Here is a 143016-nt window from a genome sequence, read left to right on the forward strand (position 1 = left end):
CCATCAATCACAAGGCTGTCACACATCAAGACTAAATCCCATACCTCTGGCCCCCTTGTCAGCAATGCCCAAGGCCCTCAAAATACCCACTCAATGGTCATACCCTGGATAATAGTATTTCCTCTTCCCACACTCCCCCCTCTCTTGGATAAACACTCTCCCTAGTCTCAAACATCTACCCAGATCACATGTTGCCCCCGTCTTCTAGTGTTTCCTTAGAACCATGTTCTCAAAGATGTATAAGCACCCTTGAAACCCTCAACCCTCCAAACCCAACATGATACAAATTATACTAGACATAGCCACAAACCCCACCTAGATTATTTATCCCTGAAACACTTCCTGAAACACCTAACTCCTCCTATCTAATTAGATCATAGAATATTCTACACCTGTTTGCCTCACATATCCCCTCCTCCAACTATGAATATTGCACCATAGCCCCCAGAAGATGGCATCACCCCCACCCACTATTACACCATCATGTGACTCCTTGGCCCACTGCTCTGACCACATTTCTGTTTCATCCTATAGAAGTAGAATGTTCTATGCTTACCCTTCAGGTTATCCTTATTTACTCATGGATCCTCTTTCTTGTGTATATAAACTGGGTTGTTTTCCTCTTCATTTGTCTGTAAGGACTCGGAATGAGTCCTTCACTGGATCAAGGGAGAAGGCACGGAAGGGCGCTGATGCCTCTCGAGGCAACTCTAGTTCACGGGGTTGGATTGAAAAAAAGGATGACAACTAGCCGGGAGAGATGTTGGAGCAGGGATCTCTCAGTACAACTGGAACAAGGGAAGAAGGGAAAGAAAGGAGACACAGAGAGGAAATGAAAGGGATCCTCTTACCTAGCTGGGAGAGATGTGGGAGCAGGGATCTCTGCCGGCTAGGACGTGGAAAGGAGCTTGGGTTGAAGTAGCCTATGACTTGTGACATCTCATTGTGAAACCTTGCGGTGCGCGGGGGCTTCACAGTCTCCCCCCTATAAGAAACAAGGGGGGCATGGGTTGACAACTGTTGATGACGGGTGGAAAATATTGGAGACGGTCAAGTACTGGTGAATTGGGGAAAGAAGTAGGCGGAAGGAAAAAAAAACGGGGAAGGGATGTGTAGGGGGATGGGGATTGGGGACGGCAGGGTTGGCGGCGAAATACAACATGGGATGGACGGGTTCAAAGGGCGTCTGGAGGTCGATTTAAGAGCCCGGAGTGCTGTCAAGGGCGGACTGCGTAAGCTGCGTCCAGCATGGAATCAATGCAGGGTGCGGGGAGGGACAGGAACATACTCATCCTCGGTTGGGCCACTGGAGAAGAGATCCTCGAGAAGGGACCCGCAGCGGAATGTGATCTGGTCTTCCGGGACAAGTTTGTCGTTGCCAAGTCGGTTTGAACCCTCCGTGGTGGTCACTGCGTCGGGGTCGCCAGCTAATGCCGCCAATTCATGTTTGGTATTGATTTTGTCAAGGGGGTTGTCATACCCCAGGAGGGAGGCCTCCGCCTGGCCGTTGATTTGCGCCACGCATGAGGCCAAAAGTTTGTCCAAGTCAGGGGCTTCTTCAGATAATGCTGCCACTCCAGCCGGGCAACCGGTTGGTTTGCCCGCGCCACTTCTATTGGCCGCTTGGCCTCTTGTCCATGTGTTGGGCCCGATGTAGTTGGCCGGTTTGGGAGGGGTGACAAAAGAGGAGGGCACTTCCACTTGGGTTCCATCGATTGGTCCAGGGCACACGCCGACCGGGCTGCCGCAGTGCTTTTTGCAGAAGTGGCACTTGCCGATGCTGTCAAGATAGGATTTGATGCGCCATAGGTGGTCTTTGTTGATCCCTCGGCCAACCAGCCGGCTATGGGGGTTTGGAGCGGTTTGTAACCGGAGTGCCAACTCTTTGATGAGACTGATGTAGAAACCACTCATGCGGCTCTCAAATTCTCCATACTTGAAATTGGCAGACTGATCAGTGAAGGGCTTGGTGGTTGCTGACTTTCACCTGGAGAAAGTCAGGCAGACCAAAGGTGACAGCCTCCGCAAGGGCAAAGTCGTTGAGCGTCTCTTTCTCAAAATTGAGAAGGACCTGGATCGTCCTTGCTTGGGTGCTGAACTCCAACAAGGTTTTGGTATCCGCCATCTTGAGTTGGTTGATACTACGTTTGAGGTTGGTGCGCCATTTGGTTGGCAAGGAAAATTCAAAGAGGCGGGATTTGAATTCATCCCAAGGTTTGTTGGCGAATTTCGGGGATTTGTTTGCGTAAAAAGAGAGTAAATTGGTCTTGGCAATGAGCCCGCCGAGAATGAGACGTTTTTTGTCTGAGTGCGTGACGTCCTTCATCGCATAGAAGACCTGTACGCCTTGGATCCACTTAAGAAAAGGCTCCACCTCTTGGAAGGGCCCTCTGAACAAAGGTCCGTCTGAGACACGGAATATTTCAAGATCAATGCTGCCTGAGGCTAGTCGGGGGGTTGAGCCGGTTTCCGATTTGATGGGCTTGAGTGCAGCAAAACGGGCGACGGTAGCTCCTCTGTCTGACCTAGCTTGGTCTTGCGCTACTCTAACGTCCGCTCGGGCTTGTTTCTGGACCGCAAGCATGTTCGCAGCAGCCTGGGCTTGGGCTTCTTGAGCGGCTCTTTGGGCATCCTGGAATTGTTTTTGGGTTGCCAAGAGTTGCTTCGCCGTATTCTGCTGGATGACCATGATGGCCTTGATCAGATTGGAGTGTGACATGTCGGCCGGGTCTTCAGCGTTTCCAGAAGAACCTTGTCTGCTTTGCATCTCTGAAGGAAAAAAGGGTGGTTCGTCGAGGGAAGGGAGGGCTGGGGGTAGTGGTCCGATGTCGTCGACTAAAGGGGATGGAGTAGGGACTGGAATTGTTTGGGCAACCACTAGTGTGGCTGCTAGACGGGCTCTACGACGGATATCACGGGCGAGCTTTTTGGGGTCGGTGATCGGGATGAGGGGGTCGGTGTTGGATTTACAAGTGCTCATATGACCGTGTTACCGCAAGTGAGGTATTGAAAAGGAGAGCCAATGGTAAAGGGAAAAGGCTTGGGAAGGAAGAGGGAACTTTCAAGGGAGTCGTCCGGGAGGCGAAGGAGCCAAGAGCTTTCCAGGGAGTAGTGCAGTATGTAAGAAACACTAAAACAAATTCTGGACTTGGTTGAATCGTGTTTGTATTGATTCGGGGTGAACTAGAAAAAAAAAGTGTAAGGACTCGGAATGAGTCCTTCACTGGATCAAGGGAGAAGGCACGGAAGGGTGCTGATGCCTCTCAAGGCAACTCTAGTTCACGGGGTTGGATTGCAAAAAAGGATGACAACTAGCCGGGAGAGATGTGGGAGCAGGGATCTCTCAGTACAACTGGAACAAGGGAAGAAGGGAAAGAAAGGAAAAGCGGAGAGGAAATGAAAGGGATCCTCTTACCTAGCCGGGAGAGATGTGGGAGCAGGGATCTCTGCCGGCTAGGACGTGGAAAGGAGCTTGGGTTGAAGTAGCCTATGACTTGTGACATCTCATTGTGAAACCTTGCGGTGCGCGGGGGCTTCACATTGTCCCTCATCAGATCCTGTCAAAGTAATTCAGATCACTTGTCACTCATCATTAGCCTTGCTTATGCCAATAAATCAGATTGGACAAGCTTGATATATCTGTGTATAAAATATTAGATTAGCAGAAAGGTAACCCTCAAGAAATACCTCAAGAATCCTCTATAGCCAAAAATTTCCATAAGAGTCCACACTCTCACATATTTTCTTTTTCCCAGAGAGGCAGCCCATTAAAGCACCATTCCCTCTCCAGCTCTATTTATCCCAAAGAGTAGTTCCACACCGTCTCTAAACAAATCCACCCCCAACCCTGCTGTCATTTTTCTGATCCTGTTCCGCTTGATATTTTAAGGACCACCACAAAGTCAGCTTCATAGCACTTTCCCCTGAACGTGTTGCCTACGGTCTGACACTGTAGGAGCTCCATACCGGTTTCAATGAGAGACCTGAGGTAAGGCCCCAAGGTGATTTGTTTGGAATTGACCCAGTCCTTGGGAGATCGGTATTGACTTGAGATCTGGAAATATTTGGATAGGAAGAGATGAATCAAAGGGAGGGTTAGGAAACAGGAAGAATAAATTATACACCCTCCAGTTGTCACCTAAGGGTATACAAAAATCAACTGCAGTTAATATATCAAATTTCTGTTCCAAGCTGTTTGGTAAAAGAGATTTTGGATGAAGATTATACTAAACACACAAGCCTAGAAATTTGATGAAAATATCTTGAGAGGCGCAGGAGTTGTGATGAGTACGCCTCAGAGGGTACTAAACACACAAGCCTAGAAATTTGATGAAAATATCTTGAGAGGCGCAGGAGTTGTGATGAGTACGCCTCAGAGGGACGTTGTGGTAGACAGAAAAGTGAAAAATCAAACGTTTTTTCTTGTCTACAGATTTACTCATACTAGGCCTCAAGATAACACCAAACGGACATCAGGAATAGATTCTAAGGTCAATTTTACCCCTATTCCTCACTGGAAGCATCACTGGAGCCCCACTGGACTGGAAGTTACACCCTCATGGACATCTATCACACGGCCAGCCCCAGTTATCAACCTGTCACACCCTTCAAGACCCCTATTCCCAAGTGTAAATTTACCCAGCCCCATCCAAACACATACCCTCTTCTATCCCACTTATCTCCACTGCATATGCAGGGTTTGCACCCCATTTCCCCTGTATTTGACATAAACCCACTTTGTATATGTACCAAAACTGGGTCGATAAGATACCAGTAATGGTAAGGTATTGATATCATATTGATTTTTGGTGTGTTATTGTTACCGTTACAAGTAACGGCAGCGCATTACCAATATTCAGTTTGAATATTGGATTTTTTTTCAAGCTGTTACGATATTGCCGCTGATGTGAAGTCAATATCGCCGCGGTATCAAGATTTTTTTGGCTCTTTTAGCCTTTTTTTTGCTCTAATACTTCTGTTGCCACGTTATCTGCGTTACCATGATGGTAACGGTATGGTAACGCAGATAACGTTTTGATACACGCAGCGCACAAAAAAACTTGTTACTGCTAACGGTAACGGTCCAATTAAGTAACGGGGATTGATTTGATACAAAATTTGGCCCAATATTGTATTGAATCGTTTCAACCCAGTGTTGTATGTACCCCTTGCAGCTGCATACAGTCTTCCGGCCCCATTTCTGCACTCTTTACATTATTCTGACACCACTCATGCACCCCTTGCATGGAAGACCCCTGTATTCGACAACTCCCCACCTTGTTTATGCACTCCTTGCATTAGTATGACATCATTGTTCATTTTCTCACCCCACCTTTTGCCTGTATTTAGTATCTTCTGACACCACTTGTACACAGAATACCAGCTAAAATCCCTCATACAGGGTCCCCCTTGTAGCCAAAATCCCTCACATTTGTCTATATAAGGAGCTCTCTCCCCCAGTTGTTTTTCCCCCAGCTCAGTACTCCCCAGTTGTTTACATAACACCTTCACACTCACCATCACATCCATACATCACCACAACCCTCATATTTGCAAATAACCACGGAAATCACTCTCAACTCTCACATACCTGTCATCAAAAAACTTCATCTGGAACTAGACCAGACCTACCACTTGATTAAAACTTGCCAAGCTTACCTTGGTGGGTCTTGTTATCTGATAGCAGAAAGGCAGAGTTTTGCACCTCAATCATCCCCTTAACCATTCAGCAAAAGGGTTTCACAACTTATTTTGAGTCTTACAATGTGGCAAAGTGGACTGGTAGCTGGGACTATACCAGTGATGTGCAGCTGACCGGTAGAAAGTGCAGTGGCAGAGAATATTTCTGCTCACTAATGGGTTGGAAAAGGGTGTGAAGAATTGCAAAGTGGCTAGTTGGTGTGCATTTCAAAGGGCCAGAAGAAAGTAGATGTATGTATCTACTGGCGGCGACTTGACAAAACGGGGTGTGGCAAGCGCAATAGTGAAGGCAAAGGGTGTGGCAGGCATAAATAAGGGGAGAAGTTGGATTCATCTCCCCCCAGGGGATCTGGTTCCTTCCTACCCTCTCCCTGAAGGCACTCCAAATTGCTACATTAAGCCCCTTCCTGATTTGAATCCTGACCAGTTGCTGCAGCACAGGCTTGAGGGACATACCAAGGTCCTTCTGATGAAATGTTTGGGGAATATTTTCAACATTTACTTATTTTATTGAGGGGCTTGGGTTGTACTATTTTGTAATGAGAGATGTTGGTGAACATTTTGCTAAAGAAAACACACCAAAACTTAGATCTGGGAGGGGGGGGGGCACAATTGTGTGAATTCAATACACTTGGATAAATTCATATGTAGCATGAAATTTAAGGCATAAATAGTTTCTAAACAGGGGTTTTTGAGTTCTGAATACACACTTCAGATGCCCAGATTCATACAGATTCAAAAACTTTTCCAATTTTTCAGTTTTTCTGGTTGAGACATATCTGATTCAAGCCATTAAATATCAGACTTGCTTCCACATTGGTTGGTAGTACACTTATGTAAATATCTCCAAAGCTACATCTTTTCCACCCTTTGTGATTCTCATATCACTCCCCAGTCCCAAAAAACCAAAAAAATGATACAAGCAAGGATTTATCACTTGGTGGTGGCTCTGTTATTGGACTTTGCCTGCAATGGAATGGAAGACTTGCCCAATGATTATCAGATTTTCTTTGGTTTGGATGTCCCTGCACCAAGGCACATGGATGATTTCATGTTGTCAATTTTTTCTGAAACTGGCAATTTTTGTCCCAAATTATATCCAGCTTCCAGCACATCTGAAACCCTTTTCTCCTCTGGAGATCAGGCAGAAATTCCATATCTCAATCCTGAATTGTTGGTAGTCCCCCAAATCATTCATGGCTATTTTCCACCATTCCAGAACAGTGAGACTCAACCAAGCCTTAATCCAGCCAATCAAGTTCAATCCATAAAAATTTGTCCTTTTAACTCCTTAGAAATGGACCCACAGATCCCACCAGAAAATATGAATACTGATTTTGAATCAGGATCAATTCCAAAAAGAAACAATCCAAAGCTTCACAATGATTGCAAGCAGAAACCCCCAAATTTGACAGCCAGGGGGAAATCATTCAAGAATACTGATTCTTTGAGATTCAAAAATGCTGCATCTGATCTGAAAGATAGGTTTCATCATCCAGCTGGAGAATCAGGATATTTTGAGCTTTCTGGGAGACTATCTAAACTCTCACCTTCAATAGGCATGGAAAAAAAACAAGAAAAAGCAATCTGGATTGGTGAGGTCAAAAATGAGCCGGGTAACTCAAAGGGAACACTGTTTTCTTGGTCCAGCTCCGGTGGTAATCAGTATTGCATGATACAATTTCCCTACAATCTTGTTAACACTGATTATATTCTTATTGGTCAATCTCAAACGGAGAAGAATAAAAAATGGGAAAGAATATGTTTTAATAGGACAGCCTTCACCAATCATAAAATGGCTGATCCTAACTTACACCCCAACATTCTAAACTTAATAGAAAGGCTTTCAAAACAAGGGCCTGCATCTGGGGAACTCATGATGACAAAAGAACAGTTCAGTATTTACCACACTGATGTCAACTTTTTTGACTGGAAGAGATTTCCAATGCTTGATCAGAAATTGAGTAATAATATCAAGAAAGCTGTATCAAAAAATGTATGCATTTCAAGAAGTCCTCCCAATAATGAAGGCAGGAAAAGGTTAATGTTTGCACAAAAGTATCTGATGAAAAAATCAGATCTTTGGATTTCACATTGGAGCCAGAAGCTGAGCAGGAATACCCAAGATCTCATTGACAATTTTGAATTGCTTGAACCTTAACAGACAAAAAAGCCAGTGATCACCTTCCTATTTTACATTGAGATGATTGAAGCTATTTTGCCCAGATCATCAGAAGAAAGGAGTGGAATGGAACTGGAAGAAGCTTTGAAAGTCTTAGAAGACCTCTTCAATCCACACAAAGATTTCAAAAATTTACAGGAGAAGAGGGAATATATATTTGAAAAGATTTCCCTCAAAAAAAGTTCACAAGTGTTACTCCCAGTTTTTGGACTATGATTGAGATTTGGGTGTTGAATTTTAGGTCAGACTTGGTTGATTTCATCTTTCTCAAAAACCACATCATCTCTCATACAGTGAAGTCTTTCTTCAATACAGTTTTCTTCTGTTCCATTGAAGTGCTTAGCAGAAGACTCAAAGAAATAGATATAGTGTCTCAACAGATTAGATAATCTTTCATTTCCATCCAAAATTTCCCCCTTTTGTAGGAGAATACTCTGGATCAATAAATCCAAGGTTATCAAAGATAGAGAACCAAAGAAAAAAAGGTCAAGGGCTCCCCCTATATTTTATACAAAAGGCAAAAAAAGGTCCTCCCTGAAACTCAAATTAATAAATGCATTGTAGAAAATATATATAAAACATAGATTGCACCCAAGCCCATTTCCATCCATGCCTAGCAGGATCAAAAAAAAGTTTGTGGATCAATTCACCCCCATTGCATGCAGGAAAGACAAAGGGCGGCCAAAAAATTAAACCCCCCAGACTGCCCAAGGGCATCAGCAGAGGGGCTTGAGTCCAAATTGACGGCTGGGATTGCAGCACAAACTTTTTACTGAGAGACAATCAGCACCTCAGAGTCACCCTAGCCTGTCTAAGCCACTCAAGTGGAGGGGGGGGGGGGGGGGGGGGGGGGGTTGATGTAAGGGCCAAAGATTATCACTGGGTAAGAGGCGCTGGCACAGAGAGACTGAAGGTCTCAGAGAGTTCTGATACCAAAGTGAAGGGGTTGTATTTCAAAGCTAGCTCAGGAGAGAATATAAGTTGGCTGTTTCTCTGTATTTACACTATCTGATCATGAGGAAAAGGAAAGTGAGAAAGAAAGGAAAATATTGGCTTGCCTACCTCAGGAGCAACACTGGTTCAGCTACACTATCATTAGCAATAGTGAAGTGCAGCGTAGCTTAATTCCACTAAACCTAACGGGGTTCCCCATTAGCTGTTAGCGGAGTTAAGCTAGCGCTAAACGCCGGGAAACAAAAACTAATCCTGCTACGCTGCGTTATGCCTCTTTTTAGCGGGGTTTTCCGCTAAAATCGGCATAACGTAGCGTAGTGTTAGCGTAGCGCCGATGAAATTCCCCTAACGCTATTGCTGCAGTGGCCAAAGCTGAAAGGCGCTACACTCTCAAATGTGGGCCTTTTAGTGTAGTTTAGCGTAGCGGCCCACCATTTTCAGGAGAGAATATAAGGCAGTTGGGTCTCTGCTGAGCTAGGGAAGGCGGCTATCAGGGCTATATTGACCAAGTTGAGTCTTGTGAAAGGGTTTGTGAAACCCATGGCACCTGCAGTGCGGGGGTTTTACAGGGGTCTGTAGAAGGCATATCCAGCAGGGAATGTAAAATAGGGGTGTGCCCCAAAAGTGGAGTCCAGAGCATTACCCCGGGTTTATACCTCAGATTCCGGAATTGGGATGCCTTGGGAGTACCCCAAACCCTGGTATATATGATGTTTTCTTTTGAAGGGAGGGTTTCCTAAGTGTTGATGTTTTATTTTGGGATTTTATGTTTTTTATTGTCATTTCAATGGAAATTACCTACATACATGATGATTGTAGTATTAGATTGAGAGATAATCAATATATCATTCCAGAGTTCCCTTCTGGGATTCAGTGTGTATCTTTTACAGGAGACAATTTGTTGGCCTTTATAGAATACACTTTCAAAATCAGTGCTAGTTGCTAGGAACAAGATCAATCAACATGCAGATAGATTTTCTGTTGGCTGATAAAAAAGAAAAGGAGTTTGTGTGAACCCCCAGGTTCTGAGGTTTCACAAAAAAGTCATGGCTTGGATTAAATCAGCAACCTGGGAAAAACACTTAGGTCATTGGCATCAGTACAGGTGTAACTTGAGGAGTAGTAGATTGGCTTACTCCTGGATCAGTGCTAATGTGGGAATTCAATTACATTGGTAACACCTAGCAGGTCAAAACACCGCCGTGTGGGTCAGGGGTACCGGAGGGGCGTGGCGGTGGCGTATTTGTCAGGGCTTGATTAGTTTGGCAGTCGAGTTGGTGGATCTTGAGAGCCGTAGTGCTGGATTGTCTATAAAAGAAGCTTCAGCTTGCTTTTTTGTGTCCCCCAGGGCGTCCTCTTCTGCTGTACTTCCAGCGTGTGGTACGTCCTCAACCCCCTTCGCTGTTGCACTTGCACGGTTTGGTGGCCCCCCTTTGCATAATGCCTTCAATGCGGCGCGCTGGGGGCCATCCAACCACTATTTTAAACCCTGCTAGACAGGGATGGATAGTGGGTCTAGTTTGTGGTGTTTGGATTTTGTGTTAGGGAGGCTTGTTTTTGTGATTTGTTTTTTTTGAAAGGGGGAACCCTTGCATTTTTGTTTGTGTAATTTGGTTGATTTGTAGGGGGAACCCCTTGATCTTTGTTTCTGTGTTTCTCTGTCTTTAATAAACTTGGATTACACACTTCACATTTCCCAGGTACCCTCAAATTGAGTGGTCTGTATGCTTTTATACATATGTACATATGCTTATACTACATTATGTCAGCCTGTATGTAACTAACCGTGTCTGAGAGGGTTGTTACTATCAAGATTATGGTGTAAGATGCCAAGGATGGGCCAATGGGTTCGTGGTAAGACCTGTAAAAGGTTTCACTCTATCAGTAATCTTGACTGAGAGGCTTGCTCAATTAAGGCGCATCCAGATCAACACAGGGTGTTAATAGGCATCCAAGGAATAACTCAACTTGGGTTCGTGGTTTTACCTACAGAAAGGTAAGGGTAATCAAGAGTTGATGTTATTCCTGAATTGAAAGATGGGTGAGAATGAAGGCACTGTTTAACTATGTATGTGTTAAACCTTGCTATAATAATATTCTGTGGGATAAACAGTCCTGGGGGGCGTGTTTATATAGAGGGGAATGAGCAGGAGGGAACATGAGGCGCTTGGAGGCGCTTCAGGACCAGGGGGGAACTAGAAGCGCTCAAGGGAAGCAGATCCTCATGAGGATCAACATTGGAAATGATCAGGGCAGTGTAATGATCAGTACTGATCCTGGATCAGTAGCTGTGTACACTAGCTGATCATAACCAATCATTGATTCCATTCAGTGCTCTTTGAATTGGATTCCATCATGTATTGTTTATGTATTTATATCATAACCAATATGTTATGTAAATAGGTACTGAGGCGTAACAGGGGATAAATGAGTGATACCTGTCTTGGTGTATTTCACGTGTACAGTAATATTACAATGTATTGTAATCTTACTGTTGCACGTAACTTAACTCTCATAACAACAGTACATTATGGTAACTGTATTTAACTATGGTTATCTGTAATGTAATGTATAACAGGAGTACATTCTTAAGCTTGTATCTAATGATATACATATGTAATAAAGGCGTAAAAAGGAATGTACTATATGTAATGTGAACAATTGCAGGTACTTGGTACGTGTAAGGTACTGTGACATGTACTCTGTGGCTGACACATTATCAGTCACAAAACTGAAGTGTTGTTGTAGTTTGGAAGTTGCCCCAACTTGGTTAAACATAACCCAAGCCTGATTGCTGCGCGCTATGGTCACCTGTAACATAATCAATGTGTTACATGTCCCTCAAAGGCCGCGTGATGCGTGCTACGGCTGCCTGTGAAACACATGAGAACAAGCCTCCCAGTGCAGCTGCACTGCAGGCTTGTGCAGGACCCAACAGAGCCACAAGTACACCCTTTTGGGAGGAAATGGCATAATACAACACGTCAAATGAACCATTACATATTGCACATACACCCTAGATACTCTGTATCAGGGGGATCTACAATGTATTGGTTTTTTGATACAATACATGGTAGCATATTGGTTTTTTGATACAATACATGGTAACATATTGGTTTTTTGATACAATACATGGTAACATATTGGTTTTTTGATACAATACATGGTAACATATTGCTTTTTCAATACAATACACAGCATTGAATTCTTTTATATTGAAAAATTGATATGATACCCCGGTGTTGGACAATACTGGGATTGTGTCAGCCATTGCCTCAATTTTTACAGTTTATGAGAAATGCTAAGCCAGTGTTCTGAAAGTGATTTGGTTATTTATTGTGAACTGGAAATCTTCAGGCAGTGATTTGGATATGTATATCCAGATGAGGAGGAAAGGTGGTGTTGATGTTGTCCTTCCTGGGATTTCTGGGGAACATAGAAATGAACAAGTTACAATAATATAGAGATGAGGAATGGACTAACTCTTTAAATGCATATCATGACCATAATAAAGAGAAGGTAGATTAAATGAGGAGATAACTATTGTAGACTGTGTAGAAAATATTACATCAACTTATTGAAGGTATGTTGTATTTACTTGCAGGCTGACAGATTGTATTGGATTGTTTCACCATTTCTGTTACCCGCAAGTACCTGTGAAGGAAACTGCTCCAACTGTCACAGGCGGTGCAGGGGTGCAATTTTCGGTGAAAAAGCTGGCAGGTACCTGCACACAAACATTTAACTGGTTTCACAAGGACCATCTCTTTGTAATACTATTTCTTACAGATTTACTTTGCGCACTGAAAAAAGCTTTCTGTGCACTCCAGAGGTTTTAAAATCAATGTCCAGGCCACATTGACCATTGGGAGGGATCCGAAGTGAGATAGAGTCACTAAGTACTGCCAGAACCCGCCAAACGGTGCCAAATTACCATTTTTTGGGAAAAGGAAGTGCAGTAACCATGTACCTCTCTCACGGGGTTCTTCCAAGAAATTCCCTAGTAAACCACCAGGAACAAGCCTTCACAGCCACCTAAGTCCCAACAAATGCTCATTATTAGAGGTGAACCACTAGAGGCCAAGGCGGCTGCGCCGCTGTATGTGATGCCCCAGGAAAATCTTGGTCAAGCCAAGCTTCAATTGTGCATGCATCAATATACTCAACCTGATTTGGCAAGATTTCAACCTGGACATGCCTAAAATTCAGATTCAACTTACTATGATAAATAATGACATTTTTTATGTTTTTCCAACCTTCAAATTGAGCATTCAAATAATTTTTGTTGCTTCACTGCTGTAATTCTTGTTTGAGAGCAGCAAAATTAGCACAAGTCCCTCCTGGGAGACTTATTTAAGCTTGTCTCAAGGGTGGCAATTCCACATTTCAAACCTACTGTGCAAAAACTACCAACAATTTACAGGGGTTTTATTGGAGCTGCACTGCCACTCTTGGAGTATGTAGACGTTTTGGCGGGGAGTTTGTTTTTATAAGAAGCCTCAAACAGCCATTTCAGACTGAGTTTTCTTGTAGTTGATTGGTCTGGGATCTCGGACCCAAGTCATCTCCATCTATGGACCATTTTCTGCTTTTGCTCCATCCACCTTATACTCCATCAACTCTGAAATATGGTGGCACCAGCTTCAAATGGCCATCAATACCTCTTGAAAAATGTATGTATGTAGAACAAATCAATTTTTATTAGAAAGTTGGCAAAGAGGAGTGAGGAGGACAGGATGCAGATCAGTGGACGCTAGAAACAAAAAAACAAAAACAAAAACTTGGCGTGTGGAAGTCAACGGCGGCTTGGAAGCAAGCGGGGGAAGGTAGTTAGCAGGGGAGGGATTGGGCAAGAGGTCGGGGGCCAAAGAAGCAGAGGGGGGGAGGCGGGGTGGAGAGGATTGGCGGGAGGAAGACGATTGGCAAGAGGAAGAGGATGTTGCTGGAGGGGAAGTGGGGGCGAGAGGTCGGAGGTGGGCGGCGAGGGCGGGATGTTGGCGGGGTCAGCAGCAGCAACAGCAGCGGGGGCAGCCGACAACGAAGACGAAGACCAGAGCTTATTCCTACTAGCTTGACTCTTTGAGCGACTCGACAGACGCATCTTGGTTGTCTTTTGACGTCGGGCACAACAGATGGAGGGTTATTTGGGCGGCATGGGGGAGACCCATATGGATGTTGGGGAGCCGGACAGAGATGTCAGGTTGTGGTTCTGCTACTCTTAGCTTTATCATACCTGCTGGTGTCACTCATTCATGACCTGTCATTTACAGGTCTTACCCTCAATTAGGGATCTTCATGTGACACCAGTGGATGTTCTTCCACCCACCTGCAGCCATTCATATCCAAGCGTCCTTAGTACAGTGGTTAGTACACTTGACATGGATATAAGAGACATGGGTTCAACTCCCATAGGACACATAATATTTTATGGAGTTTCACAAGAGAGGCGACCGGCGCTGAGCCAGCCTCCGGCAGCCTTCCGTCATTGGCCTCCTCCAACACCGCTGGTCTCCCCTCATGTGGCATGGTTTCCTGGCTGGGTTGTGGTGCGCAGGAACAAGGTGATTTCCTCAAACAGGGCTCCTTCAAAGTTAGCTTTGAGCCTGGCTAAGCTGCCCATCCGCGAGTCGTCGACAGGCTCAGTAGCGGACGGGTGTTCTTCTGCTGCTGGCTGGGGGACAAGCTTGGACTCTTCTGCGGACAGGAGGGGAAGCCGAGCAGCTCCGTGCCTATGGCCGTGTTAAGCAAACGGTAGTCGTGCAAGTTAGTGTCAAAGATTGTGTGGCTCTGTTTAGATCCCCGCGGGGCGCTAGGGAATCCGACGACGTTGTGAGGGCATGGGTTGCGTGTGCGGCTGGACGGTGGTAGTGGTGATCCAGTAAGTCTTGCGCTGGACAGGCAACACAGATTCACCCGCGGGAGCAGAGAACCTGGCGGGCTGAATGAATGGGGCCGCTGGCTGTGACATGGCTGCTTGGTGGAGACTGGCAAGGGGAAGTGTGGCGTACTTGCGGGTGGGGACTGACGAGGGTTGTCCAGGCGAGGTCTGGAGGGTTTTTGCTTTCCCAGCTTGTCCCATCTTTGCTCAAATCTAGCAACGGGCTCAGGTTGGTGTCTGTGTCCAAACTGGGCAGCACCGGTTTGTCAAACTGGCTGCGGTGATCTGGGCTAAGTGGGTGTCTGGACGATGGTTGACCTGGCCAAGTTGAATTTGGCAGGTTGGCAAGCACAAGGAAGGGTCTGCGGAGTCTGTGTATAAAGGTTGTCTATAAAATGGGGGCACTCATCAAGCTTTAATCCCCAGGCTGTCCCCCATGCTGTAATTCCAGTCGGGGGCCAGTCTCAACCCCCTCCGCTGTTGCGCTTGCGCAGTCTGAGGGGCAATATTTGTTGGCCCCCCTTTGCATAATGCCTTTACTGCGCGCGCTGGGGGTCATCCACCCATCTTTTTTTAACCCTGCTAGACAGGGATGGAAGGTGGGCCCGGGTGCATCAGCTTGCTGATGCTAGCGGGCTGATTGTAGTTTTTTCTTTTTTCTGAGTGTCTTATAATTTTTCTAGATTTTAGATTGTGTAAAGGGGAAACCCTTGACCTTTTTTTTTGTGATTTTCTATATTTCTAGGGGGAACCCTTGATCCTTCATTCTATGTTTCACTGACTTTAATACACTTGGATTTGGGGTTGAAAATGCAACATGCAGCGAGCCCACAGGCACCAAACTGATCCCTGCCAACTTTTTAATATCTTTCACATGGTTTTTAGCTTGAAAAAAGTGTTTAGTACTTCAAATGGATACTGTGAACTTCTCACCATTTAATGGTGACTCAGAACTGTGCAGTAACACAAATAAAAAAATTAGTTACAGGTAACATAGCTTTGCAGCACTGATGGCACCAATTTTCTGCCTGAAGGTCATAGCCAATCCTGACACAAACAGGAAATTTTTCTCCTGCATAGCTCAAAATAGGAGGTAGAGTCATACTGACAATGGTGCAACAATTACAATACATGTAATTGTATCTGACTATATAAAAATTGGAAAATAAATGTATTTGTATCATACTTTTTGCCAAAAAAAGCTCATATGTATCATAGGAATTGTTTGGTGAGACCAATACAAGATAAATGTATTATAAATGTATGTATCTCAATGAGAATTCAATACAATTTGTGGCCTTCATGATACATGTATTGTAATTTTTGCACTGCTGATATAACTGAGATAGCAAATGTTAATGGTGTATCAAGCCTGCAAAAAAATTAGCTAGGCAAACGCCAGAGATACAAAAGGTCACTTCAGCTTACTAGCACATAATTTAAAGCTAATTCTAGGTCCTGGACATCAAATTTGGTACCTGTGTGCCAAAAAGGGGAAATTGAAGCTTTCAAATTCCATGAGCCAAGTCAGAGCGGAGTTATTCTTGCAATAAAGTTGGTTGTAGCACAATCTGTAATGCATATAATGCATACATTAATTAAGCTTCCAGCTGTCTCTTGTGTATTTCTGGGTACACTTTGAGAAACCCAGATTGATTTGTCAGATTGGAAAAATTGTTCAAAAGGAAAAAAATCAACAGCTCAAACATTTTTCAGTTTTTTTGTTCAAGGTGGTCAAGGCAAATACACTTCAAGCTTTTCAATTTAATCATTTCTCCCACTTTTGGTTCAATTAATTAAACAGTGCTGCAGTCAAATAGTTTCAAGCATTGTTGATTCCATAATTTTCAGATCACTCCTCATTCCCAAACAACTAAAATTTCCTGAAAATGGGCAGTTGTCACTTGGTGGTGTTTTTGTTATTGACTATCAATTGCAATGGAATGGAAGACTTACCCCACAATAATCAGTCCTTCTTTGAATTTGAATTCCCTCCCCCAGATTACATGGATAATTTCATGTCATCTCTTTTCCCAGAAATTTGTCATTCTCACCCCAACTCAAATATTCATATTCCTAGCACAGGTGAAACCCAATTTTCCCCTGAATATCTTGAACAACTCCCATATCTCAATCCTGAAATCCCACCAGTCCCCCAAAGCATTTCTGGCCTTGGTTCACCTATCCAGCATGGAGAGATTCAACAAAGAAGTAACCTAGCAAACAACAATCAATTTGTATCATGTGGTGATTTAAACTCCTTGGTAATGGTATCAACAAGTCCCTTTGAAAATCTAAATTTAGTACATGTTCCATTAGAATCAAGTATACCAAATAATGATGCAAACCATTTTTGTGGTGATCAAAAGCCAAAAAGTTTGGCTTTGAATGCTAGGAAGAAATCATTCAAGCAGACTCATGCATCTTCAAGATCCAAAACCACCACTTCCAAGCTTCAAGATAGATCTCAACATGAAGCTAGAGCACCCACAGGAGATTCAATGCTCACTGAAGTTCCATCTAAGCTCCTACCTTCAATTGGTGTGGATCCAAACAATGAAAAGGTACTATGGTTTGGTGAGATCAGAGATTTGCCATGTAACCCAAATGTTTCAGTGGTTTCTTGGTCTGCATTCTTGAATAATGTGTATCACACTATACAATTTCCATCCAGAATTTTGAACACTGAGAATTGTATTATTGGTGAATACCCAATTGAGAAGGACTGGAAACAGGAAAGATTGTGTTTTGATGGGGCAGCTTTCACTAATCACCCAACAGCTCCACCTCACTTGCACTCCAACATTCTCAAAATAATTGAAACCCTTCAAGAACAAGGGCCTGCATGTGGAGAATTGATAATGACAAAAGAGCAGTTCATTAAATACCATTCTGATGTTAATTATGTTGATTTTTTCCAGATGAATCTTCTGAAGAATTATAATCAAAATTATAAAATCAGTGATGATGAATCAAACCATCTCTACCTTTCAAGAATTACTTCAAGTAATGATGCAAGGAAAAGATTGATGTCAGCACAAAATCTTCTAGTTCTGGAATCAGAGCTTTGGGTTTCCCATTGGAGCCGGAGATTGAAATGGAATCCCCAAGAACTGACTGATGAATTTGAGCTTATCAAGCCTAACAAAATGAAGAAGACAGTGATGACCTTCCTTTTTTACATTGAGATGATTGAGGCCGCTTTGCCCCGACCTGGAACACAACAAGAAAATTCCAAGTTCAGGACAGAACTAGAAGAAGCTGTGGCAGTCTTAGAAGCCCTCTTCAATCCATACAAGGCTGAAAAATATTTACATCAGAAGAGGGAAAATATCTTTGATAAGATCAGCATTAAAAAAAGCACAAAAGTTGCTGTTCCATCTTTGTGGGATATGATCCATGTTTGGGTGTGTTTTTTCCGGAAAGACTTGTTTTGTGTTCTATTCAACCAAAACCAAGAGATTTCTCATTCAGCAAAGTCCTTTTTCAATTCAGTTTTCTTCTGTTCTATCAAAGTGCTTAGCAGCAGACTTCAAAAATAAAGCTGTAGTGTCTTCTAAGATCAGAAAAGATTTTCTTTCATGTTCATTCTTAATTCACAGGATTTCTAGGTGCAATATCTAATTCTACACAAATTCTTTTTTGAGAAAAGAATATATAAGCTTTTTACAGTATCAGTGTCAGCCTTAGAGTCATCACAGCTGACCTAAAAGCTGCCTGTTCTACCTTTGTTACATATAAATTACTTTATATCTTTTTCATCTTAAGAGATAACCTTGTTTTGACTTCAGATTCTGTTTCCTCATGCAATTTTGACCCTAGTTACAACTTATCAATTCATTGTAACTATACTCCTTCCCTGAGTTAATGAGTTGTGGCGCGCTTGCGCAGTTGTGATGTGTCAGCACTACCTGGCGCGCCAAACCACATGTACATATGTAAATTACATAAGCAAACTGTGAAAATTTTCGTAGTCAGAATCCCCCTTGCCTGAGGCGGATCCACAGACTTCAGCACACCAGAACCACCACCCAGATAACCCCAGGATCACCACCAAAGAGCCTACTCTACTCCCAGTATACCTACCGTCACAGGCGCCTAGGATATTGACAGTAAGTAACCTCTTTCACTGAACCTTGATTATCTCAGAGGTACAACTCTGTGTCTTGTTTGATCTGCCTTTTCTTCTTGCTTTGCCTCCTCCTTGATCACAGGGCTGTCCCTTCTATTCTACAGGCCTTTGCCTCTATCTTGATCACAGGGCTGTCCCTTATAATCACTTGGCCTTTGCCTCAAAATCTAGGTTGCAGGGCTGTCCCTCAGGTTTCCCATTAAGAACCTTGACTGTCCAGAGAGAAGTCTAAAAAACTGTGGCTGGATTAAACTTATCTAATCCAGATACCCTCCTGAGAGGAAGCTGTAGCACTTCTAGCACAGATTAGCAGCACTCTTCTGAAGAGTAGCATTGCCAGTGGACGTGCATTCCCACTAGAATAACCTAGTACTTCTCTTCTATCTTATCCTGCTTGGTTTCTTTCTCTCTCTTTCTCTTTTTCTCTTACAGTTGTATTTTCTTTATCCCAAGAAATCAAACTGTTGTCCCCCATTTCTTGTGTCCTGCTGTCACTATAGAGACTCAGGCTCACAATTGGGGGCCTCATCAGGAAAATTACTCACCTTTTCATAATTCTAGACTGCTATAAAGCCAAAGGACTGATCCTCCTGACTAAATCAAACAAAAAACTCTTAAAAATTCGAAAAATCACTTAAAAAAATTTTCTACATATCCTACTAACGCTGAAAATCTTCTAAAATTATCCCAAATTGCTCTTATATTGATAAAATTCCTAACTGAACCCTTGAAAAAAAAATTTTACGTCCTGTGTACTCGTGAAAGTGCAGAATTGCGACTCCTCCGCGCCGCTATTCATCCCTTCGTCGGACTTATCCTCCCCAGAACCCTCCATATCTTCGAATCAAGAGGAGATAGTGAAAAACGGAGTACGCTCAAAAGATTCTCCTGCTTCTTATCTACAATTACCGCAGTTGACCGTAAAAAAATTCTTAACGGCGCAGACTAGCGCAGAAGACGAAAACTACGACGATAGAATAGTGACAAACCCGCGCAACAGCAATCTTATCAGTAGTTCGTCGTGGACCCCTATTGCTACTGCAAGAGCACAAAAAACTCGTCGAAAGAAGACTGTTGCTCCCGTCAATATAGCCGAGTGGAACTCTAATTCCTCAGCGAAGTCAAGCGCAAAGGAAAATAAGAAAAAAACCTCTTCTACTACGCGGAAAAGCAAGAGAATTTCTGCTAAAGCTAAATCCTCAGGTACTTAACCTTTAAAAAATCCTTATTCTTCTTTTCCTACTCGACTACCAACTTTCCTACACGTGCTCACCATGCCTCCTCACCTTAGAAATGGCAGAGACCTCTCAGCAGAACAGCGCCTCCGCTACCGCCTCAGTCCAGCCGCCGAGGAAAGGCTTCGAAGAGCTAGAGTCAGCATTGCCGCCGCTCCAAGAGGATTTCCTCAAGTTCCCGGAGGAGGAGCCGCTTCCCCCAGACACAGGGATCCCTCCGGCGCTATACCAGGCGAGAGAGACATCAATAGCTCTAGCCTCGAACAGGTCCACGCCGGTACCGCGCCCAGTAGACAGGGAACAAATGATCCCTACGGCGAATTATCCTCAGAAGGATCAACCGCCCTCCCAGCCTACCAACCCCGAGGGTATGAGGCCGAATGCCTCCCCCAGTTTAGCCCTCCTTCCGCCCATTCAGAACCCACGACGGGAAGAGTCTTCCGGCCCGATGGATCTGATCCCAGAAGAAATGGAGCTGACAGGCCTCATCAACCTCTTCAACGATCAATTCGACATGTTTGTCCGAGCGAGAGAGGCACAGAACACGGCCTCGATGAAGAGACTCCTCTCCCAAGCTTCGATGACGCAAGAAATGATTATAGAGCTGGTTGGGAGAGCAGACGCTATCCGTCTATGCCAAGAATGGATCCCCAACAAGGAGCTCCATCAATTAAATCAATCTCTAGCGCAACAGAACCCGGCAGATCAAACAATCCGCCACCATTCGCAGCTAGCCGTAGCGCCACACGCCAACTATCAACCAATGATAGCCACGCCGACTCCGGAGCCTACGGGCTTACAGTACCGAGTACCAACGCAGGAGTTCCAGGGTCCTACCCCTTCCAACCGTCAGGAACTTCCACAACCGCGTCCAGAAGGTCAGATTTACCACGGCCCTCAAATGCCGCAGCAACCACCGCCGCCGCCGCCGCCGCAAGCGCTCCAAGTGAGGCCAATACCAGCTTCTATACCGCGAGAGGTGGTTCAATTGTTCCGCCCCAGCCCTCATTATCAACCTGGCGGGGTCAATCCACCCCATTATCCTCACACGCAGCAAGGATACGCAGACCACAACCCCCCTCATCCTCAAGACAATTGGAGAGGATCAGGGAGGAACTGGAGACGCCCCCAGGACGACACTCAGAGAGTACTAGAGATAGGAGAATACCTGATGAGAGCCACACGAGGAGTGAGGAGAATCTATGGACGCGGGAGAGCCAGAGGGAGAGGCCCTTACTAGATGAATCTTTACCCAAAAGTTCCTTAAGTAGTGATTCACCACTAGGCCTCAGTTTAGATATTGATAATCTCTCTGATCCTTCAAATAGAGAATTTTTTCTCAATAACCTTAACTCTGAAATGTCTAGAAATGGTCCCTTGTTCCTAGAAGAAAAATTACAAGTCTTGTTCTCTAAATTTCTCTCTGAATTATCTGGTACTGTTGAAACCATTCCTGGTACTCTTCTTGAATCTTGTGTCAGCAATTTTAAAGATGTCCTGAATCATTCAATTCTTGATCTGTTTAAAGATGAATTCATTCCCTTTTTGCTTGATCAAATCCTGAATAACATAGGTGAAAGTGCCAGAGAGAAGTCCACAGTGAATAACAATGTGTTAGAACAACTGAAGAAACACATAGATGATAAGTTTGAGACAGTTCAAGATTTGATTCTGGTAAATGAATCACAATGTCATTCTAACATGGATACAATTGGCCAAAATCTGAAAGATTTTGAAGAGAAAGTGAGCAACAATCTTACTTCCATTGGTAATCAGATCAATGACCTTCATGCCAATGAGCACAACAGATTTGAACAATCTAAGAGAAGATTCAGTGACATATCTTCTGTAGTAAACACTGTGAGCTCAAAGCTGGATTCCGTGTTAATACCAGATGACAGAGACCAACCCCCTCATCTCTTATACAATAATCCCTTCCAGAATGTCCACCATGAGCAACAACAGGAACACAGACCTCCTCCTCCTGTTCCTACTCCTGAACCCCAGAGACCACCAAGAGATAACTTTCCTAAGCCTGCTAGCAATACTCCTGAGGCTAAGACCCAAGAGGAATTCCCCTACATTGATCATGGAGCAATAGACTTTGAAATGAGGAAGGAACTGTGGAAAGGTATCCCCAAAAATGGAGACTGGGAGAAATTCTCTGGAGAATTACCTTACAATCATGAGCTTTGGATTAAAAACACTGATATCCTGGTCAGAGACTACTTGATGCTGGATAACATGATAATCAGTAGATTAACAATCTTGTTAACTGACACTGCAAGGAATTGGTACCTAGGCATCAGAGACCAGTATGGAAACAAATCTTGGGCTTGGTGGAAGAATGCCATCAGAAACAAGTTTGGCACTGAGAACTGGAAATGGAAAATGCAACAAGAGTTTGAGAATGATCACTTTGCCTATGATGGGAGGAAAATCCATAAATGGTTTGGTAATCAGAGAGAAAGACTGAAAGCTTATCAACCTGAACTCAGTCAGTACCTTATTTGTGAGAAAATCTTAAAGCAATGCCCTCCAAACCTTGAGCATGCTATTAAAAGCAGATACAAAAGAGATGCCACTGAAATGAGTTTTGAGGATATGGTTATAATTGCTGAAGAGGTCATAGACAGAGTCATGAAAAGGAACAAGCCTGTGACAAACAATTATAACACTCCAAACAGATCCCACTGGAGAAGCAATCCTGCCCCTGAGAAAACTGATAAGCCAACTGACTCCTCTGCCAAAAAGAATCCTGTCTCTGCCCCTGAGAAAGAAAAACTTATATGCCATTTCTGTAAACAAACTGGTCACTTCTCCAGGGAATGCCCTAAGAAGAAGAACAGGATCAATAATGTAGGAATGGATGATGATGATGATCCCAAGAGTGACAATGGAGAAGATCAAGGTGAACCACACAAGTCTGAATCAGAACTAGATGAAGAAGAAGAGAATCATAGAACCAATCATATGATTCTTGCCATGGACAATGGGAATGGTGCCAATTATGACCCCTTGGTTGATTTTGATTTTGGAACACATGCTGTAGAGTGTGAGATAAACCAAGACTTCTCCATTGCTGAAATTCAAGCTGAAACTCATCAACCCCAGACATGGGACAAATCCTGCCAGTCTTCCCACATAGAGGATGCTAGACTGATGAAATGTAAACCTGATAGAGGAAAAGCTCATCTTACTGGAAAAGCAAATCTTACCACTGTCCTTATTGAATCCAGAGAACAATCATGTCTTCTTGATAGTGGAGCTTCTTGCTCAATCATCAGCAACAAATTGCTAGACTCTATATTACCAGAATGGGAAAACAAGCTCATGCCAATTAACCATGCAAAATTTCACAGCTGTAGTGACCAATTACAACCAATGGGCATAATAGAAACAGCTTTGATTTTTCCTCACACTAAAGGCTCTATCAGAATTCTAGCAGAATTTGTAGTCATGAAAAATGCAAGAATTGACTATCTTATCCTTGGAAATGATTACATGTCTCTTTATGGCTTTGACATCACAAACAGCAAAGAGAGATTCTTTACCATTGGAAATGAGAACAAGAGGAAGAAATTCAGTTTTAAGTCTCATCATCTGGAGAAAATGAGCCCTTCCAATGAAATTTCTGCTGTAAAGAAGTCCAATCCTCAACTGCAGAAATTTATTACAGAAGAACTCTGTGAAGCCAAGTTCAGTGATAAGTTGACTATTGAGCAAAAGGAGAAGCTGTTTGAAGTCCTCCACAATAACAACCTTGCCTTCTCCAATACCAACCAGCCCCTTGGTGCCATTAAAGGTCATGAAGTTCATATCAAATTGACAACTGAGAGACCCTATCCTCCTCTCCTCAGAAGACCTCCTTATCCTGCCAGCCCCAAAAGCAGAGAAGCTCTTGAACAACACATTGAGGAACTAGTAAACCTGAATGTTCTAAGGAAAGTTGGTCATAATGAAGTAGTTGAGATCACTACTCCTGTAATCATTGCCTGGCACAATGGAAAGTCCAGAATGGTAGGAGACTTCAGAGCTTTGAATTCATACACTGCTTCAGACAGGTATCCCATTCCCAAGATCAGTGAGACTCTGAACAACCTGGCCAAAGCTAAGTATCTGACTAGCATGGATGTACTCAAAGGTTTTCACCAGAATGTCATTGCAGAAGATTCCAGACATCTACTCAGGATTATTATGCACAAAGGAATCTATGAGTACCTTAGAATGCCCTTTGGGATCAAGAATGCCCCCTCTCATTTCCAGAGAATGATGGACATTGAGTTCAGAAAAGAAATTGATGAGAAGTGGGTCATTATCTACATTGATGATATCATCATTATGTCCAACACTTGGGAAGAACACCTCAATAGGATAGACAGAATCCTGAAAGTTGTCATTAACATGAAAATGAAAATCTCCTTGAAGAAGTGTAACTTTGGATTTGATCAGATCAAAGCTCTAGGCCATCTTGTGTCTGGTATTGCCATAGGAATAGACCAGAATAAAGTAGCTGCTGTCCTCCAAAAACCTGTGCCTAGTAGTAGGAAAGAAATGCAATCATTTCTTGGTTTTGCTGGGTACTACAGACAACACATTGAGAAGTTTGCAGAGATAGCCAAACCTCTGACTGAGCTGACAAGGATTGATGTCATATATGAGATGACTCATCATAGAATAGTAGCCTACAACTTGTTAAAAGAGAAACTGACCACAGCTCCATTGCTATTGTTTCCTGACTGGGCCCATCCTTTCACACTATATGTAGATGCTAGTATGACTGGTCTAGGTGCTGCTTTACATCAAGTCCAAGTCATTGATGGAGTGAGAAAAGAAGGACCCATTGTTTTCATATCCAGACAACTGAAGGACAGTGAAACAAGATATGGTGCTAGTCAACTTGAATGCTTATGTCTGGTTTGGGCCCTGGAAAAACTCCATTACTACTTGGATGGCAGTGTATTTCATGTTGTAACAGACTGCACAGCTTTGAGATCACTATTGAACATGAAGACTCCCAACAGACATATGCTCAGGTGGCAGATTGCTATTCAAGAATACAGAGGCAATATGACCATAATCCACAGAGATGGGAATATTCACAAGAATGCTGATGGACTGAGCAGATGGGCTTTGCCAAATGATCCCAGTAACCCTGCTTATGACCCAGAAGACAAGGATGATGATAGATTCCCCATCATGGGCATACATGTCTCTACTTTCAAGAATGAGTTCTTTGACTCAGTGAGAGAAGGCTACAAGCAAGACAAGAACACTACCATATTGTCTGAACTTTTGTTGAAAGATGCTAAAGATGCCCAGTTAAAAAATTCCTTACAAGATCCTTGGAGAAAGCTATATGATGAAGGAAGATTCTCCATATTTGATGGCCTCATCTACTTCAGAGAGAAACACAACTCTGTCCTAGTCCTAGCTGACAAAGAAAGTATCAACACCATCTTGCATGAATGCCATGACAGTGTCTACTCTGGTCATCTTTCTGAAGATAGGACTTTAGAAAAAGTAGCTGATACTGCTTGGTGGGCTAACTGGAAACAAGACACTGGTGAATACTGCTCCTCCTGTGATAGATGCCAGAAAGCAAATAAAGCCACAGGCAAAAGATTTGGACTGCTTATGAAAATTGAGGAACCTTCAAAACCATGGGATGTTATTAACATGGATTGGGTGACTTCCTTGTCCCCTGGAGGAGCTGCTAGTTTCAATGCTTGTCTGGTAATAGTGGACAGATACTCTAAGACCCCTATATTTGTACCCTGCTTCAAAGATGACTCTGCCATGGACACTGCCATACTGTTTTGGAACAGAGTAATGCCTAGGACTGGAATCCCCAGAATCATCATCTCTGATAGAGACCCTAAGTTCACATCTGAATTCTGGACTGGTTTGCATAGTATGCTAGGAACAAAACTCTCCTTCTCCACTGCTTACCACCCCCAGACTGATGGATTAGCTGAAAGGATGATTCAAACACTTGAAGATATGATCAGAAGATTTTGTGCATATGGTCTAGAATTCAAAGACAATGATGGTTACACTCATGATTGGGTTTCACTTCTACCAATCCTTGAGCTAGCATATTGCACCAGCATACATTCAACCACTGGAAAACCCCCTGCCATCCTAGAAAAAGGCTGGATCCCAAACCTTCCCAGGAATTTCTTGAAGCAAGACTCTGTAGACATTCATCCTACTGCTCTTGCCTATGGAAAGATCTTTGAGAAAGCCAGAAAACATGCTGAGCACTGCATAACAGAAGCTACATCTTACAACAAAGAGAGATGGGACAAGAGTCACAAAGAACCATCTTTTAAAGTTGGTGATAAAGTCCTAATATCCACAGCAAACTTCAACAACCTGTCTGGCCCTAAGAAGATGAGAGACTCCTTCACAGGACCATTCCTTGTGAAAGCTTTACATGGGAAAAATGCTGTAGAAGTGATACTGACTGAAGAGTTTAGCAGGAAACATCCCACATTTCCTGTCAGCTTGGTGAAACCATACAAAGACCCCAATCCAGACAAGTTCCCCTTGAGACAGAAAGTCAAAGTTGTCATTCCCCCCATGGATAAGACCCCTCAGAGTAAAGTCATACAAAAGATTCTCAGAGACAAGAGATTGAGAGTGGAAAACAGAGATGTTATGATGTACTTAGCTAGATACAAAGGTATGAGTGCTGATCATGATGAATGGCTCCTTGAGAAAGACATCCCAGACTCTGCTATCCTTCTCAGGAAATTCAGAAGTGAGAAGAGGTCTAACCCTGTGGTTTAATTTCTTACAGAAATCCAACCCTTTTGGTGGTAGGGAATGTCAGCCTTAGAGTCATCACAGCTGACCTAAAAGCTGCCTGTTCTACCTTTGTTACATATAAATTACTTTACATCTTTTTCATCTTAAGAGATAACCTTGTTTTGACTTCAGATTCTGTTTCCTCATGCAATTTTGACCCTAGTTACAACTTATCAATTCATTGTAACTATACTCCTTCCCTGAGTTAATGAGTTGTGGCGCGCTTGCGCAGTTGTGATGTGTCAGCACTACCTGGCGCGCCAAACCACATGTACATATGTAAATTACATAAGCAAACTGTGAAAATTTTCGTAGTCAGAATCCCCCTTGCCTGAGGCGGATCCACAGACTTCAGCACACCAGAACCACCACCCAGATAACCCCAGGATCACCACCAAAGAGCCTACTCTACTCCCAGTATACCTACCGTCACAGGCGCCTAGGATATTGACAGTAAGTAACCTCTTTCACTGAACCTTGATTATCTCAGAGGTACAACTCTGTGTCTTGTTTGATCTGCCTTTTCTTCTTGCTTTGCCTCCTCCTTGATCACAGGGCTGTCCCTTCTATTCTACAGGCCTTTGCCTCTATCTTGATCACAGGGCTGTCCCTTATAATCACTTGGCCTTTGCCTCAAAATCTAGGTTGCAGGGCTGTCCCTCAGGTTTCCCATTAAGAACCTTGACTGTCCAGAGAGAAGTCTAAAAAACTGTGGCTGGATTAAACTTATCTAATCCAGATACCCTCCTGAGAGGAAGCTGTAGCACTTCTAGCACAGATTAGCAGCACTCTTCTGAAGAGTAGCATTGCCAGTGGACGTGCATTCCCACTAGAATAACCTAGTACTTCTCTTCTATCTTATCCTGCTTGGTTTCTTTCTCTCTCTTTCTCTTTTTCTCTTACAGTTGTATTTTCTTTATCCCAAGAAATCAAACTGTTGTCCCCCATTTCTTGTGTCCTGCTGTCACTATAGAGACTCAGGCTCACAATCAGTGTGCGGTGGAAAAATATATGCATGATAACCAATAAGTGCTTTACATTCTGGCCCTGTCTATATGGAAAATTGAGACATAGAATGGATTGTAATACATACCTCATGTCAAATCTCTGGCTAATTTTTAATTGTGAATGCACACTATGGATGGCACTTTGTACCCGGGTACACAGTGCCATCCCTAGGGGGTCGGGGTACCCACTGCGGGTGTGGGTACTACCCTAAAATTTCACTCAAATTGGATACCCGCACCCATTTCACTCAAATTGGATACCCGCACCCACACTGAGGTTAACAAAGCCTCTCAAAGGAGGTGCAAAGCATCTCTGAAGCAGAGCATTACCTCTAATGTCACATCATTGACCCTACAGACTCAAGTTTTTCTTGCAAAAAACACTATATTTGTTTTGAAAATAATTTAAAAAGTTTAGTTTGTGGTTTAAAAAAACTGAGTAGACAGACTTGTAGCCTGCTATCTCAGCTTTCATCCCTTGTTTTTCCTTGAAGTTAATATTGAAAGAATTATAACCGGAGGCGAGCAGAGTCGGCGAAGGGAAAAAGATTGGCTTAGCCAATAACAGACAAGAAGTCTGAAATAGAGACCATTTACTCACTCTTAGGGGCTAAATGCCTAAGCAGAGAGTCTTGAAATGGGGCTAAAGTGCCACTCAAGGATTCAGTTGAGTCGGGACTGATGACTTTGATTTCCTAGGATAGTCTTGGGTTTAAGTAGACTATCTACATGTGTTCAAGATGTGGGCACAAGAAAAAAGAACACAATGAATAAGGAAGAAAGATTACATGCATAAGGGAATAGAGATGGCATATGGCACCCGGGTACCCCCCTTTTTTTCACAAATTCCTCACACCCGCACCCGCACCCAGAACCCGCCCTGGGAGATACCCGGGTGCAGAGGGGGAGGTACCCGGGTGCCAGGCACAGGTACCCGGGTATCACCTTTGATGGCCGGCTGACCGGTCATCGAGAGGTTTTATCCTCTTCGATGGCCGGCTGACCAGTCATCGAGAGCCTTTATCCTCTTTGATTACCGGTCAGCCAGTCATCGAGAGGTTGTATCCCTTTTGATGAGTCATGACCGGTCAGCCGGTCATTGAGAGTGTAGCCTCTTCGATGACCGGCTGACCGGTGATTGAGAATGTAGCCTCTTCAATGACCGGCTGATCGGTCATCAAGAGGTTTTATCCTCTTTATGGCTGGTCAGTGGTTCATCAAGAGGTTGTATCCCTTTCAATTCAAGCCGTCTCCGCTGTGTTTCACTCTAGCACACTTTTCCGGCCAAGACTTTGCTGCACAGGCAACAAGAGTCCGGCTGTAGATCCCGGTGGTCCCTACTAGCATGTAGGTTTTCACTGGGTTTGGTGTTTGGGTCTTGGTGGAGAGCTCCTTTGGAAAACCTCTGCAGGTTTTGTAGATCATCAGGTGTGATCACAACCAAGGGTCAGCCTCTTGGGTCGTGGGATCGTGATCTGAAGAGAGACTTGCCTCCTGGGGCAGCAAGGAAACAAGGGACTGCTGTCGCAACAGCGGAGAGATAAGGGGGGGTAGTGCTACACCTATCACACCCCCCAGGGGGTACCTCCAACGGTGGGCCGCTACGCTACACTACGCTACAGGGCCACTTAGCGTTAGCGTAGCGGCAAAAAGCGCCCGCCCATTTTGAGTAGCGTTAGCGCGCTGTTAGCGCCGCTACGCTGCGCTACGTTTCAGCGGCGCTAACAGCGCGCCAATTGTTTGTTAGTGTTAGCGCGCCGCTACAGTCACTTCGCTACGCTACGCTGCGCTACAGCGCTTTTAGCGGAAAAAAAGGCCTTTTTTTCAGCTAAAAGCACTGTGGCGCACCGTAGCGCGCGCTCTTTTGCGCCCTGCGTGTGTAGCGTTAGCGCAATTGAGCCCATCTGCGCTAACGCTACGCTAACAGCTAAATTAGCTGTGCACCCCTTGCGCGTAGCGTTAGCGCAGAAAGGCGCAATTCCGCTAACGCTACGCTAAAATGTAGCGGAATTCCGCTACGCTACGCCACGCTAACGCTACGGTTAGCGTAGCTGGCCCACCGTTGGTACCTCTGCTAATCAACACTGTAGCAAAAAGGGAGGGCAGGTGGTCGCAAAAAATGAGCTGCTACAAGCAGCGGTAACGATGATAGTGAAAAAACAGGACTGTTGAGCTGAGTTGTGGATGGTGGGATCTGGCCCAAACTTAGCTAAGTCCCTCGATTGGAGGCGCGGGAGCGCTTTCGCGAAGTGACCCTCCGAAGGAGGGACTTATGCCCTACCTTGCAAAACAATAGGCAGCAGACGTCTGTTTTCAGCATTTTTCGCTTGTCCCTCCGTTGTAGCTACGCAAGGACAGCTGGGGCCAAGTCAGCTGCTTCAAGAGATAGCCAAGAAGCATGGCTCTCTGCTGGTATCTTTCTTTTATCTGTAACAGTTGAACTGGATTTTTAAAAAAAAAAATAAGAGCTGCTAAGTTTTAACAGGCGTCAAAAGTATGGCTTTGACTGAGGCCTGTTTGAACAATGCCCTCCCAAAACCCATGAACTCCTTTTTGTTTCATTTGGGATTCAAGAGTTTTTTTGGAGGGATCCAACCTCATGAAGGTGGCAGGTGCAAGTGCTGATGTAGGCAGACAAAACTGTCTACTCAGAATTTTGATAGTCTATAGCTGAGTCAAGATATAAAGAGTTGATAATTTTGAAAGTTTTCCCCAGCCAAACGGGATTTCTGCTGCCTACTCTTTTGCAAGGTAGGGCGTAAGTCCCTCCTTTGGAGGGTTGCTTTGCGATAGCGCTCCCGCGCCTCTAATTGAGGGACTTATAAGCTAAGTTCAGATCTGGCCGTGGTATGAGAGGTTTAAGGGTGAAACTTAAACCAAGTCAGGGGAGGTACGCGTGTATGGTTTGCAGGCCGCGTCACTGACGTCATCCCCAGACCCTTGGTTTTGGCCTGGCTCCACAAGCTCGCGTGCTTGGACCTAGGTGACCTAACCTTAGCGGTCCGGTCACCGTCAATGACCGGTCAGTTGGTCATCGAGAGGTACATATCCTCTTCGATGACCGGCTGACTGGCGGGTACCCGTCCAGGTACCCGCCGTCCTCCCCACCAGAATTCTGGACACCCGGACCCGCACCCGGCACCCGCCGGCGGGTACCTGTAGGGCCAAACGGGTACCGGGTACCCAGCAACAAGTACCCATTTGCCATCTCTAAAAGGGAAGGTAACATGTTTGTGAAAGGAAGAAAACAGGAAAGGAAAGCGAGATCAAGTGAAATTCCAACAAATCTCCCAATCCACCTACTGTGGACTGTTTCTGAAGGGGTCTTCCAGGAATTTTTGAACTCAAAATTTGAAATTCCCTGAGCTCACACAAGCTCAAAGGGGTGGATTGGTTACCAAAATCCACCATGTAAAAACATTTACAGAATGTTTCTTGCCAGGGGGGATGGTTCTCAAGGAGTTCAAAATGGGTGAAAAAAATCTAAGCACCCGCACCTGCTAAAGCAGGTCAAAGCAGGTACCCGGGTACAAGATGGCAGGTAGCGGGTACCCGTGGGTGTCTACACAAAATTTGATCCCTGGAACTGGCTCCACAGATTCCCGGTCTGTGCTGGACATCGAGGGGAACACCACCTCCTTGATGGCTGGCACACATTGATCATCAAGAGGGTCTCTTGATGACTGGCGCAATACACCAGTCATTGGAAATCTCCTCTCAATGACCACCACAACAGACTGGTGCTGGGCCGTTGGCAGTTACTTGGAAGGGAGATGTGAGCTGTGTGCTGCCTTTGCGGTGGTCCAGAAAAGTGAGATTTGGGTAATTGAGTTGATAGCTTGGGGGGGGGGGGATTTGAGTTGAGACAACGTGGGACAGATTCCCGTTGGCAGTAGTTTGTTATTTGAGGATCTGGAAAAGAAAAGAGTCCGGCAAGAAAGGGCTGGAAGATGTGTTCTTAAAGGGATTCAGGGATGACTTGAGGCAGCTGAGAGACTTAGAAAGCTCAGAAGCTGCGGGGTAGGATCAATAAAGTTGGAATCTGAAATCTTGATGAGTGATCTGAGATGGTTCAGACAAAGTCCTATGCCGCCCCATCTTCTGAGTTTGAGCTGAACTCAGACTTTGGGATCTGTGACATGTATGGACAGGTCATCATACACCTGCGCACCTCTGCGCGCGCAACAACAAGAAGAAAAAGAGAAAAGAGCACAACCCAAGAAACCACACAACAACACAACAAACCACCACATACATATCCATCCAAAAGCGCGCATGTAAGAAAATAGAAAAGACAAACAAAAAAAAAAAAACAAGAAAGAGAAGGAAAAGAAAAAACAGACAAAAAGAAGAAAAAGGGGGAAAGGAGATCCTGAAACCCCTTGAGCCTTGTGCACGCGCTACACTGATTGATCTTGAGGGTTCTTGAGGGAGTCTTGATGAGGTCTTGATCCTGGAGCTGCCGTGACTGAAACTGAGAAATGACTGAAAAAGACTGATGCCATGGCTGCCATGAGTTTGGCCACCACACCGGTCATCAAGATGACATCTCCTCTTGATGGCAGGCACAACAGACCAGTCAACAAGATGACATCTCCTCTCAATTACCGGCACAGATCAAAAATTGAGGGGAATACAACCTCCCCTCAATGATGGGTGTTGTCTGGTACACACAGGTCATTCAGGGGGGGTGGTATTCCCCCCAATGACCTATCTATTCCAGTCATCAAGAGGTGGCTGTTAATTGAGGTGAGTTGGTATCCCCTCCAATGACCAGTCTGCGGTCATCAAGGGGAGGTGGTATTCCCCCCAATGACCAGTCTGTGCCAGTCATCAAGAGGTTTCCTCTCCTCTCAATGACCGGTGTATGTATGCTGGTCATCCAGGGGGGTGGTGCTCTCCTTGATGACTGGTGGGTTATCAAGAGGCAATTCCCTTTGCCTGTCATTGAGGGAATTGAAGGAGGGGAGGAGTCAAGGAGTCATCCCATGCTGAGGGGGGGGAATGGCGGGTACCCACCCTTTTTTTTCTGCAAAATCAGACACCCACCAACGGGTACTAGGACACAGCCACAGGTACCCAGAGAGTCCTCCAGCATTTTGTGGGGGCTTGGGAACAGCATGGCCTCTGTTGCAGTGATAAACCTGTAACAGCAGAGTGCAGTGATGATAGTTGTGGAAGGATCATCATTGCATCAGAGAGGAAAGAACAGAATAAGAAAAAGAAGAAAAGAAGAGAAAGATAAACAAAAAGACACTCACCTGGAACAGCAGAGTTCAATGATGATGGTTGTGGAGGGATGAGGAAAGAGCCTGCCATGTCTGCTTCTCCAGGTGACTACAAATTCAATATGGATATGTCACGGACTGTGATATCAACAAAGGGTAGCTACGCTACGTGTAACGCGTAGATAACGGTAACCCCTGCAAGAAAAACTCTAGAAACTGCTTGCAGTTGAGATGCAAGAGCTCAAGGCAAGCTGTGCCTCATGCAAGAATCAAGCACTGGGTGATTCCATGCACATTGTCTAATTTATGCAAGAGTGAGTCTAAGGTACAAAAAACTAAGTACATCAGTTGATACCTGTGCAAATTCCCCTTTCATGTGCATATATCCCTTTTGTATGCATTCACCCCATTCATAATGTGTACATAGCCCTTTATTGCACATACACCTTTCATGTGTGTATATCCCTTTCATGTGCATGTATCCCTTTCACAATGTGTACATACCCCATTCATCATTTGTTCATGACCCTTTCATGTTTACATGTCCCCTTTGAGTTTTTTAGGTCCCTTTTAGTACCCCTTTTACCATTCAGGTTTACATATCCCATTCATGTGCAAATACCCCTTACTGCACATCCCCCTTTCATGCATAAATACCCCTTTCATGCATACATACCCCTTTCATCATGTGCACATATCCCTTTTATGTGTTAATACACCTCACATTCCCCTTTCATGTGTACATATTTCTTTATCTGTACATATCCCTTTCATGTGTACATACCCTTTTTATTTTATTCTGGCTGGATTCAATGGTGCATGGATTGTTTAATAAAATAAAATGAAAGGGTGCTCAGGGGGATGCTCATTTGCCTCAGCCTACTGCATGAGCATTGAGCACTCCAGTATGTTCAACATTGAGATGCTGAACAAGGTCACTCAAGGTGCACCAGCACGGAATTTGGGTGCTTGACTCCAGCTTGAGCTGAAGCTTGATTGAAGCTTGCTGCATCTCAACTGCAAGCAGTTTCTAAAATTTTTCTTGCAGTGAACATAACAGAATTTTGGCCGTTTTCTACGTGTTACGCGTAATGTTGGTGCAATTACGTTATCACACCACAGGAAGGCCCTTATTTTTATGTTATTTACGTGATTGGGGCACACATGGCCCCTGATAACAAGCAAATATCAAGGCAAAAACAGCCTCCAATGGTCTGTTTTTGTGTTGGCCACTGATATCAAGCAAATATTAAGGCAAAAACAGCCTTAATTGGTCTGTTTTTGCGTTATCCAGCGGATAACGCGATTACGGGCCGCTTTTTTGAGGCCCGTTATGTTACGTGCAGGGCTTAAAATGACCCTGTTATTAGTAAAGTAACGGGGAGCCCCGGGTAAAAAGGGTAGTTATGTTACACATTACCTCACAAAAGCAGCACTTTAGTTGAGAACCTGCTTGCAGGTGCCCAGCTCATACATACTGCAGCCAAGAATCAGTTGACCTACAGGCTCATCAACAGGCTTGTATTGCTTGATGTTCCCAAAATAACCCTAACCCTGTATCCACTATAAACTTGGCCATGGCATGCCACATGGGCTGTAAGATTACATATTTGCATCATGTCAGATCCCCGCCTCTTGTGTAGTGCTGAAAACAAACTTCAGTTACCCAGATTTATGTATCATATCTATAACTATACAGATTGGAAAACTTGGTTCCAAAAGACCGCCAAAATCTCAAACAAGGTTTTGTCTTTCTGGTCAAGTTGTATGAATCAAATCTCCCCCAAGCCTGTCACAATCACAGTTGCTTTCAATTTTGGTGCAGTACACTTACATATATAGCCCCACAGTCATTGTGATTCTCAGAATACTCCCCAATTCCAAGCAGCCCAAACACGATGCAAATTAAGATTTACCACTCGGGGGTGCTGTTGTTGTTAACTATCAAGTGCAATGGAATGGAAGACTTGCCCCACGATTACCAGTCATTCTTTGGATTGGAAGTCCCGCCACCAGATTACATGGATCATTTCATGTCATCACTTTCTTCAGAAAGTGGCCATGCTTATCCCAACCCGACTTCTCCCACTCGCAGAGCATTTGAAAACCAATTTTCCCCTGAAGATCTTGCAGAACTTCCATATCTCCATTCCGACTTCCCAGTGGTCTCTCAGGGCCAAAGGACTGCTGGCCTTGCGCCATCTATCCAGCATGGAGAGAACCAACTAAGCAGTTACCTAGCCAATGAAAGCCAATTTGTACCATGTGGCCAGTTCAACTCCTTGGCAAGGGCATCCACAAGCCCCCCGGAAACTATTAATACGCAGATTCCATCCGAATCGGGGATATCAAAGAACGGACCAGATTTTTGTGGTGATGGCCAGCGGAAAAGCCCAACTTTGGCTGCCAGGTGCAAATCGTTTAAGAAGACTGCTTCCCCAAGACCCATGACTGCCTATTCTGAGCTTCAAGATAGGTTTCGCCATCCAGCCGAAACGCCTTCCGGAGAGTTGATGCTCACTGCAAGGCCATCTAACCTTTCACCTTCAGCTAGTGTGTATCCAAAACATGAAAAGACAATATGGCTTGGTGAGATCAGAGACGCGCCAGGTAATTCAAAAGTTTCAATAGTTTCTTGGTCCACATCCTCATACGACGATCGTTGCGCTATACAATTACCATACAAAATGGTAAACACTGATAATTGTCTTGTTGGTGAATGGCCAATCGAGAAGAACTGGAAATGGGAAAGATTGTGTTTTGATAGTACGGCCTTCACAAATCATCGATCAGCTGATCCTGGCTTATACCCGAAAATTCTAAAGCTGATTGGAAAACTTTCAAAACAAGGGCCTGCATGTGATGAACTGGTGATGACAAAATATCAGTTCATCCAATACCACACGGATCTTAATTTTCTCGCCCTTAGGGAAAGTCGACGCCGGCATGATCGGGACGATCGAATCAAGGAAGATGGATCAAAGCAGCTCGTAGACAATCCGAGAAGTCCTGCAATGAATAAAACATGGCAAAGAGTAACGTTAGCGCAGAATTTTCTGATGCTGGAATCCCAGCGTTGGATCTCCCATTGGAGCCGGAGATTGCACTGGAATGGCGAGGACCTGATTGAGAAATTTGAGCTGGTCAAACCGCACAAACTGAAGAAGGCAGTCTCGACTTTCCTCTTTTACGTCGAGATGGTCGAGACTATCCTGCCCAGACCAGCAACAGAAAGAAGACAGTCCAAGGCCCGGAACGAATTGGCAGAAGCGGTGGCAGTCTTAGAAGCCCTCTTCAATCCATGCAAAGCGCACGAAAATTTGGAGAAGCGGGGGTATATCTGCGATAAGATTGCCCTTAAACAAAGTTCAAATGATGCTGTTTCAGTTATGTGGGCTATGATACATGTTTGGGTGTGCATGTTTAGGACGGACTTGGTTGATGTTCTCTTCAACGAAAGGCAGGAAATTTCTCATTCGGCCAAGTCATTCTTCAACACGCTTTTCTTCTGCTCCATCAAAGTGCTTACCAGTAGACTCAAAAGAGATCAAAGCTGAGCTTAATGTTTACTAGGGAAATCCTCAAAAGAGATCAAAGCTGAGCTTAATGTTTATCAGATCAGATGTAGTATCTTCCACCTTCTTTCGAAATAATTTATAACACTTGCTTATAGACTATAGTGTGCAGTGGACAAATCAGAGTACCTACGACCACCAATCTGTCCTGTACACTCTAGCTCTTCCTCATTACACTTGCAAAACAAATCAAAATGTCCAATGTGCATCCAGGTCTCAAGACTTTTTCAGCGCCAAGTGTCCTTGCCCACGAAGCGGAGCCCTGCTCCAGAGAGGAGGCCCTGTTGAGGCCGCTTCTCCAATCCAAACTGTCCTAATTCCTTGTCGCCAAGCTGCACCAATATACAGTCTCAGTGATCCCAGCGATGTGCGTTCAGCGAACTTAACACAAGTCCCTCCCGTGCTACGCTCTGGATGTGAATGAGCCAGGAATCCAGTCTGGATCTTCGACCTTCCAGACCAAAACCCCCCGCGCCGGGGGCGCCGCGGAGCCTTTCACAAGAACTGGCTGCGACATTCCCCCCTATTCCCTTTCTTTCTATTCTCCTTGGTCTAGATAAGATAAAGACCCCCACCGTTGGCACCAGAAAACTCGCGAGACCTTGTCTCCTCCGTGCCAACCCGTCTATCTCAGTGAACAGACCCCCAGCTCTTGGACCGCCATGACCAGCGGCGACCCCATGGCGACCCAACACCGCAAACGAAGATCTATTCCTGTCTTGCGGTTTCTCGGTGTGCACAAACCAAGCCTGTATTACGATGATTGTAGAGTTGTTTAAAGTATGTATGTGTAGAGCAACAAGAGATGAAAGCAGAGAGAAAACCAATGGATCCGGTGAGGTGAGCAAGTCGTACAATACATACATCTATTAATATCTTCATGTGCGTGTGTGTGTGTATGTATCGCCAAAAAAAGAGAGCGAGATTAGAGAGCTTAGAAGAACAACCAAGTTTTTATGCTTATCTGCCAAGTGAATAGAACAATTAAAAGGTCCAAGCCACGATTCTTGAGGGGGGGTGGGGGGTTAAGGGGAGCGGAAGAGGAGTTTCAGGATCGACCAAGTGTATAGCGGCAGGACGAGGTTATCGTTCTGGGCGGTGACCGCCTCGAGCAGCGCGGCCAACACGATGCCCAGGAGGTACCTGAAGAACTGTCCACCCAGTCCCGAACCCGTCAGTTACATGTATATGTGATGAGGAGAGTGGGTAGGGGCTTAACTGGGAACGGATAGACCAGGCCGACAAGCCTCAAGAGCAGTGACACGGCGACGACGGAGGCTACGAACGCGAGCGATCCCTCGACGGTCTAGCGCGCCAACCGAGGATAAGTATCGGCTGGGAGAAAAGTAAATGGAGGGGGATGCAAACCTTGCTGGAGCCGGCGGACCACTTGACCCTGCCGACGCGCTTGCCGACGATCGATGCACATGAGTCGCCCACGCCGAGCACGATGACCCCGATCAGGTCCTCGATCGAGCATCCCACGCCTGCGGCTCGGATCGCCTCGGCCGGGCTGAGCAGCCGGGCGAGCGGGACAGGCAGCAGCCCGGCCATCCGCCCCCCTCCTTCGACACTCCCCCCCATATTCGCTTCGGGCCCACGGGACAAGGGGCCGAGGCCGTCTAGCCATATGCCCGTCGAACAGGCCGTTAAGAGGTAGAAATGACTCAGGATCACCGGCCCGGAATCTTTCTCATCTATGAATTCGTTCTATATCCCCCCATACACACACACACATTCAGCAGCAGCGTGAATTATGCGGGGGATGGAGAAGGGGGAAGGCTTACGAAGAACAGGTGGATCGCCGCGCCGATCGGGTAGAATGCGAAGTAACGCGCGAATTCACAGAACGTGAAGATGACGAAGGCGACGGAGAAGGAGATCGAGGAGAACTCGATCTGTCATCCCAATGTCCCGAAATCAACGCCAACTTTCGTGGGCAAAAATAAGAGCAGGGGGGAGACGTACGTCGATAGGGATGGTGGGCAGGAACATGAAGCACACGAGCAGATGGAAGAACTTGCGCTTGAAGTTAAGGTGTTGGCTTTTGGTGGATCCTAGGAGTGAGCCGGGGCCAGATAATGTCTGGGGATGAAGCGGCGGCGGAGAGGGGGAGGCGGCGGAGAGGGAGGGTGTGGTGGGCAGAGTGGGTTTGGGCGAGGCGATGGCGGAGGGCGAGGTGGGTCTAGTGGAGAGTAGGTCTGTGGGAGGCGAAGATCTCTGGCGGACGGTGTCGGGTTGGGGCTCGCTGAAGGTTCTGCGTACGAGCAGGGAGACCTTGCCGACCAAGTGGCTGGGCCTGCATTTGGTGGCCGGAGCACTAGGAGGGTCGACGGGCTCTGAAGCTCTTGGGGGCTGGCGGGGGCTGCAGAGCGCGTCGGCGATGTATCTAAGCGAGCTAGCCAGGGTGATGTTGCTCGATGGAGCTGAGGAGGTGACGACGGGTGGGGCAGCGGCGGCAGTAGGGGAGCCTGAGCGGGCCCGGGAACGGGAGCGGGAGCGGGTAAGCGAGCCTAGACGACTCTTCTTCCACGACGAGCGCCAGCCGGCAAGGGTTCCGATCTCCGAGGGGATCCTGTGGCTGTTCCTCAGGGAGCGACGTTTACGGACGAGGTAAGAGGTCCAGCCGCCGATGGCTGCTACGAGACAGATCCACCAGTAGACCAGCATGGCGATCCTCGTCCAGCGGATCCCGGTCGTCGTCGTCGTCGTCGTCGTCACTGGGTTTTTTTCTCCGGGCAGGAGGCCGATGCCGAGCACGCTGAGTTCGGCTGGATGGCGGGAGTGGGGGTATCGGAGGAAGGAGTAGCAGAAGAAGGCCAGCCATCCCGGGCCGAGGATGCGGCGCCACCAGGCCTGCTGCACCCTGCGGTCGCGGCCGATTTCGAAGAGCCAGCCGAGCCAGTGGCTCATGACGACCAGGCCGATCCACAGGATCGAGGCGTAGATCGAGAGCGCGATCACCTTGCGCAGGTTCTCCTTGAGTGCGCTCTCGTGCTGGCGCGAATGGTGCTGGGCATCCGGGTTGGAGAAGCGCTGGTAGTAGTCCGGCTGGGCGGGCTCGCTGGTCCAGATGGGCTTCTGGATCGTCTGCGGCGGGGGGGCGGGGCGGGTGGGCGAGGAGCGGTGGCGATGGCTGGCGGGGTGTCTGGAGAGCGAGCGGGTGGAGGGACGGGTGCGTTTGGTGGGCCGCTGGCCGAGCCTGCGGGACAGGACGAGCAGGGGGGCGAGGGTGAAGGCCATGAGGAAGATGCCGGAGACGAGGACGTGCTGGATGGCGATGGCGGGGGTGGGGAAGCGGAAGAGGCCGGGCAGGAAGCTGAGCCTGTCGGCGTCCGAGAGCGGGGCGGGGGGGCCGGGCGAGGCGCGCTGTGTGCGGAGGAAGGCGGAGTAGCGGAGGCGGGCGGAGGTGAGTCTGATGACCTCGATCATGAGGGCGACGCTGATGGAGGAGAAGACGGAAGACTCGGCGAGGGTGAAGGCTCTGCGGGCGAGGCGGGTGGTGAGGTAGAGACAGGACTGGAAGGTGAAGACGCTGAAGAGACACTCGAAGACGGACATGCTCTGGGCGACGGCGGGGCCCCACCAGCCGAGGGCGAGGGCGGCGGAGAAGAGGATGGCGACGAGCAGGGACTTGGCGGTGGCGGCGACGAGGCGGAGGGCGTTGTTGGAGACGGGCAGCCAGCGGTCGGCCAGCCGGGCGAGCAGGATGTCGAGCAGGAGCGCGCAGAGGTTGAGGGTCGTGAAGGCGAGCAGGTCGAGTCTGGCGCGGGCGAGGACGCGGAGGTAGTCGGCCTGGGAGTAGCGCAGGGTCGGCCCGGCGTGTGCGAGCTGGGGGGAGGCGTTCCAGATGTCCATGAGGTGGTGGTGGGCGGCCGGGGCCGAGCCGGAGCCGGAGCCGGAGCCGGAGCCGGAGTGGATGGCGAGGGCGGCGGCGAGGAGCAGAGGCAGGCCGACGGCGAGGGCGAGCTGCTGGGCGGGCTGGCCGGCCGGGCGGCGGTATCCGCGCTCGTCGGTGAACGGCACCCGGGCGGGCCAGCCGGTCAGCGTGTGCGGCAGGGGGAGCGCCAGGAGGAGGGCGGCTACGAGGAGGGCGGCGATGAGCTGGGTGGGCGGCTGGTGGCCGGCCGGCTCGGCGGGCGGGGTCGGCAGCCTCGGCGGGCGGAGTGTGCCGAGCAGCGGGAGCAGGATGAGCAGCGAGTCGGCCATCGCATCGTCGCTGGGCGGAGGGCTGTGGGCGGAGTCGGCTGAGGCCTGCCTTGGCCCTTGGCTCTCCTCGCCCCTGTCTTACATAAGCACACTCAGGGGCAACTATTTACGACTGACACATTTCAGATTCTTCTGGAAACAAGTTAGAAAGAAAGTTTACTGCTTGCAAAATTTGACAAAAACGGCCCTAAAGGTGTAGTACTCCTGCTGACTGCACGAGACATGATTGATTCTGTGTATGTATGTATCCGGCCTAGCTCGCCATGAAACCCCTCATACATCCATTCCAGCCAACTCCCATCGTCCCGCGAAACCGGTTGCCTGATGGCCATAGTTCATTGTTCTGGATGGTTGTGTGCACATAAATACAATCTGCCTCTTTCCCTAGCTTGCCTCTACTGAAATACTTATAATAGCCCATAAAACCTGCCTGCTCCCCGCGGGCACATTAATTAGCAATTATTTATTACTCGACAAATAATTTCCCCAAGTCTCACTCGCCCCACCTCAAAAGATAAGTAACCCTAATTGCTCCCTACTAGACCAAAAAACATTGCCCAGCAGAGCTCTTGTGTTGTTTCACTCTCTCCAGATCCATGCACACTAGCTCTCTTTGGCCTGATCTCCCATAACTTCTCCCCCATCTAGCTGCTTAGATAGAAATCAAATCATCTGTTCTTCGGGACCTGATATTGATCCTTGAGGCTGAGGACACCCATACATCAACTTGTTGTCGGTGCACTTTTCCCCCTCATACCCAGCTAGCTGCCTCTAGCTGCTGACTATTCATGGCACAAGCTTTGCTGTTCTTTCTCCTCAACTGCTTGATCCGCTCATCTTTGTCCACTTGGCCTCAATCTTCTATGTATAGACATTCGTACGGTTGGCGTGAAGACACAGTAGGGGGGTTCACATTGCGGACTTGAATTGATGACATTGTATTCTAGTGTATCTCATTTTGCAACTTTTCCAATCTGTTGATCAGATTCTTCTGGAAACACCGAAATCTGGATTTTGAAAGTTTTATGAAAGCTTGCTGCTTTGATAAAAACCGCCCCAAGGTTGTCAACCCAGACGGCGAGCTTGCACGAGACATGATTGATTCTATGTATGTATCCAGCCTAGCTCGCTATGAAACCCATCATAATCCATTCCAGCCAACTCCCATCGTCCCGCGAAACCGGTATTCATCCTGCCCGATGGCCATAAAACACCCAGACGCCCCGCTCGCCTGCCCCTACGCGCCATCCGCAGCCATCCACAGCCATCTCACAAATTCAAAAGTGAGCACTCTGATCCACATTCGACAAACCCCGCTTGTTCTGACACGCGCTGCTTCCCTATCAGATGAAGTCCTGCAACGCCTTCATCCGCCTGCTCTCACTCTCCGTGCTGCTTGGCGGCGTGTGCTCAATGGACGACCCTTCACGTGCTATGTTGGCCAGGCACGTCTGGACGAGATCCCCTGTAACTTTGGACGTTGGGGATACACGGAAGGGAGACGATAGGGTAGCCACTCGAGCTTTCGGGCAACGTTCTGATCGCGATCCAATTGATTACAACATTTATGTCAACAATCCGTTCGAAAAAGATATGAAAGTGGAGGTCAAACTCAACGGCATGCGTATAAACGTCAAAGATCCCGAGCGTGCCGAAATTAAAACTATCCGAGCAAATCGCCTCGACCCAATCATCGTCGCTACCACGGACCACATACCGAAATGTGTAACGGTGAAATATGTGCTCCCCAAAGCCGAGGCCGATATATTCCGACCTCATCTGGCCCCGCGCAGACCTCTAGCAACCAGGTAAATAGATTTTCTTGAATCATTGTTCTGAGCGGTTGTTTGCACATACAATCTGACTCTTTCACCTTGCATCTACTTACTTTTGACAGCCCATAAAACCTGCCTGCTCCCCGCGGGCACATTAATTAGCAATTATTACCTGCCAAATAATTTCACCAAGTCACACAAGTGCCTGTATGTTGTGTGTTTGGCACCTAAACACGCGAAGTTCATGCTTGTGAGCATGATGGATATTCAATTTGGGTTTAGTCCCAGAATGAGTGGGGTCTATGTTTAGACCCCAAATGGAGCTCCGGGTCAAGTTGATCCCCGGTTAATCCAACCGGATGTGGTTGTGGGGTCAGAGTAAGAGCATCATTACTGGTTGAGCTAAGTTTGCGCAAGGTTTGACTCGCGGCTATCGCTAATCAAAGTAGCAAGAAGTGATTTGACCGTATTGGTGGTTCAGCTGTGTGATATGCGCCCTTATGCGCTGGTAAAGCTAGCTTGGGAGCTAACTGTTGCTAGATGTAGCAAGCTTTAGCTAAAATTGTAACTTCTTGCAGATTTAGCTGAGGCTGGGCTCAGTGTTGTGCAGTTGAGTTTGATGGCTAAACTATAGCCAGGAAGTACTTTGATGTGCAAATCCCTTGGAATCCTTGAGGATTCCACGTGAGGCCCCTGTGCAAGGTTGGACCAGCAGCTTTTGGTCCAGGCACTTCAATGATAATTAAGTTTCCCAAAAGAAACACTCAAACTTTGATGTTGGGAAAATCATGGAAAAAAAATCACTCCATACAGAAAAAGAATGCTAATTACCTGAGCATGCCCAGCCAAAAAATAAAAATGGTTCAAACTGAGTAAAAATCAATGGGGCACATTTTTTGGGGGATTTTTTATGCGCCTGCATGAGGCCCGCATGGGCCCATTGAAAAATTCCCAACCTTGGCTCAATGATTCCAGTTGAACATTCTGTAAGAAAAAATGAAAACCATTCATAGAATGTTCTTGAGGCAGTTGTCCCATTTGCCATTGTTCAGGGATCCTTGTCCAAGGGTATGTCCTCTGAACAATTGGCCTGGACATTGCAAAACAAATTGTGTTGAGGGGGGTTTCTATCAACAATCTGAGGAACCTTGCACCCCTGCTACATCCCAAGGGTTCTGGGGACAACAGACTTCATCTGTTGTTCTCAGAACAATGAGATATCTCTTGACTGTTCCTGTGGTGGTGTGAGTGCCTAAACTATACACTTGTGCTATCACCAGATCATGTAATCCTGTGATAGATTTTGTGAAACCCCACAAGAGGTGGGGGCTTCACATCAAAAAGAAAAACATTGAAGCAATGATCTTTTTTTAGGGTCTTGGAAAAACGACTCCCAACTTTTGGGAAAACGACTCCCATACGTCGGCGCGACCATTTCTTGACCAGCGCTCGACGTCGACCTAGACCCTTTTTTTGGGTACGGGTTTTTTGGGAGTCGTTGACCCAAAATAATTTTTTTTTGGGAGTTGTTGTGCTAATTTTTCGTATTATTTTTTATTGTTTTTAATATGTATAACTTTTTTGTTCCACGTACTTGAGACATAAAAATTTGAGAATACAGAAATTTATGCATAAATTGTACTCCCTGAATTTCTTAGCAATAGTGTGTCATCAGAACATGAGATACAAGGGGTGCGCGTTGGGCTTAGTAGGAAAATGACCGCCAGCCATATAGGTTTTTTGTTACACACCCAAACAGTCCCAAACTTTCAGGAATCTTTCCATGATGCATATATTTTGTGCTATAAAATTATTAGCAATAGTGTGCCATTGTAGAATGACATATAAGGGGTGCGCGTAGGGCTTAGTAGGAAAATGACCGCCAACCATATAACTTTTATGTTACACGCCAAAACAGTCCAAAAATTTCAGGAAACTTTCCAAGATGCATATATTTTGTGCTATCAAATTAGTAGCAATAGTGTGCCATTGTAGAATGACGAATAAGGGGTGCGCGGAGGGCTTAGTAGGAAAATGACCTCCAACCTTATATCTTTTTTGTTACATACCCAAACAGTCTAAAAATTTCAGGAAAATTTCAATGTAGCATATTAGGCTTGCTATGAAATTCTTAGCCATGAGGTGTAATCAAAATAGGATATATAAGGTGTGCACGGATAAAGCCCGCTGTGCACACCTCATATCTCCTATTTTTATCACACCAAGTTGCTAAGAATCTCATATCACAAATGATATGCTAAATGAAAGATTTCCTGAAATTTTTGGACTTTTTGGGTGTGTAACAAAAAAGTTATATGGTTGGCGGTCATTTTCCTAGTAAGCCCTCCGCGCACCCCTTATATGTCATTCTACAATGGCACACTATTGCTAATAATTTTATAGCACAAAATATATGCATCATGGAAAGATTCCTGAAAGTTTGGGACTGTTTGGGTGTGTAACAAAAAACCTATATGGCTGGCGGTCATTTTCCTACTAAGCCCAACGCGCACCCCTTGTATCTCATGTTCTGATGACACACTATTGCTAAGAAATTCAGGGAGTACAATTTATGCATAAATTTCTGTACTCTCAAATTTTTATGTCTCTAGTACGTGGAACAAAACAGTTATACATATTAAAAATCGGACTTACTTCGCGCACTGCGAAAAGCTCTTCGCGCACTGTGCAGTGCGCGAAGTTTGCAAACACTTCGCGCACTGCGCGTGAAGGGCGCAAATTTTTCAAATCATTTTTTCACTAATCAATAGAAAATCTTATTATTGTCCTCTGTGAATTTATTTGGAGTTTTTTGAAGCTTCTCTGTATGCTTAAAAATTTCACCAATAAAATGAACAAGTACAGTCACTTGGGGACCTGGAATCCATATTCCCACCAGTCAAAAAATCCAAATAGCTTAGTGAATCATGATACATATGAATTCAAACTTTTTAAAATTTTTTGGCCACTTTGGGCAAGAATAAGGCTTTCAAAAATTAGGAAAGTTCACCACTTACTGGCGCATTTTGGCATATCTTGAGAAAAAGTTACTGGTTTTTGAAAGCCTTGTCCTCGTACAAAGTGGCCAAAAAGTTCTAAAACTTTTAAATACATATTTAATATGATTCACTAAATTATTTGGATTTTTTGGCCTGTGGGAATATGAATTCCAGGTCCCCAAATGGCTGTACTTGTTTTTTTTATTGGTGGGATTTTTAAGCATACAAGGAAGCTTCAAAAAGCTCCAAATAAATTCACAGAGGACAATAATAAGCTTGTCTATTGATTGGTCAAAAAATAATTTGAAAAAGTTGCGCCCTTCATGCGCAGTGCGCGAAGTGTTTGCAAACTTCGCGCACTGCACAGTGCGCGAAGAGCTTTTTGCAGTGCGCAAAGTAAGTCCGTTAAAAATAATAAAAAATAATACAAAAAATTAGCACAACGACTCCCAAAAAAAAATTATTTTGGGTCAACAACTCCCAAAAAACCCGTACCCAAAAAAAGGGTCTAGGTCGACGTCGAGCGCTGGTCAAGAAATGGTCGAGCCGACGTATGGGAGTCGTTTTCCCAAAAGTTGGGAGTCGTTTCTCCAAGACCCTTTTTTTATTCCATTTGTTCTTCCCAATTCCCTCTGCACCCCCCCCCCCTCTGATTTCTTGCATTTAAACAAAAAAAATCAGGAAAATGAACACAGTTGCTGAAACTTTTACTAATTTATGTTTTTTTATCTATTGTATGTATAATGAAAATTGGTCCTTGGTCAAAAAGTTTAGCACACCCAGTGTACATGCAAATCATGGTAATAAGAATTCCGGTCAAGAGAAATGGGCCTTGTGAATAGATGGAGTGAGTTGTGTGCAATGTAACAAACAGGGGGCTAAAATATATATCCCAATGTTTCATGGGGGAATTCCTGGGTGAAGTTTGAGTCATTTTGTCCTGGCTCGCTTGGCAGTTGCCCGGCTCAGCCTCCTCTCAGCCTCGAGCTCAGCCCGACGCAGATGGGCCGGACACTCGGCCGACTGCTGCGCGCAGCAGCGTTTGCATAGCCCCCAGCTACACCGGCCGGCGGCTGAGTTTGCACACCCGGTGCCGGCACAGTCCGCGAGCTCGGTCCGGGCTGTCTCCGCCCGGGGCTCGGCGTGCTGTTGTTCAGCTACCAGCGCCCGCACATACGGCTGGCAGCGCGAATAAGGAACACGCAGCCGGGCGAGAAAGGCCGGAGTAGACTCCCCCTCGGTCCTCGTGAGACCCATATCGATCTGGTGCTCGTCCAAGAGACCAACCCGACGATCATCCTTGAAAAAACGAATACGCACACCCACTGAGCCACGTTTTATAGAAAAAAGAAGGGATTGAGAACTCGTACCTCTAGTCGAAGCTTGACCAGTCTCACCACTTCATCGAATCGATCAAGAAGCCCTTCGTATGCAGCACGGTCCCGCCTCTTGTGTGATGCAGAGCTGTCCGTCGACGGTTCGGCAGAGCCCCATGAGACCTCGGCGAGGCAATTGCGGAGATCGTCGTATCTGCCAGTCTCGAAGACGGGCCGGAAAATCTTGTGGAGGTGTCCCTTGATGGCCGAGGAGGCCGTCCGGGTGGTCAGGGTGCGGCAGATGGCGAGGTACTGGGAGGCGATCTTGGAGGATGTGGGAAATTCAAGCAGGGACTCCGGGCTACCGAGCTTGCCCGATGGGTCATCGTACTCCTCTTCGACTCGACCAAGCGCAAGCTTGAAGCGCTCCGGCAGACCGGCGCGGAAGCGAGCCATGACAGCCCCGTTGAGCGGCGCAAAGATTGCTGGGTTGTACAGGTTACCCTCTGCCACCATCGCCCCATCTGCGCCGGTCTGTCGCAACAGCTCCGTCACATCTCTCGCTACCAGCACGTTCCCATTCCCCAGGATCGGTCGGCCTCGTTCATGGCTGCGGACGACCGCACCTCGCATCATATCCCAGTCTGCCAGTCCGGTAAACTGGCCTTTCTGCTCCCGTGTTCGTCCGTGTAAACTGATCATCTGTGCGCCTGCCTCGATCAAGCGGTCCGTATAGCTCTCCGTCTTTTCCGCTGTCTCAAATCGCCTGTACTTGGCCGTCACCGGTACGGGTATATGTTGATTAAGATGAGAGACTGGAGCAGCCATCCCAGACAGCAACAGTTAGAGACCGAGATAACTTGAAAGATCACAGGAGGGATTATCATTTACTTAGTTGGGTGATCAGATCTGGATGGTCCATCAAGAATGCACCATACTTCCCTTTCTTTGCGATACCCTGAGGACAACCAAGATTGAGATCGACAGCATCGACTGCAATATCCTCAGGAAGTGGAGACGAAGGATTGACGACGAGGTTGGCGGCATTGAGAAGGGTATCGGGATGGTTAGCGCAAAACTGGACGATCAGTGGACGGTCTAATGATGGGTGGCCTTCCTCGGCAGAACCCAAGTCGAGTTGTTCGGCCCGATATTTCGTCTGTCGCCCATCTGAATAGAGACCGGCATGGATCATCGGCGTGTAGCATAACTCGGCCCCATAGTATCGTGAGAGGATTCGCCAGGCTAGCTCGGATCCATCTACCATTGGCGCTACCACGTACCGCGGTGAGCCTAGAACCTCTCGATAGAAATCATACCCTGTCGGCTTCTTCTTCGCGCTTTCTTGCGCTTCTTTGAGTTCTGTGTGTTGTGTTTCCATGGGTCCTGTTCCTTTCGCCGTTGCGGTTCCTGTTCCGTTTGCAGTTCCTGCTTCGTTCTGTTCTGGTTGCACCTCTTTCTGTTTTCCTTCTGATAATGTCGCCATCGGATCAATTTTTTTCTCCATCTTGCTAGTCGCGAGTGCTGTTTTTGCGGTTGCTGAGGGAAAATAAGAAGAGAGTGGTGGTCTTGACGTGAAATGGGAAGGTGGTGCCGTTCTTCGAAGTAGACTGCCGCCAGAGAGTGCCAGTGTCCGTAGCATCTATTATTACAATTTTTTCAGTTTATCCCCCATAAAACTGAAACAGACCGACTGAGGCTTCCACGGGGAACGGGCTATCCGAGCGGTGTGTACATATGTACTCGGTTGGTCCCCGCCGGACAATCTGTCCGATTCTCTTGCCTTGGACTTCCGAAGAACTCTTATCACTACCTTTTGGGTTGAGCATCTGAGTGTCTTGGGTGGGCAATTCGTGCTACATATTCCATTTCCTGAGCCCATGATCAACAACACGCCTGATGCACCATTTGGCATCAGGCTTGTCTCATCTATTCCCGACTACCAAACGCTCAGGGAGATTTGGGCGGAGCTTTCCGGGAATGAAGCTATCGAGTGCGCCCGACACTGGCACGTAGATGGCCGGCCATCGGGCCAAGGTGAAGGAAGGGTCTCCGTGGCAGCGACCATCGTAGGAGAGGTTAGCTACGACTCGGCTCAGCCACGACAGGTTGCTTACTCCGACTGGGCTGGTTCAAAACCAAGCCCAGGCTAGGCAAAGAGCTCAACCGAGCCCAAGGCATGTCCACCAATGTCATGAGGTTGTAAGCCTATCCGATTTGCTATAAGAGTGGCATTCTGCATCTCCCTCCATCGTTCTTCACCTCACCTCCATCCCCATTCTACTTCATTAGCTTCAGAGCCTGGTGCTCAAACATTAGTATTTATTAGTATCCCCTTGAAGTCTTAGTCTATTCACCTTTCTATTGTCACTTATTTAATTTTCATATTATTATTATCATCCCGCCTCGAAGTTTAGTCTCCTTAATAACACCTAATCACTCATCCTCCCACCCACCACTTTCCACCGACTTTCCCATCATGAAGGCTTCTGTCCAAATTTTCACCTTGAGCGCCATGTCCTGTCTGTCCACATTGCAAGTCAATGCACACTTAACCATGGTCAGCATGATTGGCGAAACCAACGGATACAGGGGTACATCATTTGGCGAGATGGAAGGAGTCCCTCGAAACGGCACAGCGTGAGTAGGATCTCTGAGCTTCTTTCTTTCTCCGTGCTTGCGTATTGATATCGTTTCCCCTCCGTTAGTCGTTTCCCATTCCAAGCCGATAGCGGTGTCATTCGTCAGGGTGATATCGACAAGGGAATGGCAAGTGTATGTGGGCGTACTTTGATGGGCCCAATCGACATGAAGGCCTCCTTCCAAAAGGGTATATCTCCCCCCTCCTTCCAATCCAATATCATAAGCTTTGTCAACTAAACCTGGTCCAATCTTCTTTACAGCCGAGCTTGAAGGTTTACCCGACCTGGCTCCCGGAGGTCGGATCATCATCACAACTCACCAGATCAATGCTGATGGTAAGCCTTCGGCCGCAAATTCTTCGAGTATCTGTGTCTAATTCTATATTTTTTCCTATCAGGCGGTGGACCCTACACATGTGCCGTTGACTTGGGAGCAACCGGAGAGAGATTCATTCAAATTCCTATTGAAGTCAATATTCCTGGTGCCAATGGACGGTCTGATGCCCGAGCTATAGATCTCCCCCTTGTGGCGAAGATGCCCAAAAATCTGATCTGCACCGGTGGTACCGATAAACAAACCTGTTTGATTAGATGCATGAACGTGAGTGGCTTTTTGAATTTGAGAAAGCTACAAGCAACCATTGTCTCGCTTTGCTGACTCGTGAATTCATGACTGTGTGCTTCAGGGAGCCAAAGCCGGTCCTTTCGGAGGCTGTCTAGCTTTTACCCAAAAGCCAGGAGCCGCTGAGAACGCGAATCCCCTTCCGGCCGATGCCGATTTCTTCAGCCCAGCACTCGAAGCTCTAAAACGTACGTTGCCACTAGTCTTTGATTTTGTAGTTTGGAAAACCAAGCTGATTGAGCATTTTCGACTATGACAGAGAAAGCACAAAACGAACAAATAACGATCATGCCGAGTAAGTTTGCATTTGTTCCCCGGTTGTGCATTTGCATCCATACTGAGTTTGTTTCTTTTTCTTTTTCATAGTTGCCAAGAAGGTCATACCTTTGAACCTGACGCCGAACAGGAGATCACTCAGCCAGCGTCAAACCCAGACCCCTCAACTGATGGTGTACCCTCCAGGTAGATTTCAGAATCCAATTTGCTTGATCCACCAGCCTGTTCTAATATGCCTGTCTTGATCACAGCAGGTCCTCGGATAACCCCCACGACAACTGGAACCATAGCCGCACCAAGCACGTTTGGAACCGACCTCGAGGGAGCCGGTGTGAACAACAACAACGGCGGGAATGGATACACAAACAATACCAAGCCACCAGCTAGTAAGTCTTCTTTGTTGTAAAAATCCTTCCAATTCAGTCTTGTGATGATACTGATCATATGTTTACCACTCCCAGCCCCAGCGCCTGCAACTCCCCCCGTAGCTAAGGGCAAAGCAAACAAGCGATTCAGTAAGTATTTCAATATATAGATTGTTGGCAAAGCTGAATCCTAGCTTATCACCTCTTCACCCGTCCTCCTTTTTTGCAGTTAAAAGAGACTCCTATGTGGCCGCCAAGTCAGCTACTGTAGAAGGAACCTTGCAAGAAATTGTCACCGGTCCTCTTGGTCAAGCTGATTCACCCAAGTTAATTCAGAAGTCAAAAGACCTCAAGTTCCCCGGTCCTCAATATGTCTTGCAAATGTCTGAATAAGAATTCTATCTCTTTTTTGGAAAACATGTTACCGCTCTTCCATTGCTATTGTCTGCTTGTATTACTTAATTTCATTGGAATCTTTCTTGAATTTTAATATCTATAACATGAAATATTCTTTCACTTCTAGAGATGCCCCAGAAAGACATCGGCGAAGCCTCTGAGAATACTAGCCCAGGTGAACAGCCTCGACCTCACAAAGTGAGGTCGAGGCTGGGAACCAGCAGCGGAACAAGGTAAGCTTTGCAAACCCTTGTCCGCAGCCCCAGCTGCGCTTCGCACGTTATCGTTCTAGAACAGCCAAATTGAACCCTAGCCATAAGCCTAGCGTACGGTAGCTGAAGACAAAGACTGACTCAACTCTACAAATGTAGACCGAAACAGATCCCTGCTGTCTCGTATCGCCGAGGCCTGATCAGCCGGACCAGAAAAGCATAACTGCTGGATCCGAGTAAGGACTACTTTTGTCTCCCCAGACCAGGCACAGCAGCTCAAGCTGACCTCACTGCATTCGAAACAGAACCAGAAGAATCGCCAACAGACCCAGAATCTTTACTTCCTTTATTTCTCTCAAAACAATAGAGAGCGGCCTTACGCCTGCTCTTAGGTAAATTCCATTTACTTCTTTGCTCATCTCCACTTGTAAATAGACAACTCAAGAGAGGATAACAAGATCTAACTTAGAAGTACATTCTTAGTTCTCCTAAATCTTTCAAAGCCTAGATGTAAGTGAGCGTGACAGGTTTGGGAGTTGTCCTGGCTCCACTTCTATTTGATGTGCGATACTTTTGTCGCTCTCTCCTACGCTTGCGTTTCTCAGTTTTGCTGGCCTTCCTTGGTGGTAGATTTGCTTTGGTGGGTATCGGCTGAGTTCGACGCTTGGGATATTTGATTCCGTCGGTGATCGAGCTGGAAGCCATCTGGGGTGGAGAGTTCTTCAAGTCATCTACTATTGCCAGAGTCCCTTTGTCCTGGAGTGCCGAGCTTCTCGTCCGATACGATAGCAGTTTTCGCTCACATGTGTTCTGGAACCAGTTGAGGCGTAATTTGCTATTAATTCGAGCCGACTTGTGATATTCTTCTTAATTCTTCACTTACTGTGATTTGCTTAGCCAGTTCACGGATTCCTTCTAGGTCGACCGCAACACTCACGATTTGCTTCCTCCTCAGCTTCCTTTTGTGTTTGGGCTCGTCCGCAACGTCCCTGAAAGAATTTCCAGTCAGGTTTTTCTTGAAATGCGCGCATCAAAAATCAAGAGGGATTAAGCAATATTGAAAGACAGCTTACATGATCCGTTCAACCGGAATGTAAGGTATGGGGGGTGGATTCTCGACTTCTTTGTCCACATTTTTGGCAGAAATGTCTATGATTTGCAAGTTGCTTTGCCCAGAGAAAAGCTTGAAAGCTACAACAACCACCAAAAATCAAGAATTCGTTTAGTTACCCGATCCAATGAAACAAGAAATGATCAAGAGCCGAGTCCAATTTCCTACCGACTTTGCCTTGGTTTTCTTCTGGGGATCGCTCAGGTCTACTGGATGGTTCAGGGTTTGTTTTTAGTTGCTCATCTTCGAGGCTAGGTCCGGATGGGCTGAGGTCGAACTGGGAAGATATCAGCTGGTGGAGATAGTCCAGCCCGGGTGGCTTGTCTTGTTTTTCGCTGATCAGCTGGTTCGAGCTCATGGTGCTTGCTTGTTGGTCTTCGCAGGTTTATCGGCCCTCCGCTCTCGGGGGACTTGAGTCCGCAGTTTGGCAAGCCCCGGTCGGCGGCGGGTGTGCTCCGGGGGTGTGGGTAATATGAAGTTGCTGCTGAGCGATTGTGAATTTCTTTATAAAAAAACAAACGAGACCAGACAGCCCCAGATGGAGGAAGACACAAACGATGGAACGCTGGTACTTCCGATATTCAAGAAGAAGAAGGCATCCGGATCGTCGAAGAACAAGGACAAAGTGAGTCTGCGGACCAGCTCAGCAGAGGCGATCGTCGAGGGGGAAGGCCACCCTCAACCAGCGGATGGCAGTCCACCCGAAGACGGCAACACGGTCATCTCGCGGAAATCCAAGAAATCAATCCTCAAATCAACACCGACCAAACCCAAACAATCCCGACTCTCTCTTGGCTCAGTCACGGTCAGTCCCTAGTCCCCCTCAATCTGACCCAATCAACGATGAAGCTCAGTGGTCAATCGTATCAACCATAAAAACACGGTCAGGATATTGAGATCACCCGAACTGTTCATCATCAATCAACACGCAGGACGAATCATTCGATACTCTTAACTCGCCCAAGTCTTCATCGCGTAGGAAACTGGCCCGGCCCGGCTCCCACACCAGTCTGAATAACATCAGCCCAGAGTAAGCCGTTTCTTGCCAGCATCCTGTAATCCTGCGATTACTTACAATCTTCCATCAAACCCTTCCTAACTCGGTCACAGTGAACGATCAATAGAAAGCTCGCCACTCTCTCGGCCAATATCCGAGTCATCCAGACCCACGTACTCAACGGCACACTTGAATGAACTCAAGTCCCTCACCTTGTCGAGTCTACCTACCCGATCGAATGAATATGCAGGAGATGATGACCTGATACGCTCCAAATTCGCAGACCACCATGCCTTGGATGACGAGGATATCAGTTTCGTTTCCAGTAACGAATCCATTCATATTCCCACTTCCAATTTTATCAACTCAGCCAAGGAACGTCGATCACAAGCCCGCAAGATCGGACTCACTCATCAGTCATCATCCAACCTACTGATCTCCGAACCAAGCTCATCAGAAGATTTCATCTCACTCTCTGCGAGCCCAAGCTCAGTCCTACCTTTTACAGCCACCAAGAACGGAGAATCACGTCTCGTACGCGAGGAAGACCAATTCGGGGAAGGTGATGACGAGCACGCAGAGTTCACCGGCGCCAAAGAAAGGGTCCCATTGGGCGAGAAAGCTGGGATGGCAGCCGAAGCGAGCAAGAAGGCCGGCCTGGAAGCGATGATTATGGATGCTGAGGTGGATCTGTACGAAGGAAATGAGGAAGAGATGGAATGGGAGGCCGCTCAGATCCGTCGGGGTGGCATCGGCAGCACGGCCGAAAAGACGACGAGTGAACGGAAGGCGGAGGTCTATCAAGCCGCGCCGATCCCCGAACATGCCCCTATCACGTCGCTCGCGTCGGTCGAAACTGGGCTGATCAACCTCCTCAATCTTCTCGAGGAGTCCGTTACCGAACAAACTACAGCCGCTCTCCAGTTCACTGCAGAGGAAAAAAACCTGGCCGATCAAGAATCTGAACTCCGTCAAGAAGTCGCACGAGAAGTGCAACGGGCCGACTTTTTTGAAGAGCTGAATAACTTCGTCAAAGAGATCGATCTTTTCTTCATCAAGAAATGGCCTCAACTAGAGAAAGTCGAACAGGATCTCATCAGCATTCTGCAAGAAAGGGCAGAGTTAGTATCCAAGAGAAGGTATGAAGATCTGTCGGATGATGTGGTATTGTTTAGGGACGGTGAGATTGGCGTGGTTCGGCCATCGTCTACAAAGCCATCTTCAAGGGCCGATGAGTCCCAATCAAGCAAGCCAGAGCAAGAGAGCGAAGTTGATGAATTAGGTCGTAGTCGGCCTGAGCTCGATATCTCACCACACGCCCCGTCGCGTACATCCAGACGACACGACCGAGCTCAAAGACGTAAGCGGCGAATCACAGCAGCATCGGCTGAGCGCGCGGTTGAGGAAGAAGACGACGAAGGATTCTCGACCGACGATTCCCTTTCACCCGCCGATTCATCTGATCTCGTTTCCGCCTCGAGATCTCTTCACGATTCCAGTCGAGCCATCCTGGTCGACATTACCAATCCAGTCTTCCTCAGCCCGACCCATCAAGGCTCGATCGCCGATCGGTTCTTGAATTGGAGATCGAAATACCCGGAGGAATATGGGAATGCCTTTGGCAACCTTGCTCTCGTCCAAGCCTGGGAGTTTTGGGTCCGGGTCGAGATCGTGACTGGACTCAACATCTGGGGACTGCGGGAGTGGGTGGAAAGCGAAGATAAGAGGGGGATCGAGAAGTGGGAATGGATGAGGGGGCTAGAAAAGTACGAACATGCGGTCCAATCGGGCTCCCAAGCCGATTCCCAGACTGATAATCAAGAATCGGTGATCGCAGCCATGATCTCGACTGTTGTCATCCCACTCTTACTGCCGATCATCAAGTCTTCGTACGACCCATTCTCGACCCGAGCGACCACGAAAAGTCTCCAGCTCGCCGAGCAAGTCAGTTATGTCTTGGAAACCGAAGGCAACCCGACCTACGACAAGTTCATCAAATGCTTCTTAGATCGGTTCCGGAGCTCGATCCACGATCTCAAACGTCTCGTCGGCAGCCCTAGAGAGTTGAGTGACAAGTTACGCAGTCAAGTCGGCGTCGAAGGCATCCAGGCTCGCAAACGATTCCTCAATAAGTCCTTCAAACTCTTCAAACAAGGTATTCGTTGGAGGGGATTCTTTAATAAAAACTACTGGATCGACGCCGATCAAGAGGACGAACTCGGTGATCTTGGGCAACTGGATCGTATTCGACATAACAATCTCCCTCTGGATTTCAAGTACATTTTGGTTCACCATCTTTTAGAACAGGTCATTTCTCCGATCTTGTTCATCAGCTGGGAGACCGGCGGTCAAGAAATATCCCATAAGGTTAATATTTTGTTCTCTTCAATTTTCCTCTGAGGACTCTTGTGATATCCAACATCATGATTAGAAGCTGATCACCCTCTGCTTTCTTGTTGGGACTGGAATGACTAGATCATCGCTGCTTGTCCAGATAACTTCTTGCCTGATGACCTCCTCACCATGCTCAAAAATGGCCACTATCCATCAACTTGAGCGGTCGGCTAACGAAAACAGCACGTAAAACCAAGTTCTCAGATGTGCATTTTTTGTTTGATGTTCAATTCAGGTGTTCCATCTCTGTCATTCTTCCAGTGCAAATGGAAAAACCCGGTTTCTTAGAAAACGTTTCACTCCACCTTCCGGTTCTTATTTTTTCATGATTTACCGGCAGCGGCCTTCTCAGAGGAAGGCCGCTGACAGGGACCACCCTCGGCCGGAGAAAGCTGAGCCTCACGGCGCCTGGGCTGCCTCTATCTGACAGGAGGAGCAGGTCACCCAGTTTGAGCAACGAAATCCGGCCGCAGTTGATCAATGATGGGTACCGATCAATATCACTTGCATAAGGTTCTATCACGGTATAACGACATTTGTGAAATTGTCTGAAATTGTGCATCAATGTTATCTGCATATTTCCCTGCCAAGAGGTATATACCAATACCAACATGTGTTTGCTGATGCGCATCAACAGTGTGAATCGCACCTAGATTTCAAATCAGTCTTGACTCACGCGTCATGAAGTTCAAATCGAGAGGCGGGCTGGGGCTCTATGGAGGCCGGTAAAGGCTATAAAAGCGCAGCGAAATCGGTCTGGAGAAACCCATCCGCCCACACCACACACCTCCCAGAGCCACACACCCAATCAACCACCACCAGCATTCTCAAAACCAAAAAAACAGACAAGATGTCTATTCCCGCCGCCTTCCTCCTCGCGTTCGTGATGGTCTTGCAAGCCGCGACGATCTCCGCTGCGCCCACCGAGATGAAACCCAAGATTTGTCGCCGCGACGGCAGCATGGCCACCAAGGGCTGCTAGGCAACCTGAAAAGACGCGGAAAGGGCAGAAGAAAGTAAGTTCCATTCTGTCATACGTGCTTGTGAAACCGGTTGATTTCTGCTTCTTGTACTGTGACCCTAACTCAAAGAGTTCATCTTCATCTGCAACAGAAAGGAGCACCTCGATCCGATGGTCCACCTCGGCGCCTCTCTGGGTTCACTCTCGACTTTCCCCTCTCAAGCTATCTCGACAGTCCTCAAAATCCCCCAATCTCACATAAACACACGTTTCTCTTATGCTTAGAAAGTTGCGCTCTTCTTTGTCGGTTTTGCGTGTGCGCTTGTATTTCCCCTTCAATCACGGCCTCACTACCGGATAGGTTATGATCCCAGGAAATACACATTTTATGTGATACTTGTCATACGCGTTCATTGCTTTTCTGGCAATGAGAGTTGAGTGAGACACCACACTTCTTGCGTTGGACGAAGGGCCTACGAGCTCACTTTTACATACAAAATGTTTCTTATGACTGCGAAGAAACAGAGGGACATGATCGATCAAGATAAGCTAGAAACCAGCTGTCCTGACAGTTTATCTTTCGAAATTCTCACAGCGATCTCACTTCAGTTCAAGGTTTGTTTGACAGATGGTACAATTCATATGTATTGTGGAGATTTTTTGGTCATCTTGATTGACGGGACGCATTTGTACATAGGTAAGTATATAAATAAGTCTAGAGTTGAGCCAAGAAACCTGGAGGCTGGGACCTCTCAAGTTTTAGGCACGATTCTGAGCAAGAAAAGGAGCCTGCAGGAATTCGAGGAAAAAAAAAACATGGATTTCATGAAAGAGGAGAGGGCGGGGTAGAGGAAAACCAAAGGAATTTTAAAACCACCGCGCGACAAGTCGTCAATAACAGGGAGAACAAACACAGATACTTTGAGAGAGCACTGCACATAGAGAACACACGAGGAGACGGGGAGAGAGCCCGACACAAGAGAAACAATGGAGATAGAGAGAGGTGACGGAGACAATGGGTCATGTTAAGACAATGGCTCGACCGAAGACGACGAACGGGACATACGTAAAAACAGACTTCTTGTTGGGAGGAGGTCGAGTGAGATACCATCGGTAAAGGATGTCAGGACATGGGAAGAGGAAGAAGGAAAGGCTATATGAAGCAAAAAATAACTATATTGGTACAAAATTGGCAACTTCAAACACAAGGGCACAACACAACAAAAAATAAGACTGTCACTGTCCGCAGAAAAGTTAAATAATGGCTGGAAGATGAGAGCACCTAGCGCCCCAAGCCTTAAATAGTCAACCGATCAGAAATTCAAAGGAAAACAAATCAAGGAAGTCGTGCGGGTCGTGAGTGCAGGGGCATCAAGTGAGTGGAGCAAACCTCTCAGCACAGATATCTGTGGTTGAGATCGGCGATTTCTCGGGAGAGGAAGCTCCAGCTGAGCATCCTGCGTTTGCGGGTCTCGAGAGTGTTGATCTGGCAGTCAGACTCATTGGCGTCTTGCGTGGGTTTAGTGGACGCGACCATATCGCTCTCGAGCCGTTTGAGGCCCCACATGAAGAGCAGGTTGGGCTGGATGAGGATGTTGAGCCGTCTGGAGCGGACCATGAGATAGGCCGAGGCAAGGTCCATTTCGAGGTGCTTCATCACGTATCCAATCACGATCGTCGCACTCCGACTGACGCCTACCCGACAATGCACCAGCACTTTTCCGCCCGAGAGGCGACACTTTTCGATAAACTCCATGGCCCGCTCGATGTGTGGTCGAATGGAGTCGATCCCATCATCGGCCACGCCTTTCATGTCCAACACGTCGATCTGACCGCTCGCACATTCGTGCCAGAGCGAGTTCACAACATTCGACTGGGAGCCATTGCTGAATGGAGAGATGAAGCGGGAGTTTTGCTGCGGGGGCACTAATGCTGACTCACCCATCGAGACCACATGGGTGATCCCCAAAGCTTTGAGCATCAACGCGTTCGACGCATGGTTAAGGTTTCCGAGGTAGACAAACGGCAGGATGCGGGAGGGAAAATGACCATCAAATCGGGAGTCGTAGAACCAGGGGTGCTGCGAGCGGGCCGACCGGGGAGTGGATGGGGCAGCACAGGAAGTGAGTGGTGGGGTAGGTGTGGACTTGGAGTTCTGGGCCGACGATGTGCTGAAGGATACGCATCCCCTCAAAAATGAGTTTCGGCTGGGCTCGTCGATAGTCATCCGATGCATCTGCGCTTTGCGCTGCTCATTCATCTCTTGCTCTATTCGTGTCTCCACTCGACGCAACAGCTGGACATCGGCAGGGTAGACGAAAAAAGAGCGATTCTGGTCATTCTGCAGGTGCAAGTACGCCTCCGGCAACGTGCATCCAAGATCGTACATGATGTACGACAGGGCAAAGAGTGAAGTCTCCGTACTAAAGTAGGACACATGTAATCAGCTTTGGACACATGATGGACGGACAGATTATCAACTTACTATCCATCATGACAATGAATCAAGACTTTTCTACCAGCTCTGCCTTCGGTAGGTTTGGCAATCTTCTTCACCCATGTGCACAAGTCGACCAAGTAGCGGACTAGCTTGTCCCGGGACATGGCACCAGAGCAGCTTTGCCCGGTGCTGGGAACTTCCATGTGGATGATCTCAGCGAGGTCAGAGACGGTGCTATTCTTCGCGCGTTGCTTGATGCGATCGAGATAGTTTTGGTTGAGATGGAGTTGGAGCGACGAGGTGATTGCGGCTTGATCATGCGCCTCAACACACACATCGAAAGGTGCATTGCCATACTCGTCTGCCTTGGCGAAATGTGAAGTCACAGTTGGTGGGCGCTCATCAAACGCAGCGCGCTGGTGTGACGACGAAAGATCTTCTTTGGGAAGCGGGACATCTGCAGAATTGCCGAGCTATTAAGATAAATGTTAGAGAGCCAAGTTGTAGAACGTTTGATTATCTCTCTGCAAGGAACAATCGACATACCCAGACGTTCTGCGCAATCTCAGAAGCCCTCGTTAAAGCCGCCATTTCTTCTCTCTCGCGCTCAAAGAAGTCGATTTTGTTGCGCCGATAACCCCAGCCATCAACAGCCACGACATGACTGAATTCACGTTCAAAGACCTCAAACTGTTCAGAGACAACATAGACATTGTACTCGATCGCTCCAGCTGCGTGACCTCCGCGGCTGCGAAAGCATTGACCTTGAGCAATCCGGATTAACTGGGCTAAGGCAATTGCGTCGTCGGACATACCAGCCTCGGAGTAAACTACGATATCACTGATGGTGGCATAGCGGGAAGGCTGTTGACGAAACAACCTGAGGTTGACGGTTGGAGGTAGGCGCGGGGAGGCAAAGAAGCCCATATACTGCCCAGAATGAGGGCATCTCTCGAGAATATCTTGGGGCAGGAGGGAAGATCGAAGGAGGGAAGCACGAGGTTCAGGGCCGTCAAAGGAAACCACGCTGGTGGAGGGTGAGGTGGGAGTGGTGGCCACCGAGTCGATGCCAGTATAGCCACTGCTGGTTGAGGTAGTAGCCGAGCTTTTAATGCTTGTGGAGCTCTTGGTTGAGGACGCGCCAAGTGATCGGGTGCGGGCGCGGTGGTCACGTGTTTGAGACTGGGAGGTGTCAGTGGTAGTGACAGAGGCAGCGGGGCTGGTTCGAGCGGTAGAACGCGGTGCAGGCTCCGAGTCGGCAGAGACGATTGTCAGACCTCTATAGCGGGGCGCATTGCGAGCATGGGCACTCTCGCAGAAATAGGCAGCCTGAGGAGTGCCTGGTATACCACAGCAATGGAGCCAAGGGAAGACCACAGACTCGTCGACGCGGGAAACCGAGGCCAGATACGCGTCGTGAATCTCAACAAATTCGGCGCAATTGATAATCCGGATAGACTGCGTGGGGTCGCCTCCATTGGAGGGACGGGCAGCCTGAGGGGTCTGGATTGATGAGAGAAGGGGGAAGCGTTTAGGGTTGAGTTGGAGACCAGCAATGGCGTCCGGGGATGAACTGGTTTGATCGTCGGCGGGGTTCTCGATCGTGAGCCCAGCAACATCATGTACCAGGAAACCGGGTTTGGAAGACTGCCCAGAAGCTGCGGAGGATGAAGCGTTGCGAGTGCTTTCGGGCTTGACATCTGATGGCTCAGCAGGGGTGGACAGGCCAGATACAGCTGCGGAAGCCGATACAACATGAGACAGGATTATTATATTTGGATGACATGTGAACATAACCCCGCCAGAGCGCTGATACGTACACCAAACAGATGCAAAAAAGAGGGGTCAACGTACACGAGGTGGCCGGGCTGGAAGCATGGGAGGCCCGCAGTTGGGCTTCGACGAGCTTGGAAGCAGCAGCAATCCTGGGGGATGAGGCCGAGGTGGTTGAGCGTAGGGCAACGGGATGGAGATGGGAGGGGATGGCAGCATTGGCCTCGATGAGGGGGGAGGCCGAGAGGCATTGCAGGGAATCCATCGTGGATATCGCGAGGCTGTGGGGGAAGATTCAGGGGTAGTAGTCTCTGGGGGATACTCTCGAGATGCGCGGCTGGGGATGGGGGGAGAAGGGACGGGGGACAGGCGAGAGCTAGAGTAAGTATTTATTAGGTGGAGCGGGCTGAAAGCTAAAATGTAAATGTTGGGGGATGCGGATGAGCATTAGCAATCCTGTTCTATCTGGAATAGATAATGATACATGAGCCAGGGGCGGTGGCCGTAAGACACGCAATGCTGAAAATAGAAGTCTAACGGGAGCAGCGGACGATGAGCGAGACAGGCTCAGAGTCCAGAGCGTGTTGAGATGAAAGCGGTCGCTAGGCCGGGTCCAAGCGGCTGTCAGTTCGAATGATCGAATGAAGAGCAGGACACCCGGGAAACAGGAACGGGATATGAAGGCCCTTTATTATATATTATAAAGGGGGGATCTTACATAAAGAGGTAAATGCGAAGTTGCGGATAGAGAAGGGCGAGAAGAGGAGGACGAAGGGAATTGGTGCTTACACGAATGCGAAGAGAAAAGTGGACTGAACTACATACAACCTTATAGTAGGAAGATGCAAGGCGGTTTAATTTTGAATTGGAGGTGGATTTGTATTGAGATCTGTGATGGTGCCAGGTGAAGCCAGGCGCCAAATGTGTTGAAGGCCAGTCAACAATACGAGGAGCTGCACATACAGCGGTGAGATCAGACACAGTTCATTCACAGGAAAACAACAAGCGCTCAATCAGACAAGGGGACGCCGAGTTGAGAAGTTCGATCGCGTGCTGAGAAAGACAGGCGAAGGGGGAAGGGCCGGCAAGAGCCTGGAGCCTTTGCTATAATGAAAGGAGCCAAGCTGGGGCCGCCCGAGCGCAAGTTCACGAGAAGACGGGCCGCGTGGATGGCTGGACGGGCTCGTGGATGAAGGGTTTGGTGATTATAGGATGGGAAACCGCTGGACAGAACAAGAAAGGCTCGAAGGAGGGGCTCAGAGGTGAAGGGGGGTGGAGGAGAGGGGGAAAGCAGCCAGCATACATACAGTAGGGCCGAGCAGCTGGGGTGGGTGCATGCACGGTCAAAGGGGGGAAATGAAATGGATGATGATAAGGGATTGGTGATCGCTGGCTTTCAATATGGAAAGACAAGATCAAAGCAATCAATCAAAAATTTAGGAAAGGAAGAGAGCGGGAGCGAGGAAAAAAAAACTGTACATAAGGTAGCCGATGGCGGATGAAAGTGGTCGAGGAATGTGGCCGTAAACCTAGCAGAAAAAACCGAGCAAAACGGTTTGGATCATATGCATGCTGCACTAGAGCATGTCAATTTAAATAATTCCTTTCATGCCCATCCATCAGATTCGTACGTATGGGCTGGCAGACCCAAGCTGACGATCACCCGTCCATGCAAGAACAACACGCTCCAAGCTTGGGTTGGTCCACGGCATATTTTAACGAGCGAGTCTAACATACCCAGGAAACTTGGGTGTTGCCCAGGAAAACTTGGGTATATTGAAGGGGGTATGAATATCAAATTACCCTGATCAGCCTGCGGCAGAAGAACAGTTTGCAAAACAACGTCTAGTAAAATTCCACCTCTCTGTGCCAGGCGACCACAAGAACCTTTTTTCTTGGATGAGGAGGCCTGCAGTGATCAGCGGAGATCAGGCTGGCAAATTCATAGCAGACTAACAAGTACATAGGGATTGGAAGCTATGTACGCACCAAAAGTCCAAGAGTCTTGTACTTGACCCGCTGCCGTGGATTTTTTTCAACCGTGGTGTCGCTGACTTGTTGCCCCACGGGTTTGATGCAATATATGAGTCTATTCATAGAGCCGGCGCCATGCACAAACTCGCCGACTGATGAATACGCCTATCAGGATTCACATCAAATCAAGAAGAAACTATTTTCTCTTGCCTCCTTCAGTCCGGCTGAGCTTGACGCGTCGGGCCATGCATTTTGTATCACAAAAATGGGTAGCCATAATGCTGTTTATCCGGCTTGTATGTACAAGGGAGCATCGTCGTCTAGCATCATGAAAGAAAGCAACAAAAAGTTCCAGCTGTCTGCTGGTCTCCATACCACAGAAGCTCTATCGTGGCCCCATACGTAGCGTACATAGCTGAGTGCCAGAGGAAGCCAGGATATTGGAGGCAACGGACTGCAACAAAACTGTTGATTTATTACTTGCATTTTTAACACCATGCATCCATCCACATAGCTCGGCTCGGGCCTCGCAGACTCGTGCCCGGCTATCTTATGCAAGACTGTTGAAATCTTCACCAATGCCCGCCATCTGGCCGGGATCCCCGCAGCCGATGATGAATTGGCAAAGCGAGCCAAACTCTCAACATCGGGATTTGATCTTATCCGATCTGGATCGAGGGATATGCACAACTTTATAAACTCGATGACAGCTTATGTTTCTTCCTTTCCTTTCATCCCCGATTTTTTCCCCGCCCCGACTGTGCCCGGGCCGCAGGCTGGCACTTGATGTGGAAGATTCCATCATGACAAACCCGCACACGCTCAGAACAGCACTGGTAGCGCCTTCCTACAAGGCTCCAGCCATTGAGACTGCACGGTCTTGATGGTTTTAAAGGAATCCTCTGGGCCTTAGAGACTATAAAAAGTCTTCAGGGTCAACAGGCTCCGGCCATTGTGACTGTGCAGTCCCAATAGACAATTTTTGCAGTCTTGATGGCCGGAAGGTTTAAGGGCCAGAACCTTTCGGCTGTCAACTCCCAGGGAACACTCCGGCCAAATAAAAAACCAAAACGCAAACCGGACTCCAAGTTTCTTTTAACCCCTACTGATGCTGTTTTAGCAGCGACATGAAATAGGTGGCGACATGAAGTAGGTGTAATTGTATTGCCCAATCAATTCAACAAAAAAAAGCCATCCAAAATCAGATATCCAATTCATGCAAAGTGAAAATTTGTCATTAGATCCAGTTGATTAGGCCATCTTTTGCACCATGATAGCAGTATTGAAAAAAACTAGAGTAGAGAGAAGAACAGAGGTTGGAAAAAGAAGAGAGAGGGACAAGGTGAGGAAATACCTGGGACAGCAAAGCAAAGATTGACTTGGTGGATGGATCAGGAAAGGAGTCCTTCCTTCAATGCTGCCCCAGGTTCATTACAAAGCTCATACATGTGGGTGGCATGAGCGACGACAGGTTTGTAGCAGACTGAAACAGAGAAAAGAAATGGAAACCTCAACAATCTTAAAGTTTTGTTGTGGAATGGGGTAAAATGAGCCTGAATTATGTTGATGTGTGGTTGAATCTAGCTTGTGCTTCAAGTGACCAATACTGGTGCTGAAGGCGGCACCTCTTTTCTTGTGATTGGATCCCAAAAGTTTTTCTCTCCATACAAAAAATTGCGAATTTCCGCCGTTGACTCGGCCTCGAGATGCGCAAGACTTCTTTGATCTACGCGTTTGAAAATGGCGTCAATCTCTGGCTCTTTGGAGGATTCTAAAAGATCGAAAAGGAGAGAGCTTGGGGTCAAAAATAGCAACAACCAGAGCAAACAATGACGATTGTACCTTCTGTCAAAGGTGTCTCTGTGTTCCGCTGCGAAGGAACTTTTTCAATCCTATCCGGATCGGAATTGAGGGGAATAGGTGTACCAAATGTCTTGTTGGGATGTTCATCTGATATACAGATGTAGAAGTGGTTGATCGGTTTATGCAAATGAGCTCAGAGTAGATCAATATGTGAGTTAATTATGGAAATGCTTACCCTCGGAATCCCAGTTAACCAATGTCGCTTCGGTGTCCTTTGCACCCGGAACGCGTGTGCTTGACTGAAATGGTTGTGGAGATCCTCCTAAATCCACAGTTTCTGTGATAGTTACATGTATATGTCAGTCAGGTGCTCCGCGTTGAAGGGTTTATTATCAGCCAGTTTGCTATGGTTTGCTCACCGGAAATTTCACTTATTCGGTTACTTCCTCCAACGTACGGCAGCTCTGGGAGCGCTGTTGGTCTTGTAAGTGACTTCGTCCTTGGTAGACCATCGCCTTTGCGGATGCAAATTAGCCAGATCAATTATTAAGATCCCTCTTAACGTTCCGCGTTAACTGGAGAATTCACTGTACACTTACAGCCAAAACATTTCCTAATGAAGCTGGGGGCGCCTCTCGATGGAGAAATTAAACAGGATAGGTGAACAATGAGAACGATCAGCCGTTGGATGGAGGTAGTGAGCATATTTGATTCAGCTCCACTTGAATTTTATGAGCTTTGATGCAGGTCGGCTTGGAGAAAAAAATGATTGCGGGCTCTGGTGGACATTTCTGAACGGCCGGAACCCAGCGCTATTTAAGCCGACGAAAGTGCTTGGCCGGATTCTTGTCGGGCGGGTAGCATAATGATATTTCCCTAGACAGCAGCTTACAGCTAGATAGTTTTCAGCGACGCGTGGGTAGGGGACCGCTTGAGGCAGTGCAGCCGTCCCTGAAGGTTTAAGAGCAATGTGTATTTACTACTCCGATACAGGTCAGGTCAGTAAACATATTCTGCGTTTGTTGCGGTATGGACGGGGTGATCCATGCCTCATCGGCCCTTGGGCCTCCTTGCAAGTTGCTTCAAACACCATGCTTCGACAGGGGGTAGCGGGAGGAGGACCCCGGCAAGCTTGTACTAGACAGCCTTACGTAAATTGTTTCAAAAGGTTTTTTTTTGCAAAAATGATACTTACAAAAACCTGTAAAATTGGTTTCAAAACACAGCTATTTTTTTTTTTCCTGGGACATATTCGACGTGGCCTGTTTCAATCTTCTTCGGCCCCGTTTGGAGCCAATATAAATATAGGTACGGTGGACCTGGACCGACACCATTTGTGTCAACGAAAACAAAAACCAAAAACCAAACTTTTCGGCCTGTTTCAAAGGCAGTACATGTGTACACACCTTTTCGGTCGGGCTGAAACGAGTACCAAAACCCAATAACCTTCCCGGGCCTTCAAAATCAGGCCCAACCTTTTTCATCAGGCCCGAGTCATTGGTGAGTATGTACATATATAATTTTTGACTTATGGGGTTGCAAGCTCACTCCTGTCGGACTCCCCACGCGACGCGCTGATAACCTCGCACACGTCCCCCGACATCACCATGAACGCCCCTAGCCACAACCTCCACAAACCTCCGACTCTCCCTGATAATGAATTCGCGCCCCCTAGGCGGGGGGCCGACGGGTATGGGAAGGGGAATGGGACGAGGGGGGATGGGCCATCAGGGCGGGAAAGTAGGCTCGGAGGCGTACTTGTCTCTCCTCAGCTCTCCATATTAATGCGTTTTGATAGCCTCTGTTGTAACAACCGAGGCATCCCGATTTCGGAGCTCTAATCCATGAACACCTAAGCTTGGTCCGACTCATCCCCTTTGCCTGAAGCTCGGGAATAAAGCCGCGATAAGAACCAACAATAAAGTCCCGATAAGAGTGTTTGAGATGATAGATGGACTCTGCTGTAATAACCGAGACATCCCGATCTCGGAGCTCAACTCAATGAACACCTCAGCTTGATCCGACTCATCCCCCTCGCCTGAAGCTAGGGAATAAAGCCGCGATAGGAGCAGTGCGGACCAAACTTGTTTGAGATGATAGATAGGCTCTGCGATACAGACCTAGCCCTCCTCACCTCCGTTTTGTCCTGGCGCTAATGCCAAATCAACTATCCATGTATCTCCAGCCTTAAGAGACAGTAACTTGCCATAGTTAGTACTGTACATAAATTGTTGATCCGGGACATTTGATTTCTCATGTGGTTTGGCATGGATTCTTGGCACCACAATGATGATCTGTTTCACCAAGTGGCGTGTAGTGCTGCCAGAGCCAGAATGTCCTTCCTTATCTCGCTGGCATCTGTCCCAGGTGGAACGGTGTCCGTTTCTTTCCTGGCTCCTTGTCCTGATAGCGCAACTATCTGCCGAGGCGGGCTGGCCGACCACCAGAGTGGGGAGCCAGTCCGAGAGCACGCGTCAACACCTCAGAACAGAAGCAGTATGGGTGGGAGGTTTGGAAAGATTCTGCAGCAGCTTGCACGAGTAACAAAATTGCCTTGCTGATCCTATCTATCTCTGAATCAATTATGCATGTACCTGAAACAAGCCTTAGGATGTTGCAGTGGTTTTAGAGTGTGATACATAAAATGTTGATCCAGGATGTCCGGACTGCAATTTGCTGTGTTGTTTGAGCTGCATTCTTGGCACTATGTACAATCATACCAAATGGCTCCTTGTATCTCAGTTTGTTCCCTCATCTCTTTGCACTCCACACCACGTACCCTCAACCCATTTTACAGCACTGCATTCCATTCAAATCAATAGAGTGGATCCTTATTGCCAAATTCCACTCCTCTTCCACCAAACCACCACACAAGAAATGACTCCAGATTCATTGGCCAAATTAGAAATCCCTGAACTTTCACAACACCTACAAAATGAAAACTTTTCAGGGATAGCAGAACCATATGTGTTGCGAATGAGTCAAAAACAAAAAAAAGAGACATTTTCAATTTCAATTGAGACATTTTCTAAATCTAAGTATTTGATTGTGACCGATGATTCTGGAAAAAATATCCTCTTTCTTGCACAATTCCACCCATTAGCAAAAGATTCCAACAACAATGATGAAACTACAGAAAAGTTGATTCGAATGATCAAGGATCTCTTCAAAATGAGTTTACATCGGCCCCATCAACCCAACCAATTTACACTGAATGGAAAGATGGCTTGTATTGGCTTCCGAGGTGGCAGAGAAGAGGGAAAAACTGCTGGTATGTCTTGCATAATTAATCATGTTCCTTTTTAATTCCTGACCATGGAATTATTTCCTTTGACAGGAGTTTATGCCTGGGCTGATGGCCTTACAGCAGAGGAAATTGGAACAGAACAAGAAATTGAATTGTCCCTTCCTGATCATAATGAATTCCTATGTGAAAGAGTTTGACACTTCTCTGAATCAGCATATGAGAACAATCAGAAGATACTTCAAGAATTTGGGGTTCCTAGCTGGGCTGCAAAGGATTGGACTGATTTCAGCACTGAGCCTCTCTACAGCAGTGTTGCTATTACAACTGAAGATTTCTACAACTCCCCACACAAAGACCCAGATGCAAACCCTCTGACATATGGATTGTTTAGCTACATAGACTGCAAAAATGGTGGAATGCCAATCTGTCCACCAGTCAATGTCAAAGGACATGCCTTCCGATTTCCTCAATTTGATTGCAATCTGGACTTTGGAACAACCCCTGGTATAATTGAGGTAATGTGGCCAAGCAACAGCCTTGAACATCACACAACTGCACCACCAAAAGCTTTGAGGAGCACTGAAGATAAAACACACTTTGCTTGCTCATTCCAAATCAGTGAACGCCTCATGAAAAGAGCTGAAATCTTGAACAAACTGAATCCACAAGAAGTGAAAACCAGAACAGTCTCACGGAGTGACCGACTTGCCAATTGGCACTCTAAAAATAGCCACAATATCTGAGATTGTACTCAACAGAATTGTTTTGTTTTGTTGGTGTTTGAGCCACTGTGCCAGAAAATCCAGTAGTCAGATCAGATTTAGTGACTCAGTTTCACCGGCACCATCCTCAAGATTCAAGGTTCATTAAACAGCCTCAAGACTCATTCATCAATATCTTCAAAACTCAAGATTTCCCCCTGAAAACTCAAGACATCAAGATCTAGTACATCCCTTAAGCCATCCCATGTGTTTATGATTTTATCACTTACTTCCCTTCTTTCTTTCCACTTCTCTTCTTTTCCTTCCATTTCCCAAATTCCTTGTTTTCTTTCTTGGTCCTAACACAGCATGTTCTGTGGGTTTATTCCTTGTTGTGGTGTTCCCTTTTCCTTTTTGTTTCTTTTCTTCAGTCTTGTTCTCCTTCATTTGTTATCTTTACATCTCTCAGGCTTGTTTTCCTCTCTGTTATGTTCCCTCTCTTTCTGTTTTCTCCTTCTGCTTTTGTTTCCTCTCTTTCTACTGTTGGCTGTGTTGTGCGTGCGTGGAGCACACAATGAGGAGATCAAATGCATGTGACAGACTGTCCCCTGGTTTCCAAGTTGGCCAAAATTGGAGGAGAAAGTGACACATTTTTCTGCAACTCTATGCAACACTATGCTCCATAGTAGTTATCAAACTGTGGCCACTTACATTAACATTATTTGGAATCCCTTGGGAAAACCTATTTGATTGTTCCAAAATCTGCAGCAGCACACCACTGTCTTTGCAGTGGCATAGTGGCAATCTTTGACATAGTGGTAATGCAGATAAAATTCACTGATTTGGTGGCACCACCCAAATTCTCTGATTTGGTGGCACCACCCAAATTCTCTGATTTGGTGGCACCACCCAAATTCACTGATTTGGTGGCGCCACCCAAATTCACTGATTTGGTGGCAGCACCTAAATTCACTGATTTGGTGGTAACACCTAGATTCACTGATTTGGTGGTAGTGCCACACAAATCCACTAATTTCTAAGTAGTGAAGGAGCAAGTAGAATTCTAAACTAATTACATGGATGATACCAAGGCAAAATTCTGCACATAAAATTACAAAAACCAAAAAGGCCAGCAAATAAAAATTATCATATGCACTCATCTTATGTAGTAGGCAGAAAAAAGTGGTTCATATGGCTTTGAGAAGTGGTAACATATTTCAGGATTCAATGTGCTGCTAGAGGTTTTGCACCAGAGCGGAATTTTCAAATTTATGACTTTCTATTTCTGTGCTAAGACTGATACCCCTCCAAAAAAGCAGTATTTTTGAAAAAATTCACACTTGTCAGCCAATTCCAATTTTAATGAGGACATAGTTCTGTAAATCCAGCAATGGATTAAAAGTCCAATTTTTTTTAGAGCAAACCAACCAGCATAAAATTGGGAGCAGTAACCAAAAAACAATAAAACCTGTGTCCAAGGGTGAAACTGCTGCGCTGCACTAAAAGTGCGGCCAATTTCCCCAGCAGCGCAGCACAGCAGTCCACCACTGATCCTCAAGCCCAATGAGCATTAGCACAGCGCTCCAAACTCTGTGTTAACACTGAATTCAGTGATCTACCACTGACTCTTTCTGGTGATCAGTGTTAGTGCAGTGCCAAAAAAAGTGCTAAAGCTGACAATTAGCACAGCACAGCAGAAAGACTGCTGACCGCTTTTCCAGCTTCAACACACTGATTTTTCTGCGCAGCACTAAGAACGGACCATTGGTGCAGCAGCAGCGTCAATGGGAGCAGGGTGCGGCACATTGACACCCATTTTTTTGATTGGATGACATGTGTATTTGTATCCCCACTCACTCAATCAACCTCCCTACCAACCCTTCACCCCCCATCAGACCTCACCTGGACCTTATAACCAAGATGGGGTGCAGAAAAATAATTGTGATGACCCTGAGAAGGTGGTAAGGGGCAACGTTGTAACAGCTGCGCTGCGCTACTTTTAGCGCAGCAAAGCGGTTAGTGCAGCAGGTTTTTGTGCCACTGTGCTAAACTCTGGGAGAACCGGCCAGACCTCTGCGCTAAACACTTTCTGTTTTCCCTGGGGAACAAAATTATTTTAGCGGGCTAAAAAAAGGGGTCACGTAGTGCTGAACCGCTGCACTTCAGCGGTTTGAAAAAGATGAAAGAAAATGGTTTAAATCATATTAAAAGAGGTTTAACATGAAATTAAATTCCGCTATCCGCTAAATTAGCGGATAGCGCAGCGGATTTCCGCTTCCTCTGCGCTATTGCTAATTGCCCTGGGTGGGTAGCGGTCAATCACTGCGTGTAGCGAGTAGCGCATTAGTTTTTTTAACAGCTTTACATGCCTCTGGGAAGTAGCGGTGTGACCGCTGCGCTGCGCTAAATGACCACTTTTTTTTAGCATAGCGCAGCGGTTACAACGTTGTCAGTGGTCATTCAATAGTTTTTCTGCTGTGCTTCCAAGTTAGCGCAGCGGTTTCCCACCTATTGACTGCTGATCATGTAGCCCGCTAAAACTTGAAGGTTTTTTTTTCCACTGATTTTAATCGCTGCAACCAGCAGGAAATTTCCCCTCAATCCGGCCAGGTGGTGCCAGTTACAGTGATGGGTTTTGGGTTTAGGCAAAATAATTGGTCTGGTACATGGTCACACAGTTGTATTCCTTACCAAGGGAGTTAAGGGTCCTTGATTTGCTGCTTGAATTCCCTGCCAAGGGCAGCATGGCAACTGGTTTTATTTGCCATGCAGATCCAGGGGCTCTTTGATGGTTTGCCACGGCTGCCAAGGGAGATAAGGGTTGTTGCACGTTGGGGGCTTCTATGAGTTTTAGATATAATGAGAGCATATGAGACGATACATTAGTCAAAAGCACTTAGTTCTTTCTCCCGTATCAATTAAATTTCAAAGCAACAAATTTCTACACACATATTTTCAATTTCTCAGCACTATCGTAAGTATGTTATCAATAAACAATTCAATAAGCACCAAGCCGGCCAAGTTCACAAATCAAGACTCGGCAATAAAAAATGTCGTTAATTTTGTCTACAGGGACCTTTTGGTTGCAATCAACGAAGATGAGGCGGACTTTCGGGACTACGTTGGGGAAAGGACGATTTTTTCTGTCAACAAACGCATTGAGGCTCAAGTCAACAAAGCAATCATGGATTCTCTTCCTGGCGAAGGATTCGAGTCAAACGCAACAGATAATCCCGCACCAATTTCGGCTCGTGACTCCCGTCTTAGGGAACATGCCATGGCCTATGAAGAAGATTTTCCACCATTGAAGATTACCATAAAAGCCGGGATGGTCGCAATGCTTACAGAACCGGTATTCAGCAACATTAGTGTGCCGTTAGGAGCAAAAATTGTGGTGAAAGAAATGAATCCATCGTTTGTGACGGGAACAGTTATTGGAAATGGTCAGGATGGACGAAAGATACTGGTCCCAAAGGTGGTTCGGTACTACTCAAATCCGGAATACATGCAAGTTCCATTCTCCCGGTCTCAATTTCCGTTACGTGCGGCCTTTGCGGTTTCTGTTGGAAGCGAGGTGTCCAATATGCTATCTCGGGCAGGATTGTTGGTACCAGCTGCCAACACCGAGGGCAGATCAGATGGTGACTGGGGACTCGAGGCAGCTCTGGCACGTGGATGTATGATCAAGGAGTCAGAACTATTGATTGCTGAATACAAGGAATAAGGCTTGTGAGTTTTTCAGCTTATGAAAGAGTGAGGAAATGAGATACAAGACTGATTTTTCTTTGCATTTTTTTTCTTAAACTTGAAAACATTTTAGAGAGTTTTCAGTAGTGGCAGGCTTGTGTTCAAGGCCTCTTGATCTGGTGTGAATAGTGTGTGAATATTGATAGTGTGATGCGAATAGTTTTGTATATGGAAGTAGTTTTAGGGTGTTGCAGCAAATAAACAGCTTGGTGACTTGCTATTCAAAGGCCTAAATGAATAAACCATCTTATCCTTACATTGAACAAATTTGGAGCAAAGTTAGTTCATGATGCCAACACGTGATAATTGAAAACAACTGCAACCAGGATTGGCAGATGTCACTGGACTCTCCATCACTTTGTGGGTTCAATGAATGAATCTCTTTTGATAGATCATGGTGTGAGTCACCCCCATAATGATAAATGGATGACTTGTTTTATCACTGCATCAATTCATGTCAGATTGTAAATAATTAGTTCTTTGCCACTGCTACACCTCCCAGCAAAAAAAGTCTTGTGAAGATAATTAAAAAGGATCAAATTTGAATGGTAGTAGGTTCTGGGACAAGGAGAACCTGGTAGGAACTTTTACTTTTATTGTTGTGCTAATTAGTGGAAGAGCAGGTCCTTATGTTTTGTCAAAGGTTTGAAGTCAATGAAATGATAATCTGATGATGACTCAGAGTAGGAAATGATAAAATGTATTTAATAAATGTTAAGGGTTTGCAGGAGGGACTGGATTGTGACCAGGAGGCAAATTAGCAATAATATATGGAAGCATTTCATCAAAGACAGACCAGACACCTCCAAGTGAGATCTCCAAAAAATCATAACCCAGCTCTTGCATTACAGCACTAGCTAACTGATGGAACCAGTCAGGTGTGTGAGTAAACATTTCCTGTCTTTCTGGGTAATCATTTTCCAAAATAGATTCGATGTGTTGTTTCTGAACTTGAATAATTTGATTTGTGGCTCCAAAGTGTTCAGGAGTTGAGTATGAAAAGTTTGGAGAGCATGACGTGGGAAGCTCTGTGAATTTGTCCTTCCTTTTTCTTGATGCATTGTAGATTGATACCCATTGGTTAATGCTCATTTGAAGCACTGGAATCCAAAGGAACAGGAACAAGAGTCTATTGGCAAGGAAGTCAGCCCAAAAAGTTCCAAAATTATTTGATTTGAAATCATAAACTGGCCTTTCAATTTCATCATCCTGATTATATTTCCCCGCTTCCATTTGTCTCAAAATCATATCAATTACTGGTCTGTTGTGCTCCTTCATCATCCTTGACCATAATGACTCAATTTTCTGGTTGTGTGTGGACTTGGTGTAATGCATGTGTGTGTTTGCTTCTTCAAATGTGATTCCCAAATATGCTTGAGTGAGTTGACCCAAATATCCAGCCATTTCACCAGTTTCAGTTCCACGGTCTGTGGTGACCATCAGTGGAATTCCACCAGATTTTGCCGCCACTTCAAGGAAGTATACCCCAACATGCTTGGGATCATTGTTGGTGACATGAGCGTACATTCCTAGAATTTTTCGGGACCAAGCATCAATAAAGCCGTAGATTGCAATTCCATATGGTTTCAACTTGTCGTGGCCGTCTGCCGTCCAGATGTGATTTGGACCATTTGTCCTGAAGACTCTACGTTTGCAAGCATGGCGCAGCCTTTCAGACATTCCTTCGGGGTCTAGCTCAGATAAGAGTTCATATACAAGGAGTCTAGTTGGAATTAATAGAAACCTGGATTAGTATTTATTTGATAAGGACAGTCAAAGTCAAACATACCTAGGTACGTGGGTTTGATATTCTTGAATCAAAATCTGCCTCATCCTTCTGTATCCAGCCGAGTGTGCCAGTAATTGGGTTCTTGCATGGTGCATGAGTGATTTGACCTCTTCTCTGGTCACTTTTCCTTCAGCTATGTCATTGCGTCTTTGTTTTAAATTGAGGCGTACCAAGTATCTCTCTACAGTACGCTTAGCTACATCATGACCAGTATCTTTCATTAGTTTTGATTTCATTTCAGAGACAGTGAAATTCTGTTGGTGTGAATCAACAATTGATGCTTGTAAGTCTGGTCGAAGTTCGGAGGTGGTTGATGTTTTTGGGAGGTCACAATTGCGAAGTCCCCACTGAGATCGTCGGCGATTGAGGGTACTTAAAGACATCTTTATCCCACATTCCTCTACTAAGAACCAGTGGATTTCTTGACCTGTTTTTTTCTGAGATACAAGAGAAGCAATGACCTCCTTAATGTCATTCTCCGAAAGAACCTCTGGGAAATCTGAACGGTCTGGATAGCTGAAATTTGAAGTGGCCGATGAATAGTCTGGTTCAGTTCCATCTGAGGTATCAGGAGGATCCATAGTTTAAATTGAAAGGAATTAAGACTCTTGAACTAGTTTGAAGCAGATTACGCTACTGGGGTTTTTTCTTTGAGGAATTGATGATGAATATGAATCGGAGAAGCAAGGTGTTGAAAGCTTTCATTTACTGGTTCAGAATGCGAAGTGTAGAGCTTGGTAGGTGCAACCCTGGTCAACAATGCAAGCCACCAGTTTCCATGCCCAGCACTCAAAAGGGAAGCTCTTTTTCTGGTTCAGGCTCCTTGAAACCATACTTCGTTGGAAGTCATTCATCTATTTATCCTGAAACCCATCCGCAACTTCCTTGATTGGCATTTACCCATGACCTTTTGGGTCGCCATTTGCATTGCTGTAGCTAGCTTTGATATCTCTATCACTCTTCCCCTGCCAAAAAAAGTGTGTCTGCAATGCGAATTGAACACTGGACGGGAGTGATTAGTACATATACGCTATTATTCGTCTATTATCATCAATTCTCCTTGGTGGAAGGGTTGGCCAGCATGGAAAGCCCTTTTCATCTCCTGTTCACAATCTTGTCTAGAGTCCGCATCCTGCGTGGGAATCTGGAGATGCGAAGCAGTCTGCCCCTGGTCGATACCTGGGCCTTCGATGTTTTTGCAGTCCCTGTGAACCATAACAGATTCAGCCTGACTTTGAGTGATGTGCATCAATGATGCGAAAAATTTGATTCAATCGCCGCTCCTGCTAGTAACAGTTGTTCCGATCAGCCGTTGGGTAAAACCGAGCAGAATCGGCAGGCATCTTTGATGTTGTTATTCCGAACAGTGATCTGTCTTTTGTCTATCGCTTTCCTTTTTTTGTGTTGATACATAAAACGTGTTTTGGCATATGCTTACTATCTGTTTTTATCTGCCAATGATACGTTGGTATAAATGGAAGGATCCCAAGACACGATTGCACCGCTTCCCCTGGAATCTGAACAAGATCCCAATGGTCCCGAAATTCCTTCCTTCTTCCGACTATACCGACCTGAATCACGCGATCCAAAATGAAGAATACATTAAAGATACTAAAAACTTACTGGCTGGAACAAAAATTTAGCTGATAAGGTTAGCTAATATTGCAATCGGTGTAAACATATGTCTTGCTGTACAGCTCTTTTTGGCGGAGTAATGCAAGATTTCTCAATGTTAAGTTTGAGCCAATGCAGTTTTTTGTATAGCTCTTTTTGGCGGAGTAATGCAAGACTTCTCAATGTTAAGTTTGAGCCAATGCAGTTTTTTGGTCAAGTTTTGTAATGCAACTTTGTATGAATAGCATTTCAATAATTACAAGAAAAAGATTTTTTAAAACATGGTCAGAAAGGATGAAAAGATGAAATATGGCTGAAATCAATAACAATGAAATTTTGTAAGATGAAAAGCTAATAGCGTATAAGTATTTACAAGAAAGGTTATTTTTCTAGTATAGTGAGGAAAGATGTAAACATGTAATATGTGAGGAGCAAAGTCAAGAAAGAAAAAGCTAATATAAGAATATAAATGGAAAGCTTAAAGTATTTACAAGAAAGGAAATTTTTTACTTTACAAATCAAAGAGTAAAACAGGAAGTAAATGTAATAAAAAGTCTAGAAGAAACCATTCCAATAATGCAATAAAATGAAGATAGAGAAGTTGAGGAAAGTGTTTACAAAGAAAAAATACTGGATAAATTTTCTAAAAGTTCATTCATTTATTGAAGTTTTGGGAGCCTGCCGTAGAATTGAAGTAATTTGATTGTGAAGCACTTTGATATCTTGAGGCCAGAAGGTGAGCTAATGAGTGAGGAGGTTTCGTCCATTTCAAGTCAACTGCTTTTCCAAGATTCAGAGCCTCGCACACCTCATTTCCTGGATGACATTTATGCGTGTTTAAGAAGGATTTGATTCCTTCAACACTGGTATTACCATCAGACCAGCAACTAAAAGAATCATCAGATTAGTATTACTCATAGGTAGATTGGATAATAGGTTAAATAACTTACTCTGGATCCATATCAACAATTTGTGGGTCAGTAAGCATTGCACCAACACCCTGCAGGTCACTAACCAAATACTTTCCATGTGATTGGTTATATGACCAATGGGTAAAAGCATCCATCAGTTTGAATAATTCGACATCCATGCCTTCTTGATTCTGTGGTATTGAGAAGTTGATGTTGCTTGAATATTTGACGTAAGGTCCATTGATTGCTGATTCTAGGAAGTATACGTTGGTTGGTGATTTTATATCACCAGTAGCCACTACTGCATGAAGAACAAGCTAAAGGATAGAGGGAAAAATAGTTTCAGTACCTTAATTTGCTAGAATATAATTTGAGATGGAGTTTGACTGACCTGAATATTGGAAGCCTTGATTGCAAGACTTTCATCCAACTGAGTACAATTCAACAGACTCTCCTTATATTCTTGAAGGAGATACGCAAATCCCTCATACATAAGGGCATCAGTTGCATGTTTGTGGATGGATGGCTCAACATCGGTCCTCCGTACTTTTGCTACCCAGTGATTGATATGCTGATGTCCTCCTCCCAGGTCAGTTTTCACCTGAGCAGCATAAGCTGTTCGCATGCTTCCTTCACCTATTTTTTGATTCAGGTTGACTCAATAGGTGATTGGGTAGGTAGCGACATGAATGCCATTTGAGAGTTGAAATGTAGAGGATGGTGGTGTTGAGGTAGTTGGAGGGGGGCCAGTGAAGAAACATAAGCGATTTCCAATTATCCACTCAGGATCTGGACCGCTAGTAGTTTGATCAGTTGTATGAAGTACACGCTTGCTGAGGCGACCCAGATGTGCTGCCAACTCTTCCGGATTTTTGACTCGCTTGGAGGCAGCTGAGATGCCAAGAGCCCACGACTTGTGAATTGCTTTTGAGCTGTTTGTGACTTTTGCTGGTGAGGTATTCCTACGCTTTCTTGATTGTGTTTCAGTAACTGTGTAGGAATTTTTGGTCTGATTTATCGTTGAGGACATGTCTTGAGAGGATGATGGACTGGAGTCGTTGGTTCCGGGATGAAAATACATGAGGTCAAGGACAAGCTTCTTGCGAGAGGAAGTCTCACTGATTAAACTGCTCAGTACTTCTTGGTTGGGTATCTTAGCAGTACCTTGGCCCAGGAAGAGATACCTCATAGGCGAAATGGCAAGGGACTTGATTTCGGTATGCGCAACAATATCGGGAGCAAAAACCTTCCAAAGTTGGACGCGCAAATTATCGTAGAGACTTGGGTCGTTGAGATTGACAAGCTGTTTGGTGCAAAAAAGCCCTTTCTTGTCCAGAAGGACTCCATCTTCGTATAGCATGAGTGAGCAGTTGATTGTCCTAGTGTTTGGTTTGTTAGCCTTTGTGGGTTCTTTTGACTTTGTCATCCGTGATTCTCGGGCAAGATGACGCGCATATGCATTCTCACCAGCATGATTCGCACTGAGAGAGTTTGATTGGGCTGGGATGTAGGATCTGGAAGCGGCTGGCAGGGTGTTTGATTTTGCATTAAATGGATTGGAGAATGGAACTGGTTGAGTGCGATGTGATTGGGATGACTGAGACGGACGATTTGGAAGGGATGGAGGTTTTTTTAGCAGGAAGGCTTCAAGGCAAGTACAGCATGAATCACTCCATAGCTCATCTTGGGTCCATTTTTTGCACTTCTTGCAAAGGGGCATGATGTTAAGATGGTTAAAAGTAGGTAAGATGCTTAAAAGTGAGCTATGGTAATAGTTTGCGATGACTGGTTGATGTAGTTTTGTATGGATGACTGGTGGGGTACGGTTTTTAAGGTTGATTTGATTTATTTTTAAGGACGGGGCTTGGCTGGCCCAGGCATTGGATGATCTCACTGATTTGCTGATCTTGGTAGGCCTGGCCGTGTCAAAGTTGAAGTGCAGTCAGCCAGACTGGAAGCACCTTGCTGTTTCCAACGCAATCAATGCAACCTGAACCAGGCAGGCAACATTGCTTCATTTGCCATGTGTAATGATTACAATAATTCGTTCGTAAATTTTAAGCTCATCCTAGGCCATATCAATACGATAATCTGACCAGGCTTGTGAGATGCAAGTACCAAGGCAAAGAAAAAATATGCTCATGCCGTTAGTTCCAGGCATCGGCTTCAGCCAGGTTATAGTTACAAGCTATTGGCCTGGCGAAGCCCCCTGACAGTACACCTCTGCTCTAGATCGGACAGGTTTAATATGTACTGTACATCACGGAAGCTCTTTGGGCACTCTCTGACCGACAACCCAACGACAGAAGTGGCTGGGGGTGTTCATGGTGATGTCGAGGGACGTGTGCGAGGTCATCAGCGCGTCGCGTGGGGGGTCCGACAGTGAGCTTGCAACCCCATAAGTCAAAAATTATATATGTACATACTCACCAATGACTCGGGCCTGATGAAAAAGGTTGGGCCTGATTTTGAAGGCCCGGGAAGGTTATTGGGTTTTGGTACTCGTTTCAGCCCGACCGAAAAGGTGTGTACACATGTACTGCCTTTGAAACAGGCCGAAAAGTTTGGTTTTTGTTTTTCGTTTTCGTTGACACAAATGGTGTCGGTCCAGGTCCACCGTATATAGGTGATATAATCATTTGTAAATTCAATAAAAAATACAAAACTCAACATAAAGAATCCAATTTTTTTTGTAGGAAACCTACAGTACTGGTCTCATCAACTACAAAGTCAGATTTAACTGATTCAGCCATCTTCAGCACCATAATACCATTATATTGCTTTGTTTTGGTCAAAATCAATATAATGGTACTACAGTACTGAATATGGCTGAATCAGTTGAATCTGACTTCGTAATTGAAGAGACCAGTATTGTAGGTTGCCTAGAAAAAATATTTGGAGGCTTTATGTTGAATTTTGTAGTTTTCATTGAATTAACCAATGATTATATCACCTATGTTTATATTGGCTCCAAACGAAGCCTTCATTTTTTAGAATAAAAAAATGTCATACTTGTGTAGCTTGTTTCAATATTTTATGTACATAGTTCCTAGGATGGAAATAGTGGTACTTGTAGTAAAGCAACCTCCAATCACCAACCAGGACCAGTTTTTCTTGGCTTCTCTTGTTCTAATTTCCTTTTCACCAAGTAATAAACCAGAGTTATGGCCAAAAAAATTGTTCATGAAACAAAAACAAACCCAACTTCCAAAAATGTCTGCAAAGTTGCTTACATAACTTGTTTCAAATCTATATTCTGATTATTTGAAAAAAGAAACATGCTGATGTAGGTGGTTTCAAAACACTGGTTCTGCTCAAAAAAACAGAACTACAGCTGTTTCAAAATGCCCATTTTCCAAGAGATTACGTAAGTGTGTCTGCTTGCCGGGGTCCTGCAGGAGGTTGTGGGGTCCACGGAAGAGCTCCAAGTCCAACCAGGTTAGGTCGGCAAGTGTTGTCTGTTCCCAGAGTGCACCTTGTCATCGTATGCCGACTTGCCAATTAGCCCAATAGTCAACATGTTTCCTATTGGTGTTTCTCTTTTCTTGATCCAAATTTTTGGTTTCATCTTTCTGAGTCTCACTCACTGGTATCATCTCATCACCAGGAAAAAAGGAGTCACTTGATGGCAAGTGACATGATGCAGCTTTGGTCTCAGCTTGAACACTGCTCCAACAACTCTAACTGACAGAACTTGGCCATTTTTCCCCCATGAAATTCTACTCTGACCCAGGAGGGAATAACATCATTTTTTCTGATGTGCTGGCAGTATCCCCAGCATCCTTTCTGATCCCTGTTCAAGTGGCCTGTATCCTTTACAGTATCATCATCACCAGGTCTAAATGAACCCCAGTCTCCTTTCCATTGAATCCTTCTCTTCCCCGGCACAACAGTTGAGTTCAGACCTTGTTTACCCCGCTTCCAATGCTTCAAATCTCCAACACTATTTTTTGGCCATCATTTCTTGGATTATCATTCATCCACCTTCACCAAGGGGATCCATCCCCCTTGTCTTCTCAAAAAAATCCCCAACTACCCAGCTATATAGTTTTCTCCTCTTTTCTTCTGTTTAATATAAGGGCAGCTCTTTCACACCATCCAATCACTGAACTGCCTACGGTCTGACACCATAGGAGCTTCATAAATTAACAGCTCTTTTCATATTGGCCAAGGACTCAAAAGTTTTTTTTTTTTTTTTTTTGCACAGTCACTGTGCATTGAAGCTTGGTGAACAGCAACCTTTGACAAAGGCTTGTGCAGCACCAGTCACTGTGCATTGAAGCTTGGTGAATAGCAACCTTTGACAAAGGCTTGTGCAGCACCACAAACTTCTTTGGAGCGCTTGCATGTCAACTGGCATCTGTTGTGAAAGTTTTCTTGCAGTTAATGCTGCTAAAGTTCTGCTCCACCAGAACATCTAGGTACAGAAGCCCTTTGTGACCAGCACCAATTGCACAAGTGATTTCTGACTTTTTGTTTCAGTTCTAGAAATAAAAGATGTAAGTTATACTTCCCAGCCTGGCATCTGTACAGATTTATCTTAACACAAAACCCAAATCTTCACAGCTTTGGGGTGTTGCCTTCAACTTTATGGGCCTTGATGGCGCACCCACCATGTCACTTACCCAAATCAAGGTCATTCAATCATCCTGAGGCCTGTGGAAACTTTTTTCATTGATCACCTTCAAGAAGTGCTGTTGCACTTGAGCATTCCAGCTTTCACTTATCACCTGGTACTTGCTACAAGGTGCTGGGACACAGTATCGCTTAGCAAGTACTGGAAGGAAGGCAGAAGGGGGGCTGCCCCTTCTGACCTCAACCAGGGAAAAGAAATGAAGTAGTTCTGGTGTTTATTCCAACAAACAGAAGGATGTAAGTTTTCAGGTGCAAGCCTGAACCTGAATCCTTTTGGGTGGGTACAAGGTGTTTGAAAAAATGAGAGCAAACCTGAAGTGAATATAGCTCTGGTGATCAAGGAGGAGTTCTACAGCCAGGAGCGCAAGACTTGTCCTCTGAGGGGGCATTCCTATATGAATATCCCAAAGCTGGGTGGTGGGCCCGCACGCATGACACAATTTTTAAACCCAGACCCAGCTCATATCACACAGGTGTCTATCTCACTAAACCGCCTCCATGGACAGGGGGTGACTTGTCAGTTTATTACTTGATCCCCTGCAAAGAAATCAGGAACACTCCTGCACATTTTCCCAACACCTGGGCAGATTCTCTATGTCCATTCTGACCTGGAAACCTGTTATGGCCTGCCCCTAGGGCCAAGGGGGCTGCTCCACAGCTGGCAGTGGGCACCATTTTCAGGTGTCACTTTGTCTTTGCCAGGGATATTTTCTCACTGCTCAGATGCTAGGGCCAGGAAAATGGCACCTAGAGGAGTCCCAAAAGCCAGGAAGTGGCTTCCCAAGAATCCTATGTGTGGTCAGGGAAACTATTCAACCCCAAAATGCTTTTCTGCCTCCCTATGTGATTCAACACAGTGAGAAATTCCCGGTGTGGTGGTCATACCGGTAGAGGCCCACAAGAGCATCAAAATCATCAAGTCAGCAAGATCGGAAATCTCACCAGCAAGACCCTGCAGCCTCAAGAGTATGATCCCTTCCCTCACTTTCTCACTTCCTCAAGATTCTCAATCCCTCCCAGATTCTTTATTTTCCTTTCTTGGTTTTGTTCTGTTTTTTTGTTTTGTTTTCTGTTTAGATTCTTTATCATTTGATTGTGTGTTCTCTTTCTTCTTATTCTTATTGGTGTTGCTTTATCTTTGATTGCTGTGGTGTTTTCTTCTCTTACTTCTTTTTTACTCTTTTCTTGTTTGATGTTTGTAGTTAGGGATGTGATGACATGTCCTGTGACATGTCACTCCCCAGAGTCCAAGTTTGAGTTTGAACTTGGAGGATGGGACGGCATGGGACTTGCTCTGATCCAAGAGAAATTCCATCACCGTTTTCTGATCCACTGGCAGTATCCCCAGCACTATTCCTGATCCTGATCCCTTATTATCATCTGATCCTCAACAAACCAACCACCACCAACGGTATTCCATCCCCGTCTTCACTCAAAAATCCCCCCCCAATCCTATTGCTTTCTGATCCTCATGTCATTTGCCGGACCACCACAAGGGCAGCCTCAACAGCACCCATCCCCTGAACGCTTTGCCTACTGCCTGGCACGGTAGGAGTTTGACACCAGGAAGGAGGTGCTAACTGTTGAAATACTGCGTCTTCCAATTATGAATACACAGCAAGCTTTTCCAATTCTCACGCTCATAGTGAATATACCGAACTTTGCACGCTCATAGTGAATATCCCGAACTTTAACCTAACCCAAGCTGAAAATTTCCCCGACATCAAAACCGACTCCACCAAGCCTGCTAGTCTTTTCCTCACGCGCAACAAAACATTCAATCGTGAGGAAGAGACTAGTAAGCAAAATTTTCCCCTTCCAGATTCCTCAAGTCATCAACATCAAAATCAACAACAACTAAAAACTCTTCCCATTATTTTCTTTCCCCCATCTTTACCCATTAAATAGATCACCGTTTCTCTTGCGCGCGTCCCTTGTAAAACCCAATCAATCAAATCAAATCAAAAATCACACTGCGTTCATTGCATGTATGCCCAACTTTTGTTTACATTCTCTTTATCATTCTCGTCTAAATCTGATTGTTTTTCATCACCTCTATCTTTTCATTTCTTCTTATTTGTTTTCTTTTAGGTGTGTTATTGCTCAAACTCGTCGTGTTGTTGCTCAGCTTGTTCATCAGATTCTCAATCACTTTTATAAGGTGCCCTCAATAATTTCTCCGAGATCTCCGATTGAATTCTATCAAAATTTACACTAACTGGGCTATGCTCCCAGGGGAGTGACAATAGCGGATTACCAGAGCCGGGACTTTGGGAGCAGACCCACATCCAAGGGTGTGGTGTCAAAGGCGCTTGACCCCACAAGGCACCCTTGGGGCCAGCTACATGATGGTGATGGTGGTTAAATTCATCCCATGCTGGCCTTGGGGATTGGCATTAAATGGGCTTAGCCCATGGCCAGAATAAAGATGCACAGTGTTGAATTTCAGTCCTGTTTCCACTCATCCCTAAAATCCCTACACTTTCTCCTCCCACCATTTCACCTTATTTATCCTCCACCATGGGCTTGTTTTCAGATCAAAGATATTCTACACTTATGAGTCCACATATTATGGTCTGATTGTATTTGGTGGTCATGTTTGCTCACCGTACTAGCCTTGTTAACTTTGCTCCTTGCCTAGATTAGTTTGTCAAACTTTCCCAAATCCTTCTTATCTTCTTGTGTGCGCATTCTCTGCTGGGGATATTGATGTACCTTTTGACATGTTACAATGAGTCAAGAAGTTTCTTATTCATTATCATTTTTTATCCATTTTATTCTCACCCACAAGTTGATGCCATGTACATAGTCTATATAACCATAGCCTAGTCCAGAGTAATCAAATCATTTCTTCTCTCCTTCCTTTTCTGCTCCGCATCTGAGCCGCATCCAGTGTTCCATCCATCATCACCACCCCTTTTCTCAAGCACCCTCAAGAGCTCTTCTCTTTTTCCTCGCCAGCAAAGAGTTGAAATCCAAACACACAGCTTGGCCCGGTATAGGACTTTATCATTCAGGTGAGGGAAATGGGTGCTTTTTAGGCTGCCCTCACTGTCAGTCCATAGAATTCAATAAAAGGATCAGAGAATAGTGCATAAAAGACAAACAGAGTATTGAGAATGGTCAGCAGTGTTTGGGAAGAGGATCTTCTACGAAAAGCTTTCATCAACAAACAAGTCGACATGGGCGATGCTTAAATCCGAGAAGCCAAAGCTTTTCCCGATCGAATTCCTTGCTTCGTCAACCCTCAAGGATTTCCAAGAGTTTGTTGCAAGCAAGTGCAATGATCAGTTTGACGGCGCCGGCGATCTCATTTGAAACGCCATTATCAAAGGATCGCCACGGATTGAGTGGAAAGTCTCGATGAATATTGATGATGGCGACGAGTTCAAGAAGTCCGCTGACTACCAAATCACGGATGAGTCTTCATTTGATTACTGGACTGCTGCCGTCATTTTGACTGGCCGGGACCGCACGAAGGCGTCATTGGAACTTCTCATGATCAACCCCGAGACCGCCAAGAAGCAAGCTAAGGCCGCCATTGACATCAAGAAGCATGTCTTGACCCAAAAGGCTGCGATATCAGTCTCATCATCGAAGGCCACCAATCCATCCAATCCTTCAGCAATCACCGTGGCGGGTGATTTCAATGTGATCAATCTTTATACTAATCAGATATTCGCTGCGAACCCGCCCAACGTGAAGTACGAACCAAGAATGCCTGTGCATATCAAACCGACCGATCCCACTCAATATATACCTCTGACTACTGCTATGGTCCAACAAATTGACAATGGGCCCATGCCATTGTCCGTATTTTCCCTTTTTTCCCATCAATTTTCATAACACTGACAGGTGGTTGCTTTTGCAGGTTGAAGGGAAGGCGGGAGTAGACGTTCGCACCCCCCCTGCTGATTTTAAATTCAAGAAGTTGTCCACGTCAAAAAAACGCAAACTCCAGAATGTGTCTACCCACTGGAGCCCCGGCCCCGAGTCCGATTCTGACAGCGCGTCCGTAATCAATCTCGAATTGAACCTCCTTGACGAGTATCTTCCATTTGTCAAGATACCGGCGTCTGATAGAGAAGGTATCATCGCCATTCTTACCCAGAACAAGGCGACAAATCCCAAGGTTTTCCAATCAAAAGATATAACTCAAGATATAATGAGACAATGGGGCTTACCCGATGTCTTTGTTGCCCAGTTGCGCAACAATGTCCACAAGTTTGAAAACTTTAAATCTTCTGAGTAGATTTCTATCACTTTTTTCCTTATTCACAGAATCATCCAGCATTTACCCTAAAAAAATAGCCCATTGTAGCCTTAAATTTCCAAAAATAAAAACCCATTGTAGCCTTAAAGTTCCAAAAGATAACCCATTGTAGCCTTACAGTTACCCAGTCTTCTCCAATCACTTCTATCATGAATTAAAGCCTTGAAGTAAACTTTATCTTGATTTTATCATATTTGTCTCATAAAAATTACCATCTTTGATTACCTCCGCTGCAACTGGCCACTTTATATCACATGAAATCAAGACCAAGTGTTCACAGTTTAGTCAAAAAAACCGGAATTGGATGAAAAGAGACTCTTTATTTTGAGACCTCACAAAGCGTGGGCACTGCAATATGGTGGAAGAACTGCCTAGCAAGCAAAATAACTGTCCAAACTTGGCATGGGCCATGGTTATTGAAAAGAAACCACACAACTGGGTTGTGATGACACTATAGGCTCCCATATGCCATAAATTGCTAGAAGTCTGCTTTCTACTGTTGCTGCTCTTGGAAAAGGTGAGGAAGGACAGTTGGGCACTGGTGAATATGACAAAGCAACTCACCGAGCTTGGAAGATGGAAGGATCTCATTTTCTCCCATTTTCTAATACCCACATCCAAGAGATCAGTTCTTTTGCGATATAAGTTGACTTGGATGAAATTCATTTCATTAAACAAGCTATTGTTTGAGCAAAGTCAATGCACATCAGAGGTAAGAATATTGGAAAGAGGAAATGATCAGATCGGACACATAAGACAGTTAATATATTACTCTACATAGATTTTTTGAACCAATCGGAGATACACTAGTAAGCAGCACGGGATCAGATTGAGGAAGGTGAGAGCATAGATTCTTCACCTCGGACTGGGGGGAACACAGTAGCCAGCGTGTCAAAAGACTTTGTAGCTGAACTCAGTAGTCAGGAATTCACCGGTTACCTTTCGTATTTCCCATTCGGGGTCAATGGCATCATTAAGGACCTGAGATGCTTGTAAATTGTCCTTTATCGCTGCAAATACGAGCTCTATTGGATTTAACTCCGGGCAATACAGCGGAAGGAACAAAAGCCGTACCCCAGCTGCCTCACAAAGGTCCCGAACTCGTTCGCCTCAGTGGATAGTCACATTGTCGCATACCAGAACAGAATTGTAATTTGGGTAGCGATTCATGCAAGGGAGCTGAAGTGCGGAGTCAGCTAGACAGACTAAGAAAAGTAAGAACATGTTGTACAACTTACCAAGTCGTACTCAAGGAAATGTTCAAATTTATGCCCATTGAATGTTTTGGGGGTTGTTGTGAGTGCCGTAAGTCCGTCCATCGAGATTGCGGCAAGTAGACTGAGACGGAGGGGATTTTGATTGATGACAAACCTAGTGGCGGGCGTCCCTCGTGTCGAACTGGCATATGATTGGAGCAGGTCATTATCGCAGAATGAGCTTTCATCTGCCCAGAAAAATGAAATTCAATCAGTTATTTTCAGAGAAATAGGAGAGATAAAAAGGATTACTTGCCTGTGAAGACCAAGAAGTCCGCAGGGAAGAATTCCATCTTCTCCATAAAGGTGTACTTTTGAAGAAGTGATTTGCGGATGTTTCTTTTCTCGGGTTTCTTCAGGGTGATCGACAGTCGCTGGACAAGGTTTTGGTGGACCGTCTCAACGCATAGAAGGGTTCCGCTGGAGTCATAGAGTCATTCTTGGATTTCGGCCAAGAACAAGCCGGGCTCTGATCGAACGAGTTCAACAATGAACTCACACTTGTTGTTGGTGAGTGTGCTCGGTTGGCCCCGGGCCTCGTACTCGTCCGGATCCTTTACGACGCACCGAGTTTCTTCGAATAGGTGTAGCCAGCGAGACAAAGACTGCCAAGAGACCGAAAGACTGAGAAACCTACAAATCTCCACCAAACTGATCCCCTGGCGTGCCATCCGGACCATGGCGATCTTGGTTGACGGGTTGTATGGTTGGAAAACCATTGGATTGGTCGTGGAGGCGGCGTTGTTGAGTCGAAATCGTGACACGGAAGCCGGAACGGTAGGGGGGAGGGCAATTTAGGCTGTTGACCAACCTGGATGTCGCCATCCCCACAGCTGGGTATTGATGACGTCACCATTCCTATGCTGTGGGCGGCACAGGCAGAATCCTTCAGCTTAAACTTGTGCTGTGCCCAATAACCACATAACTTTACCGCTTGAACTTCTTCGCGAAGTCCAAGCAATAAGCAAAAGACAATCCTTTTCCTTGTTTTGTCTATTGTTCTTCAGTTAGCCTGTTCTTATCCCACCTACATCTTCATCTCATTGTGGTATGCTCTCAACTTCTTCTTTCATTAAAAAAACCTATCACTTGATATCTTTTCCAACTTTTATTTGTCTTATTTCTGGCTCTAGTCTCAGTAATAAATCCTTTGTTTCATCAGCTGTGTATCAGCTGGACAGAAATGATGATAATTTGGGCTAGGGCTGGACCCCGGGGACGGGGTCAACGGGTATTCCCGGCTATCCAACACAACGGGTCGGGGGCCAGCAGGGTTTTTTTTCTAAAAACACCCGCCAGGCATTCTTGGGTATAAAAGTCGGGGTACTCCGCCAATCTCACGGGGACCAACGGGTAATTGAACTGGTGATGGTTGTGGTTTGCTGGTACCACACTTAGAAGGACTGTGATCAAAGCAACAAGCCTTGTATTTGAAATTAGCCAGAATAGTGCCTTGATCAAGTCTGATTCTGAGTTTGTCAGACAAGAATGAGAGGTTGTTTTCTATGTAGCCCATCTTGATACGATGATTGAGTATCATTACACATGAAATGGGCTGGAGAGACCGGGTACCAGCAGATATACCCTGTATCCGCCGGGAATATCCGCGGGTACCCTCTGGGTAAAAATACCCGCGTATACCCGTGTACCCAACACTGATATTCCGCTTGGGTATTCCCAACGGGTATCACCACGGCTGGGCTGGAGGCTCTTGGGTATCACCCGGGGTCCAGCCCTAATTTGGGCCCAGCTAAAACTGAGGACCTCCTGCATAAATTCCAGAATCTGAGGAGATGGTTGGGAGATTGGGGTAGCTATTGGGTAGATATTGGACAGATGGTGGGTAGCTAGAGCTGGCATGCTATCACCTGTAATCAAGGTCTGATCTTCACTTGGTTTTATCCCAACACCCTTGCTTGAGCAGGTGGACATACACCAGCCCCCCATGCACACCTGCTCACCAAGAGGAATTCCTCTTGTTGGGCTGGTTTGCTTACATAAGGGAACCTGATTTCAGGTTCTCTTATTAGAATTTAGGACGGTTCACGTAGGGATTTTTTAACCCTGCTGATGTTATAAATCAGCAAGCCTTCCCAGCCAAATTGGCTGGGACCGTGGGATAAACTTTATTTTGGTCTTGCTGATTTCGGCCCTACGTGAACCGTCCTATTTAAGTGGCCATGGGCGTGGGGGCAGGTCACTGCAAAAAAAACTGTCTCAACTGTGAGCAGTTGACATGTGATAACTCTGAGGAAGCTTGTGGTGTTACACCAGCCTTACTCAAGGTTTGAAATTGACTCAACCCAAGCTTCAATGCACAGTGACTGTGCCAACAAAGGCACTTGTGCATTCAGGTGGAGCTACAATGGCAGCTTGGCTTGACTCTGAGTATCCTGCCAGCAAGTTTTTTTTGCAGTGCGCGTGGTGTAGTGAAGTTCGGGGGTCTGTAGATCTCGACGGCAACTGTATCCTGCAAAAATATAAGATTCGGGTCCTTCGTGCGCGACAGGGCCCGCACCGCCGCACGGGCGGCTGCCAAATTCGAAACTCGCCCCGCTCAGTGCATGCAATATCATCATCAGAGCTTTTCTCTCTTCCGTTCAATACAATCGTCCGATTGAACTGGAATGGTCAGTCCCAAGCTTATTCTCCTCCTGAACCTGAACATAAGCTGACATCCACCTTCGATGTATCTCCGACATACAGTCCCTACCACGCATCGTTTCCCAAGTTGTCATACTCGGTTCGCAGATTCTGGGAAAAGCATTTGTTGAAGCATACAGACAGGCAGCACGAAGTCAGTGATATGCTTTCAACCTCTTGAAAAAAAAAAAAAACAGATTGCTTACGCTGAGGCTATGGTTGGCGGTCGAATACTTAGATGCTCGTTCTGGAACTTCACATGCCGCAAGTGGTGGCGAACGGGGAGGGGCGAATTTGGGCACCATGGCTGGAGATGGCTCGGTGATTACTCGGAAACATAAGATGACCGTTGACGAAGCATGCCAGATTTTGAACATCAAGAATGTACCGTTCTCCGAGGGCCCCAGCCAACCCGTAGTTTCCGAAGAACTGGCCAACATGCTCAAAGCATATGAACGAATGTACCAAACAAACGAGAAGACAAGCAAATATCTGTTGAGCAAGGTCGTTAGGGCAAAGGACCGGATCTCCGCTGAAGTCGAATTGTCTCAAACTCCAAAACCTCAACCTTGACAGGCCTAACCAGCAATGGATAACTTTAATACCATATGATATCTGGCCATCTTCGGTGTCGCATACATTTTCGTTACTATCTTCCGGCGCGGTATCGTTACTTCCTTTCTTTTCTAGTCACATGTACCGTAACTACATAGATCTTTTTTTTCTCCAAACATCAGATCAAGTAACGTGCTCCACCCTTGATGTCTATGTTTGGCTTAACGGGAGAAAAAAGTTGTCATCCATCCCAACTTATCAGTGAAATTGTCCCCTGCCCAACCCATTTGAGCTAATTGTACTCTACCGGCCCACTGGAATCCACCCAGGGTCCCCAAATCAACGGCTACACAACTCTTCAGTCTCCGAACCCGCGCTCTCGAGTCTAGATCTGTGTCCTCAGTAGCTTTGCTAACTACTCGCAAACATGGTCACGTGGTCGTCTGTTTTCCGTGTTGAGATGAGACCCGACAAACTGGGGCTCAAGAAAGCCCAGTGGTATGTTTGAGCAATCCAACCACGCGGACCAGTGCAAGCGGAAGCGGCAAGCCCCAGAGGGCGTACCAATTACTCTCAGCACTTCAAAAGACCATTATGGCAATACCACTAGATCACCATATCTCAAGGTTTTGCTTGTTGGTTTATGTTGATCCAGTTTTTCTCTCGTGGAGAGTTCACTTGACGTCACTCGCGGGTCATTGAACTAGATATAAGAAGTCATGGTCGGAGACAGTCAACTCTCGGCCACTGCTAGCAAACTCCCTGCTTATTTTTTCCCACTCTTACCACTCTTTTTGTCGGTTAAATGAAAGAAAACTCACAGTCAAAAGTATGAATTCAGCCTAATTTCTACGATGCTCTGGATCCAAAAATATTTAGAGCGTCATGTCTAATCCGGACTAGAAAAGTGGCTCCATCAGGATGCAACAAGATGGACTTACCAACTGGGCGCATTGTACTTCTGGCCTACAAGTCTGGGCTCTAATCGACGCTATGGCAGGTTAAGCAAGTGAGAAACCGCACTAATGCATGTAGACTCAGAGTATGAGTACATAAGCCAACAATCTTGTAATCTTCAAGTGGCATTTGTGTTTATTTAAATAAATACTTGGACCCATTCCTCTCCAAGAGCTTGTTGTTCTCATATTCATGTTGTACACACACACGTAAGAGCAAAGAATGTTAAGGTTTACAACTGATACATCATGTTCTGAAACATGAGTGTATCAAGGATTGGAACAAACACGGCTTTGAAGAGATTCCGCCTGCATGTCTACGCAAGGTACCGTTGATCTGATGTATCTCAGCTGGTTTAGACTGATCACTAGATCTAAGCCAGGTGGGCACCATTTCTCTGCTTTTCCAGGGTTTTCCCTGTCTCATCATATACAGAGACGCGTGGCTTTGGCTCGTGGCCGGCACGCGTTGCCCGGAAGGTCTCTTGAACTACAATTCTTTCCCCATGGGAGAGTCGAGGAGTTGTACAGCCCCTGTACATATTTATTTACAAATTGTGGACTGAAGAACTGCAAAATATTGTTCATATTCTGGCCAAACGCGTCGTCGTTGTACCCAGAGCGCGTCGTCTGCAGTCAGCCGGACGCTTTCTTCCCTCATCCGCTCTGACCGTGTTCGTCCAGCCTGTCCGCCGAATCCGCTCCCGAGGTGCTGCTGACAATCCCTCCGTCTCCAGCCCGGCTGACCGTTGCTACCCCCAGGAAAGCTCCGCGCTTGAGCCAGGCTCGCTGCGATTGTCAGCTTCTCCTGTCGCGAGTAGACTGTCGATTTTCCTCGGCCGGTGTGCGCGACTGACTCGCTGCCCGTACACGTTGTCGTCGACGATGGCTGGCAACAACTCTCCTTCGTGAATGACTAGATGTTTTCGATCGGCCTTGCATGTCCATAGATAGACCCATAGATCCTTCGAACCTCACCTCCCCTGCCACTCACATTGACGATAACGACCAGGCTTGTAGAAGCTGCCCACGATCCTCCACGCTGCTGCCTCAGACACGAACTGCTCACGACTTGTTCACAAACTCACAATCTTCTTTCTCCCCAACAAAACACACCCACCAATCCTCCTGGGCCGCTTTCTTGTGTTTCTTTTCTTCTTCTCTTTCTTCTTCAGCCCAGGCTTCCTCCACCTGCATCCATCTCGTATCCGTTCAGCGACCGAACACATTGACCGTTTCTCGTAAAATAATACCCGATCTGAACCGCTTGGGTCTTACTGTGAGTCTGATATTTCACCGTGCGTGTTTTCCTTGGGCTGTGTTGACAACTGTCCCTCGGCAGATATCTTACCAGTTAAGCTCTTGCGGCTTCATCGAGTGGTTCTCAAGACCGTCACTCGTACAGCGGGCCTTGAGCACAACCATACCCTGGATCAAGAGTGCCGTGCGCTGAATCTAGGAAACTTACGAGACGTCCAGGAGGAAAACATTGCGTCTGCCAGAAGGTCATGGCCCAACCCTTACCGGATTGGCTCAAGCCAGTCACCCTCCGATATCAAGACTCCGATCAACTCACCACGGGCCTAGTAGAATTACCGATCACCTACAGCGGGCCGTCGATCCCGCTGGCATGGCCCTACACCTCGGTTGCCGACAGCCCTCTCACTGCCTCCCCCGCGGCTACCTCGGTGCCCCAGGTGGTTAAATTTCTTGATGGGAGCGGGCCCTTCACAGTCCTTGGCGATGTGATTCTCACTGCCCCGATCCCGGCACAAACTGCCTCGGCGGTAATCAGCTCAGCGCCATCGCCTGCCGCAACTAATGTCCCTGCCGCCCCGATCCCATCAGTAATTCTTGTCACCACTGTTGTCGTCGCTCCACCGAACCCCAACACCACCACTACCCAGACCTCGCCCGGCAACTCAAACAGTCCAGCGTATAATCCGCTTGCGCTGGGCTTCGTCTTGTTGCTTGCCATTCTCATCATCCTCATCTTAGCCGCAACCATCATCCTCCTCAGACGCCAACGGAGACGTCGAAAACATGTGGGTATCGTTGACAGGTACGACGCTACTCCGCAAGAAATCCACTATGAGTTCAACTCCCGTCTCTATCCCCAGCACCATCATGGCAGTCAAACCCAGGCTCATTATTTACGCCACTCTCATGAGCACGACACGCCTGTCGTAACTCGTGAACATGAGCACGCCTGCCTGGATGCTGACAGGAAGGAAAAGGAGATGCCAGCCTTGCAAACCGAGTTTCTCCTTACTCCTCAACGCCAGCCTGCCCCGGCTGGTAGCAAGTGGACGCGATGGAAGAAGTTGGTCCCAAAGATTTTCGCAGGGAAGAATCATCACCCAGCCCATCCTGAATACACCCAGCCCCTGCCAAAAACCACTCCGATCTATGTCAACCCGTATCACGACCCTTCCGTGAATACTGGCACCGGGGAACGTGTATCCAGATGGCGCATGGCTTGCGACTCGCTCTCCTCCTCCGCTCTCAGACTTCCTTCAACTATCACGAGCTACAGGAACGAGCTCCCTGTGAAGAAGGACCTGTTTGAGCAAGAAACCCCAGTCAAGGACCAAGGGCCTCCCAATGATCCCAAATCAGCCATCTCCGCAATCCAGCGCGGTGAAGCCAAGCTCGTCTTCAGCTACAACCAATCATCGACCGTGTCCGGACCGGCTGGCAAGCCGCAAAGCCGAGCCTACCACGCCTTGAAGGAGTCGCCCCCGGCGAGCCCCCTCAAGGCCAAGTCGATGGAAGCCGTCTACTCATTGCTTGAGCTCACTAGCCCCCGTCACGCGGGGACTAAGCCGGCAGCACTCAAGCAGAAGAAGTCGATCATCCCCCCCGGCTTATTCAAATCGCAGGGCCACCCATCTCGCTCGTTCGGGACTCGGACGAAGTCTAGTCGGGGGAGCGGCAAAGGGAGCAACCAGAAAAGATATTCCGATGCCTCTCCACCCCTGCTGGTCGCCGAATGTGAGGATGAAGGATCGGCTAGCGAGGTGACTGATCCAGGGGATTCTCCCCTAGATTTCATCACTATCCCCTTGCGCAGCCCACCCAGATGTCGGAGAGGCACGCCTTCATCCTCAGCGGCTATCACCGGCATAGATAACTCAATCGACTCCATCGGCTGCCCGCGTTCGTTACCTCCCTCAAGCCCAAGTGTTCCCTTACCGTCCTCGGCCAAGAGAGTCAGGCCCAAGAAAAACAGTCTCCCCGCGTTCCCTCAGCCTCCCATCCTGAGCCAAATGAGCACCACTCACTCTGCCGACGATCTCGCTCCAGTCCTCAGACGAGTGCCTTGCTCAAGTAGCCCGGCTCTCTTACCCTCGCTCCCGATCACCCGACCACTCGTTCCAAAGAAACGAAACGATAGTTCGCCCTCGAAAAGTCCCAGTCATCCTCGATCTCGCATGAATAGTCACAGTCCTATCATTGGATCTAGCTTGGATGCCGACTCAGGCCACGAAGTGCACAGGTATGATAGAACAGGCGCCTCGAAAGATGGGGTGATGCCATCTTCGTCATCGAATGAGTGCCCGGATTATCCTCAGGACCCTTCCGTGTTCACCTCTGACGTCGTCCCGCTCTCCAATCCTGGGGGGCCTAATCCGACAAAGACTGGCAGTCAGGAGACTCACAATTCTTCTGCAACCGAGGAAGACATCGTCTTTCATGGTTACGTCGGCTCAGGCTCGATTGGCAATACGGGTGGAGTGAGTGAACTGGGGATTCTAGAGACCAGTAGTGCGTATGATTCTGATTATCTCAAGGGGTCCATTGTGGGGAGAAGGCTTACCTGTCATTTTCTTTGGAACTTCTTAATTATCAGTGCATGCAGCAGACCAGTCACTGGGCCCGGAAATCGAAACAGACGGCGGATTCCCTAGATCAGTCCATCAATACTCGGCGGGGAAATCGCGCGAGGAGTCGATGCAACTGATTGATGGCGACGAGTTTTCGTACACATCGGCCGATCTGTTCTATGTGAAGCCGCAGGCTGGACACCCTTCGGGCAGTCGATGGGATGACCGAAGCCACGATCCCAGGTACGACTACTACATATCCACTTCTTTTTTCTGATTGGGGATCACTAACTCTCCTTGGGTCTTGCCTCCTCAAATTTAAAGCCCCCCGAAATATCAGCCTTTGAAAGCCCACCCTTCTACCTCCAAGTCCTATCTGAAAGACATCACTGAAGAATCGAGCAGCAGGATTTCGTACGGGAACGAGAGGCGGCTAGGAGTTGTATCCAAGAATTGTAAGAACTGATCATTTTTTGCTACAGCCGCTAAGAATCTCCGAAAACCTAATGTTGCATATTTGTTTATCCAAAAAAAAAAAACCCTGCCTAGTCACCGAGAGTGATCGACGCAACGAACGAGTGAACGAGCTCCGAAACAGCCATAGATCACAGCTGTCAGCTCGAGTCCCTTCAAGCATTTATTCGACCGATCCCGGCGAGATCGCCCGGCGGGCCAGTCGTAGAAGCGTATCGAGCTCAGTTCTCGGAAGTATTTTCTCGCTCGGAAAGGGTCGTCGATGTGTTTCTTACCCCGCTGGACTCCTCAAGTCAGTTATCTCTCTCTCTCTCTCGGACAGTGGACCCCTTCATATGAATGCTTTCAAGATGCGAGAATGACTCATGATCTGTGGAACGATAGTGATGGAGAGTCGGGCAGGAACATCGATATCGAGCCGATCTTGAACGACGCCCGATCCCCACTCCAGCGGATCGCGGAGAAGGGCCGCCACCCTGCGGGCTCGAGCGAGGACGCCGCGGCGGGGGAAGCCGATGAAGCCGAGCACGGGAGGGTGTATAGGAAGCGGTCTTCGGGGGAGGACGAGCGCTCGGAAGGGGAAGACGACGAGGAGGCCGACGAGAGCTGCAGGCTGCTGTTCGCCCGCCCCGCGCTGAGCTCCCGGTGTTCCAGAGCTACCCTTGGACAGTATGCCAACCCCCTTTTCTCCCTCGCGTTGGCCATTGGGTCCTTGTGCTGATGTCCACACCCCTTGCGTCTCCGCTCTTCCCCTTCCCCCTCTCCAAAAGACGCTTGGTTTCGATCAGAACAACCGAGCAGGCGCCGGACACCAGCAGCTATCATGCCCCCGTTCACAATTCCTCGGCCGTCCTAAGTGACCAAGCCAACCGATCTCACGGAAGCTCCACCAACCATTCTTTGCTGTAGTCTTTGTTGTGCATACATCTTGTTACTCTAGCCTGAAGTCCAAACTTTCTTCTTTTTGCTCATCTTTTCATTCTTGTGTCGCCCCATGTCCCGATCCCCCACACGCCCCATTTTCCGGCCCCCGCCTTGTTGTTTCCCGCATCCCACATGTGAATCGAAAGTAATATTTATTAGCAGTTGGGTCAACCAACCACGGTACTCGTGTCTCCATTGATCATAGAAGTCTTTTGCATCTCTGAAAGAAAAGAAAAAAATACATATTGAAACGGATTGCAAGAAAGCAGAAAGGAAGATGCTGAAGCCGTTGGCATATGGCAGGGAGACCTGTGGAGAGAAGCCAGGGGCAGAGCAATAAGTGCAGACACTTCTCCCAGCCCAAAAGCGCCCCAACTCAACGAGTGGTATGTTCCGGAGAGTGGGTTTGAGTTATGAGGCTTGGACCACGCAGCGGTTGAAGAAGACTGACACCAAGCTTCGCTGTTGATTTCAATCTATCTCTATGTGACGTTATATATGTGTATTTATGTGAGCCCCCGACGCGGCCCTCTTCTATGAAAATAAATACAAACCAAAGAAACGGAGTTTTTTTTCTTCAGGATCAAGAAACCAGCATGTATAGGCAACTTTTTTTTCCCCCGCGCACTCTCTCACAAGATCGACCACACATTTCAGAGCAGGAGTGATTGGAGCGTAGCCTCGGCTTCGATGACCTACACAAAAACGGACCGAGTCAGAGAGAAGGCGGCGAGAAGAAGGGAGGGGGGAGGGGAGCTCAACTTGGATAGCCTGGTGCAGCTCGAGATGTCTCCTGGCGGCCTGGAGCCAATCCCTGGCCAAGACCTTCGGCCAGCCGTCGAGGGAGTTGAGGAGTCTGGCGGCCTGGTCGAGGTCTTTGCGGTCGAGGAGGGAGTTGACCTGGGTGAGGACCGAGATCGGGTCCTGCGAGGTGGGGGAGGAGTGGTCGGGGACGAGGTGGGTGAAGAAGAGACGGCTGAGGATGTGCGAGGTGATGTATGAGAGCAGGCCGCCCTGGACGGGCAACAGACTCGCGGACTGGATCCTGGGGAAGACCGAGCTCTTGAACCAGAGGGTGAGGCCGGCCAGGCTCTCTACGCCGGCATCGATGGCTTGGGCGGGCATGCTCTCGAGCGCGACGGCGATCACGTCCGGCGGGGTCTTCTGGTCGTCGTTGTCGGCGGCGGTGGCGGTGGCGGTGGCGGTGGCGGTCTTGGCGGCGCGCTGGCAGATGCGCTGGAGGGCGCGGGCCTCGTGGTCCAGGGGGACCTTGGCGTGGTTCTCGAAGGCCGCGGCGGAGATGGCCCGGACGGCGTTCCAGAGCTGGTTGATGCGCAGATGGTCCTCGAGATAGTCCTCGTTGTCGAGCGTGAGTCTGCCGAGCTGCTTCATGCACCCCTCGAGCTCGGCCAGCTTGCCCCACCTCCCCTCGCGCTCGAGCTCGACCTGGCTCTTGATCTCGCGCATCCAGCGCCGCTGCATCTCGAGTCCCTGGGCGATCACCTCGTGCTCGAGCCGTTCGTTGATGAGAGCCTGTTGGCTCTCGAGCTCCATGGCCAGCTTGGCCTCGAAGGCCTTGGCGAGCGTCGCGCGCTCCTGGTCGAAGGTCTGCTTCCAGCTCTCCTCCTGCTGGTCGAGGCGCTGGTGGAGCTCGCGCTCGGCGTCGAGGAGGATCTTGCCGTACTCCCTGGCCTGCGCCTCGAGCTGGCTCTGCAGCTGGGCCTGCTTCTCGGCCTTGATGGCCTCCAGCCTGCCCGCCAGATGCTTGAGGTCCTCCGAGGCGGCCGAGAGCACCCGGGGGGCGTCCTTCCCGCTCGGGTCTTTTCCCCGGACGAGCACGTCGGGATGGTCGCGCAGGAAGCCGGCCAGACTGTCGATGGACGAGGCCAGTTGGCCGAGGATCGGCTCTGAGCTCGAGAGCTTCTTGACGGTCGGCGCAAGCAGCGGCAAGGCTGGCGGGGGCGGGAGTGGCTCGGTGGATGGGTCGCGTGGGCGTGGGGCTGCGCCGAGATATCCCGGGGGCGGTTCATGTCCGATCGGGATTTCTCGGTTGTAGGTGGGCAGGCCGGGGGCTATGGGGACCTGGTCGCTGATCGGTATGCTGGCGGTGGTGGTGGTGGTGGTGGTGGTGGTGGTTTTGGGTGGGACAGGGCTGGGGGTGGGTAGGTTTTGGTTGGCCGGTTGGACGGCGGCCTCGGTTTTCGGTGTGATTTTCTCTGTGACGGGGGGTTGATCGGTGGTGGTGATGCCGGTGGCCGCCTTGATTTTGGTGATGGATTGGTCGGCGAGGTGGATGGTCCGCTTGGAGAGGTCGGCGAGCTGTTCGAGGTTTGACTCCTCGCAGAGGTTGAGCAGTGTTTCGCCGAGGGGTACTTGGTCCATGAAGAAGTCTCTGAACTTGTCGTTCTGGAATGATGCATAGATGCCTGTGTGGGGGGCGCGTGAGTGTGTGTGTGGGTGTGTGGGTGTGTGGGTGTGTGGGTGGATGACTGACCAGCGCCGTAGATGGCTCCGCCGAGGAGGGTTGTGGGCAGGACGAGTGTTCGGATGAGGCCCTTCTTCTTGGGGGGCTGGGCTGCAGCTGTGGCGTAGTTGAGCTGTCGGATGGGGGTTGGTTAGTTAGTTTGTTTGTTTCTGTTTCTGTTTCTGGTGGTATGTGGTTGTTTGTGGTACTGACTCTGTGTGTTGTTCGCAGGCGGCGGCTGAGTCTGAGCATGGTGGCTGTCGGTTGCAGGTGGCCGCTCTTTCTCTTCGGTTGGGTTGGGTGGTGTCATAAGCCTGGCACCCGGGGGTTTAGCCGGGGGGTCGGCCTCCTCCCGGGTGGTGTGCCCCGGGTGGTGTGCCCCGGGTGGTGTGCCCCGGGTGGTGTGCCCCGGGTGGTGTGCCCCGGGTGGTGTGCCCCGGGTGGTGTGCCCCGGGTGGTGTGCCTCGGGGGAGTGAGGTCATCGCCCCTCTTCGAGCAAAAATAATCATCATCATATGCTACTTTCTTCATCCGCAACTTCCTAAAACATCCCTCCCTCGACGACTGCAGCAGACCCACGCCATGAGCACCCTCCCCACCCGCCGCCCCCCCCCAGCAAGCAGCAGGATCACCCACTCCCTCAACCGACTCAGCCAGCCCGCCCAGCCATCCCCAATCAGCCACATCCTCCTCATCCGCCCATCCCGCCGCATCCGATGGCTCACCCTCCTCACCCTCCTCACCCTCCTCCTCCTCCTGCTCCTCTACCGGCCCCGGCTCACCCCCCACTACTCGGACGGCCTCCTCGCGCGGAAAAAGAGCGAGCCCATCCCCACCGTCTCGCGCGACGTGCTCGACGTGCTCGAAGAACTCGACCAGGACCAGCGCGACGACGAGCAGAAGGCGATCCAGGAGATGACCAGCAACAGCAACAACAACCCTGACCCTGACCCTGACCCTGGCCTGCCCCGCGTCACCGCCCTGCCCACCGACCATCGCCACTCCACCAAGAAACAGAGCTGTCCAGACCAGCTCGCTGCGCCCTGCCGCTTCCTCATCGCCGGATACATCGGCGAGCAGGAGACCAAGGCCCAGATCCACCTCCACCAGCTCGGCCTGCTCGCCCGGGCCCTCAACCGCACCCTCGTCCTCCCCCAGCTCAGCCAGAGCCGCATGGGCAGCTGTCTCGAACACCCCTTCGACCTGTACTACCGTCCAGACGCACTCTCCCGACTCGGCATCAGCACCCTCTCCCACGCCGCATTCACCCGCTGGGCCGCAGCGGCGCCAACAGACCAGCCCCCCTCCGCCAGGCTGCTCGCCATCATCGACCACAACCAGCTCCCATCCGCCCCCCCGCAGGGTAGCGTCTCCTACGACCACACCACCCCGGCCAGGGATACCCTCGCCTTCCTCGCCCAGGAGCGCCAGTTCTGTCTCCGAAACAACGCGCCGATCAACCCCAAACACCCCTCAAAACAACTCACCCTCAACTTCCAGCCCTTCCCCCCCCTCACCATCGTCTCCCCCCTGCGATGGCAGAAGTCGGCCGCCGGGCGGGACAAGTTCGCCAAGCTGATCATCGACTCGGCCCGCCAATCAGATGCCATCAGTCCTCCTCCTGCTCAGGCGAACAGGGATATGAGTCCTGACAAGCGGAGCCTTTTCACCGGTGGCTCTGAGCCCCCTCAAGAAGCAATCATCCCGGATGCGCTAGTGGTCAACTACGAGCTGCGATATCCGTTCCTCGATCCGAGCTCGACGACCAGCCAACTGCTTCTCCAGTATGGGAGCACGACACAGCCACCCGCAGCCGACCTGAAGCCCTTCGAGCACTTCCCATACGCCCCGGCGTGGGTCCAGCTGGCCGAATCACTGCTCGCCCAAGCACCCGCCCTCGTCGGCCTCCACTGGCGCCAGGAGAACATCCCCGTCCCGGACCTCCAGCGGTGCGCCTCCTCGCTCCTGCTCACCCTCGACTCGCTCAAGACGGCCTACCCGAGTCTGGAGGCCGTCTACCTCTCGACGGACTACCCGATCGAGCAAGCAGCCCCCGACGACCAGCATCCGAGCGGAGGGCGTGCCAGCAGCAGCGACCGAGAGGTCCAGGCGCACAGCGGCACGTTCTCCAAGTCGATCACCCAGGACCACCATCGCATGATGCGCGCCCTGCTGGCTCAGCCCGTCGCGCTCAGATGGCTCACCTTCAACGGCCTGCTCGACTCGCTCGATCTCGACCACGACCTGCTCGACAAGCTCCTCCAGCTCTCGGTCTTCAGCACGGCCAAGGAGACCGCCCGGCTGATGAAAGTCGCTCGCAAGGCCGACAGTGCTCAAGAGTGGAGCGATGGTCAACGGCCGGAGGAGGAGGACAAAGCGCACCGCAGGGAGGTCTCGAGACTAGTCAAGGACACGCTGCGATTGCGCGCCGGGCCGAGTGGAGGAGCAGGCGAGCCGGGGAAGCCGGTGGACATCGGGGTGGTCGCGATCGTCGAGAAGCTGCTCCTCGTCCGCGCCTCCGTCTTCCTCACCGGCGTCCCCGGCCAATGCTCCAAGCGCAGCTCGTTCACTAACCAGGTCGTCCTCCATCGCCAGCGCCTCATCGACCGCTCCTTCCTCGCCACCGGCGTGCTCACCGACTCCGATTATCCCGGAAACCCCAGCCCGAGCCTCCAGCGGTTCAACCTCGTCGAGTTCTGGGGCCCTTCCGAGTAGCCCTGCCCCCCCCCCCCCCCTTCTCTCGCATCGTTCTCGGGGTGTCCTTTCGGCCTTCTTCGTCCCCCTCTGTTGTCAGTCGTTGGTTTGGAGAATAAAACCCATCATGTATTTGTATCTGCACACACACCCCCAATAGTCTCCGCTAATCATGATTGTTTATGAAAAAAAAAAAATGGACTTGCGTGACATCGGGCTGCTTTGGTCTGGATTCGGTGGGTGGACAGTTGGGCGCTCGCTGGGGAGAGGCTTGCTATCCATCCCGAGCTGGTGGATAACCGAGTGGATGGTTATGCTAAAAGGATTGGAATTCGATTGGCCCTGTCATTTTTGGAAGAGCAGAGCAGTACAGTTTCAGTCAGGCTTCTCACAGTTGGGTGGCATGAGATCCTAGAGTAGCGTCATATGCTCTTGAACTAGATGTCAAGAAGTTGATATGTATCAATTTTTCGGCAATGTCGTCAGTAAGGCTTTGTTTGGAGCCGATATAAATATTGATATGATCATTGGTTAATTCAATGAAAACTACAAAATTCAACATCAAGCCTCCAAATATTTTTTCTAGGCAACCTACAATACTGGTCTCTTCAATTATGAAGTCAGATTCAACTGATTCAGCCATGTTCAGTACTGTAGTACCATTATATTGCTTTTGACCAAAACAAAGCAATATAATGGTATTATGGTGCTGAAGATGGCTGAATCAGTTAAATCTGACTTCATAGTTGATGAGACCAGTACTGTAGGTTTCCTACAAAAAAAAATTGGATTCTTTATGTTGAGTTTTGTATTTTTTATTGAATTTACAAATGATTATATCACCTATATTTATATTGGCTCCAAACGGGGCCTAAGTTCCAAGTGTCATAAAATTTATGAAACTGGCTGTATCTTTAGGCCCCATTTATAAACAAATATTTGAGTTTTATTTTGAAAGTATTTGAAAACAATTTTGAAACAAAAACAAAATCAAAATGAAAGATTTTTGATTTCAAAAATCTCTTGGGCAAGCTTCAAACAACAGGGTGCACATACAAACATTTGTGCATCCCTGACCGAGTAGCCTGCCGGAGTGGGTTGCACGGCAGGGGCAAGATAACTGTGACACGGGCCAGGACAGCTGGAATACAGCACCAGGACCGGAGCTTGAACCGGATGCTCCGCTGGCCCAGGAGGTTTCCTTGTGTGAGTACAATGTTCCTTGCTTGCCAAAGACCTTGGCAAGCAGGTCAGACTATGTACTGGCACCAGTTTGGACCGGTAGGTCCGACGAGTCCTCGGAGCGGCCTGTCCGAGCAGTTCTTGGACATGGCCATCACACATTGGCCCATCTGCTCGGACAGGCAAGTCCGACATCTTGTTGGACCGCCATATCCCAGAACTTGGTTGGCTAGAGGAGTCGTCGGACATGCCAGTCCGAGAATTGGTGGTATGTATATATTGTGTTTTGCTTATTGCTTGGACCTCGAGAGTGATTTCAAGTGGTAAAGTTATGGTGTTATTGGGCACAGCCCCAGTTTAATCTCAACCTTTCTGCCATACACAGCCCCGGGATGGTGATGTCATCTGGCGTTCTGTGGTTGGGTGGCAGTACCCTGCTGTGGTTGGCAGGCTGATCCCCCATCCGCCTTCCGCCGTTCACGATTCCCACTCGATTTCCCTCGACAACATTGCCTCCGCCCATTGATCCGGACCCTAGCTCCAATGGCTTTCCAATCGTATGCACCCGCCACCAAGATCGCCGTGGTTGGGATGAGCTTGGAGGCCTTCGCGAGTGTGCCTTTATCCAGCAAATGGGGTTCTTTGTGTGGATTGCTTGGTCTTCACAGGCAAGTACTCCTTATCTCTCCTATTCCCTGAAAATTACTGATTACTGATGAATTTTTATTTATTTGGGCAGCTTAAAGTTGAAACCTCATTCTGCAACAATGAACTCCTCCAATCGTATGCTAGGTTGCTACAAAGGAACCTGCAGCTTGGTTTGTTGTCAATCAAATCACTCTGTTTGAGCTTACTCGCCGCAATCTCAATGTACAGACTTGCAGCACTCACGGCAACCGCTGAAAAATTCAACGGCTGTAAATGTGAAAATTTCCTCGAATACGACTTGGTAAGTCAGATGAGATGTTCTGACTTTTCTTGGAGTGCCCAGCTGACTCAACATTTCAGCTCCCTTGTATGAATTGCTACCCAGATTCTAAATCAGTTCTGGTATGCAACAACATGACCTTCCACCGAGGCCAACGCGTGCAAGATCTTTGTGAAGACGGCTTTTGTACCTCCCACCGTACTGCCTGGAGTTGAATCCTATTGAGGTTGCATTTGCAGCAATCAAAAACAATCTCTGAGCATCTCAGGTCCTTAAAGAAGCCAATCCATTATGATCCTTTCCTATTCTGAAGCTCAGTTTACCCACCATATTCCATGTCTGCCTTGGCCAATATCCAATATGGCCTGTCCTGTTCTGATAACACATTTTCCTCCCTTTAGTCTTAATCATAATGCCTGTACTTTATTCATAAAACCTCAGAGCAGTCTTTGTATTGTGCAATGATGAAAGTTCACTTAGCTGCATTTTCACTTCAACAACCATCAACCAGAGGCAGAAGCTGCTACAAGTTGCTTGCATAAAAATGGGAGGACTTTGAATAGGTCCGTTATTGAGGAAGGAAGAGGAAAACAACCACTACTACAAAGATTTGGATTTTTCAAATTTCCTGCAACTGAGCAATGGAAACATCGGGTCAACCACACCTTGGGTTATATTCTTAGATCAGTAAATTTTGGGATTGGTTGCTTTGTTCTTGGTGAGAATGCTGACTATACTGTCTCAATTGACCGACAGTATCTTTTCAAATTGAAGGTAGTTGTCAAGCAACTTAATTTCTAGATCGACTACCAACAAACTTTCAGAATTGGGATTGAGGCTCTGGCTCAGGCGGGTAAAAGCTTTGTCAAGATTGGTTTTCTTTGCTTCGGAGAGCTTCTTGATTTTCAACTCGGCGGGGGGGTGCAAACGCCCACTCCTACCTGCCCTCAAACCTACAAGCCAAACAGTTCAGCTTGTTGGATTTGTAAAGAGAAAATCACCGGAGACTACTCACGACAGCATAGGCCTATTTTTGAACCATTGCAGGAGTCAAAGGTAATACATATATATCAACTAGGATTGGTTGGATTGATATTGTACACAGGCATCTTGGTATTGTGCTTGAAGTTTGACGGGTTGGCAGCAAAGATTTGAGGAATACCCACAAAAAAAGCGCTGGAATACTTCAAATGGCTGGATGAATAGGATGGAGCCTACCGAATGCCAGGACTGGGAAAAGCCTTCCTGGCTGCCTGCAGGGCGAAGTGCAAATGATCACGAGGATCTGTATTTCACAATTCAAGGCAAAAACCAAAAAAAGACAAATCACAGAATGCCATGATTCTGCACAGCAACCAGGACCATCCGTCCAAGCATTTTAAAAAACACAATATGTACCCATTTGCAACCTCCGCCGACCCCGAGCTTAACAAAGCCTCTCGAACTTTGGGAGGCGGGCCCTTTGGGCCCCCCCGAGCGTAGGCGTGAGGGAGGGACTTGTGTTAAGTTCGCGCCGACCCAGTACAGAAATTTGAATGGAGAGTAGTGGCCTGGCAACCATACAGGCGTACTGCCATTTCAAAAGTTCAATTCCTTGAATTTTGGATTTCTGAACTCTCAAACATCCCTCCCGGGTGTGTTTGAAGAGTTTTGAACCAATTTTGAAATGAAAAGAAATCAAAACGAAGTTGGTTTTGATTTCAAAACCATTTCAAAATAATCTCAAAATAATCTCAAAATAGCGTTTATAATTGGGGCCATGTAGCCATCAAACCTGATTAATGAGAAACATTTGGAGATGTTTATGTTTGTTGATGCATCATGAGTCAAGGTTTGTCACAATGAACCAGACTAACTTTCTATTGCGGGCACAACTGGTGCTTTCAGCATTTGCTTGTGGTGCCGATATAGACTTTCCTAGCTCAACAAGCTGCAAGAGCTGAACGGTGTGTAAGACTCAAGAAAGGGAATATTTTTGAAGAAGGTGAAGGGGGGGGGGGCTATCTAAGCTACGGTCTGACCCAGCTATTGTCTTTTCCGAGAAGCTTGGACACATTCACAAAATTTTATTTGGGGTAGATCCTGGCAGATCCCATATCTTTCATGTTTACTCCACGCTTAGTCTTGACAGGTGTCAGATGAGGCCCAAGGCTAAATCTAATCCCTGAGCCATCATTCTCCAGATGATGGACAGGGAGTAGACTTTTGGAAAAACAAAGCTCATATTTGGAACCGGAGAGGCTTTGTTACTCTCCCTGCCCCTCACCATGTAGTTAGGCTGCTGCCCTCTGCCCGAACGGAGGCACCGACCGAGCTCAGGACTGTTACACATGATGCAATCAAATGAGGACTGTGGGATATTTAAGCCCGAAGTCTATCTGGAAGCGGAAAATAAATCCATAACATGAAACAAAAAATTACTGAAATCATCCAAGCTTCTTGGAAAACACAATACATAAAATCTTTGTGTTCTTGGAATGAACTTAAATGTCCACCATGGTTGGCTGCTGGAGCCTCTATGAGACAGTTAAGAGGCCACTCTTGTACAAATATATACTAGTATTGTTATTTAACTCTGATGCTGTGTTATGAACTCAATTACTCAAACAAGCATACACAAAAATTTCTAACAGGTCTCTGCGAGATGATGCCTCATTTTGTTTAGTGTCAGTGAGCTGCAAAACCTGAACTGTCATTGACTAAAGAGGGGCAGAACATGAACTAGACCAAGTTGCAACATCTGATTTCAACACCAGTCATAACAGGAAGACCACTCACTTGATCATCATAAATTCCTCAGAATATATAAATCCTGTTCTTCAAACTCACTCTCTGATTCCCTAGAGAATTGTTAGGAATGATGCAAATGATGGCCAATCATTTTCTCCTTTTGGCTATTTGTGGAATGTTGCTGCCCTGTGAAGGGATGTACAACTTCTTTTGTGATTCCGCTGGGAAAACCAATCCGGGAAGGCCCTCTGGATCCTCTCATTGGATGCCTGAGTGCTCACTGACATCATCAAGTGAGAGACCAAGATCATCAAAATTTGAAGTCTGCCAGAGTGAAGATCAAACTGCACCGGATTTTCTTAGCCACAGCAGCACCATTAAAAAGCTGGAAGAGCTCCAAAATGCAGGTCATCATTTGCAGCTTGCTTCAACCAGCCATTTCCAGAATCAAAAATATACCACTAGTAGTGGAATAAATTGGGAAACCCAGGCCTCCAATTACCACCAAGAATCCTGTGTTTTGGCTTCAAGTTCTTCATTATCTTCAGGTGGTGAAAATGATAGAAAGCTCATAAATAATCCATTTTGGGACAGTCAGGATTCATCAGTTGCTACAAACTTGGGTTGTCATCTTACACTTGGAATTTCACCCCAGCAAACAGTAAAAATGGAGAATTTTTCTGGAGAAACAATTGCAAACCCCCAATCTGCAAATCAGGATAGAGCAAGAGATTTCCTGGGAAATTTTGGCCTTTCTCCATACACTGAAAATATAGCCCAAGAAAGCCCCCACCATTGCAGCAGATTTTCCTCCTCTGAAGGGCAAGATAAGGTGATGGTGGGAACCTCTATCCAAAACACAGATTATGGTGCTTCACATGGTCATTCCAAACCCATAAAGCATCACATAGAGAGCCCAGTATACAAGAAGCCTAAAATTCACAAACCTTTGCCAGAATCCAATTCAAAAAATCTGTTCCAAGGCCAAAAAGATTGTGCGGGTCTGAAGAATGAGAAATCAACAAGTAAATCCATTGAAAGAAGCACAAATCTGGCCAATTCAGTGGTAAAAAAAGAAAAATCTCCTGGGGAAATAGGGGATTCTGATACTAGAATTCAGAGAAGGATCTTTCAAGAAAAGGAAGGAAATCACCACCAAACTTCATCCAGCTCTCATGGTGGCTCCAAGCAGGGCAATGATGCTGATATCAAGCCAAAGTTGAAAGATCTACATTTTGGTCTAGATTTGGTTTTGATTGAACATCCATCTCCCAATGTTGAGCAGGGACTCCACAATTTTTTTTCTTCAAGACAAGTTACTGAAAACAGAAGAATTGTATTTGATGCAGAGGATGCTCCTCATTTCTTTCATCAAGTCAAGGGAATCTATCTGATGAGAGATTGTTCAAAATACAAAGTGGCTATGGAACCCATCAGGAAAAGGAACAATTTCAACGCCAAAAAACTGCTGAAACAATTTGAAACATTATGGGCTGATGAAGAGCTGTGGTTCAAATTTTGGGAAATCAAGACTGGTACCAATTTCAAACATGAAATAAATGATCAGGACTACAGAAGATTAATTCAAATATTTCTATTATATGTTGGAGCAATAGATGCTATTATTTCTCCATCACAAAATGATGTAAACTCAATCCAAAAGAAGCAATCACCTTTCAAGCATTCACTTGAGAGATTTTGGCAATTCAATGACATAATATCAAATGATCATGTAATGAAGATACAATTTCTCACTCATAAATCAGTCAAAAAATCAATCACTAAATTGACATGGTGGTTCTTAGATTTTTGGCTTCAGGAACCAGGGAGAATTGATCTGAGAGATCTATACCTCCAAGATCAGAAAGAAATCCAGTCAAAGAATAAAAGTGGCTTTAAACAATTCTTTAATTGCATTATTCAATCCTGCACTACTAATTTAAACCACCAATTAAAAAACAGTCCAAATTCTTTGAAATCCAATCAAGAATATCACCATCAGATTCTGCCCAGTTGCCATGGTATCTCCAAACATGGCGATTTGATGTATAGTTGAAAACAGATGCATGATGTAGATCTGATAGTGGTTGAAAATTAATCTTCAGTGGTCAAGAAAGAACTTTCATTGAAAGAAGAAGATTCATGTTTACTGCTGAAAAGCCTTCTGAGTTCTGTAATAGAAAACAAGAAGATATATTTTGTCAAAGGCAATTAAGTATCAAATCTGCCTAGGTAAAATGGAAGGAAAATGAAAAATGTAACCCAGTTAAACCTTGTACAAAAATTTATAGAATGTGGGCTAATCCAAAACTCTGGTTCAGATCTGAGAAAAGAGTACTGGTACCTTTTATGCAGCATTGCAGGTAATATGAAAGAAGAAACCCTCAGTTTGACACAACACCAAGGGTGAAAAATAACTACCCAAATTGATGTGAGCAAAATCCCACTCTCTACCAATTTAGCCAACGCAACACCCAGGGGTTCCAGAAATTTGGTGGAGACAAGGTCCAAACTTTGAGTTTTGTTTCATGAATATGCCCATTTATCACTTATAATGGGTGTGTCCAAATGGGGCCTTAGGAAAATAAATCCCTAATTTACAAGATGTCAGGAGGAAGATTATAACTAACTTTTTTGAGACCTTTAGGCGCATCTCCACTGCAGGTGCTAAAACGTGTTGCCCAATCTTTGAGCTTAGAGTAGCTGCCAATTAGGGCAGCTTGCTTTTGTGCAAGGTGTGGTTTTGATTTCAGTCCAGGGAGTACTTTCACACAGGATAGCACCCAAGAGGCAAATTCAAATATTTGATATGGGTTTGGAGCCCGCGGTGGCGCTGCTAAAGTGGTTTTGGGGTGCTATATTTGTAGAGACTGTAAAATGAAGATGCGTCTGGTGAGAGTCAAACTCACAACCTCAGCTATGCTGAGACACATACTAGTGTGCTGCCTTTACCAACTAGGCTACAGACACTTGTGGCTGCCAGCTGGGTTGTTGGGTGGTAGTGCTCATGGGTTGATCCAACAGCCCTCCATACTGTGGTGATACATCATGGTAGCAGACTAACAGACAATTCAACACCCCCCCTTGCTACATGATTGGAAGTGGGGATTGACCCCAATAGAGAGTGGGAATGAGACCCAGGAAAGATGATCAGCGTAGGGATTGAACCAGGCTTATAGGGGTTTGTGTGGTCTTACAAGTAAGCATTCACAAATTCATCAAGTCTCTATTGTAAGCAAGTAGGGCTCAGGTAGCTCTGGGCTCATAACCTGTAGAGACTGTAAAATGAAGATGTGTCTGGTGAGAGTCAAACTCACGACCTCAGCTATGCTGAGACACATACTAGAGTGCTGCCTTTACCAACTAGGCTACAGACGCTTGTGGCTGCCAGCTGGGTGGTTGGTTTGTAGTGCTCATGAGTTGATCCAACAGCCCTCCATACTGTGGTGATACATCATGGTAGCAGACTAACAGGCAATTCAACAATATTTGGTTTAGCAACCCGGTCTAGAGCATTTCCACCGCAGGCCCGAGTTGGGTCCCTAGTGGGAATTTTCAGGATTTTACCCACTCAACCACCACAGTTGCTACTCTAGTTGCGTCCAAAATTTACCACCATCCCTAAATATCCAGCTTGGCGAGGGAGGTCCACCCGGTGAGCTGGTGTTAAGGTCTGTTCTGTGGAGAGGAAGATGGAGTCTGGGGTTCTGGGGGTTCGGGATATAAGAAGGTAGATTGCAGGATGAGGAGCAGTCTGGCATCTCCAGGCTCTTGAACCTTGAGAGTGCCGCCTGTGACATGTACGTGTAAGCTATGTACATGATGGAGTCCTGCGCTGCGGAGCCCGCGCTACAGCTCATAACAGCTGGAGAGGAGTCCTCTTGCCAAGCTTGATACAGTTGCAAGGGGCATATTACTGTACAGAGTAAACCCCCGGGGTTCCCCGGTTTGGAATTTTTGGATCTGGGAGGGAAAAAACCCCGAGAGATTCAGCCTAATTTGGCAGAATCTGATAACAAATTTCTGAATGAACAACCTCTGGGATGGTCTTGAGTCCCAAGGAGAAGCAGCCGGTGATGCCCATGTGTGGATCAAACAGAACCTTGGCAGATCATCCTTGAAGACATATGTACCCAGGCAAGAACAGCAGCGACTGTGCCAAGAGTAAAAGTGGCGGGCTGCAGGTTGGAAAACCCATCACCAGGGGATAAAGTGTTGCACTGTCTAGAGAGTGCCAGGCCTGAATTTTATACATTGCGTGGTCTGATGTCAGTCCAATGTCAGCACTGCAGTCATGTACATGTCATCTCTATCCTTATGTTCAAGTCATTAAGAACTGTTTGAAGCATGAATCAGTCTGGAAACCTGAAGTCATGACTCCAACTGAGGTCATGTTCAAGCATAGTGGATGCTACTTGCACAACCAAATTAGATTTTTGAAGACCCACACAACTGAACCCACAACATGCAATTTCTGGACAAAATCAGAGCTGGGCAATGCTGATCTTGGTAGCACACATCATGTATGTGGGTAAGTCTGTTGAGGTTGATTTTAATGTAGCGGAATGTTGCCAAGTGCACACCGCCATACCTCCATTGGATCATGGTGCACACCCCTGAGCCACCATCTTTCAACAAGAATAATTCTTGGTCAAGATTACAAAGAAGGTGCTAGTCCTATGTGCATTTGGGAGGGAGGAAAGTATCCCCAAGTGTTGAAGGCGGACCAAGCATTTTTCTCCCAATGATACTTGGAAGGGAATATCCGGAAGTAAACCCATCATGATCCTTAGGCACACCATCCCTGCCTTCCAGCCAGCAGATTTTATCATCTCTTATTGCATTGGCGGCTTTCTATGGCAATTGAGTGTGGTTAATCTCTGGTGGGGATGGATGAAGAGTATTCCTTCCCCTGAGGGGATGAGGTCCAGTTAGCAATTTCCCACATTGTTGACTGCTTGGACATCAGCAAGACTTGGAAGTTGTGCAAGTTTGGAAGTCACGCTGGTAAATCTAACAACCTCCTTCCCAGTAGCACATATATGTCTGAATGTCTTGACACATCTAGACTGATTTGGCTCGTCAGATCCACCATGATACCTCAATTAGAAATATTGAGTGGGTGGGCTGTCCTGTGAGGTGAGGGAGTTGTTACAAGATAATGAAAAGTCAATCTGCTTGAAAATGCTCTGGGAGTTTAGCCACAGTACTTACCTGTCCTGACATTACTTCCGTGGCAGTCAAACAAACAATCCTTCATTGAGTTACTTTGCATGCAAAAGTTGGACCTAGAGAGGATGAAATCCCTCGCCCTCTTGTCCCTATGGAGAAGCTTACAATGTGTCCAAGACAAGACTTTGTCTGCAGCCTATATCAATCTTATGTAGGTAAAAAGTTATCATATTTGGGTTGGGGTACAAGTGTGTGGATGCGGGGGAATGTTATGTAACAGCTAAAAACACACATCAAATGCAAGGGTCAAGGGGCGCGTGGCTCCTGATGGAAGCTGCTTGGCATCTCATCAAATGTAACAGATTCAAGAATCCACCCGATATCTGTGATCAGCACCAGTGGAGCTTTTTTTGGAACTTCCGCGGCGACCCTTGCGATCAACACTGCCACCCCATTGCCTGGTGCCATGAGTAACACGTACTGTCTCGGTCAATTTGTTGCTCCGATTTCAGCATCTCTGCACTTGACCGACAACCATGTCCCACAGGTTGGCTTCCTCCAACAAGGTCGCAGTCGAGTGCATGTGTATTGTGCCCCACGGCAGGCGGTAGGAGATCTCAGCGCAAAAGCAAGTGAGCACCTGGGGCCGTTGCTAGGCCCGACATCAACCTGCTCAAGTCCAGTTTCCACAAACAAAATTGCACCAGACAATATCAATATCATGAAGATTTGAGCGTTTGTTTTGACCCACCATGGGATGCAGCCCGAGCTGTGGGGTTGCGTGTTCAGCCGCTCCGAACACATCCACCGTATCCAGACCTCCTTCGCCGCTGCAAGCGTCAAGCTTATGCCAATCTGGAACTACAACCCAAGACTTTTCTTTGACATCCCCCATTTTGTTTCCGAAAGGCCTGAGGGGGACGTGATGGGTGGAGAACGTTGGCTCGGAGTGGCTCTTCGACAATGCCGTACCAATCTAAAACCACATCAGATTTCAGCACTTCAATTCCTCCAAAAGAATGAGTCCGCCAATCATGATACAAGGTTGCTGTGGAATCATCCGGCCCATGCTTGGATTCGCCGCCACACAGACGACGCTGGTATCAGGACGGCTCACGATGAGACTGATAATCGGCCCCAAGGATCCATACTGGCAGACAATATGGGTTTGGGGAAGACCCTGACCACACTAGCTTACGTTCTCGCAACACGTGATTTGGCGGTCGAGTATCACTGGGCGGATTGGATACAGCACTCAGCAGCAACACTGGTGATTTGTCCCCTGGCAACGCTGTCTAATTGGGAGAATGAGATCAGATTACACTTTGAGGATGAGGCGATCACTTACAAAGTCTTCCACGGCTCAGATTGGAACAAGCTAAAATGGTGTGACCTGGAATCAGCTTTGGTTGTCCTCACAACCTACGAAATGATTGGTGAGAGTGGAAACAATTCACATGCAAACCAGCCGACCATTGAGTCACTCAACCTGCGCTGGTTCAGGATTGTTCTAGATGAAGCACAGTAAGTAAATTTTGCTTGAACACCATGGAAGCCACATGAGGATGATTGTTAATGATGAGCACAGTCTGATTAGGAATCCAACTGCAAACCGGACACTCAATTTTCGCCAACTTCAGTCCAAGTTTCTTCTTTTTTTGACAGGGACGCCACTCCAAAATTGCCTCACGGACCTACAAAGCTTGATAACAACTTTGAAGGTTGCGCCTTTGGACAATGAACTTATCTGGCAAAGATGCCTCATTCCAAAAATGAAAGTCGGGGCTCCGGAGGCTATTAAGAGCCTGGCACAGTTGATGAAGTCCATCTGCCTCCGAAGAACAAAAGATGTCCTTTTGAACCTCCCCCAGAAAATGGAACATGCTGTGGTAGTCCAATGTAGCAAGAATTGGGAGCCATGTTCAAGGGAATTGCACGCGAGGTTTATCCGGACCTTTGGAAGACTTCGCACATCCGGGGAACTGTGGGACCCTGCAGAGTTTTTCCAACAGTTGATGATGCTCCGCCAGTTCTGCAACCATCCGATTTTCGCACGGGTAGATCTACAGAACCAAGCAACATGGCGATGGCAAGACTCCAGCAAGGTTGTTCATCTGATAGGCAGTCTGCGGAGCTTCCTAGAAGGAGATCGAGGGATTGAACGCACAAAGGCAGTCATATTTTCGAGTTTTGTTGCATTTTTGCAGATGTAAGCAGAGAGGTTTGGCTCAGATTCTGATGGGTGCGTGCTGATCTGCTATTTTTGAAGAATCGTGCGAGCCCTGGAAGAGCATCATATTGGGTTTACTTGGCTCACAGGGGCCTTAAGGGTAGCTCAGCGTGACGAAAACCTCAACACTTTCCAAAATAATGATAGCTGCAATGTTTTACTCGCGTCTGTAGAGGCAGCGGGAGTTGGGATTGATTTACAATGCGCGCAGAATGTTTAAATCATGGTATGTGCTGATAGATTCATTGCAGAATTCCCAGCTGGATGACATATTCTATGTGAAATTCTAGGAACCAAGTTGGAATCCCGCAAGTGAATTTCAGGCCATTGATCGGCTTTACTGTTTGGGACAGGAGAACAGTGTGTTTGTATATTGGTACTACTTACAACAAAGTCTGGAGATGAACATACATCAAGTCCAAAGACGGAAAGGAGAATTGGCGACGTAAGCAAACATTATTTTAACGGCCATCAATTCTCATTGATTCATTGGGAAGCTGATTCAAACAGGAGTAAAGACTAAGTGTACCTAGGGCGGGAAACAAAAAATACAAGTGTGCTCAGCACCTCATGAAACATCTATGCAGTTAGAATTATACTGCTTACCCAAGGTGTAAATTATCAGCAATAAATGACCAAATTCGGAAATACAATACAATCCTGTGGGTTGAGCAGCTCTCTTTGGGAGTTGGAAAGGTGGGACAGGTATTGTGGAGCGTAGCAGTTGATGGGTAGGTGTTGTGGCACATCTTTGATGATGTCTGAGGAGCGCACGTCCAAACTTTTTCTGCGTGACTCAAGGATGAACTGAGAAACATAGATGCGTCCGTTGGTGTTGATCTTCTTCTGTACATATATGTTATCCAACTTTGCCGCCAGCCTGCCGAATTCTTCAGATCTCCAAGACATTGGCACCTTGACAAGAGACCGAGTAGGTGCGGTTTCAGTGTCAGAAGTCGCTTTGATGTTATCAAATAGCAATTTTACAGAGGATGGAACAGGGAGTGTAGAGAGAGTTTCTTGACGGTGTTGCTGAGCCTGGGAATGCGCAGCCAGATGATTAGAAGCAGTCACCAGAACATCAGACATTGAGAGTGCCCACCTGCATGCGGATTTTGGATTTGCATTCCAACTCCTTCTTTTTCAACTTCTGCTCAGGAGAAAATCGGCCAAGTCTCAGTCCGTTTTGCCTCCCAAAAAACCACCGGTGGAGAATTCCAAGTTGGATTGAATGATTGTTGGCTTCCACGGGATCCATGAAGAATACTGCAAGAGCGCCCGCCTGGTAAGCGTTACACCAATGCTTCAGGACAAATTTTGCAAACAACTGGTTCCAGTGGGTGTCCCACGGATGATCCCACGCAAAGGTAACACTGGGGAAGTGAGAGTTTGCAAGGTCTTGAAGAAAGATGTTTCTGAAGATGGGGTGGATTGTCTGGGATTTGCCCAGCAGAGCTTCTGGTGGAATGGGATCTATCGTGTGTCTCAAGATCAAATCCGGCATGTTGGAACCAATGTGAAAGTCGTGAGAAAGGGGACACATCAGCCAATCCATTGTTACCGGTTTCTTGGGGGAAGTTGCAATGTTGAGCAACGTTCTGATGAAGGCGGCGATGCTTCGAGCGCAGGGTAATTTGGAGTTGGGGAGGAAAGTTGAATAGACAGCGTTGATCTTGGCAACTCCGAGGGGCGGCTTACCGGTTGAGAAAGTGACCTTGGATGAGGACATAGCGGGATTGAAGTGGAAGGAGAGTATGAATTGACAGAGCGAAAGGTCACAGGCGCTGACATTAAGTATTGTGGAGTGGTGGAGGTCATCTGTCAGGCAGGTCAGGTCACAAAGGGGTCATCATTGCCGAGGTCAAAGGGGACAATTATTAGTCAGATACAACAAGGGGGCGGGGTACTTGATCTGTTTGGATGTTGACAGCCAGCAGAGCGCAGAGGACTGCGTGGGGCCCGTGAAATTGTCCACCACAACATACGGCCAAACTTCAGGGTGGACACTGGCCCACAGATTGAACCCAGGTGGAGCTTGTGCCAACCCCGTCCGGGGGGATGGGGGTGCACCCGTGCAAGCAACTATTGCACGGGTTGTCCTTTGCAGTGAATGTCCACCGTCATGTTCGGCTGTACATGAGGGTGGACAGCCTGTGCTTGAAGTGACAATCCCCATGGAGCCGGACCAGGTGAGCCAATAGTCAAGACTATTTCACAGTAGGTTATCAAGGACCTAAACACCACCCGTTCTCATCCAGCCGTCTTTCCTCCCAAAAGCATGGCCCAACCGCAAGGAATTCGTAGCCAGCACACGCATCAGAGGGGGGGACAAGGGGCCCGACGGGAGTTTTTGTCAGCATATGCACAGGAGCGCGGTGTCTCCATCCAGGAGACATGCAAGTTGACCGTTGCACTTGTGACTCCAAAGATGCTGCTCCATCTGTCAACCGGTGTGATACCAACTGCACTATGTATGAGTGCCAACTGTTACATATCGCGCGGCGGTGGGCAAGTTGGGAATTTAAATTGGGTTGCAAAAGGGGCTGTGTAGGGCCTGGGTGTAAACTCCAAAGGCATCCATTGGTGCAACACCGTTTATCCCACAGCTGATTTCAGGTCGCCTCAAGTGAGTGGTCAGAAAGGAGAGGTGTGACTCAGTGTTGTTCAAGATGTTCAGCTGTCCTATGGAGAACTTCATGCCACGACTAGGTCAACCAAAGGCTACATGATGACCTCACTTGAGAAACCGTATACTGACCCTTGTGGTTATCTGGTTGGGTCGTCCAGAAAAACATACTCAAGCTGTCTTTTTGACGCCGCGGATACTCTCTGTGTTGATGGGACCTGGGAATAAACAGAATTTCAATGGATTGGCCATATGAGCAGTGAAGAGGATGGTTGCCCAAGACATACCCTTCCCCTCGCGAATCCTCATAGCATTCCAAGTCGCAAACACGTCCGGAACGGCCCATTGGGGTATCTTGAGGTCTAGGGTGTCGGCATCCAACCTTTGTTGAAATTTAAAGGCCAAGTCCCAGTTGACTTGCAGATGCTCATGATTGTCTGACTGCTTCACCACATGACTCATTTCGGCGTCTAAAAACAGTTGGGTATCTTGCAACCAGCGTAATTGGGATAGAGCACATTGAAAATGTGGCTGGTGCATCTTGTGGAGATGTCTTTGTGTGGGTGGGAATGAAGTTGGCGAAGAATTTGAGAGACAAAGAAAAACTGAGGCCCAACATGTGCAAGACAGGGAGTAGGAAACACCGTCTTTTATCAGGCGTCCAGAGCCTCACAGCAGAAAGTCATGCTCTTTTGCACACTTGACCGCTGACCGCTGGTCTGGACAGTGTATATCACATAACGTGTCTTAAGATTGGGGGGAGATAACACGGGGATAGCAGGTTCACCTGTCTGCACAATGAATAGGTGCAGATCACACAGCCGCCACAGGACACTTTTGATATTGAGCTGGCTGCTGGCATCAATTGTTCTTAAGAGTCCCTGGAGATTCTTGTTTTAAAAGGCCGGAAGACTCGGCGGACAGTCTCGCGTCAAATAAGCCTTGTCAGGTGATCGCATGCTGAGTCTTGTGTTGCTATAGGTTCAATGAACCATGTGAACTAGCACTTTCTTGCATTAAGATTGCACAGCCAACACAAGTCTAAGGTGCTGCAGATCGGAAGGTGAAACGTTGCAGCCTTAGATCCCCATGCCGCTTTTGCGATTGCCCAGACACAACTCGCATTCACCACCACGAATTGACGGAGACGCCGATGGCCAAACAACCACTTCACGTTTGTCTTTGTGAGCGCCATGGCTGCAACAAAACCCAACACAAAGAACCAGGGAAAGGAATTGTGCCTGATAGGGTTTTGTCTAAACGCGTCTTTCAAAATCACCAGATGAGTGTAGCCACTGGGAACTCCAACCACCACATGACTAATCCGGAACCATCTGCCAAAGCGCTGCACCAGAGCCTTGTGAGTGAATACATTCTGTGGAGATGAGTTTATTGAACGCGGAGGTTTGATGCATGGGGGTGGCTGATACACCATCTTTGCAGAGCGGTCCAATCGCCACCAGCACTGAGTTGACAGGTGGGATTGCTACCAGCTGCACAGAGTTTACAATTGAGGAGGCTTATTGCAAGCAGGTAATGCTTCAAGTCGCTCGGTCTGTCTGTGCCAACAAGCTTAGTAAGGATGGTGCAGTAAAATTCTTGAAGGCCGCCCGGGACAATGTTGTACTACTTGCAAAGATCTGGAGCGCCAAGAATCAAATCACCATTGATCCAACATCTATCCTGCGGCAGATCCCTCAGAGTCAAGACGCAGTGTTTCATTGTCTTGGGCTCAATCCAAACTTGACCACACGTCTCTGCTGCAAAAAATGCTTTGCTCTCTACTCAACTGAATCAGGGCAAGGAGACCATCCAAAACGATGCACACAGCCTTATCTGTCACCTAAACAAGGCTTTTGCAAGTGGCCAAAGGCAAGAAGCCTGATCCCCAAGTGCGATCAACCTCTCTACACGATTAATGCGACGCAGCAAGAAGTCCCTGTTTGGAAATTCACATATGTATCACTGAAGTCGTGGTTAGCAAACCAGCTCTCCCAAGCTGCATTTGAACGCCTGCTAGACTCCAGTCTTGCTGCTTGCAACTGGCCTGCCGGAAAACCAATGGGAGATGTGTGGCACGGCCGGGTCTGGCAAGAATTTCCCAATTTGGATGACGGCACGGGGACATATACAAAGCATTCGGGGAACCTCGTCTTCAGCCTGTATCTGGACTGGTTCAGCCCAGGAGGGAGCTCAAATCTCGGCAAGCACACCACTGTTGGCGCAATAACTTTAATCTGCCTGAACCTTCCTGCAGATCAGCAATACAAGGTAGAAAACATGTTTCTTTTTGGCATCATTCCCGGACCCAAGGAACCAAAGCTCAAACAGATCAACCACCACTACCAAGATGGATGAATTTGCGATGTCGTATATTGATCAATATAGCGTATATTGATCAATTTATATTGATCAATTTTTTTTTTCCTCTTGATAACTTTGTCTGTGTTCCATGTCTCCTTAATACTCTTCTATAATCTCTCTTGTTCCCCTGTATTTGCTTCAAGCCACAGGATTTTTTTTTTTTGCCTGATAACATTCATAAATTTCTACACACACCATTCAATTCTTCATGAAAAAAAGACATTGCAAGTTTTAGGATTAATCCAGGGTGGCTGACGGGTCTCAAATTTTTTTTCTTTTTATTTTACTTCAACAATTGATGTAATCAGAAGTCTCCAAATCTACTTTTTTTCAAAAAAGGAAAAACATTGACCCCTGACCTCTCTCATGATACCATCCTGCACACATTGTTAATTTGTTTGGTTTAACTTCCTGAAGATATTGCGCATCATACTTGAAGTGCTACATTCATAGAAGGCCTTTTTGAAATGGGGTGAATGATTTTTACAAACTGTGTTTTACAATGCTACCCCATTGTAAAGCGGGGGCATTGTAAAAATGCAAAAATACATGCATTTAATTAGTTTTACAATTTATGTCGTCCCAACCGCGCAATGTAAGCTCACAGGATGTAAATTACATTTTGTAATTCACACCCGGATGACCTGTAATCTTTACTTTTACGGTCTGCGCTGTTACATTGCATGTTACAGTGCATGTAAACCTGTACATAACCTACCAAACAATTAGTATTACAATACCTTAGCTTACAACCTCTCAGACGTGCAGCCCATCCAAGCTCTGGGAAGCTTATCTCACCCCCCTAGATAGCTTATATCTCCACAGTGACGGCCTAGGTTAGGGCTTGACACAACCATCTTCCAGCTGGTCAGTCGAGAGATTCTAGGTTTCTTTGTCAGCCTGATCGATCACTTTTTTTCGGACTTTCCCACAGGTATCAACAACCTTAATAGAGCTCCTGATACGTTAATAGACATCAATCCTGATATATTCCAATAATCTGCACGCCTAATACCTGATAAGCTATAACCTTGCTTATTCCTTAATACATATCCTTTGATACGGCGGCCATGGCCCGCAAAAAGAAAAACACCGCCCGCAACCCTCCTCCCACTCCTCCTCTCAATCATCCGACATTATCTGCTACCCCCACGATATCGGCGCCCAAAATAGTGAAGACCCCCGCAATATCCATTCCCAATTCCGGAAACACACAGACTTCCAAAACCTCCGCCCACCCTGAAATTGAAAAGCCAAATCCTACCGAACCTGAAGACGAGCCAAACTGGCAGTACCCTACCGCCATGGATGAAGGCTTCAATACTTTTATTGATCATGGTTGCCGGTTAGACAGGCAGGGGTATCCGCTTTACCCGAATGGATCTACCACTTTTGTCCTCACCGCCGGTACCGAGATTGTGAATTTTGGATCGGTTGGGTTCACCAAGAGATCCAGCAACGACACCAAGTCCGACGAGTGGCAAGTCACGCGATATTACTGCCGTGGTGTTTTACGATGCGATGAGAATGGTTGTGATTATGCTGGCCCCCCGCCGACTGGACACGGTAAAATTGAAGAGCTTCTCAGCACGTAAGTCCTTAGTTCCCTCTCATTCATTACAACATCAGGACTGAATGCAAACTTTTTTCTTCATTTCAGTAACCCCTCATGCAAAGGGCTTGCAGGTCGATGCCCAGGGAAGATCCGCTGGCAAAGCTGCTCGGGAACTCAATGTTGATTCGATATCCACAAGAAAACTGGATGGGGTCTCCTCCGACACCGAGGTAATCACAATCATTGGTGGCCATCGTCGAAGAAACCAGACCCCTTGGCAAAGAAGGATCTAGTTGAAACTGTCAAAAAAAATCCTAAGGCATCCGCGCTCCAGCTCAAGGTTTGATTTTTTTGTTTCTGCCCAGCTCCCCCTCCCTCCAATTTCATTTCACCCAGATAAGCTGACCTTTAAAATATTTTCCGATCAAAATATAGATTGGTAAAGCCGGTGGGCCTGGCGAGCCAAGTGACAGTGTTGTTAACATCCATGAATCCCTCGGCCACTCGGACCGGCTTCGTCACCTTCGTCGTCAGATACTTCAGCAGATCAATTTTGGTTCAGGGAAGGGTGTTAATGATAGTAGTGATAGGTTCATGCACGACCTTTTTCAATGGCAGCTGTTGAGTAATTTTATTTTTGAATCGATTTGTCTACATTTACATTTGCTAACTTTACAATCTAATGATCTAATTTGACAGGAACGGCATGGAAACCATATTGATTGCATGCAACGCAGGACATGAACACATCACCTTCCAGACTGAGTGGATGTCTCAGAGGCTTCTGGATTGTCGCGAAGACAACAACAATCTGTACTCGGGCGGCTTGATCTCGGACGTCACTTACCGCTTCTTTGCCACAGGTTATCTGCTCACAACCTCCATGTACTGCGACGAAATTTCTCGATGGATTCCCGTCCAGCTCAGCTGGATACGTGGGCTGAGTGAATCGTACTACAAAGTCCACTTCTCTGTCCTTTTCCGCCAATTCCTCATCCCCTCACTCCTGCAAAGCGAGCGCGAGAACATGGCGCGAAGTGTTGTGGATTTCTCCAAAGCTCAACAATCTGGATTTGTGGCGGCGTACATGGATGTTTTTGGCGAAACCAACCGTGAGGAAGCCATGAAGAAACTGAAGGGATGCCGCAAGCACTTCCGACAATCAGTGACAAGGGTCAAGCGGAACCGGGCGGTCATCATGCCTGATGAGCAGGTTAGTTCTGGTTTGTTTTCTTATTTGAGACGTCAACACTAGCTTACATTTAATCTCACTTTAGGCTTTATTTGAAGCCAAGTGTCTCGCCCTGCTGCAGCCGTGTGAAAAAGGTGGGCCAACCCACAACGAGAGAATCGATGAGATGCGGCGCAGATTCCCCAAGGTCAAGGCTTGGCTTGACTGGTGGACTATGGCCGATGTCGAATCAATGCTTTTCCCCAGCCGCCACAAGATGCTCGAGGACTGTCCTAACGGCAATGATCAGCTCCCAAGTTCTACTAATGCTCAGGAGAGCATGCACCAAGTCTACTACATGTTCAGGTAGGTTTGGTTCCTTGTCTTTTCATCTTAAATCTGGTTTGGAGATAAAAAAAACGCTGACTTGATTGATTGATCAGTTCTGGAAAGAAGGCTTTGATTCCAGGTTTTGCCGAGCTCTTTGCATTTGTCAAAGCTTTGGAGAAGGGCCACGAGCTCACTATGCGTGGCATCCCCATCCGGTATGGGATCAAGCCAAAGAACCAGCAAGACATCGCCCACTCGATTGGTTGGATCAAACCTACCAAGCGGCAGAGGGCCGCAATGTACGATGGGCGCCCTCCAGACACCACCCAAGCCCTTGTCGATCATCCAACCAAACGAGTTAAAGCTCGGCAGGCCCCCAAAATCTCTTAACATCAACAGGGCGATGCACACAACTTTCATGTTGTACGCTGCCTCAAAGGATTCGCTAACACGGAATCGATGTTGGTTGGCGGCTGCGTTGGACTCCCTTTATGCAATCTACAGCCCTCTTTGGCTCCAAAGCCCCGGCGGGAAAAATACCAGTCTATTCCACACTCTTGTCTCCCATTTTACTTCCCGGACCACCAATGAGCTCATCCAGAACAAGAATCTCAAATCGATCCTCACTCGTGGATCAAACAAACTATTCGAAGCGGCTAGGAGCCTCCATCCTGACTCCTTCATCCCGGGTTCCTTTGCATCGTGCGATTTCTTCATGGAAATCATCTTGGATCCAAAAACAAACTCGTCGGAGGTCCTCAAGAGTCTGTTTTCCATTCAAGAAACTCGAGAATTCTCTTGCCCCCGGAAGATTCACAAGAAGCCAATCGATCATCCCCGAGGAGATCACCGCTTGGTGGCCCTAAAGGTCACTAACTCTATGTTTGAAGCCAATGCAATCAACTGCGCCGACGCTGGGCTTCTGATCACCCGGTGGTCAACTTCTGGACTGGCTGGAACTTCCGGTCTACAATGCCAGAGTTGTGGTGCCGAGCGATCCAAAAAACCCCGTCGAAGTAAGCCTTTGGAGTGTGAAGACAATCACTCCCCCAGCAACTTCCTAGAACAAACATCAATCATCTCATTCCCCGATGGCAAATCACCCCCTCACCTTTACTTTCAAATCGACTCGGCAACAATCATCGATGAACAGAAACAGGTTGAATTCATGGGTGAGATGAATTGGCCTTTCAAGCTCACCATATCGGGGGAGGTATACACACTCATGTTGCGAGGATATTGGGGAGATGGTCACTATTGGGGAAAGGTACTGCGAACCGTTCGAGGAGTTACCGGGATTTGGCTACACAATGACCGTGTGAATGCCGGCTACGCTCAGATGGTCGACACCGTCCCCGGAAAGATCAGTGGAGCTCACCCAAATACCAGCTGGCTTCTTTACTCGCGAGAGTGGACCAACTATGAAGCTAGTTTTGTTGACCAAAGTATTGAGAGGATCCGCCGCGATAACCCCACAATCTCCTTGGGTTTTCCTTTCACACACATGAAGAGCCTGTTGAAAATATCTTACAATGGTGAAGCTACCGTGGACTCTTTGAAACCGGCCGAACCGGCGATCATCAGAAACAAATCTACCAAGAACCTGAATGAGAAAATCTCGGACTATTCATCTGATTCCCAACATTCCAGCTCTGAAAATTCCAGCAAAGATTCCACTGAGGTTAGCGGCGAAGAAACTGGAGAAGATTCCAGTGAAGATGGTGAGCAAAATGATGCTCCAGGCAATCCTTTGAGTCCACCAAGCAAACCAATCAAGATCCTTCTTCGTCTGAAGAAGGCTCAGCCGGTTTCTACCAAGCCGAAACCTCAATCCGAAGAAGTGGAATCTCGTGCACCGATGATCAACCCCACTGAAAAGCTCCCAGCCTGGCGTGGCCGCCCTCCAAAGGTCCGCCCGGTTGTTCAGACTGCTCAGATTGGCGACCCTTCCCATCCGGACCACAGTGATCATGACACCGGACCCAAACACCCAGCTTGTGACCGTGCCTCAGATAATCAACCAATGCAGAAATCCACAGCTGCAAATAAACCGACCGGGAAGCAAGGACAACCTAGGAAGGAGGCTGCTGAAGCAAACCGGTTGAACTTTGTGTCTGCCCCGTTGCACGATTCGGATTGGGAGCGCATTACGGCACGCGCGGCTGCCAACTGGAAATCTCACTGGAACATCGAGAAAGAAAAGTATGCGGTGACCCGGAAAAATCAACATGCTCAATCGGCCAGCCAACCAGCACAATCGGTGATTGGCAAGGAGGATCAACCTCATCAAATGGCGAGCCAACCTGCACCTTGAAAAGGTGCAGGTGGGCCATTGGCGGCGAGACCAACAAGAGTAGGGTTGCGCAGGTCCTTGAGGGGTACCACAGGTGTTTGATTCGCCTGTTTTGATTTATTGTGCTTTCTTCTCCCCATCATTTCTCCTCCGCCTCCTTGCTTTTTACTTGGGCTTCTTTTTAAGTCATCTGATTTCACTATTGTTCTCCCTCTGATACGTGGCGGTTTTGCTTTGTTTTGATTTTTTTCTTGGCCATAGGGCCTTTTTTTGCAAGGCAATGCAAAATTGCCCGCCTGCGGAGGGATATGTAATTTTACATTACTTTTTTTACAATGGGCCCCACTTGGTAAAGCAATTAATTTGCAAAATTAATTGTTTTGCCTCTCTGGTGCACCATTGCAATGTCAGATTTTGCAATGTCTGGGCGTGGTAAGAATGACATGGTAAATTTGTACATAAAAAGGGATCATGTGCAAATCTACAAATTAGTTTTTACATTCTCTGGTTTTGCAATGCCCTCAATTGTGAGCAATTTTGTAAAATTATTTGTTTTGTGGATAATGTGTAATTTTGCAATGTTATCATTTTACAATGTCCTTACATTGTAAAAGAGGAATTGTAAAAATCAACAGCCCCTTTTGAAATTAGTTTACCAGTTTAGCATATTTGTGTCAGGTTCTTTTTTTTATCTATTTTTTGGCAACCACAGATTAATGAGGAACATTTCCACATAAAATTTTGTTGGACAATTGTTCTGCATAGAAAACCTAGAAATATTGTGTTTGGGGTCACATCCATTATGCAGCAGCTACAATCTAATCAGTTGCCAAATATCACTACTGTGGTAGTTTCTTGGTGTTTCTGCCACTATATCTCATCCCAGCGGAATTCTTCCAAGATATTGTTACAAAAATTTTGAAAAGTGCCCAACGTTTCATTATGTACCTTTACTGACCTCAAAACACCTAAATGTAGCAGCTACAGTCTGATCAGTTTCCAAATATCACTACTTTGGTAGGTTCTTAGTATTTCTGCCACTATATCTCATCCCAGCGTGGGAATTCTTCTGCAATATTATTACCAAAATGTTTTCAAGTCCCCTGAGTTTCATTATGTACCTTTACTGACCACAAAACCCCCCAATGTAGCAGCTACAGTCTGACCGGTTTCCAAATATCACTACTTTGGTAGTTTCTTGGTGTTTCTGCCACTACAACTCATCCCAGCCTGCGAACCCTTCTGCCACATGGTAACCAAAATGTTTATAGGCCCCCAAAGTTTCTTTATGTACCTTTACTGACCACAAAGCCTCCAAATGTAGCAGCTACAGTCTGATCAGCTCCCAAATATCACTACTTTGGCAGTTTCTTGGTGTTTCTGCCACTATATCTCATCCCAGGGTGGGAATCCTGCTGCCATATAGTTAACCAAATGTTTAGAGGCCCCCAGAGTTTCATTATGTACCTTTAATGACCACAAAACCTCCAAATGTAGAAGCTACAGTCTGATCAGTTCCCAAATATCACCACTTTGGTAGTTTCTTGGTGTTTCTGCCACTATATCTCATCCCAGCGTGGGAATCCTTCTGCCATATGGTTACCAAAACATTGAGAGGCCCCCAAAGATTCATTATGTATCTTTAATCACCATCAAACCCCCAAATGTAGAAGCTACACTCTGATCAGTTTCCAAATATCACTACTTTGGTAGCTTCTTGGTGTTCCTGCCACTTTACCTCATCCCAGCGTGGGAATTCTTCTGCCATATGGTTAACAAAGTGTCCACAAGCCCCCAAAGTTTCATTATGTACCTTTACTGACCAGAAAATCTCCAAATGCAGCAGCTACAGTGTCATCAGTTCCCAAATATCACTACTTTGGTAGTTTCTTGGTGTTTCTGCCACTATATCTCATCCCAGCGTGGGAATGATCTTTCTGCCATATGGTTACCAAAATGTTGAGAGGCCCCCAAAGATTCATTATGTACATTTAATCACCACAAAACACCCAAATGTAGCAGCTACAGTCTGATCAGTCCCCAAATATCACTACTTTGGTAGTTTCTTGGTGTTTCTGCCACTATACCTCATCCCAGCGTGGGGATCTTTCTGCCATATGGTTACCAAAATGTTGAGAGGCCCCCAAAGATTCATTATGTACATTTAATCACCACAAAACCCCCAAATGTAGCAGCTACAGTCTGATCAGTTCCCAAATATCACTACTTTGGTAGGTTCTTGGTCTTCCTGCCACTATATCTCATCCCAACGTGGGAATCCTTCTACCATATTGTTACCAAAATGTTTAGAGGCCCCATATTTGGGAACTGATCAGACTGTAGCTGCTACATTTGGGGGTTTTGTGGTCAATAAAGGTACCTAATGAAACTTTGGGGCCTCTTAAACATTTTGGTAAACATATGGCAGAAGAATGCACACGCTGGGATGCGGTATAGTGGCAGAAACACCAAGAAACTACCAAAGTAGTGATATTTGGGAACTGATCAGACTGTAGCTTCTGCATTTGGGGGTTTTGTGGTGATTAAAGGTACATAAATAATCTTTGGGGGCCTCTAACCATTTTGGTAACCATATGGCAGAAGGATTCCCAAGCTGGGATGAGGTATAGTTGCAGAAACACCAAGAAACTACCAAAGTAGTGATATTTGGGAACTGATCAGACTGTAGCTTCTACATTCGGGGGTTTTGTGGTCTGGTAAAGGTACATAATGAAACTCTGGGGGCCTTTGAACAATTTGTTAGACATATGGCAGAAGTATTCCCACCCTGGGATGAGATATAGTGGCAGAAACACCAAGAAACTGCCAAAGTAGTGATATTTGGGAACTGATCAGACTGTAGCTGCTACATTTGGAGGCTTTGTGGTCAGTAAAGGTACATAATGAAACTTTGGGGGGCTGTAAACATTTTGGTAACCATGTGGCAGAAGGATTCCCAGGCTGGGATGAGACGTAGTGGCAGAAACACCAAGAAACTACCAAATTAGTGATATTTGGAAACAGGTCAGACTGTAGCTGCTACATTGGGCGGTTTTGTGGTCAGTAAAGGTACATAATGAAACTATGGGGGCTTGACAACATTTTGGTAATAATATTGTAGAAGAATTCCCAAGCTAGGATTAGATATAGTGGCAGAAACACTAAGAACCTACCAAAGTAGTGATATTTGGAAACTGATCAGACTGTAGCTGCTACGTTTAAGTGTTTTGTGGTCAGTAAAGCCTAAGGTACATAATGAAACTTCGGGCACTTTTCAAATTTTTCTAACAATATCTTGGAAGAATTCCCACGCTGGGATGAGATATAGTCGCAGAAACACCAAAAAACTACCACAGTAGTGATATATGGCAACTGATTAGATTGTAGCTGCTGCATAATGGATGTGACCCAAAACACAATATTTCTGGGTTTTCTATGCAGAAAAATTGTCCGATGAAATCTTATATAGAAATATTCCTCATTAATCTGTGGTTGACAAAAAGTAGATAAAAAAAAGAACCTGACACAAATATGCTAAGCCATGGTAAACTAATTTCAAAAAGGCCTTCTATGCATGTAGCACTTCAAGTATAATGTGCAATATCTTCAGGAATTTAAACCAATCAAATTAACAATGTGTGCAGGATGGTATCATGAGAGAGGTCAGGGGTCAATGTTTTTCCTTTTTTGAAAAAAAGTAGATTTGGAGACTTCTGACAACAAAGGGTAGTTACGCTACGCGTAACGCGTAGATAACGGTAACGTAACAAAAAAAATTTCGTTATCTACGCGTTACGCGTAACGGCAGTGCAATTACGTTATCGCAACACGTTGAGCTGGTTTTTTTTATGCTCGTTGCGTTATCCGGGCGCGCGGAGCCCTTGAGAACGGGAAAAAAATGAGGCTAAAAAGCCTTAAATGGCCTGTTATCGCGCTATCCGGGGGATAACGCGATAAAGGGCCTCAAAAATGAGGCCCATTACGTTACACGCGGGGCCTGAAATTACCCCGTTACTAGTAAAGTAACGGGGGGCCAGATAACGGGGGTAGTTACGTTACCAAAATTGCGCGGATAACGCAACGTAATGTAACTACCCTTTGTTGCTTCTGATAACATCAATTGTTGAAGTAAAAAAAAAGAAAAAAAAAATTGAGACCATTCAGCCACCCTGGATTAATCCTAAAACTTGCAATGTCTTTTTTTCATGAAGAATTGAATGGTGTATGTAGAAATTTATGAATGTTATCAGGCAAAAAAAAGATTCCTGTGGCTTGAAGCAAATACAGGGTGAAGGAGAGAGATTATAGAAGAGTATTAAGGAGACATGGAACACAGACAAAGGTATCAAGAGGAATAAAAAAAAAATTGATCAATATACGCTATATTGATCAATATACGACATCACAAATTCATCCATCTTGGTAGTGCACATACTGCAACCTTTGGTCCTCAAGCTTAAAGAGTTTTGTTTGAATCAACCAGCATTCATCCTGAAGGTAGAACATTGCGTGCAGCCATATTCCCTCTGATTGCAGATCTGCCAGCACTCCGCAAGACCAATGGATTTGGCAGTCATGCAGCGCTCCTGTTTTGTTCATTATGTCTGCTTAAGAAGGAGAATCTGCACGAGACAGACACCACAAGGTTTCTTCCACGAACAGACGAGGCGCACCGGCAAGACGCTGCCGCTTGGCTTCATCTTGAAAACTACACTGAACGGAAGAAATTCGCCAAAAAGCATGGTGCACGGTGGAGCGTTCTCAATGAGCTGCCATATTGGCGGCCTGTCCAATACTCTTCAATTGAAATGATGCACGCCTTAGTCCTGGGTGACTTAAAGGATCACAGCATGCGATTCTTGAATTTGCCCGCAGCTGGTGCACAACTCAAGTCGATGCAAGAGCTAGATGAAGCCTGGCAAAACGACATCTCTTACGCCGAGCGTCCTTTCGGCGGAGAGCCCTGATCATCCACCAGTGGAAAGCCCGGGGGGAAGAGGAAGCGTGAAAGTTCTTTTGCCAAGGTTCCTGAAGCTCAAAGACCAAGCAAACAAACCCGTCAGACCGGTGGTCAGGGGAGCATGGCTACCAAGACAAACAATCTGCAAGTCCGCAATTCGGCAGATGCAATCAGCGAAGCTGGCCCTCACGCCAGTTCTGATTCCTCAGCCACGCACTCCTACCAACTGCGGGTCCAGAAGAGAGCATTGTACAACACATGCGAGGAGGAGGAGAGTGCTGATTCTGACACAGGCGCGAGTGACGATACTGTGACCGGTCAGCAAACAAAAAGAAGCAGTGCGCAACTGCCAGTGGATTCACCTGATCATCCTCGACTATTGCCCGAGGAATTGGATATTGTCCGTCGAACCATTCTTCACACCACCTTACCTTCTTGGATTGACAGAGTGCCCCAAAACTTGGGTTGTGCCAGCCATGGCTCATTGAAGGCCGCCGAATAGCTGATCCTGTACAAGGTCTACTATACGATTGCGTTGATTCCCTACTGGGTCAAATCTCGGGAGAGCGCAGCAACAAGCCAAACCAAAAGAAGGAAATCACTGCTATTAGAATCAACCACAACACTTTCAAAAGTAGCACACTTCCTCACTCTACTGGTGATAGAGGTGGAAGACCTCACTGAACTAGACAGCCCGATCCTCAAGTACCGCCAATATCTACAGGATGGCTGGCCCTCTGCACCTAGCAAGCCTAATCTCCATTTGACCCAGCATTTCTCGGAAGTTATCCGGAGATTTGGGCCTCCTTGGTCAACAGCAGCATGGGCACAGGAACGAGTGAACAGGATGCTCCAGAGGCTTCCTACCAATCACCACCTGAGTCAGTTTTTTGTGTTGCGGTATGGCTTCTGAGAGATTCATTGAAATTTGGTGTTTGTGCGTGTGCAGCTGAGATCCCCAAGACCTTGGTAAACAAATGGCACATCACCTCAAACCTCCGCTCTATCCAACATGATACACCGTATGTTTTGTCCAATTTGTCGGAGGCGGAGTTAGAGGAGGAAAGGTTGGCTCTGATCCAGCTGGATAAGCCTTTGTATCTCAAGTGGCAGCATGCGGTGGCACATCAAGAGCGCGCAGGATCTACTCCTGTGGCTCAGTCTCATTGGCATTTAGATGCCACCATTGCCACTTTGCGGAGCGTCCAGGCCAACCGTAAGACATTCACTCCAAAGCAGCAGCACGAAGGAAATTGCTTGGTCAAATTTTACCATTGCAAGATCCAACGTTTCGGTGAGATTCAAGTCATATTCCAATCAACACAAACTCCGGGCAAGACCTGGCTGGCGGTCATGCCATTCAAAGAGCTACAAAGGAGCGAAGATCCGTACGGTGATTACCCGGATCTCAACTGTTGAATGGTGAAGGCGGAGCATGAGGTCACAGCAGTCATAGAAAGGGATCACATCATCGGCCACGTTGCAATCATGCGGCATTCTGCCGGCACCTTTGGATTTCCCGGGGAAACAATCAGCGCTCTGGGCTTACAAACCGCGGTAAGTGGGGGCTCTCACTTCGGATGCCAAATGTTGGTGCGTTAGCTGATTGGGGGTGTTTGGACTGTCCTACAAATCTGTAGGGATGGGAAAGCCTGGTGGATGATTGAGCATACCTGTAATCAAAGGGAAGGTGGGGCACATCACAGAATGTGGCTGACACTAGGGGCAGGTTACTGTGTGTGGAGCCTTGCAGAGCATTTGAACACATCCCTTTATGTGGTACCCCGACGAATTGAAAGAAACGCCACGTTTTTGTTGGAGGTGGAGATCACTGTGCTTGATTTGTGTCTGAATTTGCTCATGACTGGTGATTCAGACTCACTTCCCACCTACTTTGTCGATTCTTGTCCCCCGACGTTGCCCCTCAGATATCCCTTGGCAGTAGACTTTCCTATTTCCATGGTCACCAGTACCACTTCATTGATCTTTTCTGCCACAATATCTTTGAACTTGCCTGCGCGCTTGATCACCAGAGTGCCCAACATCACAGTCTGCAATGACATCAAATCCTCCTACTTCTTTACCGCCGCCAGGCAACGAGGGCGACGCTGCCCCTGCTCCAGGCAGAGACCAGAAATGGATTGCCACGTTAGTGGATAAACTGGTCCCTGTGTTTCAAGCCCAGAGTGGAACTTCATCTGCTGAAGCAGCAATGCAGACCGATTCTCAAGGCAAGACTGTGGATTCTACAACTTTGAACGGGTCATTTCTCTGCCACTGACTCATTTATTCTATATAGGTCAGCCTTCCAGCCGACAAGCTCCGGGGCCATTACAGCCGGATGCCGCAGCGGAGCTGAGCCCCGAATTTGTTGTCGGGCAAGCTAGGTCAGCTCGCAATCAAGCAGAAGAGACGGACGGGGCGCGCCGATGTGGACGGCGAGCAAGGGTGATAGCGCAGAAGGGAGCCCTCGCCGAGCACTACGATAAGTATTCCCGCGGTATCCAGGGCTTTGTCAAATTCTTTCTGGGCCATCCCGACAAGCCACAAGAATACCCTCGCGCTCCCACGGAGCAGGAACTCAGTGATCAATATTGGGTCAAAAAGCGCAGCGCAGCCATTCTTGAACAGCTTGAAAGAGTCCGTGTCGCTCTGGAGGGAAAACCCGCCGCTGAAGTTGACTACTACTTTTCCGTTGCCGAAAAGGAAATTCGCCAAAACATCGTCTTACCATCATTCACTCCAGCTGCCCAGAAAGCTTCTGCGAAGGGCTGTAAATCTATTAGCTCTCAAACCAAAGCAGATGTGGAGCGCGCGTTTGCATTGGCGGGCATCTCAAGAGTGACCTTCCAGTGGGGATCCGACCGCAGCTCTGCATGGAACTCAGCAGTGGTTGAGATCATGGCCTCAAAGTCTGTTGAATGGATGCGACGAACCACATCAATCACTGAGGAGCAAGCCGGTCAAGCTCCTGCAATTATACACCGTTGGCTCCAGACAAAATCGCGCAAGATTTTTGAGTTTCAGGACATGGAAGTTGTGGCTTACGACCGTTTGAAAAACCAGAAGGTCACTAAGGAGCAATATACTCGATGGCGGAAGAGGGTAAGTGCTGTGATGCAACATCAATCCCATGTGACCAGAATACGTGTGCTGACTGGAATGGTCAATTTTATAAACGGGCTCTTCTTTGGCCAGATCAAGGACAACAGATGCGCGATTGTTGACAAAGTATTCAAGACTAACATTGCACTCGCGAGCATTGTTGAGAATAAGGCCTGTGGCTCGGATATCAAAGACAGCCCCGCCGACGCTCTCCCGGTCACCCAAATCCCTGACTGGTGCAGTGACGAACTCACCACAATCTTACATTGTCTTGACAAAATGGTCATCGCCAGAGGACAACACCACAAGACGGTCGCGGCCAACGAAAAGCTATATGGTCGCTCAAAACGCAACTTCAAGAGAACAAAAGGAATAATTGGCGTCCCTCGTGGTCTTCCCCTCAACGCTTACAGCAAGACGTACTGGGGTCAGCTTACTTCCTTCGAGCGGGATACTATATCACAAGTCCCACCAATTGGTCTAGATGTCATCGCGCAAACGATGCAGAAGAGCTGCATGCAACCCGCCGGAAACTCGGGGTCTGGGATGCCAGGTCCGGCTCTCAATCAGCCCAGCAGATCCAACACTCTCACAGGTGAGGCCAATCACGGGCCATCTGATTCCGCGGCGGCGGGTGCCATGCACGTCGATTGTTGAATGTACCTAGCAACCGGACTCGGCTTGCACATTAACTTTCTTCTCACAGATTCAGTCTCCCTCTCCCATGACAACCCCACTCTGTCCCTAGTTTGTGCAAGAACATCACACCGTGTTGTGGCACAAGATGTCAATGTCTTTTGTGCTTTGTTTCTGCTTGGCGCAATATACATTTGCCTGCCAATGCAAGTATGGCTTTGTTAGGTGGTGTATCGCTTCCACACTTCCTGCACACTGAGATGTGATTTAGACCTTACAAAGGCTGTGAGCACTATTGTCAGTAGTATTTCACCCTCACAGAGATGTTCCAAACGCTGTGAGGTAGTGCCCATGCTGAGAAGTGTGTCACCACTGCCTACCAACATGGCGGCAAAATTGTCCACCGCAACGTTCGGCCGAACATGAGGGTGGACACAATCAGACTACAAGTCGTTCTTGTTATCATGCCCAGTTTTCATTCTTGGGGAAGCTCCATTCAAATCATGCTCAAGAAGCGTCCCCAAGAAGGCCTGCTGAAGGACTGTCTGTATTAATGGGCATCATGTGCCCCCTTTATTCGGATCGTTACACTCGTGGGGCCCATGATTGTAGCGGCAGAACTGACACAGACTTGTGACCTTGGACACATGTAGCACACCACAGCAAAATTTCATCAGGCACCCATTGGTGTCCACCCTGACGTTCGGCCGAACTTCAGGGTGGACATACATAGCCGTAGAGAGCCCGATGGCCCAACCAAAGGCCCGCCCGCACTACCCACCCAACTGTACAAATCCGCCTGTCATTGACAGGGCTTCCCGCGTGATCTTCGGATGCACTTTCCCAGAGGATGGAGTCTATAAACACCACCATCTAGATTGAATTGCAGTCGCGTTTCACCGCCGGAACTGCATCCACCAACATACATACTTGTATTCCACTTGGATTTCAGCTCAGGAGCCCGTGCGCATTTATCACCCACTTCACCTGAGCGGCTGCGCAGGGTGAGCCCATGTGTTCCGCTTGGCGGGCTCAAATGCCTTTGGCCAGAAAATATCGCAGTTCACTACATATAACACAGTCAGACACCATGCTGCCCAGTGAACCCTCTTCCATAGTAGTGACCACTATCACTGCCTTTGCAACGCGCAAGACAATAGACAAACAATAAACAGGGTCAGACAAACTAAGTCGCATGCCTGCTTCAGCCACACATCAGCATCTTCCACTATATGAGAAAGGACCCTCATTTGCTGAACATAATGCTGCCATCAGCCACATGCATTTTGCTCATGGTCTAACTGCACCTTGTCTTGCACTATCTACATTAGGTCAGGTCCCGGGCACAATCGCAAACTTCATCACAAAGGACTCTGGTCATGAACAGCACCAAGGCTTGGGTCCCGATAAGGGTAAGCCATATAAACCAGCCCACATTCCCCTTGAACTCCTCTCCTCCCACTTGTCCCCAAATCCACTCCGCATTGACCTTTGCGCTGAATGAGAATACCACATGTCTCATCCAGGTTCTCCCCGCGACGATCCCGCAACCAATGACTCCGGTTTCTTGACGGAAACCAAATCCTCAGGGACCACACCACCCCCCAGTGAGTTTGCCTGGTCATTGTGCCAAACCCGCAGTGTTGAATTGAGCCAAATTTCATATTTCCAGCCCAACAGGATCTTGAGCAGAACAACATCACCCGGTCAATCCCAGCGCCTTCCCTTCAAGAATTCCTAATTCAACATCAATCCTCCTCGTCCGCAGCCTCACTTGATCCGGAGGAATCTGTCCTTCCCACGGAGATACAGGAGATCACACCAGAAGAATTTACTTGTTCAATTGATGCCGCCGCCCGATCAGCAGCCCATATCCTAGCGCTCAAGCTTCCCCGTCACTGTAAACGAAAGGCTGAGGAGCTGGCTGACTCCTTAATGAGCAGCAGACGGAGTAAGTATCTAACCAATTCATCAACCTCACCGCCAATCATGTTTATTCACAGCCCACTGGCTTCTTCCTACCACCAGCATGGGAGGAAACCGGTGCTCTCCCTGACGCAGACAATATCAAGATTACCAACCCTACCGATCCTTCACCCTCGACGTCTCGCCCAGTCAAGAAGTCACGCAAGCGCGTGACTCGCAGTCAAACAAAAAAACCCTCAACTGCCAGAGCGGTGGATCTGCTGATCAAGAACCCCAACAATCCCGCGCCGTATCCACAACAAGCCCAGGGCTCAGTTCCCACCACCGACACCGGCCTGTCCACCGGCCCTTCAAATGACAACCCATCTGCCAGTACAGCAGATCTACAGTCACCCACCCTCAACACTCAAGCCGCTGAGTCAATGGATATAAACCCCTGGGACCCCATTCCTGATGAATCATTCCAGGGCATCGGTCCCCTTCAATCATCGACCAATCCGCCACCTCCTAATGTTTGCACGGCAGACTCCAACCGTTCCCCCGACACCTCTGCGCCGAACAATCCAGCGCACAGCCTTCATCAGACAGTACCCGATGATCCCCCCGGGTCTGGGGCTGCCAGACCCAAATCGCCAAATCTCTTCACGCCTGCGAGTCCTAACGGCCCTGCTCAAGCCTCATCTGCAACCAAAGAACAGCCATAGACCACATCAGAAAGCCACACCGCAAACAGCGAGCCAGCCCGGTCATCTGCAAGCCCTCACCCCGTCAAGCTGACCATTATCAAATCTGACCCCATCCGCGCGCAGGTATTCAGCATTCACCAGCAGTTCACCGGCTCCAAACCATCCTGGTCAAAATATCAGACCACCTGGCAGTCGCTGGTTCCGTTGCTCCAGAATCGCGCACATATGATGGCCCCACCAGCTCCACCTACGCAGAAATTTCATTTCCAACGCACAGGTGGTTCATATGGCGGATGGGTACAAACTATCACCAAACTTGGTAAGCACCTTGCTTCAATAAAACCGTTACTTGCCAACTAAAATTATGTTCCCCAGCGGACGGGTTCTTAGCGCCATGTGCCAGCAAGCAGTGGTATTGCCCTGACCTCATCGACTTCCCCAAGCTCTCTAGCTTTGGGGACAAGACTAATGACCTCCGACCCGGGTCATTCATCCCAACACTTACCAAAATTCCCCATCCGGAATCAACAATTGTCCGCGGCCTCTTTCGGCTCCTCAACCCTCCCCGCCGCTTGCACACTGACTGGGCAAGGCTCGTTGCCGCTTCTGTCAAATTCATGGCAGACACGATATTCCGACCACCAAAAATCAGTTCATCTCAAGAAAATGATCATGTTGCTCAAGGTGTTGCAACCCTTGCATATCTCGATGCCGTTAAGAACTCGTCCCCCGCCTTTGACCCTCCAAACCCGACTGGTGACCCTTCCGACATCTCCGCGCAACGTTTACACTCCGTCGACGTGATCCACGAATTTCGGAATGTCGTCATTGATGTTATGATGGCGTACATCATCCTTCAGACCCACTACCTGAGTGATGCACCTTTGACACCTGCTCAAAAAAAAGCAAACACCCGAAGCAATCAGCCATCTGTCAATGACACGATGACTCCGGTCCAGAAGGCTCCTTCAGACCTAGCCAATCCCACAGCCCACGCAGCACATCACCTTCAAAATTACCAACGCAAGCAGAATTTCCAGCCGCTTGTGTATTTTGTCCTTGCTGGAGTCCGCGGGCTGTTTGTCACTTCAAGAGACCACCGAGTTGCTGGAATCTCGACTTGCATGTTGTTCATCCAAGCAATGTCCGTCATCAGACAGCACTTGACAACACCACACACGCCTGAAGAATCAATCTGGAAACATCTTTCTGCGTATCTGGTACAGATCTTTTGACCTCTCTTTGAGTCTTGCGATATCCTCTACCCCATGGCACAAGTCAAAGCGCCAACTCAGTTTGAGCTTGCGGAGGCGATCACCAACGATTTTCTCAATTGATGGGGGGCTGGGAACCCCACATCGCCCTTTCTCCTGCCTTGTGCACCTGCAGAAATAAGCAATTGACCATCCTGGTCATGACACCGTAAAGGTGTAACTTGTACCTTCAGATTCCTCTCTCTGCCGGTCAGATATCCATTCATGCCGCTGCATCACTGTTTTCTGCTATATTATCTCGCTGATCTCCCTGTCTGAATACATGGTCAAAATAGTGTAATTGAAACATCTTGTGTTTGAATTGTTGGCCATTTGTTGTATTCCTCGCGCGCGAAGCACTAGTATGTCTCTTTACTCTCAAGAAATTCCCATGCCCTGGGTCAGAGGAGGCTCATCACAACAAGAGCGTGATTTTATTAGGCAGACATATAATGTCAGCCGGCGAGGAGTATTTGCCCTGGGTGGTAGTCAAGCAAGCCAATGAGCTATCTGCTATTCCAGAGATCACTACTTCAGTTGTTGCTGGCTGACAAACAACCGTGAGAGCAGTAACAGAGCATGAGCCAAGTAGGCCGTCAGACAATGAGAAAGAGATAGAAAACAGCAAATTGGAAACTGCCTGGGAGGGGAAGGTAAATTGACCCCATCTCTGTGTCCCGACGGTCATGCAGTGGTGTGATGAACCTTCTTCCGGCGGTTTTGCTTGTTTCTTGATTGCCCGTTCCAATTGTTCACTTGGAGTTTGAAACGGTTTTTGGGACAGTTCCTCAAGCCGTAAAAAGTCTTATTGCATTGCTGCAGCTTTGTAGCATTTTCAACCTGCAACCACCACATCTCATTAGCGTCCAAACGGCAAAATTAGCCAGCAAATTGCGTACACCCAAGGCAAACAACCCTGTGTCACAGTGTGACCTTTCCTCCACCGCACCTCCAAACCGAATGGAATCCCCACGTCAAAGAGTCTGAAACGCCTCGTGTGCTTGGCCGTGCCTCGCAATGAGCTTGATGTGAACCGGCTTTGACTGTAAGATTTGAAATGAGTTCCTGTGGGCCTGCTGCACTGAGAACTGTCATCATGGTTACATGGGGGAGTACTGACAAGATGAAAGTCCTGATCAACAACCTCAATGTGCCCAACACAACCTACAATTGGGTTTACGTGGACCTTCACAACATAGACCGTCCCAAAGGCATTCGTCCTTTCGAATTCTTGAGCAAGAGGAAACTCTCCGCAATGAACCTGCCACTCCAGCTTCTCCACACGTATAATTGGACAAATTGAGTTGACGGGTACAAGAAGCTGGCCGGAAAAGAAAATCTGGGTGAAGAAGTCATATAATATCGCATTAACTGTTGGAGATGTGGCTGACGAGTGGAGGATAACTCTGTACTCATGGTAGGACCTAGAACAAACTTCCAGGGGGAGCTGATGCGAAGCAATGACCGTATTTATCTCTATCTTATTTCCGACATATTTAATGTTATTCGGATCAGTATTTGAGAGATGGATATTGCCGGACACCTCAATCATCTTCAAGGGTATCACAGATGGATGGATCAGATTGGGCAATGCTTCAGTTGCCCCATGCCCAAGTAGGTCGAAAGGACAAGGCATATATACACTTCTAGGTCAGGAATCAGTTGTTGGCCGCGAGAATGATTGGCTATGACCAAGCCTGCCTATGACCACCCAACAAAGGGAAAGCTTTGCACTTTGCCTCGGCATGGTGCAGGTGATTCCACAGGCAGTTAATGTTCTGCACATGAAATTAATCACACGTGCCAGTCCCAACTCGCCTTTGATCACTCTTATCTTTGGGTGCGTCAGTTCTGTTTTGAATAATCAAACTATTCTTGTTTGGGTGCATTTGTTGCCCCTTGTGATTGTTGGGTTTGCCCCGCCTGCCCACAACCAAGCCTTTGTTCATTCTCCTTGATGCCTCAAGGCCATTGAGCCCCGGCTCCTCACCTGTCCGGTAACTTTTTGTGAGGCCGCATATGTCCACCGTAACGTACGGCCTTTCATCGTGGTGGACATGATGTCGCATCCAACATGGGAGAGGTCCATCAACTTTTCACCAGTTTGATGTCCCCCCTCAACGTCTTAGAACTCAATATCACCACAAAAACCTCCTCATGGCTGCCGACATGTAACACATCAAACAGCATCACAGCATGACCTATGATCCGGTTCACCACTCAATTTTTGCAGCTGGTCTTGCTTCCTTCAAACGCAGTAGACATGATGAATCAGAGTTTTTGTGAGGTTGCCTTCTGAGCATCACATTTCTTGTGGTGGCCAACCAGAACCCCCAATTATAACATGAATAGTCCCTGGCTGCAATGTGGTTAGCCCTCATGCCCTCACAGACAACCCAGTTGTGGATCGCTCACGCGGATGATGCCTCTGCAGGGATCGTTGCTTTCTGAATGTGACGCCAACACACATGCTGAATCCTTCCCAACCTCTTGCCCAACGCTGTTGGCCTCCACGACCCACAAACCATATTGGGTTACAAAGCCCCATTGTCAAGTTGGCTGCGCCAAAGTCTGCATCTGTCTTTTACTCCTGGGATCATATGGGTCGTTCAAAAAGTTGGCGGGACGGGTGAACTAGCTGCACCACCAACCTTCTATCTGGCCAGCCTCCCATGAGGATTCCCGCGGGAGATCACCTCTGGTTTGCCCTACATATGAAATTAAGTTATTCTATCACAAATGCCACTGTCCGTCAGCAGAGAATAGTACATGCGCAGCTCTGATCTCAACCTCCTTGGGTGGAATTTGAACTTATCCCCGGGAAAAGACTTCCTTTTCTGGATCCCGTTTGACTCACTCGTGCTCAAGTCTACCCAGAGTCCCAACATTCAACCTAGGGATTGTGGACAATCCACCAGGGCGAGCAACCCAGAAAAAATGGTTGTAAGATAGGGGGAAAACCCTCACTTGGGTGAGGCAAGGGTTGAGACAGAGCAAACTAATCAGAGACAGCATGACCAGCCACCGTGACAACCACCACTATTCCTTTACAATCAGGCTCTGATTTCCATGATACTCATTCCATCATGGGAAACAATGCAGCTACTGCAGCCTGTCAGATATATCAATCCTTTACATACCTCAATATTTGTCATTGTGGAGTTTGATCAGTTAGTGGATGTGGTGGTGTCTTGGGTTTTGTGACTGTGTGCAAATGGGTAGTCCAGCAGCTAGAAGCAACTGATCAGTTTGCTGTGGCAGGCACAGCTGCAACCGGATTTTGGCAGTGCGGCCACTACACACTGCAGGGTGGTTTTGCGGTTGGTAGGTTTTTGTTCTGGCCTCTGTCATTTCCTGTTGAATTTGTGCACTGAGGGGGAGCTTCTTAGTGCATCTTTCCAGAGGAATTGGGATGGATCAACACGACGGATCCTTTGCACATGGGCTCCCTCAATGACAATATTTATGGAAACTGCTCATCTTAAGCTGACATGAAATGCTCCTATCTTCATACTGTGGGGATCATGCAACAAAAATGCATACCGTACTGGCAGAAAAGTCTAAATTTACATTGTCAAATAGCCAATTATCCATTGAATGTGCCATCCTTCATGCTTTTCTCTTGCTTGAGGGGTCAAAAACATTGATTTATCTAACCTGAGCTGCCACTGGGAAACTTCAGATGACATACGCCTTGGGAATAACAGTCATCTCTCCCAAGTTAAGCATCTGATTTGGTTTCCAAAATTGAAACAAGATACTGGTCCAAACAAGTCTTGAAGTGCAACAGCTATACTCCAGCACCCACCAAAATTAATATTTCCTGATCCGGTCTATTGCCGAGAAAGGCTTGATGGACAATCAGGACTGCCCTTCTCCTAGTGATCAGTATCATTTGTTTGAATGCATTTGTAACACATAGATGAACCTTTGTAGGTGCTTCTTTTGGGGTCATCCACAGCGCACATCAGCCAGACTCCTTCCTTTCATGAAATATGGCCAGCAGCTCAAAAGCCTGTCAGTAAGGAGAAGTTGAGGGCTGCCATGGTGCCCTGTGCCACAGATGAATAATTTTGGATTTCCCTGTATCACACTGAGCACAGGTGCCCATTGTTGAAGCAGGCATCCGTTGCAAAGCATTTAAAAATATTACCTTTTCCTCCTCTGTTGAAATTGGCTGTATTTCTGAAAACTGAAGTCTGAGGGCTCCATGATGATCATCCTTTTGTTTCACTTGGTCATGGAAAATGAAGAGGATGATGAAATTCTGAACTTACAATAGTGATGAGTTAACACAAACACACTGGACAGCAAGGCTCTAATATTAACTGTTGGTGTGGCAAAATGGCTGAATGGAAGTTGAACCTCTTAGCTCCACCAGATGGTTCACCCAACCCAGTCAAATTTGTAACTTATGATCTTCACAGGGATGCAAAATTATTGTTCATAATGCCCTCTTCACAGCAGGAGAGCTCTTGCTAAACTTTGATTGGGTCAGTCTGCACGGAGGTCATCCTAAAACTAACACCACTGTTATTCCACCGGGTGTGACACGATCCCATGGAACACGCTAGGACTGAAAATTTTGCCAAACATAACTTCAACTTCATGTGCACTAAACATTGGCATTTGATCCTGCAACTGCCATCAGTGGTTGGTCATGAATGGCATGTGAAATTGGATTGATTTCAACTTGACGTCAACATGATGCATCTTGACCGTCACATACCATAACAGTTGACATTAGTCAGAGTTCTTGAAAGACATTGTGGCCTGGCACTCTCTAGAGAGTGCAAAACTTTCTCCCCTGGTGCATCCGCTGATGATTGATCTTTGAATGTGGTTGTCTTGCCCCATCAAGCTTGTTATGTACCTCTCCTATTTTCACATTGTGTCAGAGGTGATGAGAGGATTCTGAATAGGGCACTCGGACTCTGTAGCTATGGGCTGATGAGTGCTCGGACCCCATGGCTATGGGTACATGAGTTCCATAGTTATGGAATTACGGATTATAAAGCCATAATTATGGGTTTATGGCATGCACTTAGCAGCGGGTTTGTAATGTAGGGACCAAAAAAAAAAAAAACTGGCTGGTCAGAAACCTTAGCCCGGATAGAACTAGAATCTACAGCCTCCAAAAGGCCCAAAACTATCATTTACATGTTACTAGAGGCCAAAGCGGCTATGCTGCTGCAGGGTGGAAGCCCCTGCCTTCTGTATAGTGCAAACCCATTTCTTTCTTTTGAACCACATGTGATCCCCTTATTGAATCACATTTTGCTATCCTGCAATTCTCCAGCCTCCACCATGAAATGTACATACCATGGTGCTAACCTGAACCCCTGACCAACAACCACTTCTTCTGTAACACTCCTGATTTATCATCAGGCAACTCCAAGGTCTCCCATTGCTACTCATGCAGCACGGCCTCCTTTGCCCAGGCACCCAGCTCCAAAACCTCATCAGCATAGCCTTCATCTCAAAACTCCAATGGCAATACCTAAATTCTATAGTCTTTTCCAGGAATTCAACTGGTAGTGGAGGACCAAGTGATGTCAATTAATATATTGCTTTGTGAACCAAATTTAAACCAGATTCAAAAAATCAGCATAGCAGGCACCTTCCCCTCAATATGCACTTGCAGTCAACTTAAGTCCAACAAGTTCATAATCACAGTGATATTATTATTGTAGTTTGGTTTTTATCTGTTTGCACCAGCAGTTTTTTGGGCAGTGACATGAACAATAACCTGTGTGAGCGGGACAACATTTGTGTGGAATAACACTTGGTTGTGGATCTGTGATGATCAAATTAATTGAATAGTTCATTTTTGAAGATCTGACTTTCAAGATATTTAATTAAGAGTTTTACTTTAGTCCTCACCAAGACAATTTATTATAGATCAGAGAGAGACAAACATGGTAATGAAGATCTTGCAGATGAATGTGATTGACAGGCTTGACAGGACAATTGGTGAATCAGAGGCATGGCCATCATGGAGGGTATTTAATTGTTTTGGGCCAATGATCAAGCTCTTCTTTGGCACAGTCAAAGAGGAGTGTGTGTCCGAGAGGAAGACCTTGGCCGATCAGCTTCCACCCAAGTATTGGTCGTTGCTACTCAGCTTGAGATACAGGCAGGGCAATCATGTTTGGCTGTCTAGTGGACTGCTTGACGGTCTCAATAGATG

At 47.0% G+C, this 143016-nt stretch overlaps 17 protein-coding genes across 17 annotated transcripts; 9 read left to right on the forward strand and 8 right to left on the reverse strand.

Annotated features, from left to right (window-relative positions):
• Positions 1-13666: 13666 nt before the first annotated feature.
• On the reverse strand, positions 13667-13937 carry PtA15_15A378 (uncharacterized protein; the record flags this gene model as incomplete). Its single annotated transcript, XM_053163578.1, has 2 exons — positions 13667-13778; positions 13876-13937. 2 exons carry the CDS (start codon positions 13935-13937, stop codon positions 13667-13669), a joined length of 174 nt encoding a protein of 57 aa, XP_053027540.1.
• A 506-nt stretch (positions 13938-14443) lies between these two features.
• On the reverse strand, positions 14444-14915 carry PtA15_15A379 (uncharacterized protein; the record flags this gene model as incomplete). The annotated part of the gene is made up of 2 exons (XM_053163579.1): positions 14444-14565; positions 14660-14915. The coding sequence occupies 2 exons, from the start codon at positions 14913-14915 to the stop codon at positions 14444-14446; spliced, it is 378 nt and encodes a 125-aa protein (XP_053027541.1).
• A 20112-nt stretch (positions 14916-35027) lies between these two features.
• Positions 35028-36686, forward strand: PtA15_15A380 (uncharacterized protein; the record flags this gene model as incomplete). The annotated part of the gene is made up of 1 exon (XM_053163581.1): positions 35028-36686. One exon carries the CDS (start codon positions 35028-35030, stop codon positions 36684-36686), a length of 1659 nt encoding a protein of 552 aa, XP_053027542.1.
• A 1043-nt stretch (positions 36687-37729) lies between these two features.
• PtA15_15A381 (uncharacterized protein) lies at positions 37730-40913 on the reverse strand (the record flags this gene model as incomplete). The annotated part of the gene is made up of 9 exons (XM_053163582.1): positions 37730-37855; positions 37924-38010; positions 38073-38414; positions 38492-38602; positions 38673-39130; positions 39224-39381; positions 39445-40268; positions 40380-40535; positions 40683-40913. 9 exons carry the CDS (start codon positions 40911-40913, stop codon positions 37730-37732), a joined length of 2493 nt encoding a protein of 830 aa, XP_053027543.1.
• Positions 40914-42112: 1199 nt separating this feature from the next.
• PtA15_15A382 (uncharacterized protein) lies at positions 42113-42817 on the forward strand (the record flags this gene model as incomplete). The annotated part of the gene is made up of 3 exons (XM_053163583.1): positions 42113-42196; positions 42261-42721; positions 42811-42817. 3 exons carry the CDS (start codon positions 42113-42115, stop codon positions 42815-42817), a joined length of 552 nt encoding a protein of 183 aa, XP_053027544.1.
• Positions 42818-46617: 3800 nt separating this feature from the next.
• Positions 46618-48384, reverse strand: PtA15_15A383 (uncharacterized protein; the record flags this gene model as incomplete). The annotated part of the gene is made up of 3 exons (XM_053163584.1): positions 46618-46986; positions 47058-47818; positions 47895-48384. 3 exons carry the CDS (start codon positions 48382-48384, stop codon positions 46618-46620), a joined length of 1620 nt encoding a protein of 539 aa, XP_053027545.1.
• A 1098-nt stretch (positions 48385-49482) lies between these two features.
• On the forward strand, positions 49483-51301 carry PtA15_15A384 (uncharacterized protein; the record flags this gene model as incomplete). Its single annotated transcript, XM_053163585.1, has 10 exons — positions 49483-49643; positions 49712-49833; positions 49907-49981; positions 50044-50246; positions 50332-50455; positions 50527-50562; positions 50634-50729; positions 50795-50929; positions 51005-51058; positions 51138-51301. 10 exons carry the CDS (start codon positions 49483-49485, stop codon positions 51299-51301), a joined length of 1170 nt encoding a protein of 389 aa, XP_053027546.1.
• Positions 51302-52020: 719 nt separating this feature from the next.
• PtA15_15A385 (uncharacterized protein) lies at positions 52021-52985 on the reverse strand (the record flags this gene model as incomplete). Its single annotated transcript, XM_053163586.1, has 4 exons — positions 52021-52326; positions 52400-52505; positions 52590-52707; positions 52796-52985. The coding sequence occupies 4 exons, from the start codon at positions 52983-52985 to the stop codon at positions 52021-52023; spliced, it is 720 nt and encodes a 239-aa protein (XP_053027547.1).
• Positions 52986-53099: 114 nt separating this feature from the next.
• PtA15_15A386 (uncharacterized protein) lies at positions 53100-56180 on the forward strand (the record flags this gene model as incomplete). The annotated part of the gene is made up of 4 exons (XM_053163587.1): positions 53100-53432; positions 53560-53657; positions 53738-55991; positions 56100-56180. 4 exons carry the CDS (start codon positions 53100-53102, stop codon positions 56178-56180), a joined length of 2766 nt encoding a protein of 921 aa, XP_053027548.1.
• Positions 56181-56733: 553 nt separating this feature from the next.
• On the forward strand, positions 56734-57000 carry PtA15_15A387 (uncharacterized protein; the record flags this gene model as incomplete). The annotated part of the gene is made up of 1 exon (XM_053163588.1): positions 56734-57000. One exon carries the CDS (start codon positions 56734-56736, stop codon positions 56998-57000), a length of 267 nt encoding a protein of 88 aa, XP_053027549.1.
• Positions 57001-58372: 1372 nt separating this feature from the next.
• Positions 58373-61457, reverse strand: PtA15_15A388 (uncharacterized protein; the record flags this gene model as incomplete). The annotated part of the gene is made up of 5 exons (XM_053163589.1): positions 58373-58488; positions 58921-59402; positions 59465-59892; positions 59966-61155; positions 61274-61457. The coding sequence occupies 5 exons, from the start codon at positions 61455-61457 to the stop codon at positions 58373-58375; spliced, it is 2400 nt and encodes a 799-aa protein (XP_053027550.1).
• Positions 61458-64758: 3301 nt separating this feature from the next.
• Positions 64759-65481, reverse strand: PtA15_15A389 (uncharacterized protein; the record flags this gene model as incomplete). The annotated part of the gene is made up of 4 exons (XM_053163590.1): positions 64759-64937; positions 65009-65116; positions 65205-65306; positions 65427-65481. 4 exons carry the CDS (start codon positions 65479-65481, stop codon positions 64759-64761), a joined length of 444 nt encoding a protein of 147 aa, XP_053027551.1.
• Positions 65482-68119: 2638 nt separating this feature from the next.
• Positions 68120-68413, forward strand: PtA15_15A390 (uncharacterized protein; the record flags this gene model as incomplete). Its single annotated transcript, XM_053163592.1, has 2 exons — positions 68120-68240; positions 68307-68413. 2 exons carry the CDS (start codon positions 68120-68122, stop codon positions 68411-68413), a joined length of 228 nt encoding a protein of 75 aa, XP_053027552.1.
• A 3688-nt stretch (positions 68414-72101) lies between these two features.
• On the forward strand, positions 72102-72641 carry PtA15_15A391 (uncharacterized protein; the record flags this gene model as incomplete). The annotated part of the gene is made up of 1 exon (XM_053163593.1): positions 72102-72641. One exon carries the CDS (start codon positions 72102-72104, stop codon positions 72639-72641), a length of 540 nt encoding a protein of 179 aa, XP_053027553.1.
• Positions 72642-77636: 4995 nt separating this feature from the next.
• PtA15_15A392 (uncharacterized protein) lies at positions 77637-81140 on the reverse strand (the record flags this gene model as incomplete). Its single annotated transcript, XM_053163594.1, has 2 exons — positions 77637-78575; positions 81129-81140. 2 exons carry the CDS (start codon positions 81138-81140, stop codon positions 77637-77639), a joined length of 951 nt encoding a protein of 316 aa, XP_053027554.1.
• Positions 81141-90088: 8948 nt separating this feature from the next.
• Positions 90089-96506, forward strand: PtA15_15A393 (uncharacterized protein; the record flags this gene model as incomplete). Its single annotated transcript, XM_053163595.1, has 13 exons — positions 90089-90330; positions 91981-92044; positions 92118-92204; positions 92317-92370; positions 92477-92575; positions 92656-92789; positions 92954-93950; positions 94122-95064; positions 95150-95366; positions 95448-95578; positions 95673-95889; positions 95982-96266; positions 96368-96506. 13 exons carry the CDS (start codon positions 90089-90091, stop codon positions 96504-96506), a joined length of 3609 nt encoding a protein of 1202 aa, XP_053027555.1.
• Positions 96507-100158: 3652 nt separating this feature from the next.
• On the forward strand, positions 100159-101700 carry PtA15_15A395 (uncharacterized protein; the record flags this gene model as incomplete). The annotated part of the gene is made up of 1 exon (XM_053163596.1): positions 100159-101700. One exon carries the CDS (start codon positions 100159-100161, stop codon positions 101698-101700), a length of 1542 nt encoding a protein of 513 aa, XP_053027556.1.
• Between the last annotated feature and the right edge of the window lie 41316 nt (positions 101701-143016).

Source organism: Puccinia triticina, chromosome 15A, assembly GCF_026914185.1.
Source record: "Puccinia triticina chromosome 15A, complete sequence".
Classification (NCBI taxonomy): Eukaryota; Fungi; Basidiomycota; class Pucciniomycetes; order Pucciniales; family Pucciniaceae; genus Puccinia; species Puccinia triticina.